Raw genomic sequence first — 122,427 nt, forward strand, 5'->3', positions numbered from 1 at the left:
TTCTTGGCTTCATTTAAATCTGTCTTCTCCCTGAGGTTTATCCCTGCTCCTAATACATGTTGAAATTCTATTTACTCTCTCTATATTTTCTATATGTTCTTTCCCCTCAAGGATAGGAAGGGGTTTTTTTATCTTTGTATACCTAGTGCCTGGAACACTTAATAAATGCTTAATAAATATTTTTTGATTAACACCATGGGATCAGAGGCTTATATCAGACCCTGATACTTGTCCAGTTCTTCAGCCTCCATTCACCTACCACCACCTCCCCATTTTATCCCACTCTCTTGTGATAATTTCCTGACTACTCTAGTCTTAACTGATACCCCTTTTCCTCTTATCTCCAGTCCTCCGATCCCCACCCCACTCCACCCACACACATACACACAAATTCTCTTCCACACAATTTAGCACTTAATTATATTCTATTTTATAGAAAGCTTGCTGCTGTTTTTATGTATCTTGGACTTCTCTCCCCAACTAAGTTACAGCCTCAGAGTATGTTAGAGGTGGAAGAGACTATAGAGATATCCCAGTCCAACCTTCTGAGAAGTGTGACACCCAGAAAGGGTGAGTGACTTTCCCTAGGTCACACAGCAAATTGATAGCTGAGCTGGGGCAAGAACTCAGATATCTTAACTCTCAAGACAAAGCTTTTTCTACTCTTGTTCTTCCTATATTCTCACAGTACCAAGTTCAGTAGGTTATAGATAGTGGACACATAATAAATACTTGTTCAGTCAATTGGTTGAAGTAGATAAAAAGGCTATAACTATTTTCTGAGTAGCATTTTATTCTGGGGATTTTCTGAACAGGATTCGTGTGTAATTCACCTTTGTAGTACCTCTAGGGATTTTTTTTTCCTTATATGCACTCTGATCTTTAATGCTTTCCAAGAAGATGTCTGAACACTTCCCAATTCCAATTCTACTTCAGTTTTTCTACTTATTAATATAAATGATATGGAAACAAAAATTTCACCAGAAGTCTCTTCTCTCTTTATAGTCACATCATTACTAGAGATTCCTCCAGGAGAAAACCCCTCCTATCAGGAGTTCTTAACCTGGGACCTATGAACTTGTTTGTTTTTATTTAAAAATGTTGATAACTATATTTCATTATAATTGGTTTCCTTTGTAATGCTATTTTTTATGACTTTAAAGACAGTGTTCTAAGAAGGGGTTCATGGTCCTCAGAATCAAATTGCCAAAGGGATCCATGACACAACAAAGGTTGGGAACCACTGCCCTAACTCATCTATTTGCCGATGCCAAGGGCAGAAAAAAATCTAACTTGAGCCCTAATTACATACACATGAGTGTGTATGTGAGTGGTGGGAAAAAGTGGGGCAAATTGGGTCCAGTTCTGACATCCTCTGAAAGAAGATCTGATAAACTCACTCACCTAAGGTGTTAGGACCCTAACATTTTACCTTTCTCTGAAGCATTTACATTTTTTTAAAAAGAGTAGCAGGAGAAAAGGGTGCTTAACACAAGTTAATAAAATCTAAATGGTGAAATTCTAGGCGTGAGGACAAGAGATATTTGGGATGGGAGCCTGTGGCTGATTATCACATTGTATCTGGGAGGTGAATGTCTTCTCTGATTATATCTGGCCAGACATGGGTAAACCCATTTATTTCTAAAGATGCTTAGGTTAGGTGGGTGGGTGTCTGGAGGAATATTTTTGAGTATTCCCATAAAGACCCAGATTGATATCTCCTCCTGACCTCTCCCTCAATTTGTTTTAGTAAAAAGGCTTTGACAAATGAGTCAAATGATAGTTCCAATGGAACTTTCAAATACTTTTGAATGACACAGCTCTTACCTTTCAGAGAGAGAGAGAGAGAGAGAGAGATCTAGCTAACTTAGTTAGCCAATAGCCAGAAACTTCTAAGATTCTAAATCCTAAATTATTCTTTCACAGATAGTAAATATTTATTAAGTGATTATTATGTGCTAGACATTGAGGCAAGGACTGGGAATATCAAGAAAGGCAAAAGACATTCCTTGTTCTCAAGGAGCTCACTGTCCAATGAGGGAGACAACATGCAAATTGTATATTTATATGTATGTATTTGTGTATATATATGTACACATATACGTATATGTATATACACATGATACATACATATGCATACACACATGTATAAAAATTAACTAGCAGAGGGTCATAAATTTAGAGCTGGAAGGACCTTGGAGATCATCTAGTAACAACCCTCTCATTTTACAAATGAAGAAACTGAGTCCCAAAAAGGAGAAATGACTTGAGTAAATAGTAGAGCCAGGGTTTGAACCCAGATCTTCTCCATTTAAATCCATCATTCTGTTCACTTGCCCTATGCTCCTGGGATTTGAACTCAGATCTCTGGCTCGAAATACTCAGTGCTCTTTTTAGGACACCAAACTATGTTTTATGTTAATTGTTCTTAACCTTAAAAGCTAGCTGAATGAAACATAATCAACAAAACAAGCAAACAAAAACTTCTCAAATCTAAATTTTACAGCTTTGGGAAGGTTTTGCACCTTTTCAAATCAAGTCTTTTCCTTATGCGATTCAGTTGCCTTTGGAACTCTCTATCTCTGATCTAGAAGTATCTAGCAATTGACAAGCATTAATTAAGTACCTACTGTGTGCCAGGTACTATGCCAGGTGTGAGGGATACACATACCCAAAGTAAGGCAGTCCTGGTACTCAAGAAGCTTACAAGACTCCCTGGGGAAGAGGCAGTAGTGGCCATAGAAAGGTGGAAACTGAGTCAGGGCATCCTTCCACTATCTCTCCCTCCAGGTGCCTTACAGCAAACTGCTCCATGACTTCACACAGGCTTAGCTTTAAGCACATCATTCTGACCATCTGGTTATAACAATAATAATAATTATTATTATAGTACATTACACTGATTATTAGTGATTACAGTATGGTATATTATGCTAATTACTAACAATTAGTCATTGTAGCATATCATACTAATTATTTGTATTTATTAATTATTATTATATTTACATAGCACTTTAAGCCTTGCAAAGCATTGTACACATTATCTTAGTTGATCATAGGTGTTTAGAGCTGCAATGTAATTTAGGGGTCCTACGGTCCAACCTCTTCATCTGACAGATGAAGAAACTGAAGCCCAAAGAGGTTAATACATTCTTGGGCAGCAGTTTAAAGCCAATGGCACACCTGGCTTTTGCAGGAGAAAGAACCCTAGACTTCGAGTCAGAGGCCCTGGTTTCAATCCCAGTTCTGCCATGCGGTACCTGCATGTCCATGAGGAAGCCAATTAATCTCTCTAGGTCTCAGATTCCTTGTCTGTAAAGGAGGACTAGACAACCACGAAGGTCCCTTCCAGTTCTGTATCTATGAGAAAGTTAGCCTCATTTTGAGTTAAGATAATTTGTAAATGCCTTTAAAAAAAAGCAACCAAATTCTCTCACTCACCCAATGGTGGGCCAGTCCTTGTACTTTCTCCAGACCAGGGAGGCTTCTTCACCTGGAGCCCAGTGCCTCACAGCTACCTTTCTCTGTACTTGGACAAAGATGCTACACTGAAGTCTCTCTCTGAAGTAATAACTCCTCAATCTGAACTGTTCCTCTTTTTCATCTGTGAATTTCCCCACCCTTGAAAAACGTAACTCTTTCCTCTCTGGTTAGAATAGTGTAGCCTTTAGACTACTTTGAAGATTCTTGGTGATAGGCAAACAAAAATACAAGCGACAAACCCCAGGTTCTGACTTTTCGGTCTTCCTGATTTCATAATCAGGTCTTTGGGGATTTTGTTGAGGATAACTAGGGGGTCAGGAACAGAGAGGGTGAATCACTGATGAGACACAAAGTGTTCCCTCCCTGAGCCATTCACCATAAGTCTTTCCTGTCCACATTTCTGAGGGTATATGGGAATCCCCTCCTTAGCTGCAAATGGGGGAAACCATAATAGGAAAGACTAAACCAAGAGGCCAGACAAGCCACACAGCAAAATAACTTTGCATTTATACCTCACATTAGCACTGCTAAATGTCCCAAGGCCTCTGAGCCCATTCTAGAGTTCCCAAGTCCTTTCTTGCTTGAATGGGCCTTCTATGCCCCTTCCAGGTGGTCACTGAAGCCAGACAAACCACTCATAGCTCTAAGCCCAAGCCAAACTGCCCTAGAGGTTTGCATTTACCATCAAAGTTAAAGACTTTTACTTTTAGATAGAGAAATAAAGGCTCCAAAAAAATCGCTCTGGTTCATGCTGCTACTTCCTTTTGTTTGGACTATCATAATAGCCTCCCAATTGGTCTCTGTAACTCAAAAGTCTTCCTTCTCCAAATCATCCTTGCACATACCTGCCCAATCCACTCCCTAAAGCACCAGTCTCACTATATTATTCTCCTGTTCCAGAAACTCCAGGAGCTCCCTCTTGCTTCCTGTCAAACTCCTGCTTGAAATATAAAGTCCTTTCTTTATAATCAAGCCCATTTCCCTTTCCATGCTTAGTCCACACTATTCCCCTTCACATGCTCCTTTGTTCCCTTTCAGCATTTCAGCCAAAATGGCTTACTTTCTGTTCCTCCTACAGAGCATTCTGTCACACACACTGCCTGGAGGGTACTCCTTCGTCACTGCTGCCTCTGAGAATTCCTAGCTTCCTTCAAAGCTCAAGCACCACCTATTACACAAGGCCCACTCTGATTCCCCCCAACTTTCTAGTGCCTTTCCAGCCCTCTCCTGCTAAAATTACTCTGAATTAACTTTGCATATGTGACATTTACATTCTTGCTCACTGCCTCAAGATCATACAGACTACATCTCATCTCAAGGTTCCAGACTCTTTCTGTTTATGTTGTTTTTTTTTACTGTTCTCAACTCAAGCCCTACTAGGTGTGTTTCCCCCATTGCTAGGAGGCTGATGACTAGTACACTATCCATTTAACATCTAACATTGATTAGCTTTTTCAAAAGGATATTGACTTCAAAGACATAACCAGAACAAACTGGCAAACAAAAATAAAAATATTCTCCCTTTCCCAACATTTCTGGGGTAAACTCTCTCCTATGCCACTTCAGCCTCTGGGGGAGTAATCCAGAAACTTAGCTCAGTTCCTACACAGCATTGGTCCCTCCAAAATTCATGTCCAGATGTGGCAGGACCGGATGTGGCATGTCTGCCTAATGAGTCTGTGTCTCAGCTAACCTCTGGGCAGAGTCCCAAAGATCATTCACAAAGGTCACACTCCTTGTTCTTCAGGTCATCAATGCTATGCTGGCTGCAAATTTGAATTTAGGAATGATCAGAGACAGCATAGCCCTCCACGCCTTTCTAACCCACAAGGTTGTAGGTTTCATTCACATCCTTCACACCAAGCTCTCTCATAGTGCTGAAATAATGAGCCCTTGAATGCTTATGTAGCTGAACAAAGAGCCCCAGTTTCAATGCCAGTCATAAAATGTCTACATATACTCTATTATTTCTGAGACACATCCCTCTCAAGTTATCATAATTTTCCTAGACACAGCTCCTTAGCATTCTCCATAGAGAGAATCCATCTTAGCAAGCTAATGGGGGCTGCACATGCACCAGATTCCTATTCTCTATATATTTTATATTTACTTGTGTATACCTGGTTTGAACACAAACTCCTTGAGGCAGGGACTGTTTTCATTTCAACTTTGGTTCTCTGACACCTAGCACAGTACTTGGCACACTTGCTATTTGGTTGTTTTTCATTTGTATCCAATTCTTCACAACCCCATTTGGGGTTTTCTTGGCAAAGATATTGGAGTGACTTGCCATTTCCTTCTCCAGCTCATTTTACAAATGAGTAACTGAGGCAAACAGGGTTAAGTGTCTTGCTCAGGATCACACAGCTAATAAGTGTCTGAAGCCCGATTTGAAGTCATGAAGATAAGTCTTCCTAATTCCAAGCCCAGTGCTTTATCCACTATACCACCTAGCTGCCCTACTTGGCACACAGGAAGTGCTTAATAAAAAGGAGGGGTTTAATAAATGCTTGGTGAATGAAAGAATAAATGTCCTCCCTCCCCCCACCGGCTCCCAGAATTTATGTGTTTTGTTTTATGAAAATTGCAGATAAGTACTGAATGAAAATTTTTGAATGTTGAACTGCTTTACAAAATGACAAATACACATTCAAGATGAGGTTTTTCTATATTGTTTCTAGCCTTTACTCCCACAAAGCTGTTTACATTCCTGGAGTAGGAAGATTTTCCTATACTATCTAAACTGTATATTCACAGTCTTTTTCAGTCCCTGTGTCCCTTAATTTTTAGTAAACATTTATATTTCATATTTTTTGTTGTTCAGTCATTTTTCATATCCAACTCTTTGGGGTTTTCTTAGCAAAGATACTAGAGTGTTTTGCCATTCCCTTCTCCAGCTTATTTTACAGATGGGGAACTGAGGCAGACAGGGCTAAGTGACTTGCCCAGGGTCACACAGCTAGTTAAGTGCCTGAGGCCTGATTTGAACTCAGGAGGATGAATCTTCCTGATTCCAGTCTAGGTACTCTATCCACTGGGACACCTAACTGCCCCATATTCAATGTAAGAGGAAATAAATTCTGGAGTTCATCATGCAATAAGAAATAAAATAAAGCATTCAGTGAATTATAAAAAGTAATATAACTATTTACCAAACATTCCCTTTACCTCTTTGATGAGCCTCTCACATCCTCCTGGGGAATGTGTATTGGAGACTGACTGAGAACCACTGATCTGCCATTCAAGCCTTCCTCTCTAAAATTGACTTTCCAGTATTGTGGAATGGTTTTACATAATGATACATATGTGTAGCCTGTGTTGAATTGCTTGCCTTCTTAGGGAGGGTGGGTGGGGAGGGAAGAGGGGAGAGAATTTGGAACTCAAAGTTTTAAAAGCAGATGTTCAAAAAAAAAGGTTTTGGAAATAAGATATACAGGCAATGGGGCATAGAAATCTATCTTGCCCTACAAGAAAGTAAGGGGAAAGGGGATGGGGGGGGAGGGGTGACAGAAGGGAGGGCTGACTAGGGAACAGGGCAATCAGAATATATGCCATCTTGGAGTGGGGGGAGGGTAGAAATGGGAAGAAAATTTGTAATTCAAACTCTTGTGAAAATCAATGCTGAAAACTAAAAACATTAAATTAATTAATTAATTAATTGATTTTAAAAAAAAAAGTTGACTTTCTTCTATTCCCTAGGTATTTTATCTACATATAGTCTTTCCAGATGTAAATTACTTTGTGAACAAGGATTGCTTTTGTGTTTTTTGCCTTTCAGGGTATATGCACTGCCCAGTTCTGTTTGCTTAGAACACTGAGGACCAGTTGAACCCTGCCTCTCTTATTTCTTTCCCCTCATTCATTACCGCCCTTTCCCAACTCTTCCTCCCAAATACAACAGAGAACCACAAAATTAATTTTTTACTTGAAAAAATCCAACATTTCCAGAAATTTTAGGTCTATAGTTAGTCACTATGTATCTGCTTAATCAGGGTTTTATTCTGGAAGAGGGTGTCATCACACCAACCTTTAGTGAACCTGATCTTCTACCTTAACTTGGTGGCAGTGGTTGAAAGTGTCAGAGGTGATAGCTTTGATACTGGGCCTTGTGGTTCTTGAGGAAGTGGGGACATAAAAGTCACCAGTAACCACTACTCCTCATTACTTCTGTTCCCTTTGTCCTCCCCCAGAAGGCAGCTAAATGATGCAATGGATAAAGGGCTGGTTTCAGAGTCAGGAAGATCTAAGTCTGAATTCTGTTTTAGCCACTCAATAGCTGTGTTGTTGTTGTTCAGTCAATTTTTCAGTTGTGTCTGACTCTTCATGACCCCATTTGTGGTTTTCTTGGCAGAGATACTGGAGTGGCTTGTCATTTCCTTCTCCAGCTCATTTTACAGATGAGGGAACCGAGGCAAATGGGGTTAAGTGACTTGCCCAGGGTCACACAGCTACTAAGGGTCTGAGGACAGTTTTGAACTCAGGAAGATGAGTCTTCCTGACTATAGGCCTTTGCCACCTAACTGCCCCCTAACGGCTGTGTTACAAGTCATCTACCCTCTCTTAATCTCAGTTTTCTCAACTATGAAATGGAGATAACGGTAGTACCTAAAACCTCAAAGGGTTTTTGCAATCATCAAATGAAATTTTATACACATGCATACACACACATACACATATATACAAATATATACACACAGAGAGATGTGTATATTTATATTACATATAATATTAACTACATCTATTCCTTCACCCACTTGTAATGAAAAATAAGAAGATTTTAGTTTCTCAATTATTATACCGCAAACGTTCTCAGATATATGGGAAATTTTATTTCCAACTATTTTATCTGCAAGTGGAGCCATTCAGGGATGCTTTGAGCATGATTTGTCAGTTTCAATTATGTATACATATATGTACATGTACATATGCATATATGTATGTGTATATGCATATATATAAATATATGTATATATACAACTATATATTTGCTATATGTACGTATATGATATACAATAAATCCAGGTAATACCAATGTTTCCCTTTTCAAATTAAGCTTTTATACTTAACAATTCCAGAAGTAGTATCATACACTACTATAAGTAATCTGTTTGATGTCATAAACATGATTTCTTTAAAAGTTTATTTTTGCTTATTTAGTATCCAGTATTCTCTGGAAAACTATCTTGTCTCGACAAAATATCCTATGTGTACGTTTGCAAAATCTCACATCAATTTATATTACATTTCATGCTTTCTACAGCTGAAGCTTTAGTGTCAAACAAACAAAACAGTCTTTCCTCTTCATTAATAGTAGTATTTGTGAACCTAATTACCTTGTACTTTATCTTTCTATATTTTTGCTACGATAACTATCTATTTTCTTTGTTTGCACTTGATTCCACTGCTATAAGTTGATTTTCTTTTCAAACCAGTTATGTAGTTGTTCATCACAAAGAGATATTTCACTTTAGACTTCAGAGAAAATAAAAACTTTAGGACAATGAAAGCTTAAATGATTAATTTTTAAAAGTTATTTCTACTTTTTAAAATACCAGTTTTGGGAGAAAATAGCTTATTTTTCTTACCAAATGAATCACATTGAGAAATATGATCGATTTTATAGTATTTTTAAGTTTCACATTGTAAGAAACAGGGGGAGGAGTTTTGTTTCCACAGAGTTGAAGGTGTCCCTCTCCCCCTCCCCCACCCCAACTTTAGCAGAAACCAGGCCTCGGGTCAGTCAGGTGAAAGGTCAGAGGCTTGTACGCATGATTAAATGAGCCATTTGAGGAGGGTGTGACGTAGGCTGTCAGGGGGTTGTATCTGGCCAATGAAGAGCCTGGCGGGTGATTTGAAGGAAGGGTCTATAAAAGGACTGATGTTCATCTGAGTCCTTTGTACTTTCTCCTGTACTCTGTTCAGGGGATGTACCCATTTATTCAGGAATAATAAATGTAAACTATAATTAAAACATTCCTGGCTTCCCAACTAGTATTGTTTATTCCTAGACAATGCAAGTGTGTTTCTAACAACATGAAGCTTGTTTAACTTCAAGTTTACACATTCCATGTTCAAAGCCTGCAAGCAGCACTCAGCCACAAATTATCTTGGGTGATTAGCCTGTGGCTAATACAGCAATGGTGTTAGATTGGGCAAAGATGGTGCTCCACAGGAGGACAGATTCAAAACTGATCTCACTTGTGTGTACAATATTAAATAATCACTTAACTATGTTCCCTGTTGTTTGGAGCAAATTCATGGGTAAGTTTCACTTTTGTTGACTCATTTAAGTGGATGTATTTATATCCTATATCCCCTAGCTTTGATCATTGCTTCTATTTAACTACTGAGAGAATACTGGGGCCCACAGTTTAGAAAACTCTGACTCCCTCTCCCTTTCTCATCTCACTTGACATACAGAAAAGGAGTGTAAATCAGATTAGAATTTGAGATTCTAGCTACCATGAAAAAGGTGTCTGGTAGGTCTCTTTGTCTCTCTTGTATAGAGGCAATGCATTTGGAAAAGACCCATCAAGACTAGCCTTAGAAACTAATGGATTGGTCATTCTCAAAGGATGTGAATAAACAGGTAACAAAAGAGTTACAAACTATTAACAACAATAAGAATGTTGCAGACCACTAAAAATAAGAGAAATTCAAATCAAAACAACTAAGTCTTCCCTTCACACCCAGCAGTTTGCCAAAAATGACAAAAGACAGGAATAGTGAATGGTGATTGTCTACAAAGATGTCAGTTTGACATTCCTAAAAACACAGGTCTGACTATGTCATAAAAATTTTCAGCAGCTCTTTATAACTTTTAAGACAAAATGCAAAACTGAGACTTTTGTCCTTTGAAACCCAATCCAGGTGTCACATCATAATCATACACAAGATGACCCCTATCCCCACTTGTCTGTGCTCCTTACCTTCTCAAAATTACTTTGTACTACTTAGTATACACTTTCTGCATGGCAGTGATATTACAAGGGGTTATTCACATCTGCTACAGGCCAGCACTGTGCTAAGCATTGGGGATACAAATGTAACACAGAGGTCTAGTCTACTTGAATTAGATTAGTCTTAGTAACGGAGAATGATTTTTGGATACACAAATGCCTAGGCTCCAGTAATCATTTTCCACAGATGAGGAGAGTCATATGTAAATGGGCTTGAGCCTCAGGTTACAAAAAGAAAGGGCAAAAACCAGTCCTTGCTCTCAAGGAGCTCAGAATCTAATGGGAAGATAACACACAACTACTTACAAAGTATATACAGGATATATAGTATATATAACTAGAGATCATCCCAGGGGAAAAAAAACTAGCATTAAAAGGAAAAGGGAAAGACTCTCCACATAATGTGGAACTTTAGCTTGAGACGTGAAAGAAGCCAGAGTAGCCAGGAGGTAGATGTTAGGGAAAGAGTTTCAGGCATGGGAGACAGCTGGCAGTTGGGAGATAGGATGTCATATGCATGAAATACAAGGAAGCCCCTACCATTGAATGTCAGTGGAAGGGAGTAGGGTATATATCATGATAGTAGGCCCTGGAGTCATGAGGACCTGAGTTCAAATGTGACCTCAGACACTCACTAACTATGTGACCCTGGGAAAGTCACCTAACCCCAATTGCTTCAGCCAGCCTCCCCCGCTCAAAAAAAGAAAGTGATGCCTCACACAAAGGATTAGTCTTGTGCTAAGTGTAGCTTGGCATCCACCTTCCAACTCCATCTACAAAGATTATACAGCCAATCAGCAGCATTCTGGGCAATTTGGGACTAATAACACCTTTTCCCAGAGCAGTAGAAGGAGAGGCAATGAACCTGAGGGAAAAGGAGGGGAATATTTTGAATGCAACTAGCAAGTGTTGTTACCAAGAAGAAAATATAACTGGGGTTCTATATTAGCAATTTTGATTTGAAGATCTTTCCCACCCATTAATAGGTCATGTGACCTGCTTATGTCACAGGAAGCCCAATTTACATGGTAGGAGGAGCTTCTTGGCAGGAAAAGGAAGTTATGACACTGAAAATCCTGAGAGAGAGAGAGAAAGATGATATGGCGGCTGGTGGCTACTAAGGGCTGTCCTCGTGATTGTTAAAGCTGAACAGGCTGACTTAACTCTTCTGTGAGTTTGTTTTGGGAAGACCCCAGCAGCAGGGTCAGAGAGGTTTTGGGATGGCAAGTTTCCAGGCTGTGATACGGTGTTTTAAGTTCTTTGCTGTTATGATAAAGTAGGCTGACTGACTGTAGGAGCTGAACATTTGGTTACGGGATATGATTTTCTGGTGTCTGAATAAATGTTATACTTCTTTTACCTTGTTTATGGAAAGTCTCTCATCCTTTGTGATACAGAACTATATAGGCATATTCGCTATTATCATTGATCTTTGTGTTTATTGCTTTACTGTTTCATTTGGTGACTAGGAGGATAGGATCGCAAGGTATAAGATCTCTATTTAGAGGTAGAAGGGCTTTAGAAGAAAAAATGGTTGTCCCAGGATGGGAGGATGTAACTTATTGCTCCCTTGCAAAGGAATGGTCTAAGGGCACTGGTCTCTGTGAGGACTGGAAGCTACAGGGTGGAAGACCCAGAGATTTGGAGCGATGCCTCAGAGAGGTTACTGTTGAGCCAGGAATGGGGATCCCAAGAACGATCTCTAGACGAGGCTGGATTTTACTCATAACCTATTGTATTGTATGTGAACACAGAGACAGACTATTAGGAGAGGGAGCTCAGGCTCAGTCAGTTGCTGAAACATCGGAGAATATTCAGGTTCTACCACAGCAAGATGGAGACACTCAGGTGGTAGAACAGCAGGAAGCTAGCAGCCTTGTTGTAAATTCAGCTAGAAGGCAGAGGGAGCCAAGGAGATCAAGAATGCACCTCAGTTCCGCAGAGGTCAAGCCTAGCAGTCAGTCTGGTTACCATGGTAACAGGGGCAGAGACTCTAGACAGGAGGTTACATGTTAGAACCTCCCGGAAGAAACATAACTTTGTTGCAGAACACTTCTCACAGAGTGACAAGGAAAGAGATGTTTGCTGCTCTATTGAAAGCAGGGGTAGATTTTGGAAGAATAGATGATATTCCAACTAATGAGCTATGCAAAACGTACCCAGATAAGGGACTTAATGGCAAAAGGAATAGAGAAGTAAGAACTACCCCTACAAATCCTGCAGATCTTGATCTCTTGTATCCAAGTGAGTCACACCTTCAAGGAGACTAGGGAATAGGCCGAGCCCCACCTCAGATTAAAGAAACACAGATGGGATTACAGACCCCATATTAATCTGACTGTATATTGGAAGAATGGATCAAGCAAGTACTGTAACTAGGGCATTGACTGACACTAGGGCTGAGGCCAGTTTGATTTATGGAAACCCTGACAAATTTAAGCATGGAACTCCTATTACCATCACAGGATAAGGAGGAGCTGAAATATCAGCCAAATAAGTGAAACTGATGATGAAAATTGGACAATCGCCTAAGAAAGAAGATACTGTGTTCATTGTACCCATTCCTGAATACATCATTGGAACAGATATATTGAAAGGCATGACTCTGAATTTGCCTGAAGGGAGATATCAATTTGCAGTAAGGAAGATAGGAATTAATACAGTTTTGGTGGGAAAAGTAAAGATGGACTCAATGACTTTACCTGAACCTTCTAAAGTAATTACTTTGAAGCAGTATTGTGTGCCAGGTAGGCAAGATGAAATTGCCAATACTATAAAGGAATACGTTGAAGCAGGAGTGTTGGTACCTACAACCCCTCAATGGAATAATCCTGTACAGCCAGTAAGAAAGTCAGAAGGAAAGTGGAGAATGACAGTGGACTATAGACAGTTGAATAAAGTGACTCCACCCTTGTATGCTGCTGTTCCAGATACTGCTACCTTAATAGAAAGGATCCAGAAATATGATGGGACTTGGTATGCAGTTATTGATTTGGCCAATGCTTTCTTTACAATCACAACAGATGCCAAACAATGGGGCCAGTTTGCTTTCATGTGGCAGGGCCAACAATATACTTTTACGCGCTTGCCACAAGGATATCTGCACAGCCCAACTATTTGTCATAGGATTGTGGCTGAACATTTGGATGAATTGAAGTTGCCTGATGTACAGCTTACCCACTACATTGATGATATTTTGATACAGGGAGAAAATGTAAAAGAAGTGGAGAAGAGTTTGATGCTTTTAATTGAGCATATGAAAAGCAAAGGATGGGAAATTAACCCAGCAAAGATTCAAGGACCAGCTCAAATTGTAAAGTTTTTGGGGTATACAGTGGAATAAAGGACTGCAACAAATTCTCCCACAAGCTCAACAGAAGATTCAAGATTTTCCTATCCCCACCAATAAGAAGATGGCACAAAAGTTCATAGCACTGTTTGGATATTGGTGACACCACATTCCACATCTTGGACAAGTTTTGAAATCCTTATATAAAGTTACCAGGAAAAAAATATGAATTTGATTGGGGACTTAAACAGAGTAAACTTTTGAAGAGGCTAAAGCTGCTATACAATTGGCTCTGGATTTATGGCCTGTGCAAAGTAGACTGGTGGAGTTACAAGTGATCGTACAAGATGACTATGTGAATTGGAGTTTATGGCAGAAACAACAAAGCCAAAATGTACCCTTAGGATTTTGGTCAAGGAAACTATCTTCATCTGGATTACAATATACACCTTTTGAAAAGCAGTTGTTAGCTGTATATTGGGCTTTAGTAGAGAGTGAACAACTGACTCTGGGCCATGAAGTGATATTGAGGTCTGGAATTCTAATTATGACTTGGGTAATGAGTACCCCAGAATCTCACAGAATTGGACATGCGCAAGAGGCTAGCATAATTAAAAGGAAATGGTAAATTTAGAATAGACTGAAAACAGGCAAAAGTAGAGTTTCTGCTCTACATGAATCCATCATAAGCATCAACATTGATGGAAATGACAAAACCCCTGAACCAAGGCAACAGCTGGAACAAACCTTGGTAAAATGGAATGATGGATATGATGGACTGACTGAAGAACAGAAGAAACATGCATGGTTTACTGATGGGACAGCAAAATATTTGGGCCATAAAAGACATTAGAAAACAGTAACTTATAACCCATGTACTAAGAGAACTTTGCAAAGTACGGGGTAGGTGGAAGGAGTCAATATGCTGAACTTATGGCAAGACATCAAGCTATCAAAACAGAGAAAGGAGGACAGTGTCATATATTCACTGATTCATGGGCAGTAGCTAATGGGTTAGCTACATGGATGCCAGTGTGGAAAAATCAAAACTGGGAAATTCATGGTAAACAAGTTTGGGGCAAAGAACTATGGGAAGATATATGGGACATGTCTTTGTTTACTACCATATTTCCCCATGTATAAGATGCACTCTTTTTCGAAAAATTTGGAGTCTAAAAACTGGGTGTGTCTTGTACAGTGGTTATAGATTTTTTTACTTGCATTTCCTGCTTTTTCGTACTTGTTTTTGTGCTCATTGTTGTAGATTTTTTTACTTGCATTTACTGCTTTTTCATGCTTGTTTTTGCATTCATTGTTATAGATTTTTTTTACTTGCATTTCCTGTTTTTTCCCACTTGTTGTCTTTGTGCTCATTGTTTCGCATTTGTTACTGGTATATCAGGTTACGTTTTGCCACGTTCTGCCCAGAAATAGCTCAGAAAAGATTTTCATACAGTACTGAATTCAAGTTAAAAGTGATCCAGTTTGCAAAAGTGAATGGAAATCGTGCTGCTGAACATAAGTTTGGTTCTTCACCAACTGAGAAAACAATCCAAGACTGGCTATGGGAAGAAGAAACCCTACTGAAAATGCCACGGCAGAAGAAGGCCATGAGAGGCAAGTCAGCAAAATGGCCTGATTTAGAGAAGAGAGAATTGAAGATATGGATTGAAGAGCAAAGGGCGATTGGAATTCCTGTGTCCACAAAGATGGTTCAGCATGAGGCAAGAAGAATTGCTGATGAAAAAGAAGTTACCGATTTCAAAGGAGGACACAATGGGTGCTTCAGGTTCGTGAAACAGGATGGACTAAGCATGCGTACAAGCACCAGACTTGTCCAAAAGATGCCTGAAAGCTATGAGCAGAAGGTCCTTGAATTTCATTGTATTATTGTATGAATTTTATGATGAATAAAACTTGAGTTCAATAACTTTATGTAATACATTTTTTTTTCAAATTTCAGGCCCCAAAATTAAGGTGCATCTTACACATAGGGAAATGCGGTAACTTGTCAGTTTTTCATGTAGACGTTCACCTGCCCCTCACTACACCAGAACATGAGTACAATGCACATGCTGATCAACTAGCAAAGATTGCTACTGAACATATTGCCCCTACTCTGACAGGTGATGATCTGGTACTAGCAAAATGGGTCCACCAAACAGCCAGACATTTAGGGATCCAGGCCACACACCAGTGGGCACAAGATCGAGGTATTAGTATCTCTTATTCATTGTTAAAACAAGTAACAGAGGAATGTCATATATGTCAATTTGAAAAGGAGCTAACTGTTCCTTGGGTAGTAACTGGAGAAATAGCAAGGGGAAAAGTTCCAGCCCAGACTTGGCAGATAGATTATATTGGACCACTACCTCAAGATAAAGGATGTAAATTCATATGTACTTGTGTTGACACCTATTCAAGTGTATTAGTGGCTTGTCCTTATAAGAATGCAATGCAGAAAATCACCCATAAAACTCTAGATATTATAAGTCTATATTATGGAACCCCAATGCAGATTCAAAGTGACAATGGGTCACATCTCAAAGGTAATGAGATGAAGAGATATTGTGTACTGAACAATATAGTGGATAAATCATATTCCATATTATCCACAAGCATCTGGATTGATAGAAAGAATGAATGGATTGTTGAAAGAGCAGTTAAGGAAGTTAAGTTCTAATAATTCATATCAACATTGGAAGGATAATTTGTTCACTGCTTTACATAATTTGAATAATAGACCATTGGCCAGAATGATGACCCCGAATCTGCAAATTAGAAAACAGCAAACACATCCAAAATATTGAGTATTGGACTGTGAGGGAAGTCATCCCACCACCACATCCAGGAATACCTGGTTCAGCGAGATATGATTTACATTGTTTAGAGAACTTTTGGTTGGATAGGAAAGAGATAAGAAGGATCTCTACTGGGATATGTATGAGAATTCCCTAAGAATTATTTTGGACGGATATCACCTAAACCAGGATTAGCAGCTCAAGAAATACATGTATTGGCTAGAGTGATAGATTCTAGTTATCAAGGAGAAATATTGTGACACTCCAGAATTTAGGTGAAGAATATATACAGTTGTGCAAAAATGATAGGATAGTTCAATTGATTATTATTCCTTGTGAAACAATACCTTTTGTGAAAACTGACCCTCCTTCCAAAATAACTATCAGAGGAAAGGAGGGATTTTGTCTACTGATAGAATAAAATTGGGAGCTAAAATATGGGTGAAATGGAAGCTAGACAGTGTTCCAAAAGCTGCAGAAATTATAGCTCGTGGTAAAGACAATACTGTAACACTGGTTTACCCAAGAGAAAATGGTTATGAAACTGTATCTTTGACTCATGTATTCTATCATGAATGAGGCTATGATAGTCTCTTTGTTTCTCTTTGGCTTTTGTCTATTAAATTTGTTTGTGAGATTTGTTTCCTGCAGGCTTAGTACCATCCACCTGCAGATGCCTGATCGCTTAAGCCAGATGTCACCCTCTGATGTGTTTAGATGTCACCTCTGGACCTGTCCATGACTGTGATGTGTCAACCCTGGACCCGGCATCAACTGAGTTCCAGATGCCAGCTTGCTAAAGAATTGACCTCTGGAATAGGACTCTTAATCTCTTGGGGGAGGGACAGCTCTACATCCATTTTCAGTGGGAAGAAGTTTTGGAGGACGAGACCTTCACTCCTTACCCCCAGATTTTGAGCCCCATTCATTTGAGGGGGGAATGATGACATTGTTTTATATACTTATTTTGTGTTATCCCTGTTATACTGTTGTGTAAAGTTCTGTTGACACCAGTTATCCCAGAATTCCCATTGCCCTATGTAACGGATAAGAAAGATCTTGGGGCCAAATGTATTAACAATTTTGATTTGAAGATCTTTCCCACGCCCATTAATAGGCCATAGGACCTGCTTATGTCACAGGAAGCCTAATTTACATGGTGGGAGGAGCTTCCTGACAGGAAAAGGAAGTTATGATACAGAAAATCCTGAGAGAGAGAGAGAGAAAGATGATATGGTGGCTGGTGGCTACAAAGGGCTGTCCTCATGATTGTTAAAACTGAACAGGCTGACTTAACTGTTCTGTGATTTTGTTTTGGGAAGACCCTGGCAGTGGGGTCAGAGAGGTTTTGGGATGACAAGTTTCCAGGCTGTGATATGGTGTTTTAATCTACTTTCTGTTATGATAACGTGGGCTGACTGGCTGTGGGAACTGAACATTTGGTTATGGAATATGATTTTCTGGTGTCTGAATAAATGTTATACTTCTTTTATCTTCTTTGTGGAAAGTCTTTCATAGCTTGCGATATAGAACTATGTAGGCATATTCACAATTATCACTGATGTTGTGTTTATTGACTTACTGTTTCAGGTTCCAGGGCAGGAAGGAAGACAAAGTGACCAAATATATTTTTTTAATTTTTTAAACGTTTTTTATTTAAAGTCTTGAGTTCCAAATTCTATTCCTCCTTCTCTCCCTCTCCCCACACCCTGAGACAGTAAGCAATCAGATATAGGTTATATATGTGCCATTATGTAAAACATTTCCATATTAGTCATTTTATACAAGAAGACTTGAATAAAAGAAAAAAATGAAAAGAAAAATGAAAGAAAGCAAGTGAAAAAAGCATGCTTCAATCTGTATTCAAACAATATCAGTTATTTCTCTTGAGGCAGATAGTATGCTTCATCATTAGTCCTTTGGGATTATCTTGGATCATTGTATTGCTGAGAATAGCCAAGTCATTCACAGTTCTTTGTTGAACAATATTGCTGTTACTATGCACAACATTCTCCTAGTTCTGTTCACTTCACTATGCATCAGTTCATATAAGTCTTCCCAGGTTTTTCTAAAATCTAAAATCAGGATTGATTGTAATTTCTTATAGCACAATAATATTCCATCACAATCATATACCACAGCTTGTTTAGTCATTCCCCAGTTGACGAGCATCCCTTCAATTTCCAATTTTTAGCCACCAGAAAAAGAGCTGCTATAAATATGCCAAATATCTTTATTGTTAAGAAGTTTATTTGATTCAGGATTTAGGGCTGAGGTGAGCATTAAGAGGAGCTTGCAGGCAGCAATGAGTTGGAGCTGTTGGCTCTTATCGACTAGAGAGATTGTTAAACTTTCATGGTAAGCATTTACACCTCAGAAATGGCAAACACACAAATCAGGGTTTGATTTATTGTTCTGATATCTAGATTTAAGAAAGTGATGGAGAAAATGTTAATAATGCAAATTAAATTTAAAAGTGTGTCCCAAGCATGTTATTTTTTTCACAGTGAGCCTGTTACACATTTATCAGCATGCCACTGGTTTAGGGAAACCTGAAGATGAGTTACCTTACATGGGAAGATTGCTATGTGGACAAGTATGAGGGAAACCCCAGAACCTAGAGGGGTTATAACATGCCAGCATCAGAACAATGATGTAATAAAAGGTTATTCTTCATGGGAGGGACAATCCCAACCCCTAGAGCTCCTTTTCCTTTGAAGGGAAGGGAAAAACCTACTGGTACTTAAACTGATTTACTGAAAGGTTCAGCTCAGCCCAGGGAAACTAAGGCTTTCCAGAATGGTGGGGAGGACCCTCCAAAGAGCTATAATTAGAAATCTGACATATAACAAGGAACTGAAGATCAGGGGAATTCAAGATCTTTGGGTACCTTAGGGGAAGGCATGTGCCAAATCTGAAGAAAATGACTCCCTACTGCTATCTAAAACCGTTGTGTCAAGTCACATACACATTCACCAGTCCAAAATCAGGATAGATTTGTAGTATGTTCAGAACTGGACCCTTAGTGTTGAATTATAATTAAATGCAAGAGACATGGTTCTACTTCCAGATTTTTCACTAATTAGCTTTGTGATTTTATAATATTTTACCTCTTTGATCATAAAAATAGGGAAAGGACCCATATATACAAAAATATTTATAGCAACCCTCTTTGTGTTGGCCAAGGACTGGAAACTGAGGGGATGCCCATCAATTGGGGATGGCTGAACAAGTTGTATATACGAATATAATAGAATACTATTAAGCTATAAGAAATGATGTATAGGTGGACTTCAGAAAAACCTGGAAAGACTTAGAAGAACTGATGCTGAGTGAAATGAACAGAACCAGGAGAACATTGTACACAGTAACAGCCACAGTCTTCAATGAATGACTTTGATAGACTTAGCTCTTCTCAGCAATGCAAGGACCTAAAACAATTCCAAAGGGCTCATGATAGAAAAGGCCATGCACATCCAGAGAAAGAACTATGGAGTCTGAACGCAAAGGGAAGCAGGCTATTTTCTTTTTTTGTTTGTTTGTTTTTGTTTTGTTTTGTTTTTTCTTTCTCATGGTTTCTCCCATTCTTTATAATTTTTCTATACAACATGATTAATTTGAAAATATGTTTAATAGGAATGTATATTACAGCCTATATCAGATCACAGGCCATCTTGGAGAGGGAGGGGAAAGGGAAAGGGAGGAAATTTGAAACTTAAAGAAGTGAATGTTGAAAACTAAAATAAACTAATAAAAAATTTAATTTAATTTTTAAAATATCTTACCTCTTTAGGATATAATTATCATATTTATCTTAATAGGTAATTATGATAGATGAAATAACAGGCAACATTCATACAACATTTAAGAGTTACAACGTACTTTATATACACTAATCTCATTTGATCCTTATAACCTACCATGAGATAAGTGCTATCGGCATTATTTTCATCATTTTACAGATGAGGAAACTGAGACTTGGATAAGATTTGCCTTTGGCCACACAAATGGCAAGAGTTTTAGAGACAGGATTTGAATCCAGTTCTCTCCAGACTCTATACCAAGTAGCCAAAGATAACGTATATAAAGTGCTTTATAAACCATAAGGTGCTTTATAAATATCAACTCATTATTATTTTCATTCTTCTCATCTTATATCCTAAATAGTTCAGGTAAGGGAAGGGAATGAGCATTTATTAAGTTCCTATTATGCACTAAGTACTTTATAAATATTTTCTCATTTGATCCTCACAGTAACCCTGGGAGGTAGGTGCTACTATTGTCTCCATTTTACAGTTGAGGAAACTGAGGCAGACAGGTTAAATAACTTGCCCAGGGTGACACAGCTAGTAAGTATCCAAGGCTGGATTTGAACTCAAGTCTTCCTGACTCCAGGCCCAGCACTCTATCCAAGGTTCCACCTAGCTGCCTCTAGAAAGGTCCTAGAACAATTCATTATTCTTCAATTGTTCCTTTATGCATTATGATTATCATTTGATTTATCTCATATTTTTTGCTGGGGCTCAAATAGAAATGGCTGGAGGACAAGTTACTATCCAGCTATCATTCTTTTATATTTTTATGTTTTCCAGACTATTACACAGATGCATAAAGGGACCTGCTTTTTGTAATTGAATAAGGACATTGGGATGTGATATCATTTTCGGTAGACTCATTCAAAACATCTTTGGGACAACTCCAGTGGCAAACAAGAAAAGGATGACTTACACTGGGTCCTGTTTCCACAAGGTATTAATTTCTTCTGCTAAATCTCTATATTTTGAATGCTTTTCATTTTGTTGTTGCTGTTGTCGTTCAGTCATTTTCAGTCACGTGTGACTCTTCATGACCGCTTTTGGGATTTTCTTGGCAAAGATACTGGAGTAGTTTGCCATTTCCTTCTCCAGCTCATTTTACAGATGAGGAAACCGAGGCAAACAGAGTTAAGTGACTTGCCCAGGGTCACACAACTAGTAAGTATCCAAGGTCAGATTTGAACTCAGGTCTTCCTGACTCCAAGGCTTGGCACTCTATCCACTGTGCCACCTAGCTGCCCTAAGCTTTTCATGCCATGGAATTTGGAGATTGTAAGCATCTGGCATGATGACATTTGCTGTTCTTACATTTTTAATTATCTGAGTGTGGACAATATTACTATTATTATTTTAGTCATTGTTATCATACAATAGGATGAGAACAATAGCATATCACAGGGCAGGAAATGTGCGTTAATGGGGATTTCTTGACTTAGTAATACACTTTGAAAGAGTGTTATGGAGGTGATCTAAAAATTATCTAAGGGACAGAATTGCTCCTTAATGGGGAAGTCAAGAGCTTTTTCGTAGGCTCGTAAAGAGGGGCAAAATTTTAAAGAAAAAAAGGAATCCACAAATACTGCATCTGTGGAATATCAAACAAACAAAGTAGAGTGTAGTCACTGCTCTGAAAAGGGAATACCTAGAGTAAGGTCAGGCATAGCTCAGGAAATTTCAGTGAAACGTTCAGTGCCCAGAATCAAGGGAAACCATAGGCAGACAGGTGGTTGCAGTGGATAAAGTGTTAGACCTGGAGTCAGGAAGACCTGAATTTGAATCCTGTCTCAGACGTTTACTAGTTGTGTGACCCTGAGCAAGTCACTTAATTTCTGTCTGACTCAGTTTCCTCATCTGTAAAATGGAGATGCTAATAATAGCACCTACCTCTCTCTCAGGATTGTTATGATGATAAAATGAGGTAATATTTGTGAAGCACTTTGCAAACCTAAAAGTGATCTATAAATGCTTTTGTTGTTATTTAGGCTATTGGTTGTGCCCCACTCTTTGTGACCCTGCTTGGGGTTTTCTTGGCAAAGATACTGGAGCAGTTTGACATTTCCTTCTCCAACTTACAGATGAGGAAACTGAGGCAAGCAGGGCTAAATGACTTGCCCAGGGTCGCACAGCTTGTGATTATCTGAGCTTAGATTTGAACTCAGGTCCTCCTGACTCCAGGCCTGGCACTCCAGCTGCCCTTTCTATAAATGCTAATTATCATTATCATCATCTTTATCATCATTAAGGGAAAGGATAGTCAGAGATTTTCTGTGGGCTGAAGTATTTTCTGAGTCAACACAGAGAAAAGAAAGTGACTTGCCTGGAGTCTTGCTTTAAACTTGCTCCAAATTAATTGATTAATGTGAGATTGTGTATCTGTAATATTTCACTATATTAAAAATGATTATGCTCTTGAATAGGTGTCACTAGGCATCTGGCAACGAACTCAGCAGGGGATGGATACAAATGAAGAAGTGTAGGAGGGGATGGGGAAGGAAAGGAGCCTAAAGTCAAGGTCTACGCTGGAGAAATTCCCTCATCTTGATACCCAAGGTGGTGGCAGGGGAAAGTTACCTAAAAGAGGCTTGATGGAAAGAAAACCTTCTGTTTGGGGACTTCTCTGACCTGGGGATGCCCTATTTTTCCACAGAGGCATTCTTCCATTCAAGGATCCCCATTTCCCCTTTGAACAGAAGAGTGAGATTAAGGGTAAGTGTAGGTTAAGTAGGTCTGTCCTGACACGCACCCTCAGAAACCCATCCCCAAGAGGAGGGAAGCAAAGAAGGCTAATGGAATAATGACACATTTCCCATTCAGGGAACTTTGAGAAATGGTGCGATGAGCAAGTTTCACCAACCTGGGAACTGAATCTAGCCTACGTGCTAGTCCAAGTTCCTGCAAAAAGTGAGGAAACACCAGAAAAGGAAATCCACCTCTAGGTTAAGTTTGGGGAAATGGGTCTCTGGGGTTGTTGTCTTATTGTCCTACGTAGAGTTCAGAGAGATAGTCTGACCAAAATACCTCCTCTGGTCTATATCAGAGAGCATTGTTACAGTGGAACAGAAATATCATTCTATGTCATGAGATCCCCATTCCACAAGACTTGAATCTCTGACGGACATCAGGCTGCTGGGGTTGAACATGGTTGCTCAGGTGACTGGTAACTGTCTCTATTAATGACTCCCCTTGTTCTGAAAATGTAGCCCATGCTCCTAGACAAACACTCACATTTCAGGCAAACTGGATCGGTATTGTAAAATCGCAACTCACCAGTGTTTGAACAACCATATCGGCTCAAAGCAAAAGACAGTTAATTAAACCATACAGCAAAATAAGTGACAAGGGACGTGCCCCCATATAAATAAGGGTACACTTTCCCATAGGTTACCATGCTAGCAATAAGAGAGGGAACACATGAGTAGGAAATATTGATGGCAAGGGACCATGTGTGGATGGAACATGGGCATGGGGAATACACATGATCAAGGTGACTTGGGCTCCTAGGGTCTCTGTTGAACCTCTTCTTTTCCTCTGGCACTGCTGCTGTCTATTCTCCCCACAGAGCTGCCAATGTTACCCAACTGATATGGTGATGTCAAAAAGCTACAGGTTGCTATGCTGGGCTTCTGGGCTACATTGTTGGGTCTTCTCCCTTCTTCTTGGGCACCAGGCTGGTCTTCCCCTGCCAAGTTACTCTCTGCTGCCATTTGCTGGTCCTCCTCATCTGGGCTGCTTTTTGGGGTCCTCTGCTACCCTTTCTTCTGTCTTTCCATCCTCCCTCCTTCATCCCTTCCTCCCATCTTCACTTTCTTCCTTCTTCCCTCCACAAAAAAGGGATGGAATGATTTCCTGTCATTGTAACTTCAAAAATCTAGCCTTCCATTTATCTTGTGTCCCCCTGTCCCAAATAATCTGTTAACATTAACATACGTTCAGGTCCGTGCAACACAAGTTGCATTGCCACAGATGTAAGGAACACACAAACTCTATTTCTCTTTGTTGTTATTGTTATTCAGTCGTTTCTGATTTTTCATGACCCCTTTTGGAGTTTTCTTGACAAAGATAGTGGAATGATTTGCCATTTTCTTCTCCAGCTCATTTTACAGGTGAGGAACTGAAGCAAACTGAGTTAAATGACTTACCCAAAGTCACACAGCTAATACGTGTCTAAGGCCAGATATGAAATTAGGAAGATGAGTCTTCCTGACTTCAGACCCAGGACTCTATCCACTGTACCTAGCTGCCCCTGCTGCTCTATCATTTGCCTAAGAGTAAGTAGAAACATCACAGAATTTGGAATTGCAGGACATGAGTTTGAATTCTGACTCTGCAACGTGGCCAAGTTATTTTCACTCTCTGGGTCTCAGTTCCCTTATTAGTAAAGTAAGAAGGTGGACTAGTTGATCTCTAAGACTCCCACTTGTCCTAAATCCCATCACTATGAACAAGATCAGATAGGTTAAAAACAAGTACGCTTTGTAGATATGGCACCTTGCCTTGTCCCATTTGGAGAACAGGACCTCAGAAATCCTCTGAATACTTCTGTCCAAGTTTCCAAGTCTGGTCAGCTTGCAGCCTAGTTAGTTCCATCTCTCACTGACCATCCAGGAAGTCTGCCTTCTTTTTCTAGCCCCACTCCACTTCTATGTCTGCTCCAGGCTTACTGAGCAACAGATCTCTCCTAGAACCCTATTCAGACATCTTCTGATCAACCTCTCCCTCTCATCCCCAGTATCTACCACCCTCAGTTAGCTAATGCTCTTCTTTTTCTGTCCAGATACAAAAATACTCCTCTGATTTGCTATTCTTTGGCTTCCTTAAGGCAAGTTTTCTCACTTGACAGATCTCAGAAATGAATCTTGATTTGACAAATATTAACTAAGCACCTAGAGCAATGTGCTGATTCATAAAATGTAGCTAGCTGTAAGAGTCTATTCAATCCAATTTCATTTTACAGACAAGAAACTGAGACTCCAACAAGCAAAGTGATTCATTCAAGGTTACACAAGTAGTTGGGGGAGAGGGGTGGAATTGATCTGGTCACCCCTGACTAATTGATTTCCCTCCAGCCCAAAGGAAGAAATCCCGGGAGTTAAAGGGTCTATAACAGAGACAAAGAGGTGTTAAGGTCTTAAACAATGCATAAGAAGGGTTTGTACTCTGTAACTTTCTTATGAGGTATTTAATTCTCAGATCAAAATTAAATTGATGGGATTAAAGGACTGCTAGTCATTGGTTTGCCAAGGATCAGCCATACCCCTGATGGCTCTTTAAAAAGCCAGACATTTGCTAGCAGCCAGTAAAGTAGGAGACAGCTAAGTGTTGTGACTTCTGGCAGTAGAGAAGAGAGCTAGCTATGGAAGAAGAACCAAGCCATAGACAGAGAATCATTTATAAGAGGGAGGGAGGAGTTTTCCTCTCCCCCATTAACAGGCATGACATCTGGCTGCAAAGCCCTTTACACAGTAGGAGACATCCACCCAACAAACAGTATAGTGGAAAGTTGAGAAAGGAGACAGTTTTGCGGAATGTGACCTCTGTGAATTGAAAAGAAAGTCATCCCTGGCTTTCAGGAATTGAGCTTCAGGGAGGAACTTGTCTAGGGAGCCTGACTGAGCCGCTTGCCTAGCAGGTGACTTGAAGACACCATTCATTGATAAACTATCAGTAACTCAGATCTTGAGGTTGTGGACAGTGTGTTGTAGCCAATAGATTTTCCCATTTGTAAGATGAGGATAATAATGACCATAGCTCTTACCTCATCAGGTTGTTGTGAGATTCAAAGGACATAATGTATACAGAGTACTCTGCAAACCTTAAAGGACCATGTAACTGACAGCTATTATTATTACTGACTTCTTTTTCCTGTTGTGATATTCTATTGTGCTGAGTATTATATGACTATATAGATCAGTTTCTGTCAACAATGAAGAGTCATATACACATTGTGGCTGACTCAATAGTCTAAGGTGGGGTATACTCAGTGGTTGTAGAATAGGTTCTGTCTATACTGACCCTTGGCTTTATACGCACACATGGTTAAATTTAGCAAAACTGAAACACATCTGCAGCTCCAGGTATAGACAGATTAAAATATAGACAACTGTCAATTTTTCACTTTAATGAGATAGAGGGACAGATATGGTAGTCAGTGGAATGAGTAATGCGTTGTTGTTGTTCAGCAGTTTCAGTCTTATCCAACTCTTCATGACCCACCTTGGGTTTTCTTTGCAAAGATACTGTACTGGCTTGCCATTTCCTTCACCAGCTCATTTTATAGATGAGGAAACTGAGGCAAACAGGGTTAAGTGACTTGCCCAGGGTCACATACAACTAGTGTCTGAGGCTGGATTTGAACTTAGGTCTTCCTGACTCCAGACCCAGCATTCCATCCACTGTATCACCTTTCTACCCTGAGTAATGCATGGAAGCTGATAATCAAAAAACAATTTGAGAGGCAGAATGGCATAATGGACTCAGGAAGATTTAGGTTCAGATCCTGCCCCTCACAGTTCTAGATGTGTGTCCTTAAGCAATTCCCCTCACTTTTTGAGCCTCAGTTTCCTCATCTATAAAATGGGGGTGATATCTATAGTATTCATAGCACAGGGTTGTTGTGAGGCTCAAATAAGCACTTTACAAAATGTTAAGCTGCTACATAAACATCAGTTATTATTATTATTATTATTATTATTTCTATAAGACTTCAGGTAGTTTTTAGAATTTTTACTTTTGTAACAGATTCTCCTCCCTAATTACATCAGACTCGGACTCATTTTAGAACAAGTACCTAAATATATACTAAACACGGGAGGTCAGCGGTTTACAAGAAGTTTGGGGGGAAATGACTCAATGTTCTAGAAAGGGGAAAGCCAGCCAGGGACTTAAGGGGGGGATTGAGCCTGCCTTCACCAAGTACTTAACCTGCAGATAACCAAGAGTTCTTACCATACAAATCACCTGTACCTGTAAATATAGCCACATAAGCAGATGTGCAACCTTTCACACAGCTCTATGTATGTGTGTGTGTGCGTGTGTGTGTGTATGTGTGTGTGTGTTTGTGTGTGTGCGTGTGTGTTTGTGTGTGTGTGTGCACATGTGGTTGGGACAAATCCTTTTTACACATTTCACATATGGGTGCAATGTTGGACTCTGAATCAGAGCTGTATAGATCAGGCCAGATGTGAAAGCGTGCGTCATTCATTAGAGCCCTGAGGTTTCAGAAATAGCTTGGGCTGAGGACTTTCGGAAATTATTTTCTCTCATTTGGAAGAGAGGCAACCAACAGAACACAGTTTCAAATGAAAAGTCTCACTGGTAAACCTGGTAACACATAAACACATATTTACATGTAAGCTTTCACTTTCAAACAATTTACATCTTCATGCCTGAAATTATATAGTATTTTAAGGTTTGTGAAGTGCTTTACATAGATTTAAAGCTGAAAGAGATCTTAGAGACAATCTAGCTTCCTTATTTTAAAACTAAGGAAACAAGCCCAGAGAAGCTGTGACTTGCCCAAGGTCACACTGTTAAGAGATGGCAAAAGTAGGATTTGAACCAAATCTATTACCCCTCTCATTTGATCCCCATGACAATCATATGAGGTTGGTGGTATTGCTGCTGAAGCTACTGTTGCCTCTATTTCATAGACAAGACAATTGAGGCTCATAAAGATTAAGTCCAATGTCACACAAGGAGTAAAATGCAAGGTGGGGTCATAAGAGTCAGCTAACGATGGTAAAATCATTGATTCAGGAAGGAATCTTGGGAGCCATTTAATTCAACCCTCCTCATTTTCTAAATGAAGAACTGAGGCACAAAGGGATTAAGTGGATTTCTGAAGGTTATCTAGGTAGCAAGTAGAAGAGCTAGGATTCGTACCTAAGTCCTCTGACTAGAAATCCAGCAGTCTTTGAAATTACATTTCATTCCTTAGGATTTGATCACCTTGTTAATTACTCATAACTATAATTATATAAGTAATTAGTGGGCAGCTAGGTGGTGCCATAGTACATGTAGTGCTGGATCTGGAGTCAGAAGGACTCTTCTTCCTGAGTTCAAATCTGACCTCAGACACTTCCTGGCTGTATGACCTTGGGCAAGTCAATTCACCCTGTTTGTCTCAGTTTCTTCATCTATAAAATTAGCTGGAGAAGAAGATGGCAAACCACTCTAGTATCTTTGCCAAGAAAACCCCAAATGGGGTCACAAAAGGTAGGACACAACTGAAACAACTGAACAGCAACAGCAACATAATAATTAATAATATAGCATTGACTTGTAACAATTCCCTTTTATAGTTAATAGCTCTCATTTGCATATACTTAGCTCTGTGATTTATCAATCTAGAGGCAGTCCAATACAACCTGGAAAGGCTACTGGATCTGGAGTCAAGAAATCTGAGTCCAAATCCTACCTTAGACACTAATTGCAGAACCTTGAATCAACTCACAACTTCCTTGGGCCTCAGTTTCCTCATTCCTTATTTCTATAAGATTTCAGGTGCTTGTTAGAATATTCATTTTTATAATATAAAAAGCTATGCAACATAACATAAATAACATTTATTGTCTATATGACATAAAATATATGTAACTCTCCAATTACATCTGATTCAGTCTAATTTCAGAGTAAGTCCTTAAAGTTCCACTGTAAAATGAGAGGGCTGGACTAGACAGTCTTTGAGGTCTTTTCTTTCTCTAGATCTATAATCCAATGAATCATCTAAAGGGCTTTAACCTTGAGTGCTCATCCTAATACTTTTGTGCTGTAAGAAATGCTGAAGGAGATAGTTTCAGAAAAACATGGGAAGACTTATATGAACTGATGTAAAGTGAACTGAGCAGAACAAGGAAGACCACTGTATACATTAATAGCAATATTGTAATGATAACCAATTGTGAAAGATTTAGCTACTCTCATCAATATGATAGTCCATGACAATGCCAAAGGACTAATGATAAAAAAATTGCTATCTACTTCCAGGGAGAGAAAGCTGATGAACAACAAGTGCAGATTGAAGCATATTCTTTTTCGTTTTTTTAAAAATTTTTCTTCCTTTTTTTTTTACATGGCTAATGTGGAAAATTGTTTTGCATGACTTCACATGTATAATGGGTAGGATATTGCTTGCCTTCTCAATGTGGGGGGGGGGGGATGGTAGAGAGGCTGAAGGGAAGGAAAAATTTATGACTGAAAAAAGATTTAAATGAATGTTAAAATAAAAAGAGAGAAAGAAGGAAATACGGCCTCAACATCTAGTAAAGAAGTTCAAGCATCCATGAATTAATATGCAAAACAAAAGAAAATGATTCAATTGACTAGAGAGAGCACCCTATAGAATGTGAGAACATGGAACCACAACACTCTGTTCCTGAGTGATTGAAAAGAAAAATAAGAGTTATGGAAGCAGAATTTGTGGCTGCACAGCAAAAATAACAGGTAAAATAGAAAAAATGTAGACACAGAAAAAGCATTTGACAAAATACAACATCCATTCCTATTAAAAACATAGGAGCATAGGAATCAATGGAATCTTCCTTAAAATTGTAGGTAGCATCTATCTAAAACCATCAGCAAGCATTATATATAATGAGGATGAGCCAGAAGCATTTCCAATAAGATTGGGGGTGAAGGATATCCATTATCACCACAGTTATTCAATATCGTACTAGAAATTTTAGCTTTAGCAATGAAAAAAGAAAAAAAAATTGAAGGAATTAGAATAGGCAAAGAAGAAACAAAGCTGTCACTCTTTGCAGATGATATGTTGGTATACTTAGAGAATCCTAGAGAATCAAATAAAAAATTACTTGAAATAATAAAAAAATTAACAAAGTTTCAGGATATAAAATAAACCCACATAAATCACTGGCATTTGCATATACTACTAACAAAGCCCAACAGCAAGAGATAGAAAGAGAAATTCCATTTAAAGTTACTGTAGACATTATCATAAAATAGTTGGTAGACTACCTGCCAAAACAAACCCAGGAACTAAATGACCACAATTACAAAACTCTTTTCACACAAATAAAAGCAAATATAAATAATTGGAAAAATACCAGTTGCTCATGGCAAGGTCAAGAAAACACAACAAAAATGACAATTCTACCTAAATTAAATTACTTATTCAGTGCCATACCAATCAAACTACCAAAAAATAATTTTATAGAGGTAGAAAAAACAATAATAAAATTCATCTAAAGAACAAAAGGTCAAGAATATCAAGGGAACTAATGAAAAGAAATGCAAAGGAAAGTAGCCTAGCTGTACCAGACCTTAAATTGTATTATAAAACAGCAATAATCAAAACTACTTGGTACTGGTTAAGAAATAGAGTTGTGTATCAGTGGAATAGATCAGGTACACAAGACACAATAGTCAATGACTATAGTAATCTGCTATTTGATAAATCCAAAGACTCCAGCTTCTGGGATAAGAACTCACTATTTAATAAAAACTGCTAGAAAACTGGAAAATAGTATGGCAGAAACTAGACATACACCAACATCTTACACTGTATACCAAGATAAAGTCAAAATGGGTACATGATTTAGATATAAAGGTTGATACTATAAGCAAACCAGGAGAGCAAAGAATAGTTTATCTATCAAATTTATGGAGAATGGAAGAATTTATGACCAAACAAGAGATAGAGAACATTATGAAATGCAAAATGGATGATTTTGATTACATTAAATTGAAATGGTTTTGCACAAACAAAGCCAATGCAACCAAGATTAGAAGGGAAACAGAAAGCTAGGAAACAATTTTTACAGCCAGTGTCTTTGATAAAGGCCTCATTTTTAAATATATAGAGAACTGAGTCGATTTATAAGAATACAAGTCATTCCCCAGTTGATAAATGGTCAAAGGATATGAACAGGCAGTTTTCAGAGGAAGAAATTAAAGCTATCTATAGTTACATAAAAAATGTTCTAAATCACTATTGATTAGAGAAATGCAAATCAAAACAACTCTGAGGTATCACATCACACCTAGCAGATTGGCTAACATGACAAAACAGAAGATGAGGGAAAATTAGAACACTAATGGATTGTTGGGGGAGTTGTGAACTGATCCAACCATTCTGGAGAGCAATTTGGCACTATGCCCAAAGGGATATAAAAATGTGCATACCCTTTGACCCAGCAATATCACTTCTAGTGCTGTATCCCAAAGAGATTATACAAGTGGGAAAAGGACCTGTATGTACACAAATATTTATAGCAGCTCTTTTTGAGGTGGCAAAGAATTGGAAATTGAGGGCATGTCCATCAATTGGGGAATGGCAGAACAAGCTGGGGTATACAATACTATTGTGCTATAAGAAATGATGAGCAAGCAGACTTAAGAAAAACCTGGAAAGACTGATATGAACTGATGCTGAGTGAAGTGAGCAGAACCAGGAGAACATTGTACACAGTAAACAGCCACATTGTGGAATGAGTAACTTTGATAGACAGCTCTTCTCAGAAATGCAAGGACCTAAGACAACTCCAAAAAATTCACAATGGAAAATTCTATCCACACCCAGAGAAAGAACTTTGAAGTCTGAATGCAGATGGAAGCATTCTATTTGCTCTCCTTTTCTTTTGTTGTTTTGTTTTGTTTCTTCTTTCTCGTGGTTCCTCCCATTAGTTCTCATTCTTCTTTACATCACGACTAATGTTTAATATGAATGTATAAGTAGAGCCTATATCAGATTGCATGCCATCTTGGGGAGGGGGAAGGAGAAGGAGGGTGAGAAAATTTGAAACTCAAAATCTTATGGAAGTGAATGTTGAAAACTAAAAAATAAATAAATAAATTATTAAATGAATAAAATAGAAAAACTGGAAATCTGCACTGACGTGTCTCACCAAAGAAAAGAGAGAACAATAGACTGGGAATGCAAATATAGAGAAGTGAAGGACAATCTAAAAGAAAAGAAGCAAAAATAGAACCATAAAAATAAAATATGCTTGTTTTTTGTATTCTTAACAGCTAACATGGTGTTTATGATATGGTTGCTTATTAATTTTGATTGATTTTGGCTTTGGGGTTTTTTTAATTTCTTGGGCTTGTAATATGGATACTTGATATTGTCAGAAGTTTTACCTCAAAAATAAATTATTTTACTCTTAAAAAAAAGTGCTCATCTTGTCTGAATTCAAACTCAGGAATCCTGAAGCTTGTGCTGTTACTCTTACATTTCTTGTTAATGATCTTGTTAATAAACGAAAGAGATGTTCATTCTAAGTCATACGGCACGCACACACGAGGCCTTGGGTTAAAAGGAAAATATAGGAAAACAAGAAGGAAAAATGCCACAGAAAATTAGGTCCATGTGAGATCAGTCTCAAGGAAAATGGGAGGGAGGAAAGGGAGGTGGTGGTGGAGAAAAAAATGGAAGGAGGGAATGTTAGATTAAGAGTCATTTCTTTTTAAAGTTTTTTCTGGAATAGAATTTCTGGAAAGTTTTTCCGCCCCTGGAATGTGGGGAGTAGCGAGAATAAAGGTGTTGGGGGAGGTTCTCCGGTGATCAGTTCAGTCGGGATAATTGGGAGGTTAATACTGTTTGGTGAGCCAAAGAGAGCCTTCCTGTTCACCTGAGAGCAAGGGGCGGAGCAGGAAGCAGCAGCAGCTTTGTTTGGGAGGGTGAGCAGAGGAGAGAGTGCTACAGGTGGAGATGACACCCCAGAAGCCTCCTGCTCTGGGGAGGACCGCACAAGCTTGCCCTGCCTCCTGGAAGGGAGCATTTGGAAGGCCCTAAAGACCAGGCTTTCCTGGGGCTGCATCAGATGAAGAAATAACTACGCCTTGGAGATCGTGAGCGAAAGGGGCCACGATGGGCCCGGAGCCGCCTCCACCTCTTCTCCTCCTTTTTACCTGGCTCCCAGCAGGTGAGCCCTGGGGGTGAGCGGGCTGGTCTTTCCAGGCCAGGGGCGTGTGGGAGCCATTGTTCTTTAGCTGGGCTGGGCGGCCTGGGTGGAGATGGGAAGGGAGAGAAAAGACTGTGGGAGGGAATGTGAAGAGCTAGGGATGTGGTTGATCCCAATCCCTCAAGGTTAAGAATGTGATCAAGTTTCTATTCTGAAAGAACCTGTTTTTTGCCTTCTCTGTTAGCTCAGGCCCAGGAGAGACAGGTGCAGTTAAGAGACAGGAGCCCAGAACTATTTGAGCAGGTGCCTATCTGTCCTTTCCTCCAGCCTTTTTTTTTTTGGCGGGGGGTTGGGGGGGGGCATGGGGGTGGGCGGGGCAAAGAAAGATCCTCTCTAGCCACTCTCTAGGGGGGAGACTCTGCTGAGGCTAGACTAGCTCTCTCTTCAATGCCTCCCTCTCTTCCACGCCTCCTTTTCTTTCATCCTACACATACGTTTCTATTTGAAACTTTACTGTTGCTTTCAAAAGCAAAGAAACAATGCCGTTCTTTGCCAATACTCCTCCCCCAATCCCTCTTTTGTAATAAGTAGAGTTAAGCAGAAGAAACACACTGTACGTGACTGCACATGTTTCGTTGTACACCTGTAGATCACCACCTCTCTCCCACGAGGAGAGCTATTTTTTATCATCTGTCCTCTTCTTTCTCCCCAAATGACTATATAAGGAGTAACTTCTAGGACAGGAGATAGGCACCAGGACTGTAGTTTTATTCATGTAGGGAAGCTCCCAGCAAAGAACTTCCCATTCCAGTTCAGTCCAGTGCCTTCTCTACCATATATATCCTTAAAGACATTGACTAGTTTACTATAGGCATAAAAAACGTTTCCATAATCTAAGACCACTCCAAAAGACTCATAATGGAAAAATGCTATCCACATCCAAAGAAAGAAATTTGGAGTCTGAATGTGGACGGAAGCAGACTGTTTGCTCTCCTTTTCTTTTGTTGTTTTGTTTTCTTCTTCCTCGTGGTTCTTCCCATTAGTTCTAATTCTTTACATCCTGAGTGATGTTTACTGTGACTGTATAAGTAAGGCCTACATCATATTGCTTGCAGTCTTGGGGAGGGGGGAGGAGAGGATGGGGGAAATTCAAAACTCCAAATCTAATAGAAGTAAATGTTGAAAACTAAAAAAAAATAAATAATATATATTTAAAAAAGAATGTAGCACTTATGAGTCTAAAAGGATATAAGACAATCTAAGATATAGGGGTGAGGAGGGGGTACTTTACAGGACTATGTGTATATATATGTGTATGTGTGTGTATGTATATGTGTATGTGTATGTATGTATATATAAAATACACACATTTTGTGTATATGTATTTGTATGTATATGTATATATATATATATGTATATAAAATACACACATAAAAAGCAAAAAAAAAAAAAGGTAGTACAACCCGGAAACTAAATTGTTTTATTTAAAAATTTCAATTTTTACTTTAAATTTTACAATTAATTTAAAGGAAAATAAATTTATTTGTAAAAGAAAAATAAAGTGGATAAACTATAAAAAAAATCCTATGCAAAAAGCTTACTCGTTATAATGTAGCAGATCCTGGAACCCAAACTGTGTTCAACATGTTTTCTACAAGTTCTTGAGGTCAGGGACCATTTCTTTTTTTGTCTTTATATCTCCAGTGCTTAGTACAGGGCCTAACTCAACTTCAGCAGTCATTTATTAAGTGCCTACTAAGCAGAGAGGCAACTGGTGACTCAGTGGATAGAACACTGGGCCAGGAGTCAGGAAGGTGTTGAGTTATTTAAGTCGTGTCTGACTCTTTGTGACCCCATTTGGGGGGTTTTTTCTTTGCAAAGATAGTGGAAGGGTTTGCCATTTCCTTCTCTAAATCATTTGACAGATAAGGAACTGAGGCAAACAGTGTCAAGGGACTTGCCCAGGGTCACACAGCTAGTGAGTGTCTGAGGCCATCTGGCCTGTTTGCCTTGATCTATTGGAGAAGGAAATGGCAAATCACTCCAGTATCTTTGCAAAGAAAACCACAAATGGGGTCATGAAGAGTCAGGCGTGACTCAACAACAATGTGACTAAATAAATACATAGGCTCTTTCAGCAAAAATACCCTGGACTTGAAATCAGGCAGAACCAAATTCAGATGTCTCCTTAGAGATTCTTATTGTGGACCCTGGTCAAGTCATGCAATGTCCCTTGCCTCAGTTTCTTCATCTGTAACATGAGGAGTCAGGCTTTTTGGATGCTACAGTCTTTTCCAGTTCCAAGTGTATGATCCTATTGATTCTACTGATGGAGACAGCAGACTTGAATTTTAATCTCTCCTCAGCTATGTACTACCTTTGTGGCCATAGGGAAATTACTTCCTTTTCCAGGTCTCAACTTCCACATATGTAAAACAAGACAATTGACTAGGTGATTACTGTTATCTCCAGTATCAATAATCTTGTCATCTTAGAAAACTGATCTGAAATTAGAATGTGGGCCCCCCTTAAACAGTAAACTACTTTTCATTTTTAATACCTATTCCTATGGACCCCTGCCTGAGGTTATTCAGTGCTATTTCTTCCCTTTTCATATATGTTTTTACTTCTTTTTAGGAGTGGCTGCTCTCTGACCCATTATTCCATCATCCCCCTCCTCCCAGTTATCAAAGAATGATCAGCTCAGAGATTATAACAGTAAGAATCCTGTGTGGCAGAGAGAGAGAGACAGAGAGAGAGAGAGAGAGAGAGAGAGAGAGAGAGACAGAGAAAGAGAGAGAGACAGATGAGTAATTATGATAGTCCATGGCTTTTTAGCATGTTCAGGTTTACAAAGTGGGTTTGCCAGTGCAAACATATTCATTCCCTCTTCCTTATCAGGAAACTGAATCTCAGAGAAGTGAAATGCATGCCACACACAGTATATGTGGCCAAACTGGTACTTGAATTCAGGTTCTTGAAATCCAAATAGATGATTCTTTCCACTACATGGCACTCTTAACATGGTATACAAACACATTGTGGATGTCAAAAGGATTAAGTCCCCATTTAACAATCTTGATAGAACATAGAAACTTCTCAGGCAAAATTACCAAGCCTTATTAAAATGGAAGCTAGTTACCATACTGAGACATGAGAGGACTTCAAGGAATCATATTCTTGGGAGTTCTAGGGGACTCCAGTGTTACCCAGAATAATCATAGGCTCATAAAGATTGAGAGCTGGAAGATACCTTAGAGACTACTGAATCCACGCCCACCCCCCAATTCTGCAGATGAGAAAATGAAAAATGAAAGAAGGTAGATGATTTGTCTGCAATCACACAGCTGGTAAGGGTCTGAGGTGGGATTTGAACTTAGGTCTGACTAACTACAAGGCAACCCCTTTGTCCATCAATTATCCAAATCCCTTAGTACTGTGAATTTGACAAGCCCTATGCCTGAGGAAAAGAGGCAGTGTGCTATGCTGGGTAGCAGAGTCTATGTTCAGAATCAGGAATCACTTGAAGGCTCTTTAAAGACCATCTACTCTAAGTCTTTCGTTTTACCCCCCCCCAAAAAAAACTCAACCATTTCCCCGCCCCCCCCCAAAAACCCTCCTCTTTTTTAAATGAAGAAAATGAGACCTAAGGGTATTAATCATATAACACAAGGTTATGTAATTCTGGGCAACAAGCATGAGAGGCGAGATTTGAATCTGTTCTCTAATTCCAATGCCAGAACTCCTTCTACTATATGCCAAGCTGACTCCTTTGATCCAGGTTCAAATCCTGCCTCTGAAACATTGACTGTGTTACCCTGGAGGCAAGTCCTTCAATAATGCCTCAGTGTCCTACACCACTACTTTTAGACTATAAATCATGAAAAGGTAGCTGATCTGCGTAGGAGTGGAGAGAATTTTCTTAGTGGGAGTTCCTTGTGTCAATGAAATCATGGTTCTGAACAAAAAAAAATGCGAAAGAAAAGGGACTACAGCTACAAACAATTAAACTACACCTAAATTAAAGTATGGAAGTTCCCTGGGATTACAGTATGGTATTAATTCTGCCATTCAGGCCTCAGGTTAGTGTATGGCTGCTATACTTTCTTGTCAGATTTTTTCCCTTCCCCACTTTCAGATACCTGTGCGACAGGCAGCCCCACCACTAGGAGCAGACATTAGATCTTCCTAGACAGCCATCCAATCCTGCCCTCTTCCCCATGCCCCCAGTTACATTCTCACAAAGGAAACAACTTCACAGACTTTCTAAGCTGAAGGTTTCCTCAGGGGCCATCTAGTCCAGCTGATATCTTTTTTTTTTTTTTGGTTTTTCACTTTTAGAAAATTCTGAATTTAGCAAAAATCAAATGAAATGAGTATTTATTTCCACATTAAAAGTAGAGCAGAAAAAGTAGATTAGACACGAACCTGCAAATTTCTTTACTCTTACCTTTTGCTTTTCATTTTTAATCTAAAATAAATTCAACATAAAACTTACAAAGCTGCCCTGCTTCTCTGTTTCTTTTTGACCTTCCTTCGCTTCTCCTCTGGACGTAAAAAATTGCTTCAGTAATTTTTTTTTCCTTCCTTCCTTTCTTTTCTCTCCCTCCCTCCTTTTATCTCTTTCTCCCTTCCTTCCCACTCTTCTTCTCTCCCTCTTTTCCTCCATCCTCCTCTTCCCCTTCTTGCTCCCCTCTTCTCCCTCTCTCCTCCTCTTCCCTTCCCCACTAATAGGTGGCACAGTAGATTGAGTACTAGACTTAGATCCAAGAAGGCCTGAGTTCAAATCTTGCCTCAGACACTAGTTAAGCGATCCAGGCTGGACAAGTTACTTCTTTTCACAGTGTCAATTTCCATATCTCTAAAATGGGGATCATAATATAACCAAGAAAAAATATTAATACTGCCTTTTAATGGCTCAGGTCTGATGGAAAAAAATTATCTAATCTATATTCAAGATATTTCTAGTTTTGAAAGAGAAAGCTGTGCAAATTGACAATTTCCCCCATGCCTCTCTACCCGAAGAAAATATAAGGTAACATTTATAGGAATCTTCAACATAGAAAATCACAGTATGTAAAAATACAATTTCGGTTAACATTCCAGAATAGTTAAGTAACCAAGTCATTCCCTTCTGGGTGACTCCCCTAAAGGAATCAGTGGGAGATCCACATCATGAGTGCCTTAATTTCAGTGATAGGGTATTTCCCTTTCGTGGATCCCAACACCTTTCACTTCAGGCAGGTGGGGAGGTCATGATCTTAACTAGACAAGAGTTATTCTTTCTATCTCCCCAAGAAAGGCTTTAGTTTTTGTTCTGCTTACCTTTCTAAAGGGAGCACTCTAGGCAGAGTTTTTAGGCCAAAGTATTTGTTGATATTTCTGTTGTTTTTTTTTAAATAGCTTTTAATATGCTTCCACAAAGAGCATCTACCTCCCAGGGTCGTTGTGGGGATCAAGTGAGGTAACATAAGTAAAGGGCCATTACAATTCTTAAAGGGCCATTATAAATGCCAGCTGTTATGATTTTTCTTCCCAACTCTCCCTCAAATTAAAAAAGAAATACAAAATCCTGGAAACAGATACACATAGCCAATCAAAACAAGTTACCCAATTAATCACATCCAAAAATGTATGTCTCATTCTGTTTCTTGAGTCCATCAGCTGTCTGTCAGGAGGTGGGCAACATGCTAGAATCATGGTTGATGGTTTCATTGATCAGAGTTCTTAAAACTTTGAAAATTGTCTTTACAACATTGTTGTTGTATACAGTCTTCTCTTAGGTCTGCCCACTTCACTCTGCATCAGGTTGTAAAAGTCTGTCCAGATTTCTCAGAAACCACCCCTTTATCATTTCTCAGGGCACAACAGTAACCTATTATATTATTATACCATAGTTTATTCATCCATTCTCCAATTGATGATCACTCTCTTAGTTTCCGGTTTTGGTGTACAGGGGAAGAGAATAAACATTTATAAAGTGCTGTAATGGCAAGTAAAGTGGAACTTTTTGTTGTCTTTTGTTTTGGAATGCTTCTCAGCACTAAGGCAATCAAGTGCCTCTGAGTCTTGCCTTTGTTTCAATCAAGAGTCTTTGATTGAATTGGGAGTCTTTGATGACCCGCTTAAGTCACGGGAAGGCCTACGTCACATGGGTTTGAGTCACATGGTTGTGATGCCCTCTGACCCTGAAGAAGTGTATATATACTCTGAGGTTAGCACTTTGCTTGGGGCTCACTCATTGGAAGAGTGTTGGTGTAGAGACTCTGGGTAACCTAAATGCTGGTGCTTCTCTCTCTCTCTCTGGTAACTATGTATGTATTGCTATGGACAGATAGTTAGAAGCCCTGTCTGCTGATTTGTGTTATTTGCTCTGTTTATATAATTTCTGCTTGTAATTTCTGTTTGTGTTTTCTCTGAAGTTCAAGTATTGACTTTTCCTCCTGAACTAAGTAAATTAGATAGATAGATAGATAGATAGATATAGGTATAGATAGAGATAGAGATATATGTTTAATTAAAGTGACATTATAAACCCCTTAAAGTTGCTTTCCTTAGAAAAACAGATCAAAGACCCTGTGCTAGTTGCCCTCCTGTGTGCTGGTGTTATTGTAGCCACAGTAGCTGCAAGTAATGTCATTGTTGCAACTGCCTGTTATGTGTTGTTGTTGTTTGTCCTTTGTTCTTGAAGAGGACCATGACATCAACAAGGTGATGCCATGAATTGCAAGTAAATTAGACTTAAGTCAGAGAGGGCTGTGGTGTGCTAAGTACTTTACAAATATTACCTCATTTGATCCTCACAACCTTGGGAAATCAGTGCTATCACGATCTACATTTTACAGATGAGCAAACTGAGGGAGACATAGCTTAAGTGACTTGCCCAGAGTCACACTGCAAATATATATCTCTGAGACTGGATCTGAACTCAGTCCTTCCTGACTCTAGGCCCAGCATTTTATCCACTGTACTACCTAATTACCAGTATGAAAAGAGCTATTATAAATAATTTTTATACATGTGCATCCTTTTCTTCTTTCTTGGATCTCATATAGGTATAGGCTTTGTAGTGGTATTGATGCTTTGCAGTTTCTTGACTTTTGGGACATAGTTCCTTATTACTTTCCAGAATGGCTAGTATTTCCCTTGAGAATTCCAAATGCACAACTCTGCCAATAATCACATTAGTGGGCTGTTTTCCTACAACTCATCCAACCATTGTAATTATCCATTTTTGTCATCTTTGATAATGTGATGGATGTGAGATAGAACTTTGGAATTCTTTTAATTTGCATCCCTCTAATTATTAGTGATATGGTTGTTGATAGCTCATACTTCTTCCCTTGAGACCTGCCTTGGAAATCAGGTAGAGTCAGGAAAAGTCACCTCGGACTTCATTCCCCATATTCAACTGGCTATTTTTGTTGTTGGTGTTGTTGTTCAGTCATTTCAGTCATGTGTTCAGATCTTCATGACCCCATTTGGGGTTTTCTTGGCAAAGATCCTGGAGCGTTCTGCCATGTCCTTCTCCAGCTCATTTTACACATGAGGAAACCGAGGCAAACAGGATCAAGTGACTTGCCCAGGGTCAGACAGCTAGTAAGTGTCTGAGGCTGGATTTGAACTCTGGAAGATGAGCCTTCCTGACTCCAGGCCTGCCACCCTATCCACCAGACCACTTAGCTGCCCATCTCACCAGTTCATTTTCTTACAGATCTCTTTCAATTTGTTCTCTTAGCATTTCCTCTCCCTCTCCTCTCCCCACCTTTCCCCCTTTCTCTCCCTCCCCCTCTGTCTTTCTCTTTCCCCTCCCCAATCCATTCAATTAAACAAACATTTATTAAATACCTTATTCTGTACAAGGTAATATGCTAGACACTGAGGCTGCAAAGAGCAAAAACAAAAGCATCACACGGTAGAAATGGCCACGGTGAGAGAACCTGGCTTCACCTCCTATCTCTGTTGCTCTTTCAGATTCATTGAATTTCTCTGGACTTGATGCCCTTTGAAATCTCTTCCAGCTCTAGATCTAGGATCTTTGTAAAAAAGCCCTTGTCTTTGAAGAACTGACATTCTACCTGCCATAGATGGCCCAGCTAGTCCTCCCAAAAATGATATCGCTCCTCCTTTCAGAAACTCAGTGACTTTTTGTTACCAACGACAAAATACGAACTCCTCAGCCTGGTGTTCAAGCCCAAAAAAGATCTTTGAGCAGCCAAAATATGTCACAAAGACCTCACACCAGAGTTCATTTACTCTTCTTACAGGACAGTCCCTCAGGCCTCATTCAGACCCTACTTAGACATATTATGTACATAAATATCTGATTTTTAAGTGCAGTTGGTGATGAGAAGTGGCTGGCAACAAGGGAGGAGGTAGAAATACTACTATTTAAAAACTCTCAAGTGCACTTAAAAAAAATACAGCATCCCAGACCCATCCTCTGAGGGTATTACTAGCAGTGTTGCCTGGGTAGTAATTGATGTTTATAATGCACCTGTGTCATCCCAAGCCAAAATTATGTTTAATGTAGTTTAGTTTAGACTGTAGGCATATCTGCATATATTTTTTAGAAAGATTTGTACTCCAGATGGTAAAACTTTTAAAAGTTGAAGAGGAGGAAAAAAGAGAAGAGGAAAGTAATAGCATTCCCACTCTTCCCTCCCCCCCCCCAAAAAAGGGGGGCCATTGAAACATATCTTTTTAAAAAAGAACAAAGGGAATTTTAATGGGAAACACAGTTAAGCAGGACAACTTTGAAACTAACATCGAATTTATTATACCTTTTTAAAGTAAAGTAGTCTTTTTCTATTCTTCCTGGTAAGTTGAGATGTTTATGCTCATTGGTTTTTTCAAATGCAGAATAACAAAACATGTAAGGGTTTTCTTTTTTAATTTGAAGAATACACCTATCCAGAATGATTCATTCCTTCAAATTTTCTAGAGCCAAGATTTTGCTAGACTTTCATTGTTTCTCATTCCCCAATTCCAGGGGCAATGCTGGAACTTAACCAACACTCATAAGTATTGACTTCATTAATATAACAATAATGATGATTGTAACTCACATTTATATAATGGTTTAAAGTTATAGATACAGAGTACTTTCACATACATCATTTCATTTGATACAAGCACCTGTGATATAAGGAATACAAATATCCCTAGCTCTTTCCCTTAAAAAATAAATCTGGTGTAGATCCCAACAAAAAAGAAAGAAGGAAATGAGGTAAAGTTAGATGAAATTTTAAAATTAATTTATTTTACTTTTTAAAATGTTTTCTTATCGGGGGCAGAGCCAAGATGGCAGCTGGAAAGCAGGGACTAGTGTGAGCTCCCCGCCAAGTCCCTCCAAAAACCTATAAAAAATGGCTCTGAACCAATTCTAGAACTACAGAACCCACAAAATAGCAGAGGGAAGCAGGGCTCCAGCCCGGGATAGCATGGATGGTCTCTGGGTAAGGTCTATCCCTCACGGAGCTGGGAGCGGAGCAGAGCCCAGCGTGGGTGGCGTGGACCAACCAGACCAGGAGCTGGGCGGAGCGTGCCCTAGCGCCCTGAATCAGTGAGCTGCAGCAGTTACCAGACTTCTCAACCCACAAACACCAAAGACAACAGAGAAGGTTAGTGGGAAAAGCTGCAGGAGTGCAAGGAGTTCGAGATTCGGCTACCACCCCAGGGGCAGCAGAGGTGGGGCAGCTACAGAACTACAGCTGCAGTTGCTTCAGGCCCCAGGCCCACCTGTTAGGAGGAATTAAGTGGCAGATCAGAGCAGGAGTGAAGAGCCTGCTGAAGATCTAAGTCCAGTCCGGGTTGGGGGTTCTTGGGGAAGGAGAAATGCTGGTGTGAAAGAGCTGGCACATCCCTCCAAGCTTGGAACATAGTTCTCTTAACTCTACAAGCAGTCATACCCCACTGAAAAACTCAAGGGTCAAGTTAGTTGGCTGGGAACATGGCCAGGCAGTGAAAACACACCCAGATTCAGTCTCAGACTTTGGAATCTTTCTTTGGTGACAAAGAAGACCAAAACATACAGCCAGAAGAAGTCAACAAAGTCAAAGAGCCTACATCAAAAGCCTCCAAGAAAAACATGAACTGGTCCCAGGCCATGGAATTGCTCAAAAAGAATTTGGAAAAGCAAGTTAGAGAAGTAGAGGAAACATTGGGAAGAGAAATGAGAAGGATATGAGAAAACCATGAAAAATAAGTCAATGGCTTGCTAAAGGAGACCCAGAAAAATATTGAAAAATGTACTGAAGAAAACAACACCTTAAAAAATAGACTAACTCAAATGGCAAAAGAGCTCCAAAAAGCCAATGAGGAGAAGAATGCCTTGAAAGGCAGAATTAGCCAAATGCAAAAGGAGGTCCAAAAGACCACTGAAGAAAATACTGCCTTAAAAATTAGATTGGAGCAAGTGGAAGCTAGTGACTTTATGAGGAATCAAGATATTATAAAACAGAACCAAAGGAATGGAAAAATGGAAGACAATGTGAAATATATCATTGGAAAAACCACTGACCTGGAGAATAGATCCAGCAGAGATAATTTAAAAATTATTGGACCACCTGAAAGCCATGATCAAAAAAAGAGCCTAGATATCATCTTTCAAGAAATTATCAAGGAGAACTGCCCTGATATTCTAGAGCCACAGAGCAAAATAGAAATTGAAAGAATCCATCGATCGCCTCCTCAAATAGATCCCAAAAAGAAATCTCCTAGGAATATTGTCGCCAAATTCCAGAGCTCCCAGATCAAGGAGAAAATACTGCAAGCAGCCAGAAAGAAACAATTTGGGTATTGTGGAAACACAATCAGAATAACCCAAGATGTAGCAGCTTCTACATTAAGAGATCGAAGGGATTGGAATATATTCCGGAGGTCAATGGAGCTAGGATTAAAACCAAGAATCACCTACCCAGCAAAACTGAGTATCATGCTCCAAGGCAAAATATGGATTTTCAATAAAATAGAGGACTTTCAAGCTTTCTCAGTGAAAAGACCAGAGCAGAATAGAAAATTTGACTTTCAAACACAAGAATCAAGAGAAGCATGAAAAGGTAATCAAGAAAAAGAACACGAAAAAGAAATTGCAAGGGACTTACTAAAGTTGAACTGTTTGTTTACATTCCTACATGGAAAGATGATGTGTATGATTCATGAGACCTCAGTATTAGGGTAGCTGAAGGGAATATGCATATATATATATATATGTTTATGTATATATATGTATATGTGAGTGTGTATATATATATATGTATATATGTACGTGGAGAGAGAGCGGGCACAGGGTGAGTTGAAGATGAAGGGAAGATATCTAAAAAAATAAAATCAAATTAAGGGATGAGAGAGGAATATATTGAGAGAGGGAGATAGGGAGAGATAGAATGGGGTAAATTATCTCATATAAAAGTGGCAAGAAAAAGCAGTTCTGTAGGAAGAGAAGAGAAGGCAGGTGAGGGGGAATGAGTGAATCTTGCTCTGATCAGATTTGACCTGAGGAGGGAATACCATACATACTCAATTGGGTATCTTACCCCACAGGAAAAAAGGAGGAAGAAGATAAAAAAATGGGGGATGATAGAAGGGAGGGCAGATGGGTAATCAAAAACAAACATGTTCGAAAGGGGACAGGGTCAAGGGAGAAAATTCAATAAAGGGGGATAGTTTAGGAAGGAGCAAAATATAGTGAGTCTTTCACAACATGAGTATTGTAGAAGGGTTATACATAATGATACGCACGTGGCCTATGTTGAATTGCTTGACTTCTTAGGGAGGGTGGGTGGGAAGGAAAGAGGGGAGAGAATTTGGAACTCAAAGTTTTAAAAACAGATGTTCAAAAACAAAAAAAAAATCTGCATGCAACTAGAAAATAAGATACATAGGCAATGGGGCGTAGAAATTTATCTTGCCCTACAAGAAAGGAAGGGAAAAGGGGATGGGAGGGGAGTGGGGTGACAGAAGGGAGGGCTCACTGGGGAACAGGGCAATCAGAATATATGCCATCTTGGAGTGGGGGGGAGGGTAGAAATGGGGAGAAAATTTGTAATTCAAACTCCTGTGAAAATCAATGCTGAAAACTAAATATATTAAATAAAAAAAATAAAATGTTTTCTTTTCACTTCAAATTTATAATTGATTTAATTGAATTTCAATCTAGCTACTTTGAAGAGGAAAAGCAAAACTTATTTTTCGACTCATAGCTTACTATATGTTACACTGGGCAAACTTCAAATATTGTAGCCACTTCACTGAAATCAAATATTTAATTTATGCTTTCTTGTTGAAAGGAACTGGGAAAGAGATGTTTTGTAATAAAGTCAAGGAAAGGAAAATGTATCTAAACTTTTCTGAGATAAGCCTACTAACTCCTTCCAGGTTTGATCTGGAAACATATCTGAAATTCTTGACAAGTACCAGAGCCAAGGGCAATTACTCTGATTATTTCCATTTTACCAATTGGGAAACTGATGTTCTAGATTGGGAATTAACAGAATGAACCAGGACTCAAAGCCGGCTTTTCTGACTACTGATCCAGTAGTTCCTATGTTCCTCTCTTTTCCCTGTCCTCTCTCTCTTCTTCTCTTCTCTTTTTCCCCTTCTTCTTCCTCTCCCTTTCCTGTCTGCTCTCTCTCTCCTCCTCTCTCTTCCCTTTTCCTCCCCATTTTCCATTTCTCTTTCCTTTCCCCAATTCCATCTTGGTTGTAGTGCACAATTATTTTTAACATTATTTTTATTTTGAGTTCTGAATTCTCTCTCGCCCTCCAGTACCTCCCCCACCCATGGAGAAGGCAAGCAATATGATATCAATTATTCATGTGAAATCATGCAGAATGTATTTCCGTATTAGTCAGGTTGCAAAAAAAAAAAGAGCAAGAAAAATGAGATGGTAAAAAAATTATACTTTACACTCAGGAGTTCATCAGTTCTCTCTCTTTCTCCAGGTGAATAGCATTTTCTTGTGATAGCCCTTTGTACACATGCAGTTATGGAGTTCTCCTGTTTGTATAGTCAGTATGTTTGTGATAAAGAAAGTAAGTTAATTTTTGCCCGGGGCCTCTTAGCCTGGATGCCATGCTTTTTCTCTCTCGATGTCTTCATCCAGCCCTGGATGAAAACTCTCCCTCCACCCACTTCCTGGGCAGCTGCTGGGAAAACATTTCCTTGATACTTCCTCAAAAGAAGTGCAGGAGGAACTGAGTGCTGAGAGTGGCCAATCAAACAAAGCCTTTCAGCGAAAGACAGCAGCTTTTCTAGACAGTATGACGGCGGTGTGGCCATACAGCTGCCTCTGCTTTCCCCAAAATACACAATTAAGCCCACACTCGATGAAGTATGAATTTTTCTAATCGTTTCCCTACCTTTTATGGAGGGAGAAAATCTGTGGTAAAGTATCCTGTATATGAAACAGAATTCAGATTTAGAGGGAAGTAACAGTATTGTATGGTATACTGAGAGCAGACCATGGCATCAGAAAGATCTGGGTTCAAGTCCTCTTTATGACATACTGGCAGTGTGACCCTGGACAAATCACTTAATCTTTCAGTGGCTCTAGGAAACTCTCGAAGAGTTGCAGAACAGTTGCTGATCTAACTCTTCCCTTTTTCCTTTAGAGTGCCATGGGCTTTCAGCCTCCTCTACTTACTCTCTGTGCTACCCTGGATACATCCTGTAACCTCACTGGGCTTCCATATTCTCATCTGTCCTAAGAGGGGGCAGTGCTAGATGGCCTCAGAGGGCAGGTCTAGACAAAAACAAACAACATCAAAACACCTGCCTTATATACTGGTGGGGATTCATTTTCTGCCCTTAGGAAGCTTTCACTCTCCTGTAGGAATCTAAATGTAAAGACATAGATGGGGAAGGTGATCTTTGAAGGGAAAAGCTCTAGGTGCTAGGGGGTGGGGGCTGGGGGAGGGCAGGGAAACCATATTGAAGGTAGGATTTGAGTGGAGGAAGCCAGGAAAGTAAGTATAAGAAAGTCTTAAGGGTGAGAGAACAGAGCATTGCAGGAATGGCAGTTAGGTGGATGACCAGTTAAAGGCACTTAGAACAGATGTAGAGTATCAGGCACAAGGAAGGACCAATAGGCCAGTAAACCTGGATCATAGAGTTTGTGGACAGGAATAAAGTTTAACGAGACTAGAAAGGTCCAAAAGGGCTAGTTTATGAACAGCTTTAAATGCCAAAAGGCTTTATATCTGAATCTGGAGTTAATAGGAGACCACTGAAATTTATCAAATAAAGTGGTGACACGTTCAGACCTATGCTTTTGTTCAGGCATTGTTAAAGGATCCCATTTTACAGATGAAGAAACTAAGGTCATACCTTTCATTGCAAGAAAACTGGGATCTGAAACCAGGTCTTCTGAGTCCCAAGTTCTGCTTCCCTATACTCCTACTGCTACAAAAGACCTATTCATTCCTGGGTTACGAGTGGCTGTGCCAGTTCTTTCCACTCAGCTGAACATCAGTTTGGAATGTGTGAGTAGGTAATGTGGAAAAGGAAAAGTAACCAGGGTGGGGCTGGGGTTGCCCAAAAGACAAGATCCAGGAAGTGTCTAGGCATAGCTCTGGATGACTTAGTAAGCCTAGAAGCACTTCTGTTCTGTGTGTCTGTGTGTTCCTACACTTGCTTGTTGGAACCCAAGGAAGTAAAGGATTATGGCTGGTCAGTTTCCCTGGTGTGTAATTGAAACCTCAACGGATTAGGTCCTTCCTTTCCTCCCTTTTAATTCAGAATATATATGCTTGTGGAATTGTTGACATTGTTATCTAAAATAATTATTTTATTGCTGCTACTGGCAAATATACCTGCTGAATTATCTAGATTAGAGATAAACTATGTGTGCTTGAGTTTGTATAATCTTTTCTTCCGCCTTAGACATGTTGAAAGCAAGGAGAGGGCATTATTCTGGAATAGAGACCCTTCATCCTCAGTCTGTTGTCCTTTGCCATGAGGTAGTTTTGTGTAATGGGGGGAAAGCACTGGATTTGGAGTTAGGTTCAAGTTCTGGCCTGTCCACTTAATGGTTACATTGACCTTGGGCAAATCAACCAGCAAGCATTTATTAAGTGCCTACTGTGTATTAGGCACATTGGGGATACAAAGACAGGAATGGAATCGTCCTTGCCCTTGAGGAGTTTACATCCCACTGTAGCAAACATATACACAAACAATTGTTTTTCAGTCATTTTTCAGTCATGTCCAACCCCATTTGGGGTTTTCTTGGCAAAGATATTGGAGTGCTTTGCCATTTCCTTCTCCAGCTCATTTTAAAGATGAGGAACTGAGGCAAGCAGGGTTAAGTGACTTGCCCAGGGTCACACTGCTAGTAAGTGTCTGAGGACAGATTTGAACTCAGGAAGATGAGTCTTTCTGACTCCAGGCCTGGAACTATCCACTGCACCACCTAGCTGCCCGTGTACATATATATGCAAAACAAAGACAAAAGAAGTAAATGGTGGTTTGAGGAGGGAAGAGGGGCTGGTGGGACTAGAAAAGGCTTCATATTGATAATGGACCTTGGACTGTGTCTTTTGGGGGGGGGGGGCACGTAATCTAGGTTAAGTGGTTTGCCCAGGGTCACAGAGCTAATAAGTGTCTGAGGCCAGATTTGAACTCAGGTCCTCCTGACTCCAGGGCCAGTGTTCTATCCACCGAACCACCTAACTACTCCTATGGACTGTGTCTTGAAAAAGTTAAGGGATTCTACAGAGTGGAAGGGAGGAAGGAGGATGTCCCAAGTATTGGGGGCAGACAATGCGAAAACACAAAGAGGGGAGATGAGTTTAATGTGTGAAGAACAACAATATAGCCATTTTGGCTGAACCACAGAAAGGAGTAAGGAGAGTAATGTATGCTAAGACCCAAGGACTTTAAAAGCAAAACACAGGAGTTTATATCAAGAGGCAACAGGAAGCAAATGGAGTCTATTGATTAGGGAAGTGCATGGTGGTTAAGGAAGCTCACCTTGGTAATTTAGTGGAGAATGAATGGATGGAGTGGGGAAAGACTTGAAGCAAGAAGACCAATGAGAAGACATCTCCAACAGTCCAGGTGAGAGGTGATGAGAAATTCACCTAAGGTGGTGGCTACATGAATAGAGAGAAGGGCTCAGATGCGAGAGATGTTGTGAAGGTGGAAACACTGAGATTTAGCAACTAATTGGAAATATGGGGAATGGAAGAATTAAGGATAACCCTCATATTATAAGCCTGGGACACTAGAAGGATTGTAGAGCTCTTAAAGGAAATGATGAGGTTAAAGGAAATGAAGAAGGATGAGTAGGTTTGGGGAGAAAGATAATGAACTCTGTTTTGGACATGTTGAGTTTGAGGTGTTTGTGGGACTAGGCGCTTAGCTTTGTGCATTCTGGGATTTATTCATCTGTTAAATGTAAAGTTTGAGGTCAGTCAACAAACATGTATTAAGCATACTATGTGCCAGACACTAGGCCAAGCACTGGAGGTACAAAGAAAGGCAAAAGATAGTCCCTGTCCTCAAGGAGCTCCAAGTCTAATGGGGAAACCATGCAAACAACTATGCACAAACACGATATAGACAGGATAAATTGTACTAGACAATTTCTAAAGTATATTTTAGCTTTAGAACCCTATAAGTAAGGGAACCTAGGTTCTAGTCCTGGCCTTGCTACTTTGGGAAAAGGACTATAGAAAGATCCTGTAGATCATCTAATCTGACATGTTCATTGTTTTGTTTTGTTTTCTTTCTTTTCTCATTCTCTTCTTTCTCTTTTCCCTTTCCCTTTCCTTCTTTTCCCTTTCCTTTCCCCTTTTTCCTTACCCTTCCTCTTTTCCCTTTCCCTTTCTCTTTTCCCTTTTCTTCTTTCACTTTCCTTTTCACTTTTCCCTTTCCTTCTTTCCCTTTCCTTATTACTTTTCCCTTTCTCTTTTCCCTTTCCTTTTTCCCTTTCTCTTTTTCATTTTCCTCTTCTCCCTCTCCTCTTTCTCTCTCAACCCTCTTTCCCTGCCTACCCTCTACCTCTCTCTTTCTCCCTCTGTCTCCTAAAAGCCTATTCCTAGCTTTCCTTTCCTAACCCTTCCCCCCTCCACTATTGAGGAAAAGAAGAAAACCAGGGCCTTTGTAACTATAATGTGCACAGTAAAGCAAAACAAATCCTCACATTGACTGTGTATAAAAACATATCTCATTCTGTAATTTGAGCCCATCCTCTTTCTGTCAGGAGGAGGGTAGCTTACTTCATCACTGGTACTCTGGAATTGTTATTGGTCACAGCCTTAACCAGAGTTCTTAGGTCTTTTTGAAAAATATTTTCCCATTTTAAAAATTCTTAACTTAGTAAATATCAACTAAAATGAACACCTCCAAATATACAGCAGACGAGAAAGAAAGGATTGTACCCAAAACTGAATCTCTAATATATACCATTTGCTTTCCATTCTTAAGGCTTTCAGAATTATCTTGTTGTTAATGAGTAAATTCTTCTTCTGGTTCTGCTCCTTTCACTCTGTATTAATTCATCCAAATTATCCCAGGTTTTTCTGAAACTATCCCTTTCATCACTTCTTAGGGAACAAGAACATTCCATTACACTCATACACTCCCATTTGTTCAGGCATTCTCCATTCGTCAGGCTCTCCTTTAGCTCCCAACTCTTTGCTATAGTAAAGACATCTCTATAAATATTTTTGGACACATGGGTCCTTTTCCTCTTCCATCGATCTCTTTGGGACAGCCTGTTTATTTTACAGATGAAAACATCAAACCCCAGAGAAATCACTTGTCAGATGTCACAAAACTAGAATTTAAATCCAAGTTTCCTGACTCCAGATCTAAACTATGTCATCTCCCTATCACTTAATACTTCTAGGCCTCAGTTTCCTCGTCTGTAAAATTGGGGGTCAGGCTAATGGAAAGCAGGGAATGTCTATATTAAAAAGAAAAACAAGTACATTTATGTTCATGTTTATACATATGATTGCTATGGTTTTGTGCCAATATTTTTCCATGTAAGAGGTAATATGGTGGAGTTTTAAAGATCTAGGTTCAAGACCTGCCTCTGACAACTACTAGCTGTAAGAAAGACCCTGGGAAAGTCACATGCCCATCTGCATTAGTAAAAGAAAGTCCCCATCAGCAGTTCCCTACACTGATGAAATAAATCACAGGTCTTTTGCATTGTCTACATTTTTGGATAGGGGAATGGATTTTGATTTAAATGTTGTGCAGTTCTTAGAATATGTTGGACATATAACATCAGACTGTAGGTAGTCAAAAATGTTTTTCAATTCAGTGAGTGATTCCCTAGTAAAGTTTCTTTTCCTTGGACTCTAAGGCATAGGGAGAGGAAGAGGCACAGAGATAAATATGGCACCAACCATAGAATGTTAAATCCATATGCATCCTTGGAAAATATCCCTAAACTCCTTATTTCACAGATGAGGAAAATGGGGCCCCAAAAAGAGAGTAAGTGATTTGGCTAAGGTGTCAGAACTTGCTGGACTGTCTGTTACCTATCAGGGGTGGGGAATCTTCGGCCTTGAGGTCACATGTGGTCTTCTAGGTCCTCGGGTATGGCCTTTTGTCCAAGTCCAAGTTTTGCAGAACAAATCCTTTTATTAAGGGGATTTGTTCTGTGAAGTTTGGATTCAGTCAAAGGGCCACACTTGAGGACCCAGAGGACCAAATGCAGCCTTGGGCCACAAGTTCCCCACCCTTGAACCCTTCCTTCTTGAACCTTCTTGTATTTCTAGCTCTGTAGTATGCTGAAATGGGTAACTTCTTCCTGAACTCCTCATTTTAAGAGGAAGGAAAAGAAGGGAGGGGAAAGATGTGAAATCCCATCCTGGTATAAAATCAGAAAAGGGTCAGTTCAGAAAGAAAAATGGAAGAGAGAGGTATTAGAGAGTATATTACTGGTAGGAACTTTCCTTCAGTCCTCTTAGATTCTGTGGCTACGTTGAAACAAATGTTCTGGTCATTTCCCCACTTCTCCTTCTCCCTCCCAACCTAAAAAGTTCTCCTGCTTGTTAATGAACCAGTGACTAGCCTCTACCCTAAAGATCATAGCTAGCTGGTGGCACAGCGGGAGAACTTTGGGCCAGGAGGCAGGAACATCTGGGTTCAAATCTGGCCTCAGATATCTGCTTAGCTGTGCGACCCTAGGCAAATCACTAATCCTGTGTCTGCTTCAGCTTCTTTAACTGTAAAAACGAGGACAATAATAGGACCTACTTCCCAGGATTGTTGTGGGGATAACTTGAGATAATTTATTGTAAAGTGTTTAGCACAGCGCCTGGCCCGTGGTAAGTGCTATATAAATATTAGCTATCATAGTCATTATTATCATTATCATCATTAACCTCTACTCAAAAACTCATAGCCAGCTAGATGGTGTAGTAGATAGTTGGGTCTGGAGTTAAGGAGACCCAGGTTCAAATTTGGACTCTGACACTTACTAGCTGTGTTCCCTTGGGCAATTCACTTAACCTCTGTCTGCCTCGGTTTTCTCATCTGTAAAATGCAAATAATAACACCTGCCTCTAGAGTTGTTGTGAGGTTCGGATAACACTCGTGAAGCACTTTGCAAACCTTCAAGGACTGTAGAAATGCTTGCTAGAATCCCAGATTTAAAGTTAGAAGAGACTTTAGAAGTCATCAGTTTTATAGATGAGGAATTCCTTCATTTTATAGGTGAGGAAACTGAAACTCAGGTTGTGACTTGCCTGAGGTGACATGGTAGGAGAATGTCTAGAGAAGATTTGAATTCAGGTCTTTATGACTCGGAGTCGGTGCCTGGTCCTCTGTGCCAACCAGGTGCCTCGTTCAGACCTCCCCAAACAACTTTCCAAAGGCAAGGAGAGCTGAAGAAGGCATGGGGTTTAATTGAGAGAGCCCAGTACCCGTCTAAGACTCCATAATGCCTGGTTCTCTCACTAACTAGCTGGGTGACATTGGCATTGTTTTTGTTGTTGTTTTGGTCAATCTTCAACTCTTCATGACCCCCCTTTGGGGTTTTCTTCGCAAAGAGACTGGAGTGGTTTCCCATTTCCTTCTCCAGCTCATTTGACAGATGAGGAAACTGAGGCAAACGGGGTGAAGAGTCTTGCCCACGGTCACACAGCTAGGAAGTCTTAGGTCAGATTTGAACTCAGGAAGATGTGACCGTAGGCTGGGCATTCTATCCACTGAGCCACCTAGCTGTCCCAGATACTGGCATTAACAACTTGCTAAATCTCTGGGCCTTAGCTTCCTCATATAGAAAATGCAAGAGTTAGGTACCTTCTCCCTTTGAAATTCTAAATAGATGCATATTCTCTTTTGCCTTCTGTCTGTTTTATTTATCTTATTAATCTTATTCCCATGATCCTGTCTCCCTGCCATTGTTTATTTCTCCTCTCCCACTCCTTCCTGTGAATTGTGCTGACAGGCTGTGAGGGCTCTGGTAGGAAGAATGTATGCAAATTCAACACATTGCCAGGCCCCCCATACCAGGCTGCCAAGGGAGGTGAAAGGGCTAATGGTCTCAGCTTATTTGGGAAACAATTAGTCAATTACATTATCTGGAGGTGAGCCTGCCTATGGGAGTAGAAAGAGTCAGTGGGCTGAGATTAGAGTCTTGTCTTTGTCATTTACTGCCTGGACGACCATGAGCAAGTCTTCAGTTTCCTCATTTGTAAAGTTAATTTTGAGCTAGAGGATCTGTAAGGTTTCTTCCATCTTTAATATGTTACGGTCCTGTGAAGAGTTCTTTTAAGGAAGGTGTTTTGGTGCAGGACCTATTGGTTTGGAATAAAATGAGACACTTAGAACTCATATAACCTTCATTTAAAAAAATTAGTCTATTTTCAATTAGATTAATGGCTAACAAATAACATTAATTTGTTAACTAATTGTTAACAAGTGACATTAAATTAACAAATTGATTTCAAATCAATTCAATTTAATCTTTTTCAAATTTCAATCAATTCAATAACTAAACATTCATTTTCTTTCCCCCACCCTCCCATCTTACTACTCCCACCCCTGTAGCAATGGACAAGACCTCATACTTGACTTGGGAGTTCTGGGAGGTGTAGTATGTCTTCTCAAGTACTTTTAAGGACAAATACACCAAAGAGTCAGTCAGTAAACATTTATTAAGTGCCTACTATGTGTCAAGCATACAAAGAAAAGCAAGACAGTCCTTGCTCTCAAGGAGTTTATGGTCTAATAGGGGAGACAGTATGCAAAACACACACACACATAAACACACACACACACACACACCATATACCAACAAGTTATAATATACAGGATAAAATAATATACAGGATAAAATTGAGAGCATCATTCCTGCTAAAGTCAGTGCTCTATTCATTCCCCTGTTTACTCCCAGCCATTTTTCCAACAATACTCCCCACTTCCCCACCCCACCCCCACCCCATGGGTACCTTCCCTTCCTCCAGTTCTGAAATCATCATCACATTAGTTCTGCCATGTTAAAGTGTCCCCTTGCTCCTTAAAGAATATAAAATATTCTTTCCCATAGTCATTTGCTTCATGCGACTGGTTAGGCCCCCAGCCTTCTCCCCATGAGTCAGCTAGAAGCCAGGTCATTGTAACCTGACCTTTCTTCACTCTCTCAGGTAATCTGATTCAACTATATAGTTTCTCTATTTGTTTCACCCCACTTTTCTTTATTTTTAATCGAACACCATGGTGTCAAGAGCACTGAACTGGAACCCAGGAGACTTGGATTGTAGACCTGATTCTGCCACTGATACATTGTGTGACACTTTACCTGAGTGTCCTCGTCTATACAATAACTGGGTTGGAATCCATGTTTCTAAAGTCTCTCTTAGCTTAATAGTAGTTATAACTCACTTTCATATTTATATAAAATTTATATATACTGCATGTATACGCACACGTTTGTAAGTTTAGAAAATGTTTTCCTTGCAATAATTCTGCTAGGAAGGAATTGTTACAGATGAAGAAACTGAGGCCTAGAGGGAGGTTAGGTGGTTTGCTTCCAGATCACACAGCTAGTAAGAATCAGAGCCAGAGCTGGGATTGGAACCCAAGCCTCTCTAGTCTAGCTCATTAGACTACTCTTTCCACTAAGCCGTGTTTGCTGCCTGTCTGAGTTCTGTTTGCCAAGGGTGGGAGAAGATCTGGGCTATTTATTTTGTGCTTGTAGAGCTGGCTTCTTTTATTCCCTGGCAGATGAACTAAGGAGAGAGGGAGCTGGATTTGTTCGTGACTGTCTCCTCCCAAGCATTTTCTACCAGTTAGCTATTCATTTGAATTCAAGACCTTCTTAGCTCCTCTTAAAAATAAAATATCCCCTTGGGTAATTAATCCTCATTCACTGTTCAGTATAAATTATTAATGGACTAGCACCTGGTTGTTGCCGGGGGAATTTTGCTATTAGTGTGCAGGCCTATGTGGGTGTGTGGGTAGGTGACAAGGGACAGCCTGAGAGGAGACTGGAAGTTACTGGGAGTGTATTGGGGTAAGGAGGTGGGAAATGCGTGTCTTGATCACTGACAGCAGCATCTGACCTACTATTTCAGGAAGCCCCTAACTGCACTCCATTCATTCCACTGTCTACTCCCAGCCCTACAGTGTTCTCCCTCCCTACCCCACGGGTACCTTCCCCTCCTCCAGTTCTAAAATTACCATCAAATCAATTCTGCCATTTTTCTTGGGAAGGATGTGTCAGTCCACTCTCCATGTCCCTACTCATGGTCTTGTTACTTTTTAGTCCAGATTTCCTCTCCATTCCCCTACATTTGCAGTCTCCTCTACTAGAGTGTAAGCTCCTTGAGGGCTGGGACTGCCTTTGCTTTTGCATTTGAATCCACTGAACTTAGCACCACACTTGTGGCTTCTTGTGGTTGTTGTTCAATCAGGTCCTGTCAGACTCTGTGATCCCATGATCCTCTATCCATGGAGTTTTCTTAGCAAAGAGTTATCTTAGCCAAGATACTGGAGTGGTTTGCCGTTTCCTTCTCTAGTGGCAAACACGTTAAGTGACTTACCCAAGGTCACACAGCTAGGAAGGTTCTGAGGCTGGATTTGAACTCAGGTCTTTCTGACTCCAAGCTCAGCACTCTATCCACTGTACCACCTAGCTGCTCCTTTGTGGTTTAGTAAGCTCTTTTTAAAATTCTTTTTCATTCAATCTTTTTTTTTTCTTGATAAATAGTTGTTTATTGGAGGAAGTGGCTAAGGTGGGGGAGGAGAGGAGCAGTTATTAAATTCACCACAAAGCCAGTATACCACACAATGAATAGGAGAGGTCAACCCAGAGCTCTAGGGGTAGGGAACTTGCAGCCTCGAGGTCACATGTGATCTTCTAGGTCCTTGGGTACAGTCTTTTGACTGAGTCCCAGTTTTATAGAACAAATCCTTTTATTAAGGGGATTTGTCTGTGAAGATTGGATTCAGGCAAAGGGCTGCACTTGAGGACCTAGAGGGCCACATGTGGCCTAGAGGCTACAGGTTCCCCACCCCTGTGGATCTCAGCTTCTTCCTGTACTATAGGAGCTGCTGCCTGGAGAGTTAGAACCTATTCTGGTGGAAGGTCACTCATGGGGTGTGGTTACAAAGAAAAACTAAGTCACTAGCTGCAGTCTCTGACTTTTCAGAGAGTTCAGCTGTTGGCCCACACCAGCTTGATCTCTTCCTCCTGGGCAGCCTTGACCTTTTCCTTCTTTCCAAACTTGGTCTTCTGAGCAGAAGCCTGCATAGCTCTGCTGTAAGAAAAGGTCAGGGTCCTTGCTTGGCAGGGGTTAGGTAGTGAAGACATTGAGGTTAATGGAGGTATTCTCCCCATTCTGGCCCAGAGGCAGAAAGGTCACACCAGTGATCAAAGAGGACACAGTTCAGTGAAGGACAGTTACAATTGTTATTGCAAATCTCTTCATGTAAATATTTATGGGTACAGGCATGGCCAAGGGTGAACACATCAGGCCCAAGCAAGATCCTTTCCAGGTAGATATACGGAGCATGACTCCCCCAAGATCTAGAAAATCCATATAAAAATTTTTGGCCCTCCCTTTGTACCAGAGAAGTCTGAATTTTTTCTTTTTCTCTTATGGGGTATTTACAATACCTTATTGTAAAATTTGGGTTGATATTATACATATATTTCATATATTTCAGAGTTTCTAAACTTTTTTTCCTTTGCTGTCTGCTGGTCTTCATGTGTTGTCTGTGACTTCCACAAAACTTTCCAAAATTCCCCTTTAATTTCTTATGCCAACCTGCAGTTTATTAAAACCTTGATGGAGAAAGTCATGATGGGGAAGGCATAACTGTATAAAGTAGTCACTCAGAGCTTTGTAATCAGGAAGGATCTCTGGCTTCACAATTCTTCATTCAGCTAGGTGGAGTAGTAGATAGAACACTGGGCCTGAAGTCAGAAAGACCCAAGTTCAAATCCAGACCCAGATACTTATTAGCTGTGTGACCCTGGGCAAGTCACTTATGCTCTGTCTGCCTCAGTTTTCTCATAGTGATAGCACCTTCCTTCCAAGGTTATTGTAAGGATAAAATGAGATAATATTTGTAAATTGCTTTGTAAACCTGATCTATATCCTGTCACTGGGCCCAGATGGCTCAAGAGGAGAAAGCGAGGCTGGTGACTTTGCACTGTCCTGCCTCACTTAAATCTAATTCACTTGCAAGTCGTGGTATCACCTTCCTGATGTCATGATCCTCCTCCAGAACAAAGGACAAACATCAACAAAGGTTAGCTGTTTTATCGTTATTATTATTCATCATTATCCCCAAAGAGGTGGTAATGCAACAAAGATACATTTGGCTTACTTACTACACATTTTGGCAGCTACTCATTTGCCAAGGCCTGAGTTAATGTATCAGGACAAGTTTAGACAACTACATTCCTCATCTTCCTCCACTTCAGCCTTTTTCCTCCTCTTTTTTATTATAGGAGGAAGGCAGAAGGAGAGCTAAGAGAAGGGGCAGATAGCTTTATTCTCAGGCCTCCTATTTTTCTCTTTTTATTTGTAATTTCCTAACAGGTTTTCCTTTTTCTGAAACCTTTAAAATATAACCTCAGCAAATAAGATGTATATTAAGAAAATGGGTGTTTTGATTGGGGGTGGAGGAAGGTGGATTGAAAGGAGGAAGGGTAGAGAGGTAATTCTAGAGCATAGATAAGAAGGGATACCATGGTGTGGAGATTTGTATAACCAGAGGATTGCATGAGAGTTGGCGGTGGGAAGAAAAGGGAGGGGAGGAAGGTTAGAAGGGGCCAGCACAAGATAGAAAGACAGAAAAGGAGTGGAGAGGTATGAATTTTCAAAAAGCAAGCATCTTTGGTATTCTTCCCTAAGAATCCAGAAGTTGGAGCTTGGAAGGGACTTGAGTGGCCATCTTGTTCAGGCTGCATCTGAGCAAGAATCCTCTCTGTCTTACCCTACAAGTGGTTATCCAGGATTTGCCAGAAACCCTCCACTGAGGGAGAGCTAATTACTTTCCTGCTTTTGCCTTCTGGGGCCATGCAAAATAAATAGCATTTTTCTTCCACATTATAGCCCTTATAGAGGATAATCTTTATTCTAATCCTTACTTAGCAAGTTTTCTCTTTAAACTAAATAGCTTTATCTCCACCTGGGGATCATCACAGGCAGAGGTATAACTAGCTGTTCCCAGGGCAAGGCTCAGAATGTGCCCAGGGCAAATAGAATAAAATCCACCTCCAATTCAATTTCAAGGGTGGGCAGAAGCCTCTAATAATGAGGCTACTGCTTCATAGGCAGCCTGGACCTTTTCAGTGACCCACTGACATGTTCTCTATCAAGAATCTATCATATCAAGGCAGCTAGGCGGCACAGTGGATAGAGCACTAGCCAGGAGTTCCTGGCTTCAAATCCAGTCTCAGACACTTACTAGCTGTGTGACTCTGGGCAAGTCACTTAAGCTCAATTGCCTTAAAAAAAAATCAATCATACCTTTAGTGCTAAATGTAAGGAAAACAATTTGATTAAATGAATAAAAATAAATTTTGTTTTGGGCCAAGGGCCTTTCCTTTAATCAAACTATCACCTACAAATAGGGTGAGATTTGGGGAGGGAAAGAGTAGGAGAATGAGCTATGTTTCCCAAATTTGGCAGTATCTGCATCATGGAAACCCCTAGACAGAGAAGTGGAGAGGCTGAGTCACTTGGGCCCTCGTGGGAAGAGGCATCAAAGCAGCTTCCTGTTCTACTTGGTTCCCGCCTTCTTTTTGTTCGCCTATGACACTCCCCCTACCCCCCTCCAAATTTGGTTACGCTCCATAAAAGCAACACTGACTATGATGTGCTGGCCAACAGCCCTAAGGGTCTTGCCCTCCCAGTTTGATTTTTTTTTCATTAAAGGGTCCATCCCTTGACTCAATTCTTAAACAGGCCTGTTCACTGAAGGTCCACTCAGTGAGAACTTGGATAGACATTATCTTAAAAAGGCCAAGGCCTCCCACTGCATCCTGGCCATCTCCAGTCCTCTTGTTTCGTATCTGGCCACTGGGCCCAGATGACTCTGGAGGAGAAAATGAGGCTGGTGACTTTGCACAGCCTTCCCTCACTCAAATCCAGTTCAGTTGCCAGTCATGTTATCATCTTCCTGATGTCATGGTGCTCTTCCAACAGAGGATAAAACCACAAGAAAAGCACAAGATGGGGCAGCCAGGTGGTGCAATGGGTAGAGCACCAGCCCTGGAGTCAGGACCGCCTGAGTTCAAATCTGGCTTCAAATACTTACTAGGTCTGTGACCCTGGTCAAGTCACTTAACTCCAATTGCCTCCAAAAAAGAAAAGAAAGAAAAAAAGAAAAGCGCTAGACTGGGAGTCAAGGAGCCTGGGTCCTGGTCCTAGCTCTGCTACTTACTAACTCTATTTATGACCTTGGGCAAAACAATCCACTCTTCTGGGTTTTCTCACCTATAAAATGAAGCAGTTGGGTTCTGAGACTTCAATTATCATCATTTATTCACTTCTACCTAATGGTAATATAGCAAAATAAAGATTATGGATATCACCAAGTATGAAGATTACTTTGGTTGTAAAGCATAATTGCTGAATTGTTAAGCCACCCTGAGCCTTGGAACTCTTGCCATGGGGCAGTGCTGATCATTGAATAGAGTGAGTGAAACCTCCCTGGCCCACTATCTCTAGCTATTCCCAGAACTGACCAATCATCTCCTAACATTCAGCTGTCTTCCCTTCTGTCCCTACCTCAGGGCACTAACCTCTGCCCTTTCTACCTCTTTCTCCAGGCACAGTAATCAAATCCTTGCTTCTGGAAAGCATTTGTTTGCATTCCTAGATAAGGATATAACTACAGTCCTAGAGGTCTAGTTACTTAGAGTTTCTCAAAGATGTCCTGGCTTAAAAAGAAAAAAAAAATACAGTTTTCTGGGCTTGAAAATCAAGTCAATACACATTTATTTGCACCTACTCTGCTTAAGGACTTGCCTGAGTGTAACAGGTGCACAATAAATATTTGTTGAGTTAATGAAAGAAAGGATGAGTTTAATTAACCTGATGTAATGATTCCACCCAAATATTTAACCTCACCCATTGGGTCTTGTCTTTCTGGCCAGATTATGGGAAAACAAATGACTGTTTCCACTTCTCCATCAACTATATCTTATCTCCTTTTTACCTCCTCCCCTAAAATACTGGATTAATTAATGACTTGAACCAGGTGGAGTTTTGTTGTTGTTGTTGTGGTTTTTTTTTTTTAGATTTTTTTTATTTTTAGTTTACACAACTCAGTTCCACAAGTTTTTGAGTTCCAAATTTTCTTCCCCTCCCCTCAAGACAGCATGGAATCCAATATATGTTCTACGTATACCTTCCACATTTACATAGTAGTCAAGTCGTAAAGAAGAACCATGATCAATGGAGTGAATTATGAGAAACAAACAAAACCAAAAAAGAAGAGACAGGAAAAAAAGAGAGAGAGAGCAGATAGTTTGCCTCAATCCCCATTCAGACTCCACAGCTCTTTCTCTGGATGGAGATAGCTCCTTCCATCATGATACCTTTGTATCTATCTTTGAACCTTGTATTGCTGACAAGAGCCAAGTCTATCAAAGTTAGCCATCCCAGAATCAATATGTCTGTGGTTGTGTACAATGTTTCCTGGTTCTGCTTCTCTCACTCAGCATCATATCATATAGTTCTTTCCAGGTTATTACAAAGTCTGTATCTTCCCCATTTCTTATAACACAATAGTATTCTATTACATTCATATTCCACAACTTGTTTAGCCATTCCCCAATTGATGGGCCTCCCCGTGACTTGCAATTCTTTGCCACCACGAAAAGAGCTGCTATAAATATTTTTGTACATATGGGTCCTTTTCCCATTTGTGTGATCTCTTTGGGATACAGTCCTAGAAGTGGTATTGCTGGATCAAAGGGTATGCACATTTTTATAGCCCTTTGGGCATAGTTCCAAATTGCTCTCCAGGTGGAGTTTTTAATCTCAAATTCAACCCTGAAAGAACTAATCTTTTCTGTCCCATCTTACCCTCTATGCCATGCATATTCTGTGTGAAAGAATGAGTAAAAAAGAGAAAAGTTGTAGATGCACCTGTCTGTCATACCAAATGCATACATGTGTGCTGTAGGGTACTCCTGGCAAGACTTGTGTGAGTGATCATCCTGTTTAGGCCACTGCATGTCAGTTATGTGTATGTGTGATCCTATACATGTATGTGGGATGTTTTAGTCTTAATATCGAAATCTTCACACATGATAGGATGATAAACCTTGTAGCACAGGGGAGTAGCTAGAGAGCTGATCTTGGAGCCCAGAAAGTCCTGGCACTGATACATACTAGCTGTGTGACTGTGGGCAAATTGGTGGACCTCTCAGTGCTCTAGGCCAGTCTCCGAGTTGATCTGCATTGGAATTTCTCCAGGGGAATTTCCTTTACCCAAGATAACACAGGTCCAGTGCGATACAAAATTGGGTGATATTTTCACAACTGGGAAAACTCCCATGAGGCCAGGCCACTAGGCAGAATTTTCAGATGCAGAGAGGTTAGCAGAAATGTCCTTCATCAGAGTGGGAAAAGGGGAAACAGTAGCAGGCAGGTGTCCAATGACCTGCTGGTGGTATTCCCACCTGTCTCTACGTGTGCTTCTGGAGTCTGTGCCTCTTCAGGTCTGCTTTCTTTGGTTCACAACTATGTCATTTGTTCCCAGGATTTGGCCCCTTATACCTGTAGGCTCACACAGTGGAACCCCTATATATTGGTATCTGGAGATCACTGTATGTCTGAGAGGAATCCAGGGAAACAGTAAGAGAAGAGCAGAGGAGAGCAAAAGGGTTAAAGGTCTGGTCCCTCATTCCATAGCTGATCCTACATAAATGCTGTGCTGCATCCTAGGAGGTTTTGTGATGAGGTCAGGACCAGCCCCACAGCACAGAACCAGGAAACTAAGCAGGGTCAGCCCAACCAGTAGGCAGAGTAGGGGACGATTTTGAGGGCAATTTCTATCCCACAAAAAAATATCCACCATTCATTGGCTAAGGCAGACATTCCATATACCAAAGGGGTAATAAAAAGAGGATTGGCCTCAAGTGGGGTCAAAGTTCAGCTCTGCCACAATTTGTGTGAGTCTGAGCCAGTTTCTTCATCTTTAAAATAAGAACTGCAATATCTCACTGGATTATTGTGTCCAAAATGCTTTGTGGATTAAAAAGGCTTTAGAAAGGGAACTACTGTTCTTCTTACCGTCATTCCTAAGACAGGAGTCAGCTGACATTCAGAAGTGCATTGTTAAAATTTCTGACTGCTGTTCTGATGTTCATGTGTGTGTATGTGGGGGGTAATGTGGGGGAGGGTTACCAAAATCTCATCTCTTCTACTTAAGAACGGATCTGTTCTGAAGCCAGTCACAATTCCAAAAGTGTGATTATGGACGCATGCTACCCGCCCACCTCCTGAAAGAGGCAGTTGACTTAGGGTACTGAATGAGGCATAGATTTTTCATATGGTCAATGAGGGAATGTGCTTTGCTTGATCATGCATATTCGTTTTTCTTTTTAATTGGGGGGAGGAGAGGTGAGGGAACAAATGCTTGTTAATTGAAAATAAAACATAATTTTAAAGAATGTTAAAGCTCTTTTTTTAAAAGCAAATATTCCTTGGGGGTATCAAGTATCAGTCATCTACATTTTTGTGTGGGTTACTCCAAACAGAGTAGATGGGTTTCCTTCTTTCTAATTCCTAGGTAAGAAAAGAAAGTAAATTTTTACTTAGGGGAAGAGAGAAAAGGGTAGATTTTTATGATGTAATGAATTTCATAAGAGCATAGATTTAGAGCTGGAAAGGGCTTCTAAAAATCACCTAGTTTACCCCTTCATTTGACAGATGACACCACCAGGGTTTGAACTTGGGTATTTGGGACTCTAAATCCAGCGTATTTACATCAATACCATCCTACCACCTTTGTCTTCTTAACTCCCAGTTCAGCCTTCTATCCGTAGGTCATGTGTGCATTGCATGTAGTAGGTACTTCACAAATATTGTGCTGTCACTGTTCACCAAGAATGTCTCACACAAACTAGACAGGAGCACCCTTTTTAAAAGACATCTGACATCACTGAAATATCAAAGGTTTCAAAACTTCCCCCAAGATGTTATTAGAACACCATGCTCAGGTCATGCAAGCAGTCTTTCTCAGAATCTGGGAGGAGGTGGAAGGAAGGTCTAGCTAGATGGTGACAAAAGTTGCAGAAAAGGAGGAGGAAGGCACCAAAGGCTCATTTCACCTATTTTGCAGTTTTCTCTAGAAACCAAACAACACAAAGTCACTTACATACTAGATCCTATATTTAAAGCTTGCTTGCTTTCTTTCTTTTTCTTTTCTCTTTCTTTCTTTCTTTCTTTCTTCCTTCCTTCCTTCCTTCCTTTTTTCCTTCCTTCCTTGCTTGCTTTCTTGCTTTCTTTTTCTTTCCTCCTTCCTTCTTTCCTTCCATTCTTTCTTTCTTTCTTTGTTTATTCCTTTCTTTCTTTCTCTCTTCCTTCCTTCCTTTCTTCCTTATGCCTGTAGGCTCACACAGTGGAACCCCTATATATTGGTATCTGGAGATCACTGTATGTCTGAGAGGAATCCAGGGAAACAGTAAGAGAAGAGCAGAGGAGAGCAAAAGGGTTCAAGCTCTGGTCCCATTCTGCCTTCCTTCCTTCCTTCCTTCCTTCCTTCCTTTCTTGTCAAAGATACTGGAGTGGTTTGCCATTTCCTTCTCCAGCTCATTTTACAGTTGAGAAACAAGGTGAAGTGACTTGCCCAGGGTCACAGAGCTAGTAAGTGTCTAAGGCTGGATTTGAGCTCAAGGCCTGGAGCTCTAGCCGCTGTGCTACCTAGTTGCCCCAAAGCTTTGTTTCTTATTAAGATTCAAATACCCTAGAGATTAGGGGCAGGGTGGTCCCACCTTGGACTAGTAACACTTTAGGATAAATTAATTTATCAGACCCTTTTCCTCTGAGTAGTTTTTGATAGATGGAAGGTGGAAAAAGCTTTGGACCTCTGAGAAGAATAAGTGGCAGGCTAAGGGTACTAGACTAACTTTGCAGACTTGGAATTTTGCCCAAGGTTGGACCTGGTCCTTAGGCTGAATAACTTCCCTTCCTGCCTTCCCGACACCCCCCAACTTGGCCACTCTGATGCACTTAGCTTGGCTGACGAGGCTGGAGTCTGTAGGTCAATAGAAAGGGAAACCACAGGACTGTTTTTTGTCAGAAAGCAAGCATTAAAAATAGGAAGTTTCTTTTAAATGATCTGATTTCTTGGTTTTATTTCTCTCAGAAATGAACACTTTATTACCTCTTTGCTGTACTATTGTTATAGCCTCCTAACTGATCCCCTGTCTCCAGTTCCTCTTACATTAAAAAAAATATTGATATCTTTGGTTTTTACTTCACCTTCATTTTTTTTCAATATATATCTCTTCCCACTTTGACCCACAGAGTCACCCATTCTAGCAAAGAAGTAAAAATAAGCAATTCAACGAAACCAACATATTAATATAACACTCCTACTTTCAATGCATCCTTCATGTAGTCACCAGTAATGCTTAGCTCTTATCATGCCAACACCTGATCAAAATATTAATGGCTCCCCTGTTAAATCCAAAGCCAATTTGGGATTCAAGACACTCCTACCTGAGACACAGGATGGTATAATAGATAGGGGACTGGACCTGGGTCAGGAAAACCTGGGTTCAAATCCCACTTCAGGCATTTAATATTCATTAGATTTTGGATAAGTCATTTAGTTTCTCTTTGCCTCAGTTTCCTCATTTGTAAAATGAGGGGTTTAGAATCTCTTCCAGCTCAAAATCTATGCTCTTATGACCTACCTTTGTACTTTTATCTCCCACTACACAAACTCTCTTCTGAAGCCAAATGGGTTTATTCATCATCTTTGTTGCATGAGCAAAAGCATCACTTTTGCTCATGCCGTTCTTTATGCCTAGAATGCCTTCCTCTTCCTTAGCCTTTATCTATCTATCAACATCTTACCCACATTCAGTACCCAACTCAGATGCCATCCCAGCTAGAAGGGGTCTCTCTCTCTGTCTCTCTGTTTCTGTCTGTCTCTCTATCTCCCTCTCTCTCTCTCCCTCCCTCCTTCCCCCGTCTCTCTTCCCCCCTCTTTGTCTTACTCTTCCCTCCTCCCTTCCCCTTCACTCCCACTCTTTCTCCCCTCTAAACAATGATAACACATTTTCCTTACCATTCATATAACCCTAAGTACAGTGTATGTTTATGTGTGTGTGTGTATGTTTATAAATTATGTAAAACATAAAATACAATAAATATATAAGTAATATTTAGCACAATATAATAAATGTATTGAATAAATAATATATTAAATATATTGTATAAATAAATATATATGAAAATACATAGTATATACTGTATAGCATATGAATATGTACACACAACATTGTATACATAATAAATACATTGTACAATATCGTATTTATTATACATTATAGACATAATAAATATACAATATACAGTACAACACAGTATTATACAATGTTGTAGACATAAGTATTTATCATGTTACAATGAATTATCCTGTATCATGTGTCTCATTCCAGTTCCATCCCACCTCCCAGACACATATATACATACACAATTATTAACTTCTTGAAGACAAGGCCTCTTGTATGCTATATAACGGGGGCTTAATCGATGTTTGTTGGCTGACTTATTTGGCGAACACTTGAGTTTAACAGTTCTAAAAACTTGAGCCTCTAGAAGAACTGAGGGGCACCTCACTCATACAAGGCGGTAGATGAGCCCATCTCTTTTTTTCCCTCCCGGTGCTGAACTTTATCATAACCACTTCCCCACTTCTCTCTTGACAGGTTCTCCCTCTGTCTCTCTTCTCCTATGCTCTCCCCAGTGCAATTACATTCCAGAAACTGGATATTCGTGGTTCTTCCATTCTTTTTTGTTCCTTCTTTCTCTGATAAATACATACACCCCACCCCAGTCTCTACTCCTACCAGCTTTTTATTCCACTATATACTTCTGTCTTGCTTTCCTTCGCCATTCATTTCTTTTTTATTTAATTAAAATTTTCCTTTTTATTGTGTACCAAATGGTCCTAAACAGGCATGAACATTTTGGTATAAAAAGAACAAGAAGAGTACATATGAAACCATCAACTTCTGTCATGTGTAGTTTTTTTTTTAAGTGCATATTAAATTGAACATAGAGTAAGAGCTGGAACAACCTTTAGAGGTCATCTAGTCCACCTGAATTTTAAAGAGGAGGATACTGAAGCCAAGAGAGATTAAGGGGCTTGCCCAAGTTTATAAAAGTAGTAAGTGCCAGAGACAGGATTTGAACTCTAGTCCTCTGACTCCAAAGTGAGTGCCCTTCTCCTTGTAGAGAGTATCTCCACCAAAGTGGCCCAGTTTGTTTGCATCTCCCTATGACCTTTCCTCCCCATTTCTTGACTAATCATTTTACAAAGTTGTTTCATCGGCTTAAGAATCTCCCCTCTGTGTCACAGGAAAGCCTACCCAACCTCTACCCAGGGATCTCCCTAATGTTCCTGGGAAGAGACAATAGGCATTGAATGATGTGGGAATCACAGGCAAAAAGTACAGGTTTTTTGACCAAGGCCTCTATAAGGTTCTGGTGGAATTAGGGCTTGAGTATCCCAACTCACGAGTCCTAGCAAGCCAGCCAGCTTGTATTCCCTTGTATATAATTAACAAATTCCATCACCTGCACAGCTTTCCCATCTGTTTCCCCTGTGTTATTCGCCTTATTCTGAGATGCCTTTTCCTAAACCCTACCTCATTTACTGTCCTTCTAAGCCCTTCATCTCTTTTTTTAAAAAAGCCTCGATTAAAAGCTTGGCTCCAGGATATCATTTCTGATTACTGGTCTGCTCTGATTACTCTTCTGTTTCCTCAGTACTAATGAATGTAATTTATACTACATGACTTTTCACTTAAACTTATGGCTACAGAATACCTTTTATTTATTGTTGTATATTCACATCCAACCCTGCGACCCCATTTGGGATTTTCTTGGCAAAGACACTGGAGTAGTTTGCCATTTTCTTCTCCAGCTCATTTTATACATGAGGAAATTGAGGCAAACAGTGTTAAATGACTTGCCCAGGGTAACACAGCTAGGAAGTGTTCAAGGCCAGATTTGAACTCAGGAAGATGAATTTTCCTGACTCCAGGTCTGGCACACTCTCCACTGTGCCACCTAGCTTCTCTTACATATGTTGTCTTATTTGTTCCCCATAATGACCCTATCAGAGAGGAATGTCAGGGACTATCTTTCCCCATTTTACAAATGGGAAAATTGAAGCTCAGAGACATTAATTTGCCATGGTCACATACCCAGTAAGTGACAGAAAAGCCAAACTCAAGTCTTCTGGCTCCAAGTTATCATCATAACTCATTCTATAATTCTTTTCCTGTTAATAAATCAGTGACTCTAAGTACTAGGAATGGTCTAGATCCTGGGGATACAAATTCAAAGGAGAAATTTGATTCTGTTGTGGGTGGCTAGAACATGATCATGGATCAGGAAATATTTAATATACAAAAAAAAATTAGCAGTGTTTGGAGGGAGGGAGACACTGACAATTTGGGAGAATCAAAGAGTGGGCACTTGATCTGGGCCTTGAGGGGGTTCGAAGAAGGAAAGATAAGGAGGGACAGCATTCTTCCTAGTCATAGGGGATGGCCTATGCAAAGCTAGAAAGGCCTTTTCACACATGGATGTTCCATCTCTTCTACTACCACCACAACCCTCAATAATGATGATAATAATAAGAGGGAGGGAGGGGAAGGAATAAGCATTTTTTTTAGTGCCTACTATGTGCCAGGGGCAGCTAGGTAGCTCAGTGGATAGAAAGCACTAGGCCTGGAATTAGGAAGACCTGAGTTCAAATTTGGCCTCAGACACTAGCTGTGTGACCCTGGGCAAGTCATTTAACCTTTGTTTGCCTTAAGGAAAGGGCAGACAACTCATTGATATCCTTGCCAAGAAAACCCTATGGACTTCAGGCCCAGCGCTCTATCCACTGCACTACCTAGATGCCCATTACAAATATTACCTCATTTTTAGTATTACAAGAACCTTGGGAGGTAGGTGCTGTTAGTATTCCCATTTTACAGATGACAAAACTGGGATAGACGGAAGTTAAATGACTTTCCCAAGGTCACACAGCTAGTTAGTGTCTGAGGCTGGATTTGAACTTAGATTTTCCTGACTCCAAGCTCAGCAATCCATCCACTGTGCCACCTAGCTTAAACTAGATTTTTTAGCTCTTCAGATCAAAAACCTCTTTTGTTCTTTTTGTATCTCTACCATGATACCTGGTAATAGTGCTCCCCAAATAATTTGATAAATACGTGGGATCGCTGGTTCTTAGATTTAGACCTAGAAGGTGTCTTGAAGGTAATCTAATCCAATGTCCTCATTTTATAAGTAAGAATACTAAAGCCCCAGGATATTATTAAGTGACTTGCCCAGGGTCATACAGGTCTTAAGGTACCAAGCCAAGATTCAAACTCAGGTTCTCTGACTCTAAATTCAATGCTTTTCCCACCACTCCATGAAGTCTTGCTAATAGTAGTGAATTCCATACAGTCAGTCAATCAGCTTTTGGTATTTGCTGTTGTTCTTTAGGAAATTATCTCATATTTCTTTGGGGTTCTCTTGTCTCACTTCACTTTTTTTTTCATGTGTTCTTGGCTTCAGGATGCCTCTCTCTGCTGGTAACGGTGCAGGATACTGAACGCTACGTCACACTGTTTGCCTCCGTCATCCTCAAGTGCGACTATACCACATCTGCCCAGCTGCAAGATGTGGTGGTCACCTGGCGCTTCAAGTCTTTCTGCAAAGACCCAATCCTAGATTACTACTCTGCATGTGAGTGTTTTCCCCAGGTCCTTCCCTCTCCATCCCCCAAAAGCCTTCCTCATATGCTTGTGAGTTATAAGGTATGGAAATGAACTGAGAGCCTCTTCCTGGCTTCAGCCTTAGGAGGATGCTTTCTTTGGGGTCTGTACCCAGATACATTTGCTCTCTTCTTTCTCCTTCCCCATGAAGATATGTTAAGTTTTACTAGACTATAAGCTTCATGAGGGCAAAGTTCATGACATACCCAAACTCTATACCTCTTCTGTCACCTCAGAAGTATAGGCTTACTAAATGGGAACTCAGAAGTACTTGCTTTTACGCACTTAGGCTACAGAGTTGGAGGAGAGGGACCTTGTAGGGCATCTAATCCAGTTTCTATCCAGAACAACCATCTTCACTTCCACTTTTCTGACAAGTTGGTCAAAGAGAAAAGTCCCAAGTATGCAAAAATATTTATAATAGCCCTTTTCCTAGTAGCAAAGAACTGGAAGTAGTTTGGGTAGCCATCTGTTGGGGAATGGCTGAATAAATTGTGATACATGAATGTAATGGAAAATAGTAAGAAACAATGAGTATGAGTAATTGAGAGGAGCTTGTGAAGGCTTATATGAAGGGCCACAGAGCAAAGTAAACACAACCAAAAGAGCAATTCACATGATGACCATCATCAAGTAATGAGAAAAAAAATGGAAAAACTTCAGAATTCTAGACAAAGAAGCAGTGATCACAGAGAACCAGCATTCCTTCATTAAGCACAGATTAAGGCAGCCTGATTTCAGTTCCCATTTGGGCAGAGTTACTTGGCTGCTAGACCATGGTAATTAAAGTTTATATAAATTTCAACAAAACATTTGACTGAATCTTTTGTTATCCTGGTGGACAAAGTAGAGATGAGCAAGATGATAGCAGAGCTGGGAGGTGATGGAAAGACCAGACCTGATGAGTAGTCACTTCTAGGTCAGTGTCAATATGAAGGAATGTCTCTAGTGGAGTACCCTGCAGGGGTGGGGAACCTGCAGCCTTGAGGCCACACATGGCCTCTAGGTCTTTGAGTGTGGCCTTTTGACTGGGTCCAAGTTTTACGGAGCAAATCCTTTTATTAAGGGGGTTTGTTCTGTGAAGTTTGGATTTGGTCAAAGGGCTACAATTGAGGACCTAGAGGACCACATGTGGCCTGGAGGCTGCAGGTTTCCTACCCCTGCTAGGGACTCTTTTATTGGTCCTGACCTACTTAAAATCTTCATTAAGAACTTGGATAAAGGTCTAGTTGGCATGCTCATCAAAGTTGGGAGGGATAACAGATACATTAAATGAAAATCAGGTTTCAAATTTCAGCAGGCTAGAATATCTGGGCAAATCTAACAAACTGAAATGTAATAGTGATTAACACAATGTCTTACCCTTAGGGTCAAAAAATCAACTTCACATATATAAAATGGGAAGTATGACTACATAGCAGTTCTTGGGTTTTTTTTAAAAGAGTTGTTTTAGTGGACTGCATGCTCCAGGAGTTAGTAGTGTGTTGGCATTTTAAAAATAGAATATTTAATCCTTTAAAAACAATTATTTATTTAATTAAATATTTCCCAATTACATGTTAAAAAATTTTTAACTTTCATTTTTAAAAATTTGGAGTTCCAAATTCTCTCTCTCCATCCACAATTCTTCCACCCTTTGAGAAGACAAGCAATTTGATAGCAATTATACAGGTGAAGTCATATAAAACATTTCCATCTTAGCCATGTTGTAAAAGGAAACATACAAAAAAACAAGAAAATTTTTTAAGTTTAAAAAACATGTTTCATTCTGCACTCAGAGCTCATCAGTTCTTTTTCTGGAGATGGGTAATATTTTTTATCACGGATCCTTTGGAATTGACATGGATAATTGTCTTGATCAGAATAACTATGTCTTTTACAGTTGATCATCTTACAATATTGCTGTTACTGTGGGCAATGTTCTCCTGGTTCTGCTCACTTCACTTTGCATCAGTGCATATAGGACTTCCCAGGTGTTTTTTTCAAAGCCATCCTCCTTGTCATTTCTTATAGCATAATACTATTCCACACATTCATATATCACAGCTTGCTTAGCCATTCCCCAATTGATGGGCGTCCATCAGTTTCCAATTCTTTGCCACTACAAAAAGAACTGCCATTAAAAAAAAAAAAGAATCTTAAGCCATATTAAGAGAGACAGAGTCTAGAAGAAAAGAGGTAAAAACCCTATTACTCTCTGGTGAGACTACATTTAGGATACTGCATTCAGGTCTAGGTGCCATGTTTTATTTTTAAAATTTTTATTGCTATCTTTTGTTTTTCATCACCTGTATTTCCAAATATAGCCTTTCCCTTTTCTTCCCCAGAAAGCCATCCCATAAAGGATGAAAGAGGAATAAGGGCAGGAAGAAAGTAGTTCAGAAAAACTAACCAATGCATCAGCTGAGTCTAACAATAAATATATTGTTCCATACCCATTGTCTCTGACCTCTGCAAAGAAAATTCATCATCTAAGAACTGGAAAGGACTTCAAAGGCCATTCAGTTCAGGAAACTGACAGCCTAGAAGGTATAAGTAAATGTCAGAGGTGGGGTTTAAACTCAGATCCTCGACTCAAAAGCCAATTTTTCCCCCCTTATACAACACTTTTTTCTGAACTGAGAAATATGCATTTTCTCATCTCTTTTGGGGGTTAGGCCTGATTATTACAATTACACAGTGTTTGGCTTCACTTTTTTGTATTGTGGTCATCGTATATGTTGTTTCCCTTGTCTGCCCACTTTGCATTGTATCAATTCATACAAGCCTTCCTATGCTTCTCTGTATTCTTTGTAGTCATTGCTTCTTATGGCAACATAATACTCGATTAAATTCACATATTGTAATTTGTTTAACCATTTTCCAATTGATAGAAACACCTACCTCATTTCCATTTCTTAGCTCTTACTAACTGTTATGTCATATAGATGCCCTTCAACTGGGGAAAACATAAACAAATTATACAGTACATTAATTTAATAGAGTATTAGTATACTATAAGAAATGACAAATATAAAGAAGTTTAAAAGGCACAAGGAAGACTACATGCTCTGATGCAAACTGAAATAAGTAGAACCAGGTAAACAATATACATAATGACTACAACTGTGTTAATGGAAAGAAGAAAAAAAAGCAAACCAAACTGAATGCTTTTTAATTAGAATAATCAAGTTTGGCCACAAAGGGGAGAGGAAAAAAACTGACTTTCTTCCCTTCTGTGCAGAAATGGGGGACTAAGGATTTGGAACATTCCAATCTAATCCAATGCAATAAACATTTATTAAGTGCCTACTGTGTGCCAGGTACTGTGTTAAGTGCCTGGGATACAGTTAATAAAAAGAAAGACAGTCCTTGCCCTCAAGGAGTTTACAGTATAAAAGGGGAAGCCACACACAAAAGGAGACAGGAAAGAGGGGCTGGAGGGCAACAGGACCCTAGGGAGTACCCAGAGTGGGGGCGTCTTGTTCTGTGAAGTTGAAACCAGGCAGAACAGCAGATGCAAAGTGGAGAGAGTACATTGTACATACTAAAACCGGGTCCATTGGTTATCTCTGTCAATGTTTTTATTTCTTTTTTATTCATTGTCACCAGAGGTGCTCCCCAAGAAGGGAAGAGAAGAGGAATATATTTGGATTCTCTTTAACCTCTCTGAAGCCTTTGACACCGTTGATCACCTTTTCTTCCTTGATTCTTTCTCTCTAGGTTTTCCAGATCTGACTGCTCCTTTTCTGGTTCTTTTGGTGGATCCTCTTCTACATCACACCCTCTAACTGTATGTTGTCCCTTAAGGTTCTGTCCTGGGTCTTCTTCTCATCTCCCTCCATGCTATTTCACTTTGGTGATCTCATCAGCTCCCATGGATTTAATTACCATCTCTATGCTGATGATTCTTAAATCTACCTATCCTGCCCCAAACTCTCTGCTAACCTCCAATCTCAAATCTTCAACTGACTCTCATACATCATGAACTGGATGTCCAGTAGACATCTCAAATGGTAATTATCTTTGCCCCTGAACTTTTCCCTCCTCCTACCTTCCCTATATCTGTTGAGAATAACACTATCTTCTCAGTCCCTCAGGCTTACAACCTAGGAGTCAGCCTGGATTCCTCACTATCTTTCACCGCCCCCCCCCCGCCCCTCCATATCCAAGCTGTTGTCAAGGCCTGTCGATTTTACCTTTGCAACATCTTTCCTGCTAGTGGGTCTGCCTGCCTCATGTCTCTTTCCACTCCATTTCACCCTCCATTCAGCCACAAAAGTGATTTTCCTAGATCGCAGGTCCACCCTATTGCCACCCAGTAGCACCCAATGGCTTCCTATTGCCTCCAGGATCAAATACAAAATGATCTATTTGTCATTTAAAGCCCTTCAGAACCTAGCCTCATCCTTACTTTCCATCTTTTTACATCTTACTCCCTAACACATACTCTTTGATCCAATGCCACTGACCTTATAGCTATTCTACAAACAAGATGCTCCATCTCTCAGCTCTGGGCATTTTCTCTGGCTCTCCCCCATGCCTGGAATGTTCTTCCTCCTTCTCTCTGACTACTGACCTGCCTGGGTTCCTTGAAGTCCCACCTAAAATCCTACCTTCTACAGGAAGCCTTCCCCAACCCCTCTTAAGTTCCAGTGTCTTCCCTCTGTTAATTATTTCCTATTCATCCTGTATATAGCTTATTTTACCTTTATTTTTGTTTGCTGTTTCCCCCATTAGATTGTAAGCTCCTTGAAGGCAGGGATTATCTTTTGCCTCTTTTTGTATCCCCAGAGCTTATCACAGTGCCCAGCACATAATGGGCACTTAATAAATGTTTATTGACAGATAAAGATTCTGAGAAGGCATTGGTAGAGAGATCCATAAAAAAAGTTAAGAACCCTTGACTTAAGGGGAACATTATAACTGTCTTCAAGTATTTGTAGAGCTGTGGTGTGAAATGAGGATTTTATTTGTTCCAGAAATTAAGAAGAGTAATTGGTAGTTTCAAAAAGGAAAGTTTCTGCTCTAAGGAAAGAAAAGTTTAGAACTACTCAAAAATGGCACAGTCTGCTTCATAAAATATTGAGTTTCCTTCCCTAGACACCTTCAAGTGGATAACTGTGATAGCTCTCCCAACCTCTCTGATTTGGAAGCTCTCTCAGACATATAAGGTTCACCTGTAGCAGGTGTCCTCTGTTCTGGACCCACTGCCAAGCCACCCTTTTCTGGAAACTTCCATATGCCATGGTCACTTTCCTCATTTCAGCATCTCCCTGCCTGTGATATCAAAATGGAATCCAGCTGAGACCCCCCCTCCCTAGAAAACCTATGAGCTTTGCTTTCCCCATGGTACTGCCTGAGTAATATTGTATCAACAATCCAGCTAGCAGCTGCTATGAGGGTATAAAGCCAACAGCAACCAGCTCACAGAATGCTGCAAGCCCAGCCCAGCCCAGGTCCTTTTGACCTGCTTTACTAAGAAAAGCAACGTTAAGGGGTTAACAATCTTACTTTAATCCAGCATACAAATGTCATTTACTTAGTTCGGGGTAAAAACCAGCACCCTGAATTACAGAGCAAATGCAATTCGTAGTTCTCAACATCTGAGTCTTCATCCGGTGAGCTCATTACAACGGCTGGCTGGCCCAGAGTCACGCGCCACTCCTGCTGTGACTTAGAGCTCCTGAGAGAGAACGCTAACCTCTAGGCTTATATATCCTGTTCAGGGCCCTGAGAGCCCCAACTTCACCCAAGCTGGGTGTGGAAAAGTTCCCCACCCCCAATATCACATCAGATACAAATCAGTGACTCCCAGTAGTCTCAGTGCTGAGAAATACAAAAACATCCCACTTTATCTGCTCCATTCAAACAAAGGCCAGAATCATTAAAGGTCAACAGCAAAAAGTCCCACCTTAATTACTGTTACAAGTATGAAGGAAAGCTTGGTGAAATCTGGTGGGCCAAGCCCAAGATCAGTCTTTTGGGCTGACTGAAAATTCTGGAGAAAGACCCTATCGATGACTGAGCCTCAGATGTATCTACCCTCTCTAGCAACTAAAACCTGGTAGTGTTGGTATTATAAATTTTGAACTGGAAGGGACCTTAAAGAATATCTACTCCAACCTTCCCTTCCTCATTTTATAGAAAGGGAACCTGAGGTCTAAGGAGGTTAAGTGCCCTTCCCAGGGTCACACAAATGGTAAATGATAGCAATAGGATTTGAATCCAGGTCTTTTAATTCCAAATCTAATGTTCTTTCCATCTATCATACTGCTTCTTCCCCAAACTTCCCTCCCTTGTATATTCCTCTGTCACTTGACCCAACATGTCTCATTTTAGGGCTAGAGTCTTCCCTTGTGTTAGTTAAAATGTCCTTGTCTCCTTATACAATCTTGACCTGTCTATTTCTCTATTGGGACCCCTTTACGTCTCCAAACTAGTGGTAATAGCAGCTTATCTATATGTCTTAGCATAGATTTTTATTCAGGTATGGATTGGACCCTGTGGCCTCTCAAGTGAAATTCTTTTGACTGAAATTCCATGATTCTACGGTTTCTGAGACAAAGGGAAGTTGTCCATCTCTGCTTCTTTCAGCTCTTTCTTTATCATTGTAATTGAGATACTGAGGGAGAAATGAGCTTCACTCTTAGTAGATAAGAAATTGTAGTTGAGAGAAAAGGAGAAGCCTCTGAGTCCAGCAAGCAGGAAAAGATGGAGTTACATAGACTCCCCTTTCTCTCCTGTTCACAACAGATAATGTTCAAATTAATACAGCAGTTAAATGTAGGAATCTTCAACCCTCGTCTTTATCTAGGTCCAGATGCTTAAAGCCTACCCCCAAGTCATATAATTTTATCTAGTCCTTCAGATGAATTCGTGGTGGATTTAAGAATCTTTGTGAAGAGAAATAAAGATTTTAACAGTAGATGTTTGTCCAGATGAATCTGTGACACAGGCATAAAGTAAGCAGACTACTCATGTATAATCTATGTCAAATTGTTTGCCTTTTCAGTAGGGAGGGGAGGGAAGGTAGGTAGAGAATTTGGAACTCAAAATTTGAAAAAAAAAATGGTAAAATTATTTTTACATATAATTGGGAGAAGAAATAAAATTAAATTACTACGTCAAAAAAAAAAAGGAAGCATGCAATTTGAGTTGGAAATTGCTGGTTCAACTGAAATCTCAGTGCTAACTCATTGATTCTTTTGTTGTATTTTGTGTCCTCAGCATATCAAGCGGCTTTAGCTCTGGGTCAAGACCCATCCAATGATTGCAATGATAGCCAAAGGACTGTCCGAATTGTAGCTCAGAGGCGTGGACAAAATGAACCAGTTTTGGGTGTGGAGTACCGGCAACGCAAGATTACTATTCAGAACCGTGAGTGACCCACAAAATGTCTAGAGTTAGCAGTTGCAAAGACTGGGAAGGGACAGCTAAGTAGCACTGTGGATAGGGCATTGTTCCTGAAGTGAGGAAGACCCGAGTTCAAATGTGGCCTCAGACGCTTCAGACTTAATAGCTGTGTGACCCTTGGCAAGTCACTTAACCGCAATTACCTTGGGGGAGAAAAAAAAGACTGAGAAGCAGATCCCAAGGAGCACAGTGACATAATAGGAACCCAATTGTCCAAATCAGTCTGTGTTTCCCTTTTTCAATTGATTGTGTACAGTCAGACACTTTGATTTTGGTTGTGTTGGTTTGAGTTAAGAGCTCAAATGCAGGATCTGGAGTCAAAAATACCTGACTTCAAATCCTGTCTCAGCCATTTATTAGCCGTATGACCCTGGACACATCACTGGAGCCCTAGTTTCTTCTTCATCTGTAAAAATGAAGGAACTGGATTCAATGGCTTCTAAGGTCTCTTCTAGCTCTAAATCTATTGTCCTGTGAAATCATTTTACAGATGAGAAAACTGAGGCCCAGACAGGGTCAATGATTTGCGCATTGATAAGATTTCAAGGTACTGAAGATTCTGGAGAAGGACCTTATGAATAACTGAGGTTCAGTTGTATCTACCCTTTCCAGCAGCTAAAACCTAGTAGTATTGGTATTATAAATTTTGAACTGGGAAGGACCTTAAAGAACATTTAGCCCAACCTTCCCTTCCTCATTTTGGAGAGAGGGAAACTGAGGCCTAAGGCTGTTAAGCGACCCACCTAGGGGTCACACAAATGGTAAATGTTAGCAGTGGGATTTGAATCCAGGTCCTTTGATTCCAAACCAAAATTTTTTTTTTAATGCATTATGCTGCTTCTGCCCCAAACTTCCCTCCCTCATGGTATGTGAAACCTGGCTCTCTGACTCCAAATTCAGTCTTCTTTCCATCTTACCACACAGGTTCAATATTCCTGGCTCATTGTAGGTATTCCCTAATTTTGTATCAAATAAATACATAAAGAGACAGATCCTTTTAAGAGAGAAAACTACTTTACCTCTGGAGAATGTAGAAGTAAACAACTCTATGCAGGTTGATACTTTATAGATACAAAGTCATAACATAAATCCAACTTGAGTCAAGTTTAACTTGTCAGTCTGATTCTTAACATTTCAGAGCCTTTTTCTCCCCAGAGGCCATGGGCTACCTCTGAACCTCAGTCCATTGGGGTGACTCAGGCCTTATCTTCTAGAATCCTGGTAAACCCCTGACTTCAAATTGGAAACTACTCTCTTCAGGTCCCCTGAGCCCCAGTCTGGCTGTTTTCCTGTATTGGAGCTATTTAACAAGTCAGTGTGGCCTAACAGAAAGACCCTGAAATAGGAATCAGGAGACCGAGATTTGAATCAGATCTTAGGTACTTACTACCTATGTGAGCTTGGGCAAATAGCATCACCCACCTATCTGGGCCTCATTTTTTTCATTTATATAATGAGTTTTCTCATTTATAAAATGAGTTTTCTCATTTTTCTCATTTATAAAATAGGGATAAAAATATCAACCTCACTGGATTCTTATAAGAAAATCGTAAAAACTGTAAAACAATCCATGAATTATTGTGGATGTTATTGTTGTTGTTGAGAAGCAAATAGAGAACCCGCCTCAGAACCAGGAAGACCTGGGTCTAAGTCCCTTTCCTCACACATAGTGGCTGTGAGATCCTAGGTAAGTCACTTAACATCTCACTGATGCTCTCTAACTTGCAGAGAAGATGCTGACTTGCAATGTGGAGAGAGTTTCCACATGTGGATGTTCCCTTTAACTAATGAAATCAAAAGTCCACTTCCTATCTCCCTTTGCCATTATATCATAACCTTTACGCCAGAGGCTTTCACGTGACAAAGTGCTCTGGTACATTTTGTGGGATTTCCCGTCTTTCTGATTGCTTGTCCTCACCTAGAGAATCTGAGAAACTCACATGTGTGGTTATCCAGTGAGCTGGTACTTTACAGCATGTTGTTTCCAATTCTCCTTGCCAAGAACACGTCACGTATCACAAAATTCAGAGAAGAAAAGCTTTATTTACAGACTGAAAAAATATAGAGCGTTCAGAGAAAATGAAAGCATCTGACACAATGGGCAGCTCTGCACTCTACTCTAGATACCCTCAGTCAGTCACGTATGGTCATGCATTAGATAGTCTAGGAGTGGGGACCACAGGGTCCTAACCCCAAAATTTAGATTCAGTCAAAAGGCTGCACTTAAGGAGTTAGAAGGGCCATATGTGGCTTTAAGGCCACAGGTTCCCCACCCCAAAATTTGCATTCAGTCAAAAGGCTGCACTTAAGGATTTAGAAGGCCATACGTGGCCTTAAGGCTGCAGCAGGTTCCCCACCCCTGGATAGGGCATCTAGCAGCATTCCTTCTTTTGGCTCCTCCAAGGCTGTTATGGTTTCTTCTTTGTTTCTGGATTGCTCCCATCAGTAGGTATTGGTCCTGCTCCCTATTGCTAATTCCTCAGGAATTACTAGACCTTAGCCAGTAACAAACCCATTTGTGTCTTGGGCCCTTTCCTAGCACTACAGAGAAGTCTACCAGCCTCAGCAGGAAATCAGAATGCTCTCTTGCAGCTTTAATACAGTGACAGCCTTGGGACCTCTATGTAAGATTTTTCTCCCTTGCATTAATTAAATTAATATGTTATATAAATAAAGATATAAATATAAAGATATAAATTAATTAAATTAACAAAATTAATCTCACCAATTCCTGCCCTCCCAGTGCTCATGGATGTTCACTTTGTCTTTCTCATATCTAAATGTCTGGTGTAGGTCATCAATACTAGATGGGTACACTCCTGACTCCAATGCCTGATGTTCTCTTTCCTTCTGGCACCTAATGGCATGTCTCTGACCTAAGAGAACACTCCCCGTCAGTTCAAAGCTTAACAAAAGCATCTCAACTGTGTCTTCTAGGCCCCTTGGGCCTCCAGGGAATGGCGCAGGGGCCAGATTGGCAGGGCAGACCCCTATAGGTGGAGGAAGCTGCACATTCCCCAGAAAATACGGTTTACAGTTGGGGGAAAAGACAGTCCTCACTGTCACTGTTGATGTTATTTAGGTCTCCTTTACCTAGATCCTTTCAGGGTAGGAAAAGCCTCTGTTCATTAACATAATTCTTAACTCATCTCTCTCTGAACAGTTAGCAACTGCAGACCTCAATCAAATTGTCCCTCTTCCTCTTTCTTCTCAGGAGAATGTTTCATCCCTCCCCCATGCCCATTTTTAAAATTTCTTTTCCCTTGCCTTTCCAGCCCCTCCATGGAGCCCTTTTCCTCTGTTCTACTTTGTTTTCCACTGTTCTTTCATCTTGGCTGATCTCAAAATTACCTCCTCTAAATCCTACTTCTATCACTGTGACCCTAAGGTAATTTTTTGGGTCTATAATAAGAAGTCAGGGGTATGCTTTAAATACACATGTACTAGAGAGTAAAATATTTCACCAGACTCAAAGTACCTTCACCCCTGTTCTAGCCAAGGGTGGGGAACCTGCAGGCTCAAGGCCACATGTAGCCCTCTAAGTCCTCAAGTGTACCCCTTTGACTGGATCCAAACTCTATGAAGTCAAAGGGCTGCACTTGAGGACTTTGAGGGCCACATGTGGCCTTGAGCCTGCAGGTTCCCCACCCCTGCCTAACCTCTTGGACCTCTCTCCTCCTGCACCATAGTTCTACAGATTCTTTCTCCCCAATAAAAAAGAACATGAAACTTTACTTTCAGAAGGTCTGAGTTCAAGCCCTGACTCCATTGCTTACTATCTCAATGACCTTAGACAAAATCACTTAATTCCCTGATTCTCAGTTTCTTCATCAGCAAACAATGATGCTACTTGTACTCCCCCAGCTTACAGGGATGTTTTAGTGCTTTGTAAACCATAAAGTGCTGTAGAAATGAGACCTGTCATCATCATCATCACCATTATCATGATTTCCCAGATCTGGTCATTCCACTGTATTTACATGGAAATGGCACTGGAGCCAAGATGGCAGAGCAGAGGAAGCACTCAGCCAACCTCTCCCAACATTCCCCTCCAGACAATTTTACATGACAATGCAAACCAAATCTGGAGTGGCAGAGACAACAAAAGGTCAGGGTGAGACATTCTTCCAGCCCAAGACCACTCAGGGGATTGGAAAGAGAGATCTGTGACATAGGTTAGAGGTGAACCACAACCATGTAGATTTCCCAGTGGTAGGACTTGGTGGTGGCAACAGAAGCATAAGCTGCTTTGGGAGCTCTCAAGTCAGAGATGATAAAGGGATCTGGCAACTGGTCAGAAAGAGATTACAACGGACCCCTGTGCTGGCACTGGATGCAGCACTAGAAGCCACTTGACAACTCTATCACTTATAGCCACTTCTGAATCACAAGTCAAGGGTAGAAAGGAGCACTTTTGGCTACAAGGAAGTAGGGGCCTTGGGGAGCACTTTCGGTCCCTGGATGAAGACCAGAGAGCAGTGATCCACCTCTTCTCAAATCACTCTATCTTGGAAGCACTGAAAACTTCCAAACCCCCTGAACTGCTCTGAAAAAAAAAATCAATGTGAAAAAAGCCTGCAGCTTGGGACAGTGCCCTTTAACATAAATTCAAAGTCAAGACATAGGCTGGAAATATGAGCAAATAACAAAAAATGAAACTGACCATAAAAAGCCACTACAGTGATAGGGAAAAGCAAGGTACAAATTCAAAAAAAGACAATGAAGTCAAAACTGCTACAAGTAAAGCCACAAAGAAAAATGTGAATTGGACATGAGCCCAATAAGAATTCCTGGAAGAGGGTTAAAAAAGTTATTTTCAAACTCAAGAGTGGGAGAGGAAAAATTAGGTAAATAAGAGTAAGAGAAGAAAATTATGAAAAGACAACATCTTGATAAAAGAGGCACAAAAATATTGAAGAAAATAAAGGGTTAGAGAACTTCACTGATGAGAATAACTCCTTAAAAATTAGAATGGGTTAAGTGGAAGCTAATGACTTCACAAAGCATCAAGAGATAATAAAAGAAAGTCAAAAGAATGAAAAATAGAAGAAAGTGTAAAATTTCTCATTGGAAAAAAAAATTTATCTGCAAAATAGATTGAGAAGAGGTAAGTCAAGAATTATTGGAATGTCTGAAAACTAGATCAAAGAAAATGCCCAGATGTCATAGTTTAAGATATCACAAAGGAAAACTTCCCTGAAATTCTAGAACCAGAGGGTAAAATAAAAATTGAAAAAGTGCATTGATCACCACCTGAAAAAGATCTCAAAATGAAAATTCCCAGAAAGATTATAGCCAAATTCTGGAGCTTCCAGATGAAAGGAAAAAAAATACTTCAAGCAGCTTGAAAGAAAGCATTCAAATATCATGGAGCCATAGTCAGGACTACACAAGATATAGTACCTATTGCATTAAAGAATCAGAAGGCTTGAAATATATTCCAGAAGTCAAAATAACTAGGATTACAAGCAAAAATTAATCTTCACAACAACCTTGGGAGGTATGTGCTATCATTTATTCCTGTTTTACAGTTGAGGAAACTGAGGCAGAGAGCGGTTAAGTGATTTGCCCAGGATCACATAGCTAGGAAGTTCAAATTCAGAATCAGATACTTCCTAGCATAAAACAGGGATAATGATAGCACATACCTCCCAAGGTTGTTGTGAAGATTAAATAATAACAGTATTTGTAAAGTGCTCAGCATGTTGACTAGAACATCATAGACACTTGACAAATGCTTATTTTCTTCCTTCTAAGGAAGAAAATTCTTTATTATTAATTTATTACTAATTATTTTATTATTATTTATTAATTACTAGTAAGACTTGTAAACTACTATTACTATGAGCTCTTTTTACAGGTGTGGAAGTTGAGAAGTAGAGAAATTAAGAGAGTAGCCCACAAGATCACTTAGGTAATAAGTAGCCAAATTGTAGGTTTTAATTTTAACCCTTTAACTCCAAATTGGGTGTGTTTTCTCTACACCAAATTGTCTCTTTTACTTAGATGACATTCACTTTCAAGTACTTTCAGTTCTGGCCAGCAAATATGCGTTGAACCTGTGCTTTGTGTTGGGGGAGGAAGAGAGTCTTTGTCCTCTCAACCTTACAAGCTAGTCAGGAAAGATGGTAATCCACTCAAGAACTGAGCCCACTTCTTCCTGTTGATGAAGGTCACTAAACTTTGTGCTTTTCGGGTCCGAGATTCTCCTCCCAGCATATGCATTTTGTTTTAAAACTTTTTTATTTGTTCAGTCCTTTCCGATTCTTTGGGAACCTCTTTGGGGTTTTTCTTGGCAAAGATACTGGAGTTATTTACCATTTCTTTCTCCAGTTCATTTTATAGATAAGGAAACTGAGGCAAATGGGGTTAAGTGCATTGCCCAGGATCACACAGCTAGTAAGCATCTGAGGCTGGATTTAAACTCAGGTCTTCCTGACTCCGGGCCCTGTGTTCTATCCACTGCACTACCAAGTTACTCTTTGTTCAAGACACTGTTGTCCCAGAAAGTATTGTCAGAGCATAGAACGGGGTAAAGAATACTGATTCTGATGTCAGAGGACCCCCCTGATCCTTACTACCTTTGTGATCTGGGGCAAGTCACTTAGCCCTTTCTGAGCGTCAGCTCCTCATCAAGAAAATAAAGAGTTGGGCTAAATAATGGTTCTTTTCAGGTCTACATCTGTGATCCTATGATGAATTTTTTTTTCTACCGCATTCAGAGAAAAAGGAGAGTAAGTGCTTGAGAGAAAGTATTTTTAAGGCAAAAGCCTAGGGCATAAGAGATTCTTACAGGATTTGGAAAGACAATGTAGAAGATTCAGTACCTTCTTCTGACTAGTCTGTTTCCTCTCTTCCTCTTGCTTCATAGGAGCAGATCTTGTGATTAATGAGGTGATGTGGTGGGACCACGGAGTCTATTACTGTGCTATCGAGGCTCCAGGGGACACTTCAGGAGACCCAGATAAGGAAGTGAAGCTCATTGTTCTTCGTAAGTACCATTTCTCTTTTCTCTGTGGCTGTCTGCTACCCTGATACCTTTTTGAAAAAAATCTTCAAAGATAAGTCCATGGATAGATTTCAAGGAGTCTGTAAATGTGGATGAAAACAAAAATTACAGCTTAAAAGATTACAGTATTGTAATTTTTGTAATTGTATTGTATTTGTAATTGTATTGTAACTGTAAAAGTATCGATTTCAGTATAATTGGTTGCCTTGGAAATAGCATGTATTTTATTTTATGCATTTAAAAGCATTATTCAGAGATGGATCCATAAGCTTCATCAGACTGCCAAAGTGGGCCATGACACAAACAAGGGTGAGAACCCTTGCTCTAAGGTTAGGCCCATCAAATGATCAGTTATAGCAGTGTCCTTATTTAGTGTTGGCATACACCTCACCCCTCTAACAGCTACCTACCGCACTTAGTAATTGGCAACCTCTGGTAATTCTTTGTTTTCCCTTTTGCATTTCTCTACCCTGACCACACTGGCTTGGTCATATGGTAGAAAGGACAAAGGATTTGCATTCAAAATGATTAGAGGGGAAAACCTATGTTTAGTGCATAGACCAGAGCTAGAGCTGGAAGGAACCTCAGAGATCATTTAGTCCAACACCAGTTTTTTTATGTAACTTTTATATTGATTTTTTTTCAATTAACAAATATATGTCCCTCTTACATATCCCCACTAGGAGAGGGAGGGAGGGAGGGAAAGAGAGAGAGAGAGAGAGAGAGAGAATTGAAAGAAAGGAAGGAAAGGAAGGAAGAAAAGTACCTTTGCAACAAAGGTACAGTCAAACAAAACAAATTCCTGCTTTGGCCATGTCCAAAAAAAATCTGTGTCTCATTGTACATCTTGAATCTATCACCTCTTGCTCAGGAGGTTGGTAGCATGCTTCTTTGTAAGTCCATTGGCCTCATGGTAATCCTTTGATTTTTTAGAAGGGAAAACTGTGCCTCAGAGATGTTAAGTGACTAGCTTAAGGTCATATGGGTAGGCAGGATTTGAAGCCAGGTCCTCCGTCTCTAGAGCCAGGGCTCCGTCTACTGTATCATGTTTCTCATAGAATTTTGGGAAGGGACCTTAGAGGTGGTCCAAAACAATCCCTACTCCTTTTTCATAGTTGAAGAAACAAAGACCCATAAGGGTGAGGTGACATCTCCAAAGGTGTATAGGGAGGTAGTGGCAGAAACCAAGGTGTCCAGACTTCCCTACATCACTGCCTCCTACAGAGTCCAAACTGAGTATACTATTAAAACAAAAAAAAAGGAAGTTTTAAAATAATAATAATCCTGAAGGTGTTTTAAGCGAGCCTATACAAGATGAGTTTATACCCATGTACTTTTTATTCAATTACGAAAAAACAGCCCCTTTATCCACCTATGCAATGGTCCACAAAATACATTTGTTTAATTTTTTAACAGTTGATAATGACTTGTCCTGGGACAATTTCTATCTGAAATCCATTGAAAAAGATGAATAATGATCACAATAGCTACTTCTTAGGTAATTCAGGCACGATTATCTCCACTTAAAAGATGAGTAAATGGACTCAGTTCAAGTGATTTGCTTGAAGTAACACAGGCATTTTGGATGCAAATTCTTTGTCCTTTCTACCATATGACCAAGCCAGTGTGGTCAGGATAGAGAAATGCAAAAGGAAAAACAAAGAATTACTAGAGGTCGCCAACTACTAAGTGCAGTAGGTAGCTGTTAGAGCTCTGGGGCTTGAGGTCAAGAGACTTGAGTTCAAGTAACAGTCTCAGGTACTGACTAGCTGTGTCACCGTGGGCAGATCACTTAACCTCTCATTTCTTCATCTGTTAAATACTTGCATTACTTTCCTTGCTGCGTAAGTATGAGGAAAATGCTTTCTAAATTTTATAAAACACATCTAAGTATACTATCTAACTATATAACTTGGAATTATATTTAACTATGTAAACTGGAGTCATTCAATAAATTAATCAACAGGCATTTATTAAATGCCTGTATCATGCTAGGCATTTGAGATATAAAGACAAAAAGAAAAAAAAAAGAAATTTTATATAATAATAGTTGTTAGTATGTGGTTTTATGGTCCCAAAGTTCATTTGTAAGCCAGTTATTTGAAATTCAGAACACTTTTTTCCTTAGAAAAATATTATAAATGGTGGTAAAGTTCCTAGGTTGTCTACTAAAGACTTTTTAGTACATAGTATGCTTACGATACTGTTTAATTGTCATGAAAATAGTACAAAATGATGCCGCAGCACGTTAGTAATCTCTTTAAAGCAGAGAAACAGTGCAATTGAATGAGAAATTTTCTAGATGAGTTACCTGAGATTCAGAAAACTTACATGACTTACATGTAATCATACTTTAGATGTTTCTATCCTCTCCGTCTCCTTAACTCAGTCCTGGGGCTTCCTACTATTCTCCACCAGCTTAAGGAGAACTGATGGCCCTTCTCTGGTTTCTCGGGGATGACCTAATGTTACTGGCACCTCTAAGCAATAGGACTCTGTGGGAATGACATATTCATCTCAGAAGGAGCTTTATAGGAGATAAGAGAAAGGCAAGTGAAAAGGACATAGGAAGAAGTTGGGTCAGAGTCAGTCAGTCAATCAAGCATTTATTAAGTGCCTACTATATACCAGGCACTGTGCTAAGTGCTGGGGATACAAAGAAAGGAAAAAAGATGTTCCCTGCTCTCAAGGAGCTCATAATCTAATGGGGGAAACAATATAAAAACAGCTGTGTAGATAGAGGGAAGACATTAGCCTCAAAAGGGATCAGAAAAGTCCAGAAGATGAGATTTTAGCTGGGACTTGAAGAAAACCAGGGAAGGAAGGAGGAAATGAAGGGGAAGAACATTCCAGGCATGGGGAATGGATCATAGGGTTATAGATTTACAACTGGAAAAGTTCTTGGAGGTCATTGAGAACACCACCTTATTTTACAGATGGGGAACCTGAGGCTGAGAGAGATTAAGTAACTTGTCCAGAGTCACACAGCTATGTCTGGAAACAGAAAAAAAAAAACATGGTAGAAAGTTGGGGGAAGTATCTGTCAGTTATTGGGGAGGGACCTATTTGGGACTCTCTTGCTTTCCCTTGTGCCTATTCCTTCTGTCTCAAAATCACCTTTTAAAAAAATTAAAGTAAATTAAAATTATCTCAATTAGCAAGCATTTCTTTTTAAAATTATATTTAATTTTTAATTAGCAAAAGAATAATTTTCTCTTCAAGCTCCTTCCATTACAAAAAAAAAAAAAGGAAAACAAAACCCTTGTAACAAATATATATATCAGGGCTGTCCAACCTTAGGTTTTTATTGAAACAATAGACAATATATTTTGATTTGCCATTTTAGTGAGAGCTCTGTGGTAGCTCAGCTTTGTTTGCTAAAGCATTTATATAAATTTCTATGCTTATAGGCAGGCCTCTACTGTCGCATGTGGCCCTCCTACAGCAGCATTTTGCACAGCCCTGATATATATAGTCAATTAAAACAAATTTCTGCATAAGCCATGTCCTAAAAATCTGTATCTCATCCTGTGGCTCCAGTCTAGCATTCTCTATAAGGAGGTGGGTATCACAGTGGCTTCTTGGGTTCTCTTTGAATTTTGTGAACCATATTGTCATAGTATGAAATTGTTTTTTTTCACACTTGGGTTGCCTGTGGAGTTATCGTGCTAGGGAAATCAAGCAGTTTTTCTGACATAGAGAGCAAAGGCCTGGAGTGGGCACCTCTATGTATAGCTTACTGGAACTGACTTGCTCCCTACAGACTGGCTGACAGTGATTTTCATCATCCTTGGTGCCATCCTCCTCATCGTGCTGGTCAGCGTGTGCTGGTGTCAGTGTTGTCCCCAGTACTGCTGCTGCTACGTCCGCTGTCCTTGCTGTCCCACCCGATGCTGCTGCCCCGAGGAAGGTGAGGGGGTTTCTGGGGGATAGATTTAGTAGACACAGCTGCCCAGTAGCTACTTGGTAAAGAAAATAGCTTTTTTCCTTTTTTAAACCCTCCAGATTTTCCCCTCTCCCCATTCACTCCTCCCAGGCTGAGAAGAGTTCACAGAATCCAGGGCAGGGGAGGGGGAACCTATGGCCTAAAGGCCACATGTAGCCCTCTCTGTCCTCAAGGGCAGGGGCCGAACTTGAGAACTGAGAGGGCAACACATAACCTTGAGGCCGCAGGTTCCCTACCCCATGTCCCATTTGAAAAGTGACCAGAATGACTAACCCTCCCATTTTAAAAATGAGGAAACTAAGGCCCAGATGTCAATTGAAGTGAAAATAAATATTTAAACCTCAACGCCATAAGAGGGGTGCCTGATTGTAGGATCATAAAGACACTTAGAGATCATTCAAGCCCAACTACTGATTTCATAAATGATGACCCGGATGCATAAAAAAATCAAGTGACTTGCCAAGGATCACACAGCTAGTGTCTCCAGCAGGATTTGAACTCAAATCTTCTTGACTTCAAGGCCATCAACTTGCATTAAGCCATTCTGACTCTAGTATGCCCCTTATTCCTGCTGCTCTGCCTGGAGAACTATTTGTGGTGAGCTAGTTCCCTTGAGATGAATGCAGATGATGGGGGATAAGAAGAGGGTGGGATGTGCTCCCCAAGATGGGTCTAGGATTTTCAAAAATTTTTGAAGTGGGGGTGGCTCATAGTACAATTGGCCATAGTCAGTTTAGTAGTCACTACGCTAACATGCCTGGCCCATGTCAAAGGAGCAGGTAGCCTTTACATAACCCATGTTAACAGGACCATCATTCTTGAAGCGGTATAGACTATTGGAACATAGAATATTTCTAAAGGTGAGAGAGACAGAATCTGTATCTGTGATTTCCATACTATAGGGAATTCCCAGACTAGGAAATTCCCTCTACTAGTACAGGTCAGTTCCTTCTCTACAATGTTACAGATTTAGAGAGGGGGCCATCTCCAGTCATCCTGATGTGTATTTTGCCACTGCACCCAGACGGCTCCAGAGGAGAGAGTGAGGCTGGTGACTTTGCACAGCCCTCCCTCACTTAAATCCAATTCACTTGCAAGTCATGGTATCATCTTCTTGATGTCTTGATGTTTTCTTCAAAAATAAAGGACAAACAAAACAATAACTGAGAACTGTCTGAACCCCAAGCACTGAATGACCCTTGCCCAGTGTCCTGCATCTAGAATGTGTCAGATGTGGGACTCAAACCCAATACTTCCTGGTTTTGAGGCCAACTATCTATCTACTCTAACACTTTGGCTCTCTGAGGGCCAATCCTGTTCATTTATTCCTTCAGAAAACCCTTATTGAGCACCTACCTCACAAAGTTGTTGTAAGGATCAAATGAGATAATGTTTATAAAGTGTTTAGTACAGCATCTAGCACATAGTAGGAGCTTAATACATGTTCATCCTCCTTTGTACAAGGTGCTATACTCAGCATTCTAGAGTACAGTGTGCCAGAAGTGAATATGGCATTGAATATATAGATCAGTTTAGGTAAAATTGTCATTTTTATTATATTGATTCCATAAATTAAAAATTAAATTGAAAAAATAATTACAATTTTGCATATACACAAAAAGGTGAATATGGCATGGCTCCTGCTCTCAAGAAGTACACAGTCTAGAAAGACAGATGACATATGCAATAGATATAATATAGGGCAATGTGTGGTGAGCACCATAGGATAGCTTACAAAGGTAAGACTGTAGAAATTCAGAGAAATTAGAAATTTTCCTGGAAGAGTGGGGGTGGCGATTTAAGCTGAACCTTGAATGATGCATAAAATTTCAACAGGTGATGAATAGGGTGGGGAGAAGGCATACTAATGAGAAAGTTTCACTCACACAGTTATGACAGAACAAAATGCTTGTTAATGGAATGCTGAGTATTCCCTTTTGGCTAGTCTAAGATTCATGTAAAAGACAGAGGTAGGTAAAACAGAAAAGGGATCCCAGGCACATGCACAGTCTTGAAAGCCACGATGAGGAGAATGAGCTCCATTTAGTAGGCAATGGAGAACCAGTCCAAGTTTTTGAGTAACATGGTGGCCAGATCAAAGAGGTATTAGATGAGGAACGTTTGTATGATGCTTTAAGGCATTTCTCTCACAATCCTGCAAGATAGGCGGTAAAAGTATTATCATTCCCAGTCTACAGGTGAAGAAACTGAGGGAGACAAGTTAAGTGGCTTGTGTAAGGTCACAGAGTAAATGTGTGAGGCTTGATGTGAACTCAGGTCTTTCTGACTCTAGGCCCAGCACTGAACCACCGAGGTACCTCTTCAAAGAGGGATGGATTTGGGAATACTAGAATGGGAAAGTCAATAGGATTTAAGATATGATTGGATGCTGTGGCAGGAAAGTTGAAGGCACCAAAGAGGATCTCAAGTTTTTAAGCTTGGGAACGTCATCATACAACATTGGGAACAACATCATTGTTGATAGCATTATTATTTTAATAGGGAAAAGTAAGGAGGAGGAATTAGCTGGAAAAGAAGATGGTGGTGATGAATTCCATTTTAGATCTGCTGTTCATGTAGTGCCTGTGTGACATCTGGTAGATATCCCAATGGGATGCTGGAAATTTGATTACGGAAGACATCATGGATAAAGATGGAGACTTGCGAGTTATAAGCTTTGAGACTGATAGCAAATATAGGTCAAAAAACCAAGAGGGAAGCTGTACAGAGAAGACAGAATGTTGGGAAGCGATCTCATTTAGAGAGGAGGAAGAAAGGTCATTGGGTGGGGAGGGGAAAACCCAGGAAAGGAGTAGCACCTGCAATATGCCAGGCAGTGCCCTGGCTAGCACTAACTAGGCTTGGGGAGGGGGTACAGGGAGGGGTGGATGCAAATCCAAAAATGAAGCATATAAGAAATACTATGTGTACGAAGTAAATACAAAGGGGTGTGGGTCACTTACCAGAAAAGATCAGGAAAAGGCCTTATGTATGAGGTATAGGAGTTTTGAAGGAAGCTAGGGTTCAAAGAGGTGGAGTGCATTCCAAGCCGGGGCTACAGCCAGCAAATATGTTATTGTTTGAGGCAGTGTGGTCTGATGGATAGTGTACTGGCCTTTGAGTCAGGAGGATCAGAGTCCCTAGGTCACCTCTGACCCTTACCGTGGGCAAGTCACTAAACATCCTTGGGCCTCAGTTTTCTCACCTGTAAAATGAGGGTGGAGTCTAAGTTTGCAACAGGAGTGGGATGAGAAATTTGGCCAGAAGGTTGGTAGTTTGGGGTGATTGGATTTCGTGAACCTGGTTGCCTCTGCAGGGAATAGTTCTGAGAGCTTGTTCTCATAAGGCCAATTGAGTTTATCTTCAGTGCTTTTGCACTGTCCTTTTCAGGGCACTGGGGCTGCCCAAGAGGATATACCCCTACTTCCTATTTATAGCCATTGTTCTCATTTTCCCAAGATACTGGTAGGGGATTACTCCCATAATGAGTGTTCTGCTATTAATAGCCGAAGATGATTTCATGTGCTTCACCTTTTAGGGGAAAGTTTCACCATTAAGGGGGCTTTCAATGCATTAACCAAGATCCATGGTGGGAAGCCCAGTCACAATGTCAGGGCTACGGAAGACATTTCTTGGTGAGACGCTCAGTTCATAGGAGTCAGTGGTTGCCTACTCTGCCACATGTCAACCTGACTCTTGATTGTGGATCTGAGTGTTATCTGTTACTGAGCAAATAAGGAAGTATTCTCTACTCCAGAATGGATGCTATGCTTTAGGTTTCCTTCCCTTTTGTTAACCCTCAACCACTGTGATTTGTACTCCTGAGTAAGCAGAGACAGGCAGGATTCTCTGGAATGTATAGAAATACAGTTAAAATAGAGGGAGAACGGCATTCACCACATGCGGACATGCAAGGAGGACTCTAGTCTGGTATAGTGGGAACAGCACTGGACTTAGAACCCTTGAGGATACAGATTATATGCCCTTGGAAGAGTAGATGTTTCCAAGGGATGCCAGTCAACTCTGATTGGTTGACACGCTGGGAAGTGGGCTATATTAAAATGAGGTCTTGAGCACGTGACTTAGGTCACTTAATCCTGATTAAAGAGACATCAATTTCCATATTACCTGTCTCATCTGGAGGGAGGAATCAACATTTTCCCAGACCTTTCTGGGCAACTTAATGAGCAGGAATAGACCCATTTAGATTAGATAGCAAAGCTTCTCTGAAGAAGGACTGAACTTTGAAAGAAAGGGGAATGGGGAAACACTGAGTTTCCAAGATAATAATTACTAGGAAAAATCATTTTTCACAGAAGCTATTGCAAGAGTCCAGGCGAGAGGTGAGGAGGACCTGAACTAGGGTGGTAGTGAAGTGAGTAAGGGGAAAGGAATGAGTATGAGAGGCTTTATGGAGACAGAACTGGCAAGATCTGGCAAAGTTGAGGATGACTTTGAAATTGCAAACCTAAATGATTGGAAGGATGGTAGTGCCATTAAGTAAAAAAAACACAAACAAACAACTCAGTTAATCTTATGTCAAGGGAAGAGGAGGAATGGATTATGTAGGGCATGAAATACTATACAGAAAAAAGGGGGTAAGAACTAAGAAGAGATCATAGGAGGTCATTAGTGACGTAGGCAGAAGCCAGATTTCAAGAATTAAGGGCATGAGTAGGAGACAGTGAGCAAGTGGAGGCAATCAGTATAGATGACTCTTCTGAGCAATTTTGCTTTGAAAAAGGAGTGAGATCATTGGGTCCTTTGGAGAAACAGGAGCAAGACAAGATCTTTATTTTAAAATAGGAAAAAAAATCCATATGTTTATAGGCAGAGAAGAAGATAGTGGAAAGAAAATGTTAGACTAAAGAGAGAAGAGAGATAAATTAATGGAACTGAAGTCCAGGTGCTAGATTAGTCACCACAACAGGTTTTCAAGTCAATGAAGATGATGGAAGGAGATAGGATGAAGTCATTGAGGAGGGTTGGGAGTGTGTCTTGAAGGGTGATGGAAATCAAAAGAAGACATGGTGAGGGGTGATAAGAGAGCAATGATTTGGAAGTCTGGGTTGGGATATCCAGGGCAGCCTTGCTTTGTGAAGAAGAAAACCTAAATTTAGCATTAGCTACTCTAAAATGTAGGGGGATCTAATAAGTATCTCACATAGTCAAACCTACCATTTTTCTTGGGTGATCTCTGTCTTCCATTAGAGGGTGGAGAGTATAGAGAGGAGTAAGCTTTCTATCAAAGGGAGGAGAGGTTCCAGTAGCACCTGCCTACCCCGTGAATGGCCGGGAATGATGTGAATGAACGCAATGATATTGTTGCAGAGTTGAGAGAAACTCAATGAACAATAAGAATAACTTTTACTATAAGACACTGGGGGCTTCTTAAAGCTTTGTAACTTCTCCCTGTGCCTATGATTGTTATTCTCCGCTTTGTTTTCCACTGTACTAGCCATAAAAACCCTAGAAAGCCATAAAAGGAATCATGTCATTGTCCTGTGGGCTAGAAGGTAGGGGGGAAATTGTGAGACTCCCATTCTGCAGTGGGGATGGGAAGGGGAGAAACCTTAGAATGAAAACAATGGGTGGTGATAGCTAAAAACAAACAGGCAAGTTAGTCCTTACGACCTAGGAATAGAAAAACAAAAAACAGGGGGGTAAAAGGATAGTCAGTCTATTCCTGCAGGAGGCGGGGGAGAGTGGGAGGGTGGCGGGGAGTGAGTATACCAAGGGAAACCTTTAAGCCTGATAAAGCAGAATCAGTGAGCAAATAGTATTCTTATAAGGTCTCTGAGGGCAGGACCCATGTCTTAATTATTTTTTTTTTCTTTTTTAAATACATATTTGAAAATAAATTTTAAAATTTTTGAGATCTTTTGTTTTTATATTACTTAGATTTCCCCCATGTATCCTACCCTCTCCCTCCACATAACAAGGATTTTTAAAGAAAAAAAAATTAAAAGGGGAAGAAGAGGGGAAAATGAACAAAACTGATCAATAAATCAAAAAATCTGACATATGCAATGTTTTACACTTGTGAATTCCCCTCTGCTCCCCCACACCTTTGCCTAGGAATGAGGCAAGTGTCATCTTGTTTATCTTTAGATCTTCCCCAGTACAGTAGATTCTTAATAAATGTTTGATGAATGACTCAATGATATGATAGGAAAAAAAGGACTTGACTTAACATCAAAAGAGCTAAGGGACAGCTAGGCAGCATAGTGGATAGAGCACCAGTCGTGGAGTCAGGGGGACCTGAGCTTAAATTTGTTAGCCTCAGACACTTACTAGCTGTGTGACCCTGGGCAAGTCACTTAACCCCGATTGCCTCAAAAAAAATCAGAAGAGCTTGGTTCAGATCCTGTCCCCAACCCTTACTAGTTAAGTGAGTTGCCCAAGGTCATAAATTTTTCTGAGCTTCAGTTTTCTGATCTATAAAAATGAAAATTATAATTACAGTACCTACTTCATAAGACTGTTATGAGGAAGGGGCTTTGTAAGCTGTAAAGTGTTATGTAAATATGAGCTGTAGTTACTGTGAGCTCATGATGACCTCTCCTTGCTTTTGAGTGAGTAGAGAAAATGTGTCCTCCATTGAAAGGGATATGAGGGAAGGAGCATCTCAGAGGAAAGCTAGATTCCAGTTAAAGTAAGTTTGGGGGGTGGGGGGTAGAAACTACTTATGAAAAGGGTCTATGATATAGGGGCGGTTGCTCATAATAGAACATGAAATAATCAACAAAACTAGCAAAGGGGTATTTGGCAATAATGGGAGGCTGGGAAGAGGGAGGTGGAGTTGGGTAGAAGTGAGAATGAAGGGGGAGGCAGCAGAGTCAGTAGCTGGATCAGAGTGAGGAGGGCAGCAGGAGGTTGGAGGCTTCCTGGAGGTGTCTGTTAGTGCTAGTGCAGAGGAAATGCTGAATAAGCAGAGAGCTGTTCCTGGAGGAGGATGGACGACCGAGCATCCTGGGTGTGATATGAAAGGGATGTTGATGGAGCACTAGAAGCCTCTGCCAACATGTTCCCTGGCCACCTGGGTGCTCCTCAGAACTTGCTGGTGGCTCACTCCCAGGCTTTGAGCACAGGATACTTCTGGGGCTACTGTTGTGCTGCTCTCTGTATTCTAGGTTTATAGCCCCTCAATTTCTTTCCCATAGAAGCAGCATTTTATAACCCATATTGCTTGGTCCCACTCACATTGTCCCTCCTACATAGCTAGTTCCCCACACCCTCTTGTTGTTATTCAGTTGTTTCTGACTCTTTGTGACCTCATTCCGGGTTTTCTTGGCAAAGCTGCTGCAGTGATTTGCTATTTCCTTCTCCAGCCCATTTTACAGATGAGGAAACTGAGACAAACAGTGTAAAGTGACTTGCCCAGGGTCACATAGCTAGTAAGTGTTTGAGATCTCCATAACTCCAAACCCAACACTATGTGCTGTCCTACTTAGTACACTGTTTTTCTGGTGTAGTTAATAGGCTCAGGGTGCAGAGGTTTTTAAGTGCAAGATAAGGAGCTCTAGGTTAGAAAGTCAGCCTTGAAGAGAATGTCCTTTTCCAGGGGCCCAGGGCAGTTATATTCCACTTTGAAACTTACAAGTACCTTTTGCATGTGCAAGGGACAGGTGTGCTACTTTGTAAGATGTACCTCCCTCAAAATAGATACTTGGCCAGAGAAAGCTGAAAGTTTAGCAAAGAATTCCTCCATGCGCATAGATGAGCCATGTGCAGTGTGAATCTCTTGTCCCTTGAGAATATAAGCTCTTAAAGGTCAGAGTGGAATTTTTTAGGGTAGAGAGACAGTGGGGCCTGTCCACTACCTTCCTGCTTTTACCCTTGATTGGGACTGGTATTTCCCTTCCTTCCTCCTTCTGCCAGGTTCCCGTTATTGAAGAAAGCCCCTGTAGTGAGAAATCTGGGTGAAGGAACTGGGGATTTTTAGCCTAGAGAAGGAAAGAAGAGGTAGGGGTTGTGAGGGAAAAAGACAGAAAAAATCTTCAAGTCTTTGAAGGGCTGTCATGTGAAACAGGGATTCTATTTATTCTGCTTGACCACAGCAGACAGAGGTAGGAACACTGGATTAAAGCTGCAGAGATAGCTCCGGGCTTTATAGAAGGAAATCTAATTAGAGTTGTCTAAAAGTGGAACAGATGACCATCCAAGTTAATGAGTTCCCCTGCACATGGAGGCTGCAAGTCTGCTTGTTAAGGATGTCTAAGTTCCCTTCTATCCCTTGAGATGCCATGAATGGGGAGAAGGGCAGAAAGCTGCTGCCTGAATCCCCGGTTAGCACCAAGTACTCCCGCTCTCAAGCAAAAGACACATTATTATAGAATTATATACTTCCTTCTGCCCTCCCAGTCTTCCTGGCCTGTGTCCTTAATGACTTTCTGTGTTTGTGCTTTCTATTTCTAGCTAGCGACTGGATACCATCTTGGTCAATTGCCAAAATTTATTTGCATGCTTGATAAAATACATGCCGTGTTACCCTGGGGGAAAGCAGAGTGGTAACATTTTTAAAGTTAATGATTTCTCTGTGAAAATGTCTTTGAAGAATCTACATTTCAGGATTGATGGAAGTTCAGGCCCTAGATAGTATTTACAAACCTCCTCTCCCCTAAAAATATGGCACATCAGATTGGGAAGAGAGGCTGATTCTGGAAAGGGTGGCTAATACTGATTCACATTAGGGAGTTTCACAGTTAGAGAACATTTCCTTCAAAACTAACCCAGTGGGATAGGTGGTATGATTTCCATTTTGACGATGAGAAAAATGAAGCTGAGGGATTATGGCTCACCTAGCTAGCTAGAAGAAGAAATGGGTCTTAAACCCAGTGTCTCTTACTCCAAAACCAGTGCTCTTTCCTGGCACACCACATTTCCTTCATAAGGGGTTGAGAAACTACACAGAGTGAAGGTAATCATTTCTCCTTCTCCCCCTGCAGCCCTGGCCCGGCACCGGTATATGAAGCAGGCTCGGGCACTAATCCCCCAGATGATGGAAAAACCCCTCTACTGGGGAGCTGACAGGAGCTCCCAGTTTTCATCTTATCAAATGAACCCGCTGCTGCAGCGAGGTAAACCCTACCAAAGAAATGTAGGAGGGCTGAGGGTAAGAACATGGGCTTTGTGGGGCCTTCGGAAGAAGGACAACGAAAATTTCTATGGTCCAGAGAAAAGAAGCACAAACCAAGCAATTAGTTTGAAAATCAAGTAAAGAAGGTGTTTCAGGGGACTTTCTGGTGCCCCTATGAATCAGGGAAATCAATTTATCTTGGGGCTTGTCATACAGTGACATGGTCATTTCTCTTTGTGTTTAGATTTTTCCCCAGAAGCCAGCTTCCCTCAGATGCCAGTGCCCCCAACACCAACTCATCCCCCTACTGCCAATGGAGTGCTAGAGTACTTAGAGAAGGAACTGCAGAAACTCAACCCTGCCCAGTCCCTCCCACCAGACCACAAAGTAAGAGTCGGTCGTCACTGCAGCATGTTGTCCTCCCTGGGTTCAGAAATCGTGGAACGCAGGATTATCCACCTTCCCCCCTTGGTCAGAGACCTTCCCTCCTCCCGGAGGACCAGTGAATCATCTCACCAGCAGTTTTCCAGGCGACCTTGGGCTCTGGAGGAGGGGAAAGAGGAGAGAAGGCAGAATCATCACTCTGATTTCCGTCGAGGGTCCTTGGAACCATGGCCAAAGCCCAAAGCCTCAGAGCATAGGGGTCGTGAGAACTATAAGAGTGGAAGACATTGGAACTACAGGGAGGAAGTCTCACCCACATCTAGGCCATACTCTGATAGCCTGAGTGATGATGGGTCCTATTCCCGGGAAGCCCACTGGCGCCCCAACCACTCGACACGGCGGAGCCGCTCTCCAGGGAGGCGCCATCGGCCAAGCCAAAGGGAGAGCACCTATAGGCACCGTAGCCACCGACACAGAAGCTATTCCCCGCCATCTTGTCACAGCTCTTGGAGTTCAGAAGAAGAGAAGGAACGGCAGTATCGTCAAGGCTGGAAATCCCGCCATCCTTCTCAACCCCCAAGCTGGACGGAAGAGAAGCCACCAAGCTACCGCTCTCTAGATGTCATTCCAGGCAAGAATGTCAGGAAAAAAGGGAATGTGGAAAGGCGTTCGGTGAGCCTGGGGATTACTTGCTGTGATGGTAGGGCATGGAAAAAGAAAACCCATTAATCTGGCATAGTTACGATGTATTTGGCATCCATAAAAGGGGTGACCAACCCTAGACAAGTTTTACAAATTGTCCAGGCAGCCAAAGAGCATATATTAAGTACCTGCTTTATGCCAGACATTATGCTAAGCAACAGAGATCCAAAAACAAAAGTGAAAATTTAATACCTACGCTTAAAGAACTTACATTCCGATAGTGGAAAACATTTGCTATGCTATATTCAATAAATGCTTCTGACACCAGCTGTCTTAGGATAGGGTGAGTTTGAGGGATCTAGTTTTAGGAAGGGTTAACATCGCCCACAAATTGTATAGAAAGTACAAGTTAAGAAGACCATGTGAGCATCACTTTTCTCCCATGTAAGATAGGGCAAATTATTTATGGCAACACTTATCTCAAATGAAATAATATACATGAAACACCCCAAAGCACTATTTGAATGACATTAACTAATTTCAAAGTATTATCAGAGCTACTATGTCCTTTCTGATATCTGGCTCACTGATCGTGGCTCCCAAACTCAGAGATCATGGGACCCAGAGCGGGAAGAGACTTTAGAGGTCATCTCCTCTAACTTTCTCATTTTACAACTGAGTAAATCCCTCTGGCCCTAGAAGATGGTGTTAACAATTTGTATAGAATGTAAGCTCCCTACTCCCTATGCAGTTGTTCAGAAACTAGGAGAAGGTCAGACTTGTTTGGGGGACAGAGCAACAAGAAAGGCAATGGTATGTGTTACCATGGCGGACATTAAAGCAACCACTAGGAAACCCCTGCGTGTGCCACTTTTTCCCATGATACTGAGTTCAGAGTGGTCTGTGGAGGGCTGCTGGATAACCCCTCTAGGAGTTTCTAGCTACTCTGTGGCATCACTGTCTTGAGAGGAAAGCCCTATCCATACCCTTAAGAGCTAAGGACAGCCTCAGAGGTGTGGCCTCAGGTGGCTTTGGGGGACTCACTTCTGTCTCCCCATGGGGTAGTGGGTAGAAAGGGTGACTCACTTCTTGACTGACAGATGTTATAGGAAACACTCAGGGGGTGAAGTGGTTTTGAGGGTTTCCCTGAGGGAAAGTGGAAACATTATAATTTGAAGATCTCAGAAGCCTCTCAAAATTCCCTGCTGAGGAACATGGTGGCCAATGGAACTAGTATCAAAGTGTCTTAGAATTGTAATACTGGCTTGAACCAAATACGTACATCTTAAAGTGATTCTAGGCCAGGGAAGGTCTGCTTCAGACCTCCCTAGAAGTTTTGGTGGGGTTCAGATGAGGAGTGCTTCATGGGATTGCAGGCTGATATCTATCTGGCAATCACCTGATCTGTGCTAGGACGCAGACCACCACCTGAGGCCCACTTAACTGTTTTTAACTTAACATGGGCTTCCCTAGATGGTATAGTAGAATAGGTGAGGGGCCCAGGAGGCCATGAATAGGAAATGCTGGAGCCACAGGTAGCTAAGTGGTACAGTGGATAGAGTTCTGGGCTTAGAATTCAGTTAAACCTGAGTTCAAATTCAGCCTCAGACATTGCTAGAAAGCAGTGTGACCTGGGCAAGTCTTTTATGTGGGCCTCACCTTCCTCATCTAGAAAGTGAGGGAAATGGACTTGATTGCCTCTCAGGTTATGATCAAATGAGTTGGTGAGACCAATTGGGATGACAAGGGAAGAGGGAGAAAATAAACATTAATGTAACTCCTACCGACAAATATTACTGTATTTGATCCTTACAACAACCCTGCAAAGTGGTAGTTATTATTATCCCTGTTTTATAGCTAAGAAAACTAAAGCAGACTAAAACAGAAGTTAAGTGATTTGCCCAGGGTCACACAGCTAGTAAGTGTCTGAGGCTGGATTTGAACTCAGGTCTTCCTGACTCCAGACCCCAGCACTGTGCCACTTAGCTGACTCAGTATAGCAGACAAAGAGGACGTCATTGAGCCTAACCCTCACGTTTTCATTGGACTGGATCTCTTTTAGAATCATAGATCAGTAGAACTAAAAATTCACCTTGGGGTCCACTAGCCCAACTCTCTCATTTTGCAGATAAGGAGAATGAGGCCAAGTAAAATTATTGAAAGAACTTGGTTAGGATCCAAGTCTAACTCCACCTATCAGGGCCCTCCCTGTTACCAGTTAATGTGATGCAATATTGACACCTAGTGTGACATTTTAAAAGATTTGCAAGACGATTCTGGGTAATTTGATTATTCTGTTAGTAAGGTCAGCTGATTATTAATACAAGGATGAACATTTGGCGGTCTCTCTTAGACCACAGACCCCTAATGGGGGTGCAGTATAACGATTTATATGCCCTTAGAAGAGGAGGTGTTCCCGAGGGGTGCCTACTCAACTCTGATTGGTTAATCAAATGAGAGGTGGGCTATCTTGGGATACATGACTTAGGTCAGTCAAATCTTGGTCAGAGAGACATCAATTTATATATCACATATCTTGATAAGAGGGAGAATCAACATTTTCCCAGAACCTGTCTGAGCAAATACAGTGATCAGGAGTACATCTATTAGCCTAAATTTAGGATTTCTTTTACCATCTGACTAGATCTTGGCCTGGGTAAATCTCCAAGAGAAATTTCCCACACTGGTTGGTTTCTGGATGAGGAAGTAGAAAAGGGGGAAAACATTGGTCCTAATACAATAATTAGTTATTAAATAGAAGAAATATTCATTTTTCACACTAATTAGTACAGTGACTTTCATTGCCTCGTTTAAGACTTATGAAGTTGGCTTCATTATTCGCCACTAGGTGGTGACTTTTGATAACTTGTAACTTAAAATTTCCCCATGGTGGGGAAAAAAAAATCCATTTCAAAGCTTGGAGGGAACCTATGAGATCTTTTATAGTACAACTTGGGCCTAGATGGAGATCTCTCTTTGAGGCATCATTTACATTACATCATAACATCTCTCTAAGACCTCATGTCTTCCCAAGGTGGCTCATTCCTCTTTGGTCCTACTCTATCAGGTTTTCCTTTGCCTCAAATCAAAATTTGCATCTCTGAACCTTCCACCCAGTTGTTCCTAGTTCTGTCTTTGGGGTCCAAGAAAAACAAGTCTAATATTTCTTACACGCAACAGACTGTATTCCCATAAGTAAGGTGTTCTCTCACAACCTCATTTTCCTCATCCATAAAATGAAGGGTTTGGATGAAATAACCTCCGAGGTCACTTCTGGCTCTAAATCCATGGTCTTTTCGCTGCTTGAAGAGAGCTATCATGTTGTCAATTCTCTTACCCCTTGCCTCATGCCAGGCTAAACATTCCCATTTCCCACTAACCAATCCACGTTCCCTCAATCGATCCAAATGTGGCACAGCTTTCAGGCCCCTTGCTCAAGACCAGCCTCCAAGATATATTAACTGTGTGACCCTGGGCAAGTCACTTCTCAGTGACTAGGCAGCTCTCTAAGACTAAAGATAGCAAAATGGTTTCTTAGTATAGGTTCAGACCCAAAACTGAAAGATCCCATTAGCTTTTTTGTTGTTGTTGTTCAGTTGTGTCCAACACTTCATGACCCTATTTGGGATTTTCTTTGCAAAGATACTAGAATGGTTTGCCATTTTCTTCTCCAGTTCATTTTACAGATGAGGAAACTGAGGCAAACAGTGTTAAGTGACTTGCCCAGGGTCACACAGCTAGTGAGTGTCTGACACCAGATTTGAACTCGGAATATTAGTCTTTCTGACTCCAGGCCTGGCACTCTATTACTCAACCACCTAACTGCCCCCATTGAAGCATTAGCTTTATCGACCAACACATCACAATTCATACTAAAATCTCTAGGTATTTTTCACAGAAACTGTTGCCTAATCACACCTACCTCAATATTGAAGACATGCAGCTGTTGCCTGTTATAATTCACAATTTTAAAGTTTATCTTATCTAAGATACCACTAGAATAACTATCCCAAGGGACTGGCAAATGACCTCCCTCCACTGTCCATTCACACCCCTATATAGCCTGGCCTCACATCTATAAATTTTTCTACTATTAACCTTATAACTTTATAACAAGTTCTTATTAAAAACCATTACAGAATGACTTATAAATAGCCATTTACAAAAAAAAAAATCAAAGCAACATCAAATTAACAAAACAGAAACAGAAACCTGGTGTATCTAAACACTTCTTTCATATCTACATCCCTATATTCTCTTAGAAATAAATCCAGTAGTAACTTACAGTTTTAACATCAAAAGGTCCAGCTTGTCTGAGCACCCTGGTGCTTGATGGCCACCAAGAGAATCTGCTCTCTTTCTTGGCAGTCTTATCCTACATTTAGCTGTAGTATTTTATTAATCAGTTTTGCAAATTAGACCATGCATACTCTTTCTGGTAGAAGGTAAGGTAGGTTTCATCCTCTCTCAACCACAACTAACCTTCCCCTCTTAATAGAGTACTAATGATTTCTATCTCTTTTCCACTTGACTTTTTAGTCCAATCAGTGAGCTTTTTAGATACAAGCCGGATACCAATCTATCTTCTAAGAAAATTGAGTTCTTGGGCAAGTTGGGACTTGTATGAATAAGCCCTAAATACAATTCTGTGGCCCTCCTTGACTTCCTTCCCCTTTTTTCTTGGTGGTACAACACATGATACCTCAACTAAGGACTGTGTTTTGAACAAAAAAATAAAAATCAAGACCCATAACTATCAGATGTTTGAGAATGCATTGGTGGGAGGAGAAGCAATGATAGAATTAGGTTTAGAACTGAAATTGGCCATTAAGAGTTTAATAAGGTCCAATAAGTTGCATAAGGTCCAATCCTTTCATTTTGTAGGTAAGGAAATTGAAGCCAAGAGAGGCAATGGCATCACATAGCTAGCAGGTATCTGAGGCAGAATTTGAACCCAGTGTTTCCTATCTCCAAGTCCAGTGCCCTATCTACTAAACTATTTTGTCTCCATTATAATAGAGTTTTTCCCAGGTGGCCATTCTTGCAGTCACACAAACTACTAGGAAATATTTACTGAGCACTTGCTCCAAAAACAACATTATTAGGTCTTGTTGTGGGATGGAGAAATATAAAAGGTCCCCCACCCTTAAGAACTGGGAGAGACAGCGACCCCATGTGGAGCAGTGATCAACAAACAAAACCACATTGGCTAATCTCCTGTTAAGTCCTGAAGTAAAGAATTAAGCAATTTGAGGTCATTTAGAATGGTTGGAGACTGTGGCCCTTAGGCTAGGCTTAGACAGAGATTCTTAACCCAAGGTCCTTGAACTTTGTGTATATGTGCGCATGCATACATACACACACACACACACACACACATATATATATATACATATATAACACACATGTATATATAAAATATTTTACATACATTATGTATACAGTGATATATTGTGTCTACGATATATATAATTTATATAAAATATACTATATTTCAATGTGGTTGACTTCTTCCATAATCCTATGTATTTTATTAATTTAAAAACAGTATTCCAAAAAGGGGTTCTCACCAGACTGCCAAAAGGGTCTATGACCCAACAAACGTTATGCCTGGCCTACAAGAAATGCAGGATTTCAATAGGCAGAGAAGAAGGAAAGAAGGCTGTCCAGGCTGGGAAGAATAGCACGAGAAGACGGAAGCAAGAATCTTGAGTGGCATATATGAGGACAGGGAGAAGATGGATCTGATCATTTCTTTTATCCCTTCTTCTCCCCCCATCCTCTTTACTTCTAATTTTAGTGATTTGAAGGTGCTAATAAAAATCTAATTAGAAGGGAAAACGAGGTGAGAGAATTTTGAGATGCATGAGAACTAGTTAATTACTCAGTCCCTGATAGCTGTTCTCTATCTATGTGACATTAAGGGGCATAGTTGTGTTCAAATGAAAAAGATCTTTTCCTCCTCCCTCTCTTCCTCTCTCTTCTTCTCTTCCCTCTCTCCCTCTCTTCTCTCTCTTCCTCTCTTCCTCTCTTTCTCTTTTCCTCTCTTCCTCTTTTCCCTCTCTCCCTCTCTTTTCCCTCTCTTCTTCTCTCCCTCCTACCCTACCTCCCACAGGGTTATAGTAAAAGCCAGTGTAAGTGAGGCAACATGTCACAGTGGGGGAAAAAAGAACTGGATTTTAAATTGAGTGAGTGAGCTCAAATCCTGTATGACCCTGTGCAGGTCATTTAGCTTGTCTTGGCCTAATTTCTTCATCCATAAAATAATGGGATTGAATCAGATGATCTCTAAAGTTCTTTTTGGCTCTAATTCTGTGATGTAAAGTTGTCCCTCCGGTATTCTAGACCAGAGGTGTCAAACTCCCTCCCGACAAAACTCCCCAAGATGGATTGTTTCTGTTTGAGTTGGACTTACTGCGTTCAGTCGTGTCCAGCTCCTTGTAACCCAATGGACCCTTCTGTCCTTTACTATCTCCCGACGTCTGTCCAAGGTCATCATGTTGTCTGCTTCCATGACACTACCTATCCATCTCATCCTCTGCCATGCCCTTCTCCTTATGCCTTCTGGCCCAACATCAGGATCTTTTCCAATGAATTCTTTCTTCTCATTATGTGGTCAAGTATTTAAGCTTCAGTATTTGACCCTCCTGTGAATAGCCTGAATTAATTTCTTTAAGTTTGGACTGATTTGATCTCTTTACTGTCCGAGGGACTCTCAAAAGTCTTCTCCAGCACCACAATTCAAAAGTGTCAATTCTGCAGTACTCAGATTTCCTTATAGTCCAACTCTCACAGCCATACATTACTACTGGAAAAACCATAGTTTTGATCATACAGACCTTTGTCAGTGAGGTGATGTCTTTGCTTTTTAATATACTATCCAGATTTTGGGGCACCACTGATCTAAACCATTCATACACCCTAATTTTGAACCATGCACTGACTCTCTAGTTTTGTTTTTTGTAAAATATTTAAAGTTCTAGTCCATAGAAATCATTTGCCAGGCTTTTATGTTCTATAGTTCTGAAAGGGCTGGTTATATATTGTCTACCCCAGGAGTAATTATGCTTTATATGAGGAAACAGAAACAATGAGCAGCTACTGTGTGTAAATCATGATGTTAGGAGGTGTTTGGTGCAAAGGAGAGTCAGGGAGGGAAAGAGGACAGGAGGGATGAGGGAGGGAGGGAGAGAGAGAGAACAAATGAACATAGTCTCTGCCTGCCAAGAGCTTCCTGTCTAGTAGGTGCTTAATACATGTTGGTTGAGTGGGATTAAATTAAATATTGCCCTCACAGTTTGTGATTAATTCTTTTCTGTGTGCTTTTCCCTTTCTAGGAGAAAGAAAGCTCCCATAGTGGAAGGAGTGTCATCATTTAATACCTGGGATCTCCTTCTTGGCTGTTCTGTCATGATGGAGGGCAGTTAATTTTCTGATTTAGAAGCCTGACAAGTCTGAACTTGTGCTGCTGGATTGGACCCCAGGAACCAAGCTGAGACGGCATGATGGTGTGAGCCTACTATGTTTGACCTTTGGCCTCTCCTTTCATTCATTCAACAAGCAGTTATTAAGTGTCTGCTGTGTGCCAGCTACAGTTCTAGGCACTGAGGATACAAAAGTAGAATCGGCCAATCAACAAGCATTTATTAAACACCTGCTATGCTTTACAAGCACAGTGATAGGCAGTGGGGATACAAAGACAGACATTAATGAGGATATAGGTCCAACCAAGAACTCAGTTTCGTGAGTCTTCAACTCAGTTATGTGTATCAGAACCAAGGGTTAATCTCAGAACTCAGGAATCTTGATAAAGCAATTGAACATCCAGGAGGAGCAAGAGATGACCTGTGTGTGCCTCCTTGTATACAGCAGCTCTAAGGGATATTTATAAGGGGAGAATTTTGTGGAAACTTAGTCTCCACCTGTTTCAGCTCTATATTTATAGCCTCACAGTTTAGTTCGTTCTGTTTTAGGGTCACATCAATTTAAAGGTGCTGCCCAAGGGGAAATAAAAGACTCTGATTGGTGATAGTTGTGGTTTGGTTTGGTTTTGTCTTTGCCTTTTTTACATCTGTGTGTGACTGTCTCAATCAGCAAGCATTTATTAAGTTCTTGCTACGTACCAGGCACTGTGCAAGTACTGAAGGTAGAAAGGCAAAAATGAAAAGTCTCTGCCTTCAAGGGACTTAATTTTCTCCAGGGATACAACATGCACACATGTAATATTTGAGTATATGGGGAATGTATACAAAATGAATACAATGTCATTGGGGGAGGGGATGCACTAGCAGCTGGGAGAGCCAGGAAAGGCTTCTTGTAGAAGGTGATCCCTGAGACCTAAAGGAAACCAGGGATTCCAAGAATCAAAGGTAAGGAGGGAGTGCATTCCAGGCTGAGTTCATTTTGTTCAGTGCGCAGGCATGATGATGGGAGATAAAGTAGCTTATATGTGGAACAGGCAGTAAGCTAATACTACTGAACTGAAGAGGAAGGGAGTAAAGTGTAGGAAGGGGCCAGACTGTGAAGAGCTTTAAATGTCAAACGTATTTTAGAAAAAATAACTTGGCAGCTGTGTGGAGGATGGTTTGGAATGGGAAGAGATATGAGACAAGGAGACCAAATAGACAGCTATTGCAGTAGTCCAGGTAAGGGGTGATGAAGGTTTGAACTCAGGAGAGGAGGGAATATCTGCAAGAGATGCTGTGGAGGTAGAAATGATGAAATTTGGCAACTGCTTAGATGTGTGGAGTGGAAAAGTGAAGATGACAACCGAAATTGTAAACCTGGGTGACGGGAAAGAAGATGGTGTTTTTGACAGTATTAAGGAAGGTTGGGAGAGGGATATTTTTTGGGGGGGAGAGAAAATAATGAGTTATATTTTAGACTTGTGGATGTATTGAGTGTAAGGTGCCTGTGGGACACTGTTGGAAATGTCCAACGGGAAATTTGTAATGTGGGACTTGGGCTAAGTTTAGATGTATCTATATATCTATATATATTTATATATATAGATATTTCTGGAGAAAGATGATCATTAAACCCATGGTATCTGATGAGGTCCCTGAGAGAGGGTATAGAGGGAAAAGGGAAGAGGACCCGGGTGCACCCACAGTTAGCAGGCATGCCAGGGATAAAGATATAGCAAAAGAGCTAAATGGAAACTCAGATCATAGACTCCAACTAGCCCATTTTATGAAGATGCATAAAGGTGAAATCTGTCACTCTGGGTCAAACAGCTAATAAGTGTCTAAGCTGGGGCTAGAACAGAGGTCTTTTGACTCCTAATCCAACAAGAGTTCTTTCTTCTACACTATGCTTGAAGAAAATTACAACTGTCACAGGAAGGAAGGAAGGGAAGAAGGGAGGGAATAAGCATTTATTAGGCACCTACTATATACAGTAGGCTCACAACAGGCCTGGGAGGTAAGTGCTATTATTATCCCCGTTTTATTGATGAGGAAAGTTAAGGTAGCTAGGTTAAGTGGCTAAGGCCAGAAAGTGAACTCCTACCTTCTTGACTGCAGATCTAGCCCTCTATTCACTGCCATGTGATCTATGATCACAGATGACAGATTCAGAGATATCACAGCATCAACGATTTAGGGCACTAAGGGACGTCTGGTCCAAACCCCTTATTTTATACCAAGCTGCTTCTCATTAACTTGGAGTTAAAATAACTCATAAAAAGGTATTAGGAGAGCAAAGAAGGAAAACAGTGTTATTCATTTGCATAATGTAGGCATACTCAAATACATGAAGGAAATGTGGTTTGGGTCTTCATGGGGACACTTACTGTGCAGGAATTTCCTCCACCAACAACTGTAACTTGGGAAATAAGTTATGGGGAGCTGCCTGAGATGTGGGTGAAGTGGCTTGCCCCGGGGCACATGGCTAGCACATGTCAGAAGCAGGACTGTCTTTTATATAGCCAGCACTCTTATCTACTATACCGGGCTACCTCTAAAACTTAGGCCTAACATTCAGAAAATGAATCCGATGGATCAGCTTCCCAAATTGGAGGAAACATCATAAGCACACCCATGGGAAGGAAGGAAAAAAAAAACCAAGCATTTGTTAAAGGACCTACTGTGTGTCAGGCACTGTACTAAGCACTTTACAAATATTTTCTTCTTTGGTCTTCACCTGGGAGATAGATGCTATTATTATCTCCATTTTATAGTTGGGGAAACTCAGGTTAAGTGACTTGCTCAGTGTAAGACAGCTAGGAAGTGTGGAGGCCAGATTTGAACTTGGGTCATTGTGACTCCAAGGTCAGCGCTCTATCCACTGGGCTACTTTGCTGACCCTTTCCATGGGCCAAGGATTACTTAGTATTTTTTTTTTCTTTCATCACTTCCTTCCCGTTCAGTGAATGGGTCTGTACTGTGAGAATGCTTCGACGCTTTAATAAATCAGTTTTCGTTTTGTTTAAAGCATAATTTAAATAAAAGTTTTGTAATAAGCTGCTTTGTTGGACATGCCAGAGTGATGCACTTGATCAGAGGGCTGGTCGAAAGGAGCACGTGTTCCATCAGACCAGGTATCTTCATCAGTGCGTGGTTTCACCCTACAGATCGTAGAGATCGTAGAGCCTTAAAGACCATTTACTTTAGAGACCATTTCATTTTATTGATGAGGAAACTGAAGCCTTCACTAGTGAAATGCCTGGTTTGAAGTCACAGCCACTGAATGGCAAACCAAAGAATAGAACCCAGGTCCAGGACTCATTTTCCATGATACCATAGTGCTTCTTAAACTACTCTGGAGGAGAGTGAGGCCGATGAGCTTGTGCAGCTCTGCCTCACTTAAATCCAATTCATGAGCAAGTCAAGACATCACCCTCCTGATATCATTGGTCCTCTTTGAGAATGAAGGACAAACAACCACCACCACCACCACCAAGATGGGGGTCAAACCTGCAACTCTGAGATCAGAGCTTTCAAGCCCTGACTAACAACCTAAGTGGACATTGTTGCTTCAAATATTTCCATTTGTCTGTTGTCCTTTTATTTGTTAAATTCTTCTTAAGCCACAGGGTATTTGGATAGATCACAGTTTTATATTTACACTTAAAGTTAACACCAGTGTAAAATCAGCATATAAACTAATGCAATGTACTGATTACTCAGCATTTCTAGCAAACCATTCTCATCATTAATGATGGTGGAACCACCCCATTTGGACCCTCATATCTCAGTACTCCACTTGTACATCCCACCCAGGCTATCTCTCCACCTCCCTGTGATTTCTGACTCTGTCTTCCATACTTGAACCAGCACCCTGCACATTAGACCTTAGAATTGGCCCTTCATACCTAGGTCTTTCTGCATCCATGTTCTAAGTCCTTGGGGAAGCTGACCCACTCATCTTTGGAGTTATCTCCTTAGGACCCAACCCAATTGATCAATGACCTGAATGTATACAAACTAATCTACTCAGCCCATTATATCTACTTATTGGCCTTAGATACCAGCCCATGATTCAGTGTCATAGCCCATCCAGCCAACCATTGAAACTATCTCACCATTTACCTACCTCACAGCATGTAGTTCCTTCAACTCCCCACATTCTCTATGTGATACCTTTCTCTACGAGGATATAAGCTCCATAAGGGAAAGGACTGGTATTTTTATTTATTTATTTTTATCCCCAGTACTTAGCACAATGCCTGACACATAGTAAGGGCTTAATAAATGCTTTTCCATTCATTCATTCATTTGGTACCTAATGTGCCTCATGAGAAACTGAAAACAGCATTAAAGAAAGAAGTCAGAACACTTAGACCTGATTAAATGCATCCCAACAAAATCTTGTTGGCAGTGATATAATTACAGAAGTACTCAGGGGGAGAGAATGCTGAGAAGCTTAAATAGGGCCTGACAATAGGGCCTGAGACTTTCAATCTCAGGAGTGTGGATTAAAACCCCAGTTGAGTAATGTGAGAGGAAGCATGATGTGATGCAAGCATCCTGGATTCTAGTTCTGTTCTCTGATTTGCCACTAGTGGGCTGTGTGACAGACACTTTACCTCCCTGGGGTCCAGTTTCCCCATCTGTAAAGTGAGGGGGTTGGATTAAATTATCTCTGAGTCTCTTATTTTGTTAAATCTTGTCAAGGTTAAAATCCACTTGATTAGGATCAACAGATATGGCAGTAAATTTGCCCAGATTCGCAAGCCCCAGGTGACAGTTTCTTCACATTGGAGCCAGTAACAACCCAACCTGGTGGTAGCGTTGTTCTTTTGTTTTACTTAAGAGGTCACCAAGTTGGGAGCTAAAAGGAACCTTGAGAGGCAGATGGGACCACAGATACAATTTGCTATGTCACTGATTCTGGGCAAATTGCTTTACCCTTCAAGGCTTCTCAAAGCCATGAGTCAAATGGAAACTGCTTTTATTGTTCACCATTTCTCTTAACTAATTATAGTGTTTTTATAAAGTTTATTTATTTTTAGTTTTCAACATTCACTTCCATAAGTTTTAAATTTTCTCCCCCTCCTTCCCCTTCCCTTCCCCAAGATGGCATGCAGTCTGATATAGGCTCTACATATACATTCCTATTAAACATATTTTCACATTAGTCATGTTGTATAGAAGAATTAGAAAGAATGGGAGTAACCATGAGAAAGAAAAACATATAACAAAACAAAACAAAACAAAAAGAAAATACTCTGCTTCGATCTACATTCAGGCTCCGTATTTCTTTTTCTGGATGTGGATGGCATTTTCCATCATGAGTCTTTAGGAAATGTTTTAGGTCCCTGCACTGTTGAGAAGAGCTAAGTCTATCAAAGTCAGTCATCGCATAATGTGGCTGTTACTGTGTACAATGTTCTCCTGGTTCTGCTCACTTCACTCAGCATCAGTTCATATAAGTCTTTAGGTTTTTCTGAAGTCCTCCTGCTTATCATTTCTTATAGCACAATAGTATTCCATTATATTCATATATCACAACTTGTTCAGCCATTCCCCAATTGATGGGCATCCCCTCAATTTCTAGATCTTGGCCACCACAAAAGGAGCTGCTATAAATATTTTTGTACATGTGGGTCCTTTTCCCATTTTTATGATCTCTTTGGGATACAGCCCTAGAAGTGGTATTGCTGGGTATGCACATTTTTATAGAACTATGCCTTTGGGCATAGTTCCAAATTGCTCTCCAGAATGATTGGATCAGTTCACAACCCCACCAACAATGAATTAGTGTTCCAATTTTCCCACATCTTCTCCAACATTATCATTTTCCTATTTTGTCATGTTAGCCAATCTGATACGTATGATGTTGTTTTGATTTGCATTTCTCTAATCAGTAGTGATTTAGAGCATTTTTTCATATAACTATAGATAGTTTTAATTTTTTCCTCTGAAAACTGCCTGTTCATATCCTTTGACCATTTATCAATTGGGGAATGACTTGTATTCTTGTAAATTTGACTCAGTTCTCTATATATTTTAGATATGAGGCCTTTATCAGAAACACTGGTTGTAAAAATTCTTTCCTAGTTTTTTGCTTCCCTCGTAGTCTTGGTTGCATTGGCTTTGTTTGTACAAAAGCTTTCCAATTTAATGTAATCAAAATTATGTATTTTGCATTTCATAATGTTCTCTATCTCTTGTTTGGTCATAAATTCCTCCATTCTCCCTAAATCTGACAGGCAAACTATTCCTTACTCCCCTAATTTGTTTATAGTATCAGGCTTTATAGCTAAATTGTGTACCCATTTGGACTTTATTTTGGTATCTAGCTATCTATATTAAGCAGGTATAGATCAGGGAGACATGTTCACCAAAGGTCTTCATCACTGTCATGGAGAATGGCCTACATGAAATCCAAATGCAAGAGGTAGTCCCTTAAAAATGGTGACATTCTCCAGAATATTCCAGGCCCTCTTCTCCCTCTGGAGTAGAATCTTTCACTTGATCTCATCAATTTCTGTGGATTAAATGATCATTTCTATGCAGATGATTCTCAGATCTATTTATCCAGCCCTTAACCTCTCTGCTAACCCAGTCTCACATCTCCCACTGCTTCTTAAACATCTCAAACCGGATGTCTTGTAGATGTCTTAAATTCAACATGTCCAAAACTGGACTCATCTTTCCCCTCAAACCTTCCACTCTTCCAAACTTCTCTATTCCTGTCCAGGGCACCACCATCCTTCCAGTCTCCTAGTCTTGCATCATCCTCAACTACTCACTATCTCTCATTACTCCCACCCCACCATGCTCCACCAGGGCAGGTCAATTTCACCTTTGCAACATCTCTAAAATATGCTCCCTTCTCTGCTGCCACCATCTAGGACAAGCCCTCACCTCCTCATGTCTGGACTATAGCAATGGCCTGTTGGTTTGTCTGCCTGCCACAAGTTTCCTGTCACTTCAATTCATCCTCCATTCAAGCACTGATGTGATTTTCCTAAAACATAGGTCCAACTGTGTCACTCCCCTGCTCCATAAACTCCCTATGAGTGGCTCCCTATCACTTCCGTAATCAAATACAAAAGCCTATGTTTGGCATTCAAAGTTTTTCATAGTGTAACACCACCACCACCCCCAACCCTTCCAGTCTTCTTACACATTACACCCCTTTACTCCACCCCTTCCACATACTCTTCAATCTAGTGACACTGGACTTTTTTCTGTTCCTTGTATAAGACACGCCCATCTCTCGGCTCAGGGCATTTTCCTTGTCTGTCCTCCATGCCTAGAATTATCTCCCTTCTCATCTCTGCCTCCTGGCTTCCTTCAGGTCCCAGGTAAAATCAACGTGAAGACTTTCCCAATACCTTTTATTGACTAACTGATTACCTGGGCAGCTAGGTGTCAAAGTGGACAGAGTACTGGGCCTGGAGTCAGGAAGACTCCTCTTCTTGAGTTCAAATCTGATCTCAGACACATACTAGCTTCTGACCTTGACACAGTATGACCCTGGGCAAGTCATTTAACCCTGTTTGACTCAGTTTCCTCATCTGTAAAATGAGCTGGATACTCCATTATCTTTGCCAAGATAACCCCAAATGGGGTCAAAAAAGTAGGACATAACTAAAAACAACTAAACAACAACAAACTGATAGCCTCAGTTCTTTTAAATTAGTTGACTATAATATAAAATCATTAATTGATGTGGTCAATTAATTATGACATAGCAGAAAGGTCCACGAAATAGGAGCCAGGAGGCCCAGCTTTTAACTAAGATTAGTTCCATTGCTAAGTATGTATAGTCATATGACGTGAAACAAGTCACTTCTGTCAGCCTCAGTTTTTACACCAGTACAATGAGAACATTGGACTAGATGGTCTAGTGCTCTAAGATGAAGGAGGCCCCTGGGTTAGTCATGGCTAGAACACACAACCTTTCTAAATGGTAATTTGTTATCTCTAGAAGTTAGTCTGAACTATGTTCCCAATGGCATGGCCAAGGAAATGTATGCCATAGTAATCACAGGATCATCCATCAAGAGCAGGAAGAGACCTGAAGCCACTTCATCTAACCCTCTCATTTTCCAAATGAGGAAACTGAGGCCCAGGGAGTTAAATGACTTGCCCAAGATAAATAAAGAAGGAAGCATCAGAGACAGTGTTTAGACCTTCTTCCTCTGACTCCAGAGTCACTGTGCTTGCAGATCCTATGGAACATCCTGGATGGCAGAAACCTCCACACATCCCAGGTATGGGATGTTGCTGAAACTCCCTTATTTGCACTGCTCCTAAAATGTCAGTTGCAATCCCACTTGCAAACACCACTCACCTGAGTCACAGGTCCTTCTCAAACAACTTCCCCTCCCTTCTACACATCATAAATACTTGTTGATTGAGGCTCTGGATCATAGACCTATTTTATAGCTAGTCATTAGCATATATGCCAAGAGGCCAGTGAAGTCCCCTTATCTGAGAATTAGGGCAAGGTTGGGGTATAGTGGTTCAGGATAGCTCTTTAGTCCAGAAAATTTATGTCTTTCTGCAGTAGCAGAGCTTGGCTAAGTGATTTTATCTCACTTGGTTTTTTTGGAGGCCCATAGAGTGAGTCATATGCATTAGGCCACAGGGCTGCAGAAGCTAGAGTGTCCTCTCAGACACAGGCACTACAGCTCTTTCTCCCAGGAGTCTAGATTAGGGTCAGAGGAGAGAACAGAAGACCGACTAGAGAGAAACGCAGATAAGTCAGACAACCTTGAAAACTACAGCTTAAACCTATACATGAAAAGGAAAGAAAGATGTTCATAATAGACATCTGCAGGTTTCTATGCAATCCTCTTTTTCTGTTCAACTTTGTATGGCAATACTTAATGTGTTTGGAATTTAAGTTCAGAATAAACAATTTTTTTTTTTTGCAGGGCAATTGGAGTTAAGTGACTTGCCCAAGGTCACACAGCTAGTAAGTGTGTCAAGTATCTGAGGTCACATTTGAACTCAGGTCCTCCTGACTCCAGGGCCGGTGCTCTACTCACTGCACCACCTAGCTGCCCAAAGAATAAACAATTTTTTAAAGAGTGAGAGAATCAGTGAGTAGGCGTAACCTCCCCAAATCCCTCTACTTACTTTGGTCTTGCCGTTCTTATCACTGCTTCCTACCTGGCTTCCTTTAAGTTCCATCTAAAATCCCATCTTCTACAGGAGACCTTTCCCAATGCCTTTTAATTCTAATGCCTTCCCTCTTTTAATTGCTTCCTATTCATCCTGCTTATAGCTTGTTTGTACATATTTATTTGCTTGTTATCCATTATATTATAAACTCCTTGAGATCTGGGGCTGTCTTTTGATTCTTTTTGTATCACCAGAACTTAGGACAGTGTTGGGCACATAGTAGGTGTTAAATGTTTATTGACTGACTGATTGGTCTCAAAGGATAACACATCAGGGCATAAAGGATATGATTGGAAAGGAGAGTCAGAAAGGGCCAACTCCGCTATAGCTAAGCAAGATAGTATTGGCATAGATATTAAGGTAAGGTTCAGAGTAGAAGTGTCCTTGCTCTGGGCAAGGAAGGCACAGTTTAGGTGTGGAAGACCAAAGTCAGCAAGAACAGCACAAGCAAGCAAGCCAAGGGATCGCCTACGGTGAAGCCAGTTTACTCATATCTCTCCTTTATTCCTGCTGGTAACGGGCAGCCCTGAACCCACAGGCATCAACTGTAGCCAAAATGTGTCCTAAGGACTACAGGTAAACCATGTCCCTGAAAAGGGCAGGAATTGATGTCTTCCAATCAGGCAGAAGTAGCCCAAGCAACTGTTACTACCCAATGCTCTCATCATCCTCCCCAAGAGAAAGAAGTTAGCTGGCCCAGTAATCAAGTATGCAGCCATAAGCTGAACCTGTACCGTAAGTCATTATTAGCCAGACTCCTCAGAAGCCAGGCCCTTGTTTCCACTAAAGGGAAGCACAATATTAGTCACAGAGCCACCTAAAGAACCTTGGAAGAAACATACACTCCCAGACACTTCACAAACAGCCACCACATAAAAGAGATCAACAGTCAGGAACACAATACCCCTTTAATGATGTTGCCAGGTTGTTCACAAAATATTTCCTTGCTCTTGCTTCTTACACTGTCTTCCCAAAAGTCTCTACACAATAATACACATGCTAATTTTTAAAAAAATTTTTCTTATAATAGGATTTATTTATTTTGGGAGGGGGAGGGGGAAGGCAGGGCAATTGGGGTTAAGTGACTTGCCCAAGGTCACACAGCTAGTAAGAGTGTCAAGTGTCTAAGGTGAAATTTGAACTTAGGTCCTCCTGACTGCGCCCCCCCCCCCCCCCCCCCCCCCCCCCGCCCCATGGGTCAGTGCTCTACTCACTGCGCCACCTAGTGGCCCCTACGCATGGTAATTTAATTTCATCAGCAATGGAACATCACACCCTCCCAGATTTTTTAAGCTGGCAATAGGCATGCTCTCTATAGAATCATACCAGTGGTGAAGGACCACTCTTCCAGCTTTTACATGCTGGTGACAGATATAGAAGAGTCCTTCTGTTACAGTCTTTAAGTCTGTCTTACACAGCTGTTTTCTTTCTGCCCCATAGCCCAGCTGCTCTACCTTCCCCACTATGCTAACACTGATTATAGTAACACTTTTGTAATTCTAGCTCTCCTATTCCCGGACCAGTCAGGATCAGAGTTCACCCGAAACCGTCTCATTTCCCAACTACGATAATTTCTCTCTGAATATCAGGGGCCCAGGGCAATCCAGACTTAGCCAATTATTTCTTGAACTTTAAAAATGAAATGCTTCCTCATCATTGAAACCTGATGCTCCTCTGCCTCAGCCTCCATGTCCACCTTATTGCTGCACTCAGAGAACTAACTTCAAGTGGGGAAACCAGCTCAATCCAGTTTTATTTGATCAAGGTCAGGCAGTCTGAGTCAGGATTGTGTCCATAATAGTACATACTCATGACCTTTACTGTCGCTTAATGAAACCAAATCCAAATGAATGCTCAATCCTAAATAATTCATACACCACATTGTAATGCCATTTTTTTTTTTACAAATCTTTCCAGATTCTGAGTTGTCACCAAGCCTTACACCCCTTCAAGGTGCAAGGTACAAGAGCTTCCTGGACTGAAGGTCTTCACGGCACTCTGTAAAAGTCAAACTTCTACAGGGTTAAATCTTGTGTCTCTTGTTCTTAACAAAAAAAAAAAACCCACACTCAGCAGCTAGATTTTTTTCAGTCAGACTAACCATGTCAGTCATTTTTGTACGTTGAGTGATTTCTCCTTTATTATCTCGAAATTTTGCACCCCAAGTTATTTCTCCCTCATTATCTGGTATTTTGCACCCCAAGTTATTTCTCCCTTATTATCTGGTATTTTTGTACCTCAAGTTTTTTTTTTCCTTTATTATCTTGTACCTTTCATCCAGTTTCTATAAAATCGGTATGTAACTAAAGCTTTTTGATCAAGAAATAAGCTATTGCAAACATGAAGCCTTACTTCCTGGAAGAAATAATTTTCTTCTAGAAACAACTCATTTACATCGTTCTTCCAGGTTTACAAAATACTTGCCTCTGGAGACCTTTCTGAGATCAACTGTTAAAGTAGTGTTATCATATTCATTTTATCTTTTAAAATTAAATTTCTTTTTATTTTCAGATCTGTAGTCTTTTCCTCCCACCCTACCTCACCCCCAATTGAGGAAGCAGGTGAGAATCACTGGCTTAGATGATTTAAAAAAAAAAAACCAACACCACCACTCTACCGGATGGAGCACTGGCCCTGGAGTCAAGCTGACTTGAATTCATGTCCAGCTGTGTGACCCAGGGCAAGTCACTTAACCTATCTGCCTCAGTTTCCTCAACTGTAAAATTGGGATAATAATAGCACCTACTTCCCAGGGTTGTCATAATAAAATGAGATAATATTTGTAAAGTATAAATGCTAGTTATTACTATTACAGTCATCTATCACCTCCAATACCAAACCTTCCCTGTGATGAAGAAAAGCAAAAATATCTGATTTACAAACCTTATCTGACAATGTAGAGAATATTTTGTCCTAGTAGACTTTCTCTACCTATCTACTCCACCTCCCATAACAACGCACATAGTTATGTATGTCTCATAACCTCTTCTCTGGGACTTTGCTTGGTTTTTCCATCACTCAGAGCTCAACTTCCTTTTAATGATCTTTTCATTTATTTCATTGGAAGTCATTATATATTTTATTCTTTTGGTTCTGCTCATTTTGTTCTATATCAGTTTATGCAAATCTTCCCATATTTTTATGAATTCCTCAAATTTGTAATTTCTTAGTGTATAATATTTCTTTATATTTATATACCTTGGTTTTTCCCTGCCATTCCCCAATTGATGGTCATTCATTTTGTTTACTGTTCTTTGCTACCACCTGAGAGCTACTATGAATATTTTAGCATATGATTTCTAAACTGTCTTCCAGACCAGTATACTCTGACTCTATTGCACTTGAAAAATCTGATAAATTTCCCCAGAGGGGTCTATGCAACTTGTATTCTGAGTTGATATAAATCAACCCCAAAGCTGTCAGATTCTCTCTCTTTCACTCCTTCCCTTTTGACCCTACAAATTCAAGGTACTTTCAGGATTGTCTTTATATAAACATAATATTCATTCAGAGGTTCCCTTGCCCCTGTAAAAACTTCTCCATCTGCTTAATAATACCCAACCTTCCCAGGTCCTGTGGTTCACCAGAAGCAACTGAAAGGGACAATGATGATCACAGTTCAAAAGAGATTTCTGAGTCAGTAAAATACCAGCCTAGAGACTGCTCCAGCCCCAGTGGCAGACAGACAAATTAACTCATTAGCAGAATATAGAAAACAATGAGCAAGTTCTTTTTTCCTTTGTTTTTCTAAAAGACATATCCCCCTGCTTCCTCTGCTCCTCCCCTTTATACAACTTTCAACCTGGGAAAGGTTCATGAGACCTCAGTAAGCAGAGAACATATGTATCAAGAAAAGGATGTATGGTGACAAAAGCAACCATTGAGATGCACTCAATATTTTTCCCTTTCTAAAATACATCCTGGGAAATCTGGAGCCTTACAAAATCTAGTCCCAAATCTCAAAAACTGTACTTAAGAGAGTGAGCAAGTGGTTTTTTGCAAGGATGATACATAATGTTTCTCTTTTTCCTTTCAGAAACAGGCAATAAGCTAAAGGGGAAAAAAAAGTGGAACTTGTCTGTGCCCCCACAGGCTCTCTTATGATAAGGATAATCACTGCTTATTTATGAATGACAATAATAATAGCCTACATGTTTACAGATTTTTTAAAAATATTACAAAAAATATTATTGCAAATTTAACAACTGCCAAATAAAATGAGCAGAAAAGAGTAGAAAAAGAAACTGAGTAGAAAAAGAAAAAAGATTGCATTTGAAACTGCAGATCTCTCTTATGTACAGCTTACTTTTCTTTTTAAGTAAGTAAGTAAGTCTAGTCTTATAGCTCTTTTCAAAGTATTTTCACAAAATAGTTCCTGCCCTCAAGGAGCTTACATTCTGATTGGAGGAGCACGGAGGGGTACACAGGGTAGATACCATATATACAGAATTTCGGATTGACCAAATGTGGCGATTACTATTTTCCTATATAACTCTGTAAAATGTTCAGTTTCAAAAACACTCTACGAATCAATCATTTTGATTATTATAAATTATTATTATATTATTATTATAAATACCCAAGTTAACCACGAAGGACATATGAAGGAAGACACTATCTGCATTCAGAGAAAGAACTGATAAATAGAAGTATATATAAAATTTTATATATGTGTATACACATACATACATACATATTTGTGTCTAATGGTATAGCCATCTCCGGGGAAATGGGAGGAGAAGGAAGAAAAAGAAGACAAAAAGAAATTTACATGATAACTTTATTATATATTTATATATTATATTAATATGAATATATTTATATATTTAAAATATATATTTAAAGGGAATAGCAAGTTGTACATAATTGATTTGAAGTTCCATGTGCAATCATCTTTTTATTATGCTATGTTATGGAAATGCTTGTTTTATTCCATCAATAGATAAATTTTAAAATTTAAAAAAATATATACTGTGCTAGGTTTACATGGAATTGCAACTTTTCTTACTATGCTATTTCATTAAACTTCCTTTGTTTTGAATACACACACACACACATTCCATGTCACTGAGTTGCTGGGAGGGTCAAACAAAATAATGAATGTTACAACATTTTCAATTTTTTTAAAAAGTACCTTCACGTACATGATTTCATATGAGCACTTGCTTTCAGTCATTCAATCAACAAGCATTTATTAAATATTGACTATGTGACAGCCACTATCTCACACTGGGGATACAAAAAAAGGCAAAAATAATCCCTTACTTCAAGGAGATTATATTCTAATGTGGGAGACAACATGTAAATAAATCAGTTCATACAAGATACAGAGTAAATATAATGTAATCTTGGAAGGGAAAGCACTAGCAGGTGGGGAGGAAAGGAAAGATCTCCTGCAGAAAAACACATTTGAGCTGAGTCTTGAAGGGAGCCAGAGATTCTAAGAGGCAGAGATGAGGAAGGAGAACCTTCCAGGCACTGGGGACAGCCAATGCAAAAGCATGGTGACAAGAAATGGACCATTGTGCGAAAGGAATAGCAACTGGGTTGTTTCATTGTGTAGTATGAGAAGGAGAGTAGAATGTGAGAAGACTGGAAAAGGGAGGAAGGAGTCAGGTTGTGAATTGAACAAAAGTGGGTACACTAAATTTGAACTTTGGACAGAGGATTTACACCTATGCTGCTTGACCCCAGAGGGGAGAACCAGGAGCAATGGGAAGAAAAGGCTTGATATTAGGAAAAACTTCCTAACAACTAGCGTTTCCTCAAAGTGGAATGTGCTGCCTCCAGAAGAAGTGGGTTCTCCTTCACTGCAGGTCTTCAAGCAAAGTTGGAAAACTACTAGTCCTAGATCTTGTAGGGGACATTCTTGCCCTGATATGGGTTGGACCAGTTAGTGTCTAGGGCTCCTTTTAGGTGCCAACTTCCAATTCTGATATTCTGTAATTCTGTTTTACAAGAAGAACAGAAGCATCATGTGGATTCTAGTGTCCTTTATTCCCCAAGAAAGTATCTCCCTTGTAAACTGATGCCTCATAGTCCTTTAACAGGGACACACAGTCTTTCATCCCATCATTAGGAATAAGAGGCTTAAAATGTAAATAACCAGGCTAAGGTGGCATTGACTAAAATTCCTTCCTGCTCACTAGGGAGGTTGGTTGACCACTTCTTGAGATTGTTCTTACTAGGCCTGATTCAGGTAGTCGAAGTTCAATACTGCAACAAAATGAGATGCATGTAGGTAATTCAACAGTTAACAAAAGGACATTTGCTTAGCCATAGCAGGAGAAAGGATATTCAGCAGAGACAGGTAGGCATTGAGAACCCCTGGAGTTGATTCAGCTCCCGTATGTATCCACCAAGCAAGCAAGCCGCTCTAGTTCATTACTGTTTTGTGCTCAGATAATCCAAAAGTGACTCAGCATTTAGAGCCAACCAAGTCTTCCTTTTAAGGAAAAATTAGCCTAATTAGTGTTGGGGGAGGGGTTAAAATATTGCTTCTACACAAAGATACTGGTAAATACCATTTGAGATTCTGGTAAACAGATGATGTATAAGGTACTTTCCAGCTCTGGAATCTTCAATTTCCTATAATACATTAGGTCTGGTTATCCCACTGTGTCTGTCCTATGAACCATTGAAAAAGGAAGGCCTTCCTTCCCAAATTATTCTTCTTTTACCTTGACTGCAAGAAATGGACCTGGGAGTATTTGTTTCCATTCTGTGTCATTTGTCTTTCCCAGTTTCAAATGCCAGAGATGATCCCCACTGGATTGAGGAGTTGGAGCCAAGGTGATTTGGAACCAGGATTCCAGGAGGGATGATTCAGCCAGGCAAGGTATGGAAACCTGGAGAAGCTAGGGTGCCTAGGACTGGAGCTGGAAGGGAGCAATGGACTTAGAACTAGAATTGTGCTCTTTGGGAACTAAACCATGAACCTAATCCCTTTCCCCTTCCCAGAGACGAGGGAATGGAGGGAATGGGGTGGAGGAAGGGAGAATTATGCCTCCCACATATTGGTGGAGTGATTTTGTATATTTTTTATTATACCTTTTGAAGTAAATATTCCTTCGTAAAAGTTAATCCTACCTGTTAGTAGTTAAATCGAATTGGGGCCACAGGGGACTCCCCTATTCTTGGGGGAACACAATAAATGGGACCTGGTGCCATTTGCAGAAAGCCTAGACACCGCAAGAACATCTAAGGGTACTGGAGGACCTTGGGGAGGAATGAAATGTAACATACCTGACTTTAAAACAGTAGGGCTAAGGTGTCCTGAGTTACATTAGATAAGTATAGAAGGCATATGATGTCTGAGAGGGGAAGACATTACCTAAGGAGGGATCAGAAAAGGCTATCTGGAAAACACAGCATTCAAAGTTAAGCTTTAAAGGAGCTTCAGAAAAGGAGGAAGGATGGTCCAGCCATAGGAAATAGACAAGTCCTTGAAGGCAGGAGAGTGCATAGTGTCTTTGAAGCACAGACAGCATTGCACTTTGGCTGGAGTATAGAATGCAGGGAGTAGTAGGAAGGAAATAGATAATAAAGCTGAAAGTGGACAGACATTTTTCCAACACTTGTTCCTTCTCTTGATTTCACTTCTACCTCTGGTTCTTTCCATTCCTTTTTTGTTCCATGGCCAAACATTCAGGGTTATGCTTGACTCTTCCCTCAAGATTTATATGCAAAGCCCCAAAGCCTGGAGGATTTCATCTTTTACATCCTCTC

At 40.4% G+C, this 122,427-nt stretch overlaps 1 protein-coding gene across 1 annotated transcript; it reads left to right on the plus strand.

Moving 5' to 3' along the window:
- The first annotated feature begins 33,179 nt into the window (after positions 1 to 33,179).
- On the plus strand, positions 33,180 to 105,495 carry ILDR1 (immunoglobulin like domain containing receptor 1). Its single transcript, XM_036744104.1, has 8 exons — positions 33,180 to 33,234; positions 69,390 to 69,632; positions 76,871 to 77,020; positions 83,928 to 84,047; positions 87,829 to 87,975; positions 96,960 to 97,091; positions 97,335 to 98,146; positions 105,454 to 105,495. Exons 1-8 carry the CDS (start codon positions 33,180 to 33,182, stop codon positions 105,493 to 105,495), a joined length of 1,701 nt encoding a protein of 566 aa, XP_036599999.1.
- The last annotated feature ends 16,932 nt before the right edge of the window (positions 105,496 to 122,427 follow it).

This window comes from Trichosurus vulpecula, chromosome 2, assembly GCF_011100635.1.
Source record: "Trichosurus vulpecula isolate mTriVul1 chromosome 2, mTriVul1.pri, whole genome shotgun sequence".
Taxonomy (NCBI): domain Eukaryota; kingdom Metazoa; phylum Chordata; class Mammalia; order Diprotodontia; family Phalangeridae; genus Trichosurus; species Trichosurus vulpecula.

Excerpts from the sequence above, each read along its gene's own strand:
- ILDR1 (XM_036744104.1), top strand. The coding sequence starts at position 33,180 with ATGGGCCCGGAGCCGCCTCCACCTCTTCTCCTCCTTTTTACCTGGCTC. Across the intron at positions 69,633-76,870 it reads CCTAGATTACTACTCTGCAT|CATATCAAGCGGCTTTAGCT; the intron begins GTGAGTGTTTTC and ends TTGTGTCCTCAG. Across the intron at positions 98,147-105,453 it reads GGAATGTGGAAAGGCGTTCG|GAGAAAGAAAGCTCCCATAG; the intron begins GTGAGCCTGGGG and ends TTCCCTTTCTAG.